At 33.2% G+C, this 144,179-nt stretch overlaps 5 protein-coding genes across 8 annotated transcripts; 2 read left to right on the plus strand and 3 right to left on the minus strand.

Annotated features, from left to right (window-relative positions):
• Positions 1 to 670: 670 nt before the first annotated feature.
• Positions 671 to 28,931, minus strand: LOC115886820 (DNA ligase 3). 2 transcript variants are annotated; one of them, XM_030906123.1, is made up of 8 exons: positions 28,008 to 28,930; positions 27,520 to 27,838; positions 20,191 to 20,340; positions 7,304 to 7,722; positions 7,008 to 7,244; positions 1,820 to 2,033; positions 1,283 to 1,750; positions 672 to 1,136 (listed from the first exon to the last, which is right to left on the minus strand). In XM_030906123.1, exons 1-8 carry the CDS (start codon positions 28,693 to 28,695, stop codon positions 887 to 889), a joined length of 2,745 nt encoding a protein of 914 aa, XP_030761983.1. In that variant the 5' UTR covers positions 28,696 to 28,930; the 3' UTR covers positions 672 to 886. The 2 variants fall into 2 exon arrangements, with proteins under 2 accessions (XP_030761984.1, XP_030761983.1); XM_030906124.1 differs by lacking the exon at positions 20,191 to 20,340 and having other exon boundaries at positions 671 to 1,136; positions 28,008 to 28,931.
• Positions 28,932 to 37,833: 8,902 nt separating this feature from the next.
• Positions 37,834 to 87,871, plus strand: LOC115886819 (NADP-dependent malic enzyme). Its single transcript, XM_030906122.1, has 10 exons — positions 37,834 to 38,052; positions 52,745 to 52,910; positions 61,232 to 61,572; positions 66,953 to 67,133; positions 71,543 to 71,703; positions 73,336 to 73,520; positions 75,521 to 75,712; positions 83,117 to 83,259; positions 83,310 to 83,604; positions 87,446 to 87,871. The coding sequence occupies exons 1-10, from the start codon at positions 38,024 to 38,026 to the stop codon at positions 87,607 to 87,609; spliced, it is 1,857 nt and encodes a 618-aa protein (XP_030761982.1). The 5' UTR covers positions 37,834 to 38,023; the 3' UTR covers positions 87,610 to 87,871.
• Positions 87,872 to 127,481: 39,610 nt separating this feature from the next.
• Positions 127,482 to 132,901, minus strand: LOC115886827. 2 transcript variants are annotated; one of them, XM_030906132.1, is made up of 4 exons: positions 132,643 to 132,901; positions 131,638 to 131,781; positions 131,140 to 131,575; positions 127,482 to 131,081 (listed from the first exon to the last, which is right to left on the minus strand). In XM_030906132.1, the coding sequence occupies exon 4, from the start codon at positions 130,388 to 130,390 to the stop codon at positions 129,335 to 129,337; it is 1,056 nt and encodes a 351-aa protein (XP_030761992.1). In that variant the 5' UTR covers positions 130,391 to 131,081; positions 131,140 to 131,575; positions 131,638 to 131,781; positions 132,643 to 132,901; the 3' UTR covers positions 127,482 to 129,334. Both variants share the same exon structure in this region, with proteins under 2 accessions (XP_030761992.1, XP_030761993.1).
• Positions 132,902 to 132,912: 11 nt separating this feature from the next.
• On the plus strand, positions 132,913 to 133,607 carry LOC115886828 (EEF1A lysine methyltransferase 2). Its single transcript, XM_030906134.1, has one exon. The coding sequence runs from the start codon at positions 132,937 to 132,939 to the stop codon at positions 133,567 to 133,569; it is 633 nt and encodes a 210-aa protein (XP_030761994.1). The 5' UTR covers positions 132,913 to 132,936; the 3' UTR covers positions 133,570 to 133,607.
• Positions 133,577 to 135,825, minus strand: LOC115886826 (palmitoyltransferase ZDHHC6). 2 transcript variants are annotated; one of them, XM_030906130.1, is made up of 9 exons: positions 135,536 to 135,824; positions 135,360 to 135,437; positions 135,131 to 135,309; positions 134,993 to 135,077; positions 134,779 to 134,929; positions 134,527 to 134,674; positions 134,256 to 134,468; positions 134,017 to 134,204; positions 133,577 to 133,957 (listed from the first exon to the last, which is right to left on the minus strand). In XM_030906130.1, the coding sequence occupies exons 2-9, from the start codon at positions 135,412 to 135,414 to the stop codon at positions 133,801 to 133,803; spliced, it is 1,176 nt and encodes a 391-aa protein (XP_030761990.1). In that variant the 5' UTR covers positions 135,415 to 135,437; positions 135,536 to 135,824; the 3' UTR covers positions 133,577 to 133,800. The 2 variants fall into 2 exon arrangements, with proteins under 2 accessions (XP_030761990.1, XP_030761991.1); XM_030906131.1 differs by lacking the exon at positions 135,360 to 135,437 and having other exon boundaries at positions 135,536 to 135,825.
• Positions 135,826 to 144,179: the final 8,354 nt, after the last annotated feature.

The following is a 144,179-nucleotide window of genomic DNA, read 5'->3' on the forward strand; positions in this document are numbered from 1 at the left end:
CTTTCTGACCACTTTACATAATCCTAAGAAATTATTAAATATGTTTTGATAGTTTCAGAGATATTAATATTTTTTAAGCTTTTAAAAAAAATATATTATCAAAAATACAAGAAATGCCCTGAAATGAAAAAAGATAAAATTACTTTTTTATATTGTCAATCACGTCGCAAAAATTAATACTTTTGTGACGTTTGAAAAAAGTAATTTTAAAGCCTAGGCATTTATCTATGAGCCTAGGCATAAAAGTAAAGCACTTTTACGTGCTTTTACGCCTAAGCATAAAAATACGAAAATATTAATATAATAATATTAATTATTAAACCGACATAAAGTGTAAAATTCAACGGGCGTAACCATAATTTCTCGATATATAATTATTATATACAAGGTATGACTTAAATATTTTTATACTTGGAACTTTTAAAATTGTTTAAAAATTTATTTGTGGCGTTAGGAAAAAAATAGCATGTTCTATTCGCAGTAAAATTGATTTTTGTGACTCGGCTGTAGTCAAACGTACACCTTTTTATAAAACGCTTCCCATTACAACTCATTTTTTTATGAAATCCGTTTTCTAAAATCTAGTTTCTAAAAAAAGTAACACTATTTATATAAACAAACATTATAATTTATGTTATGTGTATTTCACATTTTATCGATTTATTTCATATTTCAGGTATAAATATATGTACATTCCCAATTAAAATGACTAACACAATTAATAATATAAAAATAATAATAAATATATAGGTAATGTAAAATAATATTGTAAAAAGTACATTCCCAATTAAAATGACTAACACAATTAATAATATAAAAATAATAATAAATATATAATGTAAAATAATATTGTAAAATAATTCAATTAAAATAACGTCTCCTTATATCACGCGTTACATATTTTATCAATATGTTCATCTTGTTCAAAAGATGACTTCCAATTAATAACATATTTGTCAGTGCTAACTAATCTCATATTATTTACAGAATCAACTATCCATCCTATATGAACATGTTTTGCTGTTTTAGGCCAATCTGGACGTATGTGCTTTATCTTTTTGTGAAAATGAAAAATATGAGTCACTTCTTTCAAATTTGGAGCTTTTAATACTGTACCACCATATGCAATAAAATACCTAAAAATATTAAAAACTCTATAGTATTCCATAATTTACACTTTAATTAAAATTAATCTCCTTAAAGAGAAAAGAAATAAAGATATACAAATATTAAGGAAAATGAAAATTAAGGAAAAAAATGTTTTCCTTAATGTTTAACTCACCTTTCAATTTCAGTGTTTTCTTGTACTATAAAAGTCGTTTTTAAACCTTTAAACAGTTCTTGTAATGGATTTATAAGCTTCACTTTCCTTTTAGCAATATCATGATCTTCTGACTTAATTTTGTTTCCTTTTGTATCCTTCGTGGATAACTTTTCACTGTCTTTCTTAACTTTTCTCTTTTTAGAGGTGCCTTCAGACAGAAAAGTGTCTCTATCGTGAACTTTTAACTTTTTTGATGGACTACTATCACTAAATGAATTAGAACCATCAGAAACCCTTTTCTTCTTAGACAATGGTTTCTCTTCCGTCATAATTTCGTCAGTATCTTTCATTTTTCCTTGAAAATCTTTTAATAATAGACTGACATCAGTATCTTCTTTAGATTTTTCGAAAAGTATTTTAAGCTCATCAGTGTTAGTAGCTGTTTCCCACGTTTTGTCTTCCCTTATTTTTGTTACTCTAGGAAATCTGAAAATAAAAATAGAACATAAAGAATAAATATTTTGTTTTACATTTCTATATAGTGGTATAAATTACCTTATTGATATGCCGTGAGCAGTATGAACATTATGTTGTGTGAACTCTGCTCCAGTTATCTCCCAAACGGGTTGTTTCTTTGGATCCTTAGCGACAAAATCCGGTACCATAGTTCTTGTACAATTAAGCCAACTGGGAACTTTGTCTGGGTCACAATTTATTTTTTCCATTTTTAATTCTTTTTGAAGCATATCAAGTGTCTTGTCGTCGTGCCCTAATACATATTTTCCACTAAATTAAAAATATCAACGAACGTAATAATTATGAAGGCATAAAATAGTATCAAAAAGTTTTATGATTTGGCTTTGACTTTGATATTGACTTTGAAATTTCAATTCTAATACATTCTCCAATAAGAATTGTTGATGAAACAATTGAACAAAAAGTGAGATGATAGCTGATACATTTATTGTGTAAGTATAGTCAAATTTCCCCAAAAAAAATTGGCGCCGGGAGGCACGTACTGTTTGACCAGCGGATCTGAAGCTACGGAAGGAATGCGAGAAAAAAAATCGATATTGCCACGTTTATCTATAAAATTGCAAAATTGCCAGACATGAACTATAAATTTAATATATTTTTATTATATATAATGTGTTTAGCATATATTCTGACGTATATTACTAAGGAATTTTAACGTAGTTCATATTGTTGGATATGTTTTATTTAATATAACTTATTTCATTCATTCTGTATAATCTGCTTATTACGAAAGGTGAAGATATGTCAACGATATCATTGGCAAACCGGCATCGCCGCGCATGGCCGCCTATTCATCGAATTGATAATTGGCGAGAGTACGTCACAGGATTTGTTACAACGCGGTTGCCATGGCTTTTACGCCTTTCCTATTCGCTAGCCTTATCCCCAACTTCACGGTTACTTCTGAAAAGAGTAGAAATATTGAATACTATTGAAATATCCAGTGGCGGTGTCATTCTTTTGATCATTATTACTTTCTTTCATTATTTTATACCAGTTATCCTAAACTTTATTCCTATATTTTTCGTATATTTAATAGTTAAAATGTGTTTTATTATTTTGTTGTTATAATGTTTTTCGTTCGTAGTTTTTAATTATTAATATTAAGTTTGATCGTATATTTGTGTTTTAAAATAAATAAATTTGTTAAGGGTAAGACGCTACATAGCCAGGACAAAAGAACATGTTTATAGGTAAGTAGAATAATAATAATGTAATTATTAGAATACTAAAATTAAATATTGGCTAAAATGAAAAGCACACATTTTACCTAAATATTTTAGCTAAACTAAAATAAATGTAAATAAACGTGGATGAAATCTCATTTGGTTTATTTCCTTGTGTTCATAACAGGGTTTGCGACGAAGAAGCTACAGAGAGTTCGCTTAAGTTGCCGCTTAAACGTAAACTTGAGCGGATATCTCTTTATACCGGAGTTAGCGTATCAGCTATAAAAAAATTCACACAGAAGATAAAAAAAGACTGGAAACTTACCCCGATAAAATGATATCCAGTCCTGGAAAGAAACGGCTACGTGAGCTCGACGACTTTGATTTCCAAGTGGTCAGGAATTTGATAAATAGATTTTATCTCGAATTCAAAGTCGTCCCCACAATTAGAAAGCTTTTGCAAAAATTGCAGGAAGAATCGAATTTTCCTTTGGCAGGGAAACGCTTAGGGAGTTATTAAAAACAAATGGATTTTTTTGGCGTAAATGTCAAAATAACAGATAAATATTAATGGAGCGGCCCATTATATTGCAGAGAGATATAAATATATACGCGAAATTCGAAAATATCGCCAAGTATTATCTATTTGGATGAAACATGGGTAGACAATGACCTAACCTTTAAAAAGTGATGGCGGAGCGATACCATATTTGGTGTAATAGGCAATATTGGATCTACTGGTGAGTAAAATTATGTTTTGTTTGCGCTTCCAAAGTTAACTATTTTCAAGATTTTTTTGCTAGAAATAGTTATATCTAAAATTATGTATTGTAGAAAAAATATAGTTAGTACAGATATATAAATAAATATACCTCAAGACTCAGTCTTGATCATCTGCTGATGATGTTAACATGGTTAGCGAAACGTGCGCCCAGTGTAAAAGTAAAAGTGTTTTGGTGTATTGTGCTGATTTAGTGTTTTATTTTGCTGTGTAACACCAAAAGTTCCAACCCCCAGCTGTAATCATTTCTTCTATTATATTAACAACACATAATAATAAAATTATTCAAAATATTTAAGGGAGCTTTAATAAAAGCTTTTAGTGTGTTTATCTGCTAACTCAAGAGTACCGATTCAAACAGGACAAAGTTTTTTGAAAAAAAATTATTAATCAGAATTTATATTTATGATACACATTATTTTCATAAAACACCGTACGCCCATGCCTATTTTATGAATGAAACTGGGCGTGTCTTGTTTACAACTGCGTTCCCCTGCCGATACCCCGTAGCTACAGATCCGTTGGTCACACTATATACTGAGCCGCCCATACTAAAATATGTTAATAATCAATTATCTCAAAAACTGCGACTTTGACTGATTTTGATGTTATTACAAATTTTGTTGCAAATATTATTCCTAATCTTAAATTGAAAACCGCGTTTCGCTAGCTACTGTAATTTTGGAGTTTGGATAGGTAGGGTTTAGTGGCTAGGTTTTGGTTGGATTTTTTTAAATTTTTTAAATTTTTTAAGCATTAATTGAGTGATTTGATGAACTTAATGAGGCTTAAGTGAGATGAAGATCATCGAGACATTGATTTTTCTCCAAAGAGTAACCATAACTCCGATTCTGAATCTCTTACTTATAGAAGAGAGAAAACTGAATAATCAATACCAGAGAAGAAAGAGATGTAGTATATGGCAACCATATGTCAATGAAGAAATGACAAAAACAAAAATCTCATGAATGAAATGTGCAAGATCCATATGCGGTAAATGCAGATCCTATATTAGCATGAACTGCATTTGAAAAAGTTATGTACATTCAAGGTTTGCAGTTTTGTTGGGTTTGGGTTGTTTGAAAATAATTTATGTTTATTACTTTAGCTTCACATTTCAGTTGTTTGTACTTTTAATAATACGGTAAAATCATAAAATATACAGTGTGTCCACGAATTGACTCCCAAAGAGGGAAAACTTTTTTATTGGTGTGTTTATGAAAAAAAGTTATTCTTCATAAAAACTCCTGCTTGAGCTTAAACGACCAATAGGCATATTATTTTTACAAATGTATATACTGAGTGTTAAAAAGTTTAAAAAATATGGAAAGCGCTAGGAACAAAGTACTTGTATATGTAAAGATATGATGAAAAGTTATTAATAATAGTTTATTTTATAGCCTCCATTGGTTAATTTAAAAAGGAAAATAATGAAATTGCGTAAAGGTAAACAAGGATTTTAAATTTATTCAAAAAAAATTAAGTTAATTTAGAGTAAATGGTATTTTATATGGAGAGGAATCTTTTACCAATCCCTGTACATTTAGGTAGTGAGATAAAATTTGGTAACGTGGTGTAGTTTTTCAATCCCTAGAACTTTTATTAATAACTTTTCACCGTATTTTTACATATACTAAGTACCGTATGATCGAATAAAAACGGCGTCCAGTTGGCTTGGAAATGACGATCGATGGCATTTCCTATATAAATTTACATATAAAATGACAGCGATCTTCATTTCATAGCCATCGCTGACGCCGTTTTTATGACGCCGTATCATACGGTACTTTGTTCTTAGCGTTTTCCATATTTTTTAAACTTTTTTACACTCGGTATATACATTTGTAAAAATAATATGCCTGTTGGTCGTTTAAGCTCAAGCAGGAGTTTTTATGAAGAATAACTTTTTTTATAAACCCACGAATAAAAAAGTTTTCCCTCTTTGGGAGTCAATCCGTGGACACACTGTATATGTTTTTAATTTCTATGGGTTTCTTAGCCAAGTTATATTTCTGTTGTCAAAAATTTCTAAAAAAATGCGTTTTACTTTATTTTTGTGTCCGTTCTTATTAATTTGTTGAAAATTAATGAAACTATTTGTTCACAAGTTTGAATATATTGTAAACAATGTTAAAACAACACGCTTTTTATAAAATCTCTTCATCATGTATTTTTAACTGAAAAAATAAATTGGGGTCCGTGGGAGCACGCCATAAGCGTTACAAAAATTCATCATGCCAGTTTTGAGGGTTAAAATCGGTTTAGCGGTTTTTGAGTTATCGTGTTACAGACGGACAGAGACAGACAGACACCATGAAAATATTTTGTATTTAGGCCATTTATGACCCAAATAACTCAATTTGAGTGAAATTAAAAAAACTTTTTTTTCCGATCTTAATAGCCTACCATACCTGTTGGTACGATAAACGAGTTTGTTTACGATATTCTCCTACTGTGGCAGCACCGGCGGAAAATACACCAAGCCTATTGGTCTGCTCTTTTAATTCGATTTTTATTTGTATCTAGCTATTAAGCTTGATTTTCATGCATCCGTTGTCCGACGATACGTTGATACGATATTAATTTTATTGGTAGAATTTAAAGACTTTGGTTAGAAAATAACGCAGTTTTTAAATTTATTGCATTTTCATGCTTCCGTTTATCGGATATACGTTGGTGTTATTTTATATTTTCGTTTCCATAACGATTTTGCTATTTTACTTATACTTTTATTAAGGTTAGATTAAATTTGTCAAAAAGTGTCAAAACGTCCGTTATCGTATAAACGGGTCCGTTGTCGGGCTGAAGTAAAATATTTACGGATGAAAAGTGGCGCGAAAACGCTATGACCAATCAGAGCACCGTCGCGCGTCGGACCAACGCGTACCAACGTATAACGGATGCATGAAAATCAAGCTTTATGCATATCGCAAGTAGGAACGGGCAACCCTGCATTTCTTTGTGTCTCTGTCTATCAACTCGTTATAACGTAAGAATTATTCTTAATAAGACTTGTTGTTCGTTTTACTCATTGAGGGCGTTCAGGGACGGTCAGAGGCTGAGTGGCTGAGTAAGCCCAAACGGTCTATTTTGACGAACAACAACAGTCAGCCTCTGCGCCAAATTCTCAGCGGTAAATATTTAACCAAAAATAAATTTATCTAACTCCTGTTTGAAATATAAAACAACAAATATGTACTCTTAAGCACCAAACATGCAAACATCCGGTTGTGAGCAAGCATTTCAAAAAGTTTACCTGTATGAACTTTGGTTACAGTGCAAAACTTTTTGGAGGCCGGATTGTAACTTCCCATCAGAAACACCGACATCATTCCACCTTTTTGACCAGTACCATACCATGCTCCCAAAACTATCAAATCTGCGCTATCCGCCATTGCACCACCGAAGAGATAATCCTTCTTAACTTTTAACCAATGCCTTTTCCCCGGTTCGTATTTGCTCATAGTGTCTTTTAAAACCAGCCCTTCCAAACCTAAAAGTAGTTTTTAAGTTTCATTTCACTAACATGATAATAAATTATTCAAATATCACCTAATTTTAAAACCTTTGCAATCATTTTAGCCAAAGTTTTAGGTTCGTCGATTTCCTTCATTTCCGAAAAAACGATATGATTCTGTACCTCAATCATGTTGTCATGTAAAATTTGCTTACGCTCTTTCAAGGGTTTATTTATTAAACTCTCTCCGTTATAATATATGCAGTCAAACACAAATAAACATACGGTGGCATCTTTAAACTGTGCCTTTTTATGAACGCCCAACGTTCCAAACGGTAATGGTTTGCCTGTAGCGGTGTCCATCATAAGTATTTCGGTGTCCAGTATCAAGTCGTTACCATGAGGAAAGGCCTTCGGGATATAGTCTTTGAAATGAGATACCTTATGAGGCAGCACCGGTTTTAACGATCGTGAAAAATACTTAAATTCTTTACCATGTTTATGAACTTGTACCCTAAAATATAATTAAAAAATACAAATATATAGTCTTACACAAAGAGCAATTATTGAATTATGAACTATTAAATATAACTATTAATTTAATTTTAATGTTCCACACATTTCAAATTAATTTTAACGATAATAATATTTCCTTATATTAATCCTTATAAAAATAACTACAGACGGACATACGAAACGAATCACTAGAATTTGTGCTTTTGATCCACTTAATGGGTTTTGGCACAAAAAATTATTGACAATTTTTAGAAATTAAAAAATTGGCTACCTCCTTTTGATGGCAGTCCATATTGAGTTTACCGATAAGAATTAAAATTGTTATATTATTATATTTTATAGCCTACTAGGTAGAAATTATTGGCAAAAATTAAAGAACTTTAGCTTTATCTAGTTTGTATATTTTGCGGAAACTTGGTTATGTAAAAAGCACAAATTAAGGAGTTGTATTTGTTTATTATACTGATTTTAACTCTTATTACACTAGTGCTTCCAATTTACTTTATATTCCCAGATATTGACCTACAAACTGATAAAGGCCATATATAAGCGATTTATTAAAACTATAATGCCATTAGAAACTAAACAAATTAAAAATAAATTTGCACGCACACAAGCGGTTAAATATGTGTAAGTACCGGTCCTACAACCGGTATACCGCTTCCAACAATTACATCGATGGGACCGATACTGGACCGGTATACCTGCTGGACAGGATGACCGGTTGGACCGGACGCACCGGAATATCAGAAAGACCAAAATAACAGTTTTGGTTGCTGAGCCAGTGAGGATATATTATTATCTCGTGATGGCCGTATTAAAAAATGTAAATAGAAAGTTCTCGTGCCTGTAACGTTAAGTAAATACGGTAACGTAATAAATATTGTCAAGGTGTATTACTGGTTGCATAACTGCATACTGCTAAAAAATCGCAACGTGCATTGAGGAACCTGGCGCATTCGCCAGAAAGTAAAGAAAATTATAGAATTCTTTAGAACAATCTAGAAACAACCGCCAGGGGGTATATAAGGCCCGCGCTTTGACAGTTGGACAAGTTTAAAGTTTGAAGTCTAAAGTCTGAAGATAGTCTGAAGTCTGAAGTTTGAAAATACCGCGAAATACCGTTAGAGTAATAGTAGTTGCATAAGTTGTGTTGTAAATAGTATAAGTTGTGTGTACAGAGTGAAACAAATAAATTCGTTAAGTATTTTATCGTGAGTTTAAATAGTGGACCCACGGAATCCGTAACAATTGGTGTCGGAAGTACGATTCAAGAAGATTTTAAGAAGAAATTAAGTGGATTGGAAGATTTTTAGACCGGATTAGAGTTTTTTATGGTTGGTACAAGGGAACAAGCGAAGAAAATGGAGGAAGTAAGCAAACTATTAGGCGATTTTATGGAGAATATGAGAAGGGAGAAAGCAGAAGAACAAGAAAGACTCCGTAAAGAACGAGAAGAAGAGCGAGCCCGATTAGAAAGAGAAAAGGAAGAGGAAAAACTACGACGTCAACAAGAACAGGACCGGCTTGAGAACATTTTCGAAGATTTGAAAATTCAACGACAACAAGAGAAACAAGAAGAACAGGACCGGCTTGAGAAAATACTGGGTAATTTGGAAATTCGTTTGGAGGAGCGACGTCAAAAAGAAAGACAAGAAGAACAGGACCGTATTCAGAAAATTTTAGAAAATCAAGGAATTAAACAAGAACGGTTGGAGAAAATTGTTGAAGATTTAGAAGTGCGTCGCCAGAAAGACAAATTTAAAGATCAGGACCGTCTTAAGAAAACTTTGGAAAATCAGGAATTTCGACTACAGAAGAATTTTGAAGACCTGGAAAAACGGCAGGAAAATCAACTTCAAGAAACCGTAGAAGATCTTGAGGAACGCCTTCAGCAGAAGATAGAAAGATTGGAGATGGACCTACAGAAGACCAAGGTACAAGTAAAGACACTTGGCGTTCAACGCACAGCGAACCTTAAGGCCCCGACCTACGATGGACAAACGACATGGACAATGTACCACCGTCAGTTTGAAGCAGCCGCCGCTGCCAACGGATGGACTGACCAGGAGAAAGCAGCGGCACTTGTCCTCGCGCTGCGTGGCCCTACCCTGGAACTGTTGCAAACTATTCCTGCAGCCCAACAGCAGGAATACCAAACTTTGGTCGCTGCACTGGACAGAAGATATGGCGACCAACATCGACGCCAACTTTACCAGGCCCAGATCAAGACACGCCTGCAGAGGTCCGGAGAGAGTCTGCAGGAATTTGAAGCAGACTTACGTCGGCTGGTACACCTAGCGTATCCTGAAGCACCGGAAGGATTTAGGGAGGAACTCGCTGCTCAGTGCTTTATCAGCGGACTGAGGGACAACGAATTACAGAGGGCGCTGCAAATATCCCGATTTTCTACCAGCAGCGAAGCACTGGTCGGGGCGCTGGAAATCACAGCTGCTTTTAGCGCCATCCCTAGACCGAAGATAAGATCGGTAAGGGTAGAGGAACAGCCCGAGAGTACCCACAGAAGTTTGGAGGAGATGTGTAGAAAATTCGACAAACTATGTGAGCTACTAATAAACAAGAGAGTCAACAACACCCAGACAGAGAACCAGAGAAGATCCCAGGATATTAGGTGCTATAGATGTGGCAGGAATGGCCATATCCAACAGAATTGTCGCATCCAAATGCCATTCCGTTCATCATTAAGAGAACATCGGCATATCGGAAGATCCCAGGACATAAGTTGCTATAGATGTGGCAGGAATGGCCACATCAAACGGGATTGCCGTGTCCAAATGCGATTCCGTTTACCATCGAGAGAACATAGGCACCAGGAAATTAACACTAATGAGCAAGTATTGGCTGAAGAAAACAGAGACCCTAGGATGTTTTCCATTAGGAGTCTAGGAAAAAACGCTGACAGTTTGGTGATCAACGGGAAGGTCAATGGTAGAAGAATTCGAATGACTGTGGACACAGGCGCTATGGTATCGTTAGTGCGGACTAACTCAGTGCAAGGATTGAAGATGATGCCTCTTAGAAAAAGAGTGTATTTACGTACAGTTACGGGGGAAATGGCCGTTGTACGGGGAGAGGCTTTCATGGAACTGGAGTTAGGGAATTTGAAGTTTCGGCATAGCGTTTTAGTGGCAGACATTGAAGATGATTTTATCATGGGTATGGATGTGATCAGTCAACATGGTTTTTCGTTCAATCACCATAGAAACATCCTGAAAATCGGAAATGAGGAATTTGCTGTATTTAAAGAGAAGATACCAGGAAATATGGAAGCAAGATCAGCGGAAATTGTGATGATACCTGGTGATGCCAAGAAGACTGTGTTCGGGAAAATAGAGAAAACCTCTGGGTGCCGTGTAGGACGGATACAAATTATCGGCAACGAGCCAGATCGACGACGGGCTAACCTGGACAAGAAAATGCAACATCGCGAAAGCGCTATCAGAGTAAAGAATTTTAAGCTTGGAACCGATGAAAAGTGGACGACGACACAATTGAGGAAAGACCAAATGGAAGATCCAGACATCGGGGCAATACTACGGCTCAAGGAAGGTAACGGCGAGAGACCACCGTGGCAGGATATTGCGGACAGAGGGCTCGTTTTCAAAGCTCTCTGGGCTCAGTGGAATTCACTGGTTATTGAGAATGGATTGTTAAAGCGCACATGGGAAAGTGCGGATGGCAGCACAGTAACAACTCAGTTACTGGTACCAAGGAAGAAAGTTACCCAGGTATTGGAAGAAATTCACGGTGGTAAAACTGGAGCCCATCTTGGGGTAAACAAGACCTTGAGCAAGCTGAGAGATCGCTTTTACTGGGTGGATTATTGCGAAGATGTCAAGAAATGGTGTCGACAATGTAAAATTTGTGCAGCCAGCCAAGGACCAAGCACTCGATCTAGGGGAAAAATGAAACAATATAACGTTGGACTGCCATTCGAAAGAATCGCTGTTGACATTGCAGGCCCATTCCCTGAAACGCACAAGGGCAACAAGTACGTTTTAGTGGCGATGGATTATTTCAGTAAATGGCCAGAAGTTTTTGCCATTCCAAACCAAGAAGCATCGACTGTAGCTGAAGTATTAGTCAATAATGTCTTCAGTAGATTTGGAATTCCTTTAGAGCTTCACACTGACCAAGGAAGGAACTTCGAGTCAAGACTGTTCCAGAAGATGTGTGATCTGCTTGGTATTCACAAGACTAGGACAACAGCTTTACATCCGCAGTCTGATGGGATGGTCGAGAGATTCAATAAGACCATTGAAGAACATCTCTCGAAAATGGTGGATGAACATCAAAGAGATTGGGATCAGCATATACCACTATTCCTAATGGCATATAGAAGTGCAGTTCACAACACCACCGGACTTTCACCATCGAAGATTTTATTTGGTCGAGAATTACGGTTGCCTTGTGACTTGGTGTTCGGATCACCAGACGACAGCACCACGAACGTAGAGGACTACGCGGATGAACTGAAGGAAAGGTTATTGGGAATTCATAAGGCCGTGAGAAGTAAGATTACGCTAGCCAGTGACCGGATGAAAGCTCGTTACGACCTCAGAGCTAATTCTACGGGATTTCAACAGGACGATATGGTATGGTTATATAACCCACAGCGCAAGAAAGGGAGGTCCCCAAAGTTAACTCCAGCATGGGAAGGTCCTTATACAGTCATCAAGAGGATAAATGATGTTGTGTACCGGATTCAACGCAGCCCTAGAAGTAAGATGAAAGTAGTTCATCTGGATCGATTGAAGAGATACCAGACAGGAAACCTTGATCGGGGACGATCAAATTTGAGAAGGGGCAATGTCAAGATGTATTACTGGTTGCATAACTGCATACTGCTAAAAAATCGCAACGTGCATTGAGGAACCTGGCGCATTCGCCAGAAAGTAAAGAAAATTATAGAATTCTTTAGAAAAATCTAGAAACAACCGCCAGGGGGTATATAAGGCCCGCGCTTTGACAGTTGGACAAGTTTAAAGTTTGAAGTCTAAAGTCTGAAGATAGTCTGAAGTCTGAAGTTTGAAAATACCGCGAAATACCGTTAGAGTAATAGTAGTTGCATAAGTTGTGTTGTAAATAGTATAAGTTGTGTGTACAGAGTGAAACAAATAAATTCGTTAAGTATTTTATCGTGAGTTTAAATAGTGGACCCACGGAATCCGTAACAATATGGTATTTTGAGGAATAAATTAGATTTCTCGGAATATATCGTAAATCTAACCGTTACAGTTATAACGTTATTGATCTAACTTAAGATTCTCATTGTTTATGTTCACATTTCCGGCATATTTTTGGTTCCTTCTCGTTACTTATGAAAAATGGAAAAAGTACTGGAAGCTGCTGTTCTTGGAGATATAAATGGAGCGGAAATAAGATGCTATTTTACATATTTTAAATAATAGAGTAGACGGTATTGAATATAGGCCAGAGTTTTACTGACCTAACGGAATTATATAAATTAAAATTAATTTATATTATACACATGAGTAAGATGGATGAGTGAGATCCTTTACTTGAATTTTCGATGTACTTAAAGAAGAAGACTAGATTACTAGACCAAACCAGACTAGCAATACCTTAAACATACATCAAAATAAATTACATTGCATGTTCCTGACCGTATTATACCGAATGATCGAAAAAACGGCGTCCAGTTGGCTTGGAAATGAACATCGATTACATCCCCATATAATTTTACATATAAAATTACAAAAAAAACTCAAAATTTAAGTGAGGATGCAGTCAATAATCACCACATAGGCTAATAAAACTACTTTTTCAAATTTGTCAAGCTTTCGAGAATTTTATTCCCATCATCAGGACAGTTTGACTGAGTCAATTAGCAAAAAAACATCCTTTGCACAAAAAAGCCTTAAAGGCCCTTGTTTTTTTGCTAATTGAATCAGTCAAACTGTCCTGATGATGGGAATAAAATTCTCGAAAGCTTGACAAATTTGAAAAAGTAGTTTTATTAGCCTATGTGGTGATTATTGACTGCATCCTCACTTAAATTTTCAGTTTTTTCTTAACTTAGTCAGTCACGACTAACCTGCTATTTATAAAATTACAGCGATCTTCATTTCATAGCCATCTCTGACGCAGTTTTTTTTTCGATTATACGGTACCTAGAGTAGAACACAATCAGCTTTGAACAAAAACCGGTACCAAAATCGTTTTCTACAGTTTTTTTGATTTTCATATTATGATGAATCTACTTTTCTGTACCGATTTAAACCGGTCTTTCGGGACCAATTTAAACCGGTCCTCCGATACCGGTACCGGTACCAAAACCGGTATACCGGTCTTGTAAAAGACGATACCGATCCTGGTACCGGTATACCGGAAGACCGAACATGCCTAGTATGAACCGCCAAGTCGAGCACAGCCGTACCATACTTTTCTCGAAACAACTCACGGTATTTTGATCCCCCTGTTATCTTCATTGTAGATAAAGCAAGGAACTTAATTTTTAGTGATAAAGAAGGCTAACTATAACTGGATATATTGCCAATATAATCTAATAACAATACCTTATAATTTATAAATTATCGCTAGTCAAAGTTTTTTAATTTCGACAGTGACAGATCACACACACAAATCATGAAAATTCTAACGTACTTGTAGAAATCCCCACAAACTTCAAGGTTTGTATTTTAATTAGCGTTTAATATACGAACGAAAGAAAGATTAAAAAATCCGGGAGTTTCATTATTCATTCTCTCTTCTGTCTTTATTCTTACAAGAGGAATGGAGTGGTCAGATTAAAGTGATGTGTATAGCTTGTCTCCATTTGGCTCCTTGGTCTTTTTTTCTTGCCTTACCTTTTTTTGAACCTTGCCCTGTTAGTCTCTTAATTAGTCCCTCTTAGTTAAGTCTTTGCATACGTGACCAAAATATCATGACCAAAATATTTAAGTATACGTTGTTGGATAGAGGTAGTGTGATCGTCACTTGAAAATTAAAATAATATACAGGGTGGCGCACCTCATTCGCCTCGGTTGATTATACGAAAACGAAAAGATGTAGAAACAAAATATTTTATGGGTGTATGTGGGGAGGTAATGTGCACAATTTAAAATTATTTTGAAATGTACAGGGTGTTTCAGAACTAAGATCGATACCAAAGTTATATTTTTTCTTATGGAACACCCAGTATTTTATTTCATTTTTGGATTCTTGGGCCAAAAAAAGGTATTTATTATAAGGGTTAAATATGTTTAAAATCTTTGATTTTTCAGATATTTAAAGATATTTAAATTTGCATGCTACAATAAAATAGATGATTAACACCCTGTACATTACTTTTCAGAATTAGTTCTTGTGCTGAGTTTAAAGATAGAGAAATAAACTTTACAGAAAAATTTTATTCCTTCCTTAAATGTATACAGGGGTATCAAAAATTGCTGGTCTATTTTAAATATTTACTTTACATAAAAACTTCGTTATTTCAAATGCAACACTATGTATTTTTTTACTTAAAAAATTGTTAGCAGATTTAAATACTCTTTCAAACTATATTAGGGTTTCCTATACCTATCTGGCTTAGATTTTGAATAAAAAGCGATTTTTCAATAAAATTGCAATCAAGATGGCTAGTGTTGTCATGGCAAGTTTCTAGTGACAGTTAGTAGCTATTTTCAAAATCGAAATTAGTTTATGGAATTATTTAAATTTATACCACTTTACTCTTTTATTTAATTTACCTACAATACTTTAATAAATAATATTTATTAAATATGTGTATATTATTCTATCAAGAAAAACGAAGAAGAAGTTCTTTGAATTATTTTACGATGACTTGTAGATATATGGATTTTCTATAAAATAGCCAGTTACGGCAAATTCATTTTATTCACTTCCAACGACAGGTTTCTGCCTAATAGGTTTTTTTATAAACCACACTACCAGCTCTGCGAAATAGGACAAGAAGTTTTTCAAAGAAACGCTTATCAGGAAGATTCTTATTTGGATATCTTTGAGGATAAGCCCTTGAGGCCAAGAAGCAATAATTTTCCTCATAAAATAATATTACTAGTAACATGTCTATTCGTTCCGCCAGCAGATACTGCTTTATTTTTCTTGATAAAATAATGAATACTTACTTATTAAACTATTGTAGGTAAATTTAAGTAAACTGTTATAAATTATAAATAATAATGTCCATAAACTAGTGTCGACTTTGAAAACAGGTACTAACTGTCACTAGAAAATTGCCATGGCGACACCAGCCATCTTGATTGCAATTTTATTTAAAAATCGCTTTTTATTCAAAATCTGAGTTAGATAGGTATAGGAAACCCTAATATAGTTTGAAAGAGCATTTGAATCTGCTTCGATTTGTTTAAAAAAATACAGGGTGTTGCATTTGAAACCAAACCAAACCAAACCAAACCTATACTCAGAAAACATCTTCCAAGAAGCGCTCGAAGGACAAGAAATAGGCATCAAAGTAAATGGCATATGGATCAACAATATACGGTACGCAGATGACACAGTCCTGATAGCGGATAACATGAATGACCTCCAAACACTCTTGGACATGATTGGAATACACAGCCGACGTATGGGAATTGACATCAACACAAAAAAGACAAAATTCCTAATAGTTACCCGCAAACCAGATGACTACCAGAATGCAAGACTAACGCACAATGGGAAGACATAGAACGGGTAAAAAAGTTCAGCTATCTGGGAACTTGGGTATGTGAAGACTGGTCTTCGGACGTGGAAATCAAGTGCCGTATAGAAAAAGCGAGGAGCGCATTTATGAAATTTAAAAACGTCTTAACCAACTCTGACTTTGACCTTGACCTTAGAGTAAGATTTACAAAATGTTACGTATGGTCCGTGTTACTATATGGTATGGAAGGCTGGACGTTGAAAGTCAGAAACATGAACAGGCTGGAAGCGTTCGAGATGTAGGTCTACAGAAGAATCTTGAAAATCCCATGGACAGCAAGAGAGACCAACGAGGAAATCCTGAGGAGGATGGGGAGAGAGCGTGAACTGCTAAGCACAATAAAACGCAGAAAAACAGCGTACCTGGGACATGTTATGCGCAATGAGAGATACCATTTACTCCAACTAATAATAGAAGGAAAGATAGAAGGAAGAAGGGGATTGGGCAGGAAGAGGATGTCGTGGCTCCGAAATGTTAAACATTGGACGGGAATAAGAACTACAGGAGAATTAATTCACGCCACCGGAGAGAGAGAAAGATGGTCAGAACTGATCGCAAACATCCATTAATGGATAGCAGCAGAAGAAGAAGAGTTGCATTTGAAATAACGAAATTTTTATATAAAATATATCCTTAAAATAGATCAGCAACTTTTGATAGCCCTGTATAAATTTAAGGAACCAATACCATTTTTCAGTAAAGTTTATTTCTCTACCTTTAAACTCAGCATAAGAATTAATTCTGAAAAGTAATATACAGTGTGTTAATAGTCTATTCTATTGTGGCATGCAAATTTAAATATCTTTAAGTATCTCAAAAACTAAAGATTTTAAACATATTTAACCCTTATAATAAATGTCTTTTTTTGGGCCAAAGAATCCAAAAATGAAATAAAATACCGGGTGTTCCATAAGAAAAAATATAACTTTGGTATGGATCTTAGTTCTGAAACACCCTGTATATTTCAAAATAATTTTAAATTGTGCACATTGTGTCCCCACGTATACCCATAAAATATTTTATTTCTACATCTATCCGTTTTCGTATAATCAACCGAGGCGAATGAGGTGCGCCACCCTGTATACGATTTCTATAGTAGAAAATAACTCCAGGCTTTGTCATAATAAGAAAAAACTTATTAGTGATGATTTATTTTTACAAATATGTTGACGTTCCAAAAAAAATAATTATCTTGAATCATTGCTTATACTGTCAAGTAAAGCTAATTTATCTATTAAAAATATGATAAATAATGATATATAGTATTAATTACAATATTCCCAGAAAAATAATGTGCACAAAAATACAGACAATATCCAACAACATTTTTATTGTCAAGCACTATGAATAATTGTATAGGACGTATTTAAATTTTGAATTGTCTCATATATGAGCAACTAGAATTATTTTATGAAATAATTAAAAATATCCAATATAGATAACAAAAATGATATTATTACAATAAATACTTCAAAACTGATTATATAAAACTAATAATAAGAAAATATTCACAGCAACTCCACGATGGAATATTTTTAACAAGGGTTCATTTTAGATATTTCTTTCCTAATTGTACCTAGATAAAAGTATATAAAAGCTATACTACAGTTCTTTACTATTATTATAAAATATATTAATTATTTAATAGGTAATCTGTATAACATATTATGAGAGATATACTTATTTTCAAAATGACCTGACAAATGGCATAATAATTGCTCTTTCGCATAAACTTTTTTTAATAATTCAATGAAAAAAATGTAGAAAAAGAAATCGTAGGTCTCAATTTTGAAGAAAATGGACATAAACTACTTCTAATCCAAGGGACGAACTGTTAATTGGACTTATTTGACAATTTATGTACAGTTCATACCAAATAAACTTTTAGTCACGTCATTAAGCTTGATTGACACAGCGTTACCAACTTTTACATATTTTCTTTTAATCAAAATATTTTAGGAAACAAAAATAAATTAATTATAAATATACCGGGTACGTCTCAAAAGTGGCTCACCCCTATATTTTTTTTTATTTTTTCAGTTAATAAAATGAGATTTGGTATGTTAGTATATGACATAAATTAGGATTGAATAACGTATTCAATTGTTTTCGGTCACTTCCTATTTCACCGGAAATTACTACAACTTTTGATTTTTAAATGGCACCCTAGGTATATTTTTACTTTATTCGATATAAAATAAAACTCGGAATAGAATGACATATCAACTTTTGACATCTTGCAGTTTGTAACGAAAATTTGACTCGAAATACCAAGTGTGTGATATCAAATTATTCGTAAAAAATGCTTTTTCCAAATATGCTACTGAGCCACCCTCGTTCCATTTGAAAAAATTGAGATATGATTAAAAATACGATTTAAGCATTTTCTAACTAGCCAGGACAAGACACTAAAAACATTAGACGATCAAATGTATTGTTCCAAGGCTTCTTGATTAAGAATTAGTGTTTTTAACATAACCATGGCACTCTAGATTGAATTTTAAAATACAATTTTTTATTAAGTGACAATGTCAAAAGTTGACATATGATATGTCATTCTATTCAGAATGTCATTTTCTATCGAATAAAGTAAAAAAAATACCGAGGGTGCCATTTAAAAACCAAAAGTTGTAGTAATTTCCGGTGAAACAGGAAGTGACCAAAAACAATTGAATAAGTCAATCAATCCTAATTTATATCATATACTAACACACTAAATTTCGTTTTTTTTTGTCTGAAAAAATAAAAAAGTTATAGGGGGTGAGCCACTTTTGAGACGCACCCGGTATAAACAGTTATTATTTAGATCAACTAAAGTCACGTTATTAACAGCACTTAAGGGTAGGGTTCCCAACTTGAGCATCGGCGATTCCGGGACATTTATTTTTAAGCTTTTAAATAATTGAAGCAAGACATTAAATATTAGAAAATAAAATATATTATGTGTGTAGTACACATTTTTTTAATTTCCAGGTCCCGGCCAAGTCAAAACTTTCGCCGGGACAAACTTTCTGATTCCTGGTTAATCCCGGCCAAACCCGGACGGTTGGGAACCCTACTTAAGGGACATAAAGGGCCATTACTACCGCTTTCCCGTTCAAAATATTCTAATAAAGTTGCGATGAGTTTTTTTGCGGCTATTAAGCTATCTTGTACACTTCGCACTAAAAGAGGTTCTAAAAAAAATAATGTTCGACTAAAAGATCTGCTAGTAAACGTTTATAAGCTTAAAGTATCACAACACTATTTATTTTAACCAAAAACTGGAAATACAAAAGTGTCAAAACGAATGACGATGTCAAGAAATAAATAAATAAATGCAGCAACTTGACATTTTTTACAGCAGAGCTACCACCTGAATCCCCAGCGCGAAATTTAAATTCTAGTTAGTCAGCTTGGCGCCCCGAATATGTCCATGGTTGGCAACAATGGATTAAAAAATCGCGCCCTCGATTAAATAACTAAAAGTTTAATTGATATCAAATATATATGTATTATTCTATTATTATATTAAAGATAGATGACATTAACATTACAATAATAAACCAAGTTGTAATCTGTTCTACAAAAGAATTTATGATTTTGGCACCATTGACAAAATTCACCATTCACAAAATAAAAGATAAAAACTGTCTTACTTCTGAACTGAATTGACAGACATCTGTTTTTAGTTTAATATAAATTCTTTTCCTAAACAGACTAAACTATTAAATATACCTATTAATTAACAGAACAATAAAAAACATGAATTCTTACCTCTCACCATCATACTTAATTTCTGAAAACATTCCATTTGGACATTTTTTTAAAGCATATTCAACAGATTTGCATGCTTCTGCCAGCATTGGAAAAACAGGAGTTAAAATTTTTATATCTGCATTTTGCACCTTTTTATTTTTAAAACACCTTAAAATAATAAATATTACAATGTCAAATGCTTCTTCATATTTAGCTTAAGTATCTATGTTCTAGATCTCTAACAAGAACGGTAAACTAATAGGATTGCTCATCCTCATAAGACGTACGTTCGCCTCTTCCCGCGCTTCAGCTGACAGTTGTGACGTCATTGTAGTCCTTGTCATGATAGTGTGTATTATTAGTTGCATATGGTATACTTATAAAAATAACAGCTGAGAAATTTTGAGTTAATTAGTTTGTCAATTTTAAATGTGAAAAAGGTGTTTTTAAAGTTTTTAGAGCTATAGAGTGTATAAATACGTTCATTTTGTGTTGTGGATTGTGACAAAATGTTTACTAAGTGCCTACGATATTGTTTATTAATTATTTTAAAGCAAAATATGGAAATACTCTAAAAAGAATGCCTGAAAAAAACATATAAGGTGTTTAAATAAATAAACTAAATAATGAACGTTTTGCACCCGGCAACCAATAATGCACGTGTGTGTATTGTTGGTTGCCGGATAAGGACTAATAACCATGACAAGGACTACAATGACGTCACAAAGCGTGTTTTCGCATGCACCTGGCTGACACTTTTGGCTGAATGAGCAGTCCTGTTAGGTTAACTGTTCTTGGATCTCTAATATACTTCTAAACTACAGTAGTATACCATTAGTTTCTCTAAGTAAAGTATGAAATAATTATAGTAGGATCACAGAATAACTGGTAGGATAGTTAATCTATTATCGTTTATTATTATTAGTCGTCATTGGAACACCTAAATATCTTCTAAAATAATAGTGAACTATTGCACTAGTAAATAAAAAAATAATAAGTGTAAGTTAATAGTAAAGTTCTTTACAGAAAAAGGTATTACTTAAAGAAAAAATATTAAGTACAATTTCAACATTTAAATTACTTCCATAATAAAAGTATATCCCAATGTGCGCCCAAACTCTAATCCAACATTAATAGTAAGAGCAGGCCTTATCTTCTTTTAATAATTCTTTTAACAATAAAATGTGTTTTATAGCTCTTTAAAAACATATCAATTAGAGACAAAATTCACTTTCAAATAATGTCTAAGTGCTAAAAAATCGGGTTGTCATGTTTTTTTTAAATGTCGTAAGTTCCATAACCAGCAGTATACAGGGTGGCGCACCTCAATCGCCTCGGTTGATTATACGAAAACGGAAAGATGTCGAAACGAAATATTTTATGGGTATATGTAAGAAGGCAATGTGCACAATTTAAAATTATTTTGAAATATACAGGGTGTTTCAGAACTAAGATACATATCAAAGTTATATTTTTTCTTACGGAACACCCGGTATTTTATTTCATTTTTGGATTCTTGGGCCCAAAAAAGGCAATTATTATAAGGGTTATATTATATATGTTTAAAATTTTTGGTTTTTGAGATATTTAAAGAAATTTAAATTTGCATGCTACCATAGAATAGATTATTAACACCCCGTACATTACCTTTCAAAGTTAATTCTTGTGCTGAGTTTAAAGGTAAAGAAATAAACTTTACTGGAAAATGTTATTACTTCCTTAAATTGATACAGGGGCTTTGACAGGGGTATCAAAAATTGCTGATCTATTTTAAGGATTTATTTTATATAAAAACTTCGTTATTTCAAATGCAACACCCTGTATTTTTTTAAATAATCCGAAGCAGATTCAAATGCTCTTTCAAATTATATTATGATTTCCTATACCTATCTAGCTGAGATTTTGAATAAAAAGCGATTTTTAAATAAAATTGCAATCAAGATGGCTGCTGTCGCCATGGCAATTTTCTAGTGACAGTTAGTAACTATTTTCAAAGTCGACATTAGTTTATGGTCATTATTATTTATAATTTATAACAGTTTACTTAGATTTACCTACAATAGTTTAATAAATAAGGGTAATGGTGTAGATCCGGTGGCTGACCTTGAAACGAGTTTTGGCTGCATATAGTTACAGACACTACGCATGCGCACATCTTCGATGTTGCCAGATTGCGAGTTATTTTGGAATTATTTTCAGTAGAAAACAAATATGTGCTTTTCAGTGTTTTTTTGTCAATATATACCGTATGACCGAAAAACGGCGTCCAGTTGGCTGGGAAATGACGATTGAGGACATTTCCCATATAAAATGACAGCGATCTTCATTTCATAGTCATCGCTGACGCTATTTTTTTTTTCAATCATAGTACGCCGGTATATTATTTATATTATTATTTTAATATTTTGCACAACACGTGAACGCTTATTATGTATTTTCATAGTCAATAAAATTATATAGAAATAAAACTCTAGATTCCTAGCTAGATTATTATGCTACGTTTAAAAAGTGCTTTATTAAAAATTCGGGAAATTAAAAGGGATGTGTCCAAGTTTTTCTTTTTTTTTTTTTTAAATGCTGTAGCCAGGTTTGGAAGTAGTTAATTAAGACGTAATTTACCTGATTAACTACGTGTAGTTTTTCTTCAAAAACTACGTCTTTTCCCGTTCATTTAACTACATGAAAACTACGTTAATAAACTATGTATTGATATTATGAATAATTTTACTTTGTATGAGGGGTCTAAATAATATGATGTGTGAATATTATATTTAAAGCCATATTTCTTCTGTTTTCTTAAATACATTGTGTTTTTTAAAGCTTCAACGTATTATAACCTCACCTCAAACCTTTAATATTTGAAAGTCGCATACATAGGTTTCATAAACCACACCCTCTACATAAACTACATGTAATGTAGTTTATACCCCCTGTAACCTGTAACCCTGGCTGTAGCTCCATGTCTTGTTCATAATATTTTTTTTTAACATTCCATCAAAACTACGGAGGCCTTAAAAGGCCTTTTAGCCTCCGTAATTAAAATTGTAGAATCAGCTTCAGCAACATTAACAGTTACCTTGTTTAATTCTGCTTTATATTGCATTAATTTTTCTGCTACATTAAGATTTCTCTAATCTTACACCTAATTTATGTGATTTTCTTAGCATATATGATTTATAAACCATATTTTTTCCTAATGGAAGGATGGAATAGGATATGCAAAATTAGGATATTTTAACATTTATTATCCAAACCAAGCATAATATAGTATTAAGATTAAGACATAACAAATATTATAAGAAAGATCTTAATATAAATCACAAACTAAGTCTTAATTTAGTCTTGTATTTCTATTTTTTTTTTTTCACGTTACACGGTAAGTAAATCTATTGTCGGTCCCAAGGGGCAAGACAATAGTTTTTAACTATCTTCTCAAGTTTAATACTTTTCTCATTATGTTGCATGTTGCGAGAATAACTGACTTCTGAAGTTGTATGTAAAGATTTTGGTTAAGTTCCAGTTTTTTCAGATTGTGAAGGAGCTGCTTGGGGATTTCTCCAGTTGATCCATCACTATAGGCACCACTGACACCCTATCCACTCCCCAGACCTCTTTCATATCCTGTGCTAGTAAGGTATATTTGTCGATCTTTTCTTGATGTTTTCGGTTGACATTTGTAGGGGCAGGGACAGCGATATCAATAAGATAGATTTCTTTTTTGAGTTTGTCCAGCAGACATATGTCTGGTCTGTTATGTTGCACAGTCCGATCTGTTAATATTTCTCTATCCCAATAAATTTACAAGCATCATTCTCTAGGACGCTCATTGGGACATAATTATAATATGGAATGCGCTCGTTAATGCATTTTTACTTCAAACTAAGTTCTGTATGTATTATTTTTGCTACATTGTTATGTCTGTCGGCATACTCTCTTCAAGCTAGCGTTGTACAACTACTAATAATGTGTTCTATATTCTCGTTTCCTTCTCCGCACATTCGGCATACAGTTGTTTTAATTGTGGGGTCCTTTATTATATATTTTAGGTATGATCTTGTGGCTATTACTTCGTCTTCAATTGCGCACATAAATCCCTCTGTCTCTGGGAAAATCGTTCCGTGTGTTAGCCATGCTACTGAAGCTGGCTTATGAATGCTGTCCAGATCAAGTGTGTTGAGGTATCGGCCATGTAGCTCTTTTCCTTGCCACTTGCTTTTTTGCAGGGCTATTGTGTAACCAGCATCTATATTCATTTCTTTATCACTAAGATTCGGAGGCGTCAATTTTTTATCTGTTTTGCTTATGGTATCATAGAGGCTTGATGTTGATGCTATCGTGTGGAAGTACGTTCGTAGGTTTTTAATTTGTTTTTTATGTTGTAGTCGCAGATCCATGACGCCTCGCCCCCCTATATCTCTTGGAAGATGGAAACGTTCTTTACATGCTTTTGGATGATGGGATCGATATTTTGTATACGTTGTTCTAACAGACCTGTTTAGTTCGTCCAGTTCTGTAGGGGTCCATTTATTGATTCCAAAGCTATATGTTATGTTGGCATTACAAATGTATTTGTAGCTTGGACTTTATTGCTTCCGCAGAGCTGGGTCTTCATGACAGCATTTAATCGGGTCTTGAATGTGTTCTTTATTTGATTTTTCATTTCACTGCCATTAATTCCCTGTGACTGTATAAACCCTAGATATTTGTATGTTTCATGTTTATCCATAGATCTCACAGTTCCTCCTCCTGATTCTTCTAGAAGGATGAAGTCATCTGACTGACACCATTTTCCTCTTTTCATATGGTTTGTTTTACATTTTTCTAGGCCAAAGTTCATTCTTATATCATTGGAAAATTCTTCAGTTGTTCTTATAAGTTTATTTAGACCATTTTGTGTGTTGGATATCAGTTTGATATCATCCATATACATAAGGTGACTCACATTTTCTTCAGATATCTTAAATCCACTGTCCGTGTGGGTTAACATGCTGCTTAATGGATTTAATGCAATGCAGAACCAGAGGGAACTTAGTGCATCACCCTGGAATATTCCCCGTTTAATATGAATCGAAATGTCTGTGGTCTGGTTATTCAATATCAGGTTCGTTTTCCATGAATTCATAAGGCTTTCCAGTAGTGTAACAATTTGTGTATCGATTTTGTACAGCCTAAGACTCTCTATCAGCCAGGAGTGGGGCACGCTGTCGAACGCTTTTTGGTAGTCTATGAATGCTGTATGCAGGTCTCTTTTATTCTTTTTCGCATGTTCCATGATTACTGCGTCGATTATTAGTTGGTCTTTACATCCCTGAGCCTTCCTCCTACATCCTTTCTGTTCTTGAGTCATCAGATTATTGGTATCAATATGTTCATATATTTTATTACATAAAATACCTGTTAGTAACTTATAGAGTGTAGGCAAACAGGTTATAGGCCTATATTTCGATGGATCGCTAGAAGATGTCGTGGTTTTAGGTAAGAGATAGGTGTTGCCTTCTGTGAGGAATTTTGGTATGGTGTTCGGCTGTTTAAGAAAGTCGTTAAGTATTGCTGCTATCTTCTCATGAATGCATGTTAGTTTTTTATACCAGTAGTTTTGGAGCTTGTCTGGTCCCGCCATTTTCCAGTTGTGTGTTCCTGTTAAGCATCGTCTTACATCTTTTGACCCCCGTATTTCTATTATTATTATTATTATTATTATAAAACTAATAAGATCAAAACTCAACCTTCACCATATTGTCAAGATTTGGCATTATAGGAAACAAGAAATTACAGTAAATTAAGAAAAGAATATCAAAGGACACGATATTAAATACTGTAATGTATTCTACGATACAAACCATCTCCTTTCTAAAGAGAAAAAGATAAAACATAAAGCTTATTTTAGTCTTATCAACACACTCTTCGATAAAATATATGTCTAAAATTGCTATTAATCCACGAACTTGATATTTTTAAGAAATTATGATACAAACATTAATTATAATCAAAGTATATTATATTAGTAACATTATAGGTAAAATGTTACCTCTATCTCCGATTGGCGTGTATTGTTCTATAATAAGACTCGTCATATGGTACTTAGTACTTCAAAACATCAATACATATAATCAAAACTATTGTGGCCTGTAAATAACTAGAAATTAAATAACTTGAAAGAAATAAAATAATTCTAATAAGTTTAAAACCATTAAGAAAAAATCCGTAAATGATAAATTTTAATTCTAATGTAAATATATAAATAAATGTTATTATTATTACAATTTTATATATTCATAATACTTTCATTTCACAAACTTCATTATCCTTCTTACCTTAATTTTGGATATCAATCTGCTTCGATTTATTATAAAAAATGCAGGGTGTTGTATCTGAAATAACGAGGTTTTTATGTAAAATAAATCCTTAAATTAAATCAGCAATTTTTGATACCCCTGTATAAATTTAAGGAAGTAATAACACTTTCCAGTAAAGTTTATTTCTTTACCTTTAAACTCAGCACAAGATTTAATTCTGAAAAGTAATGTACAACGTGTTAATAATCTATTCTATAGTAGCATGCAAATTTAAATATCTCAAAAACCAAAGATTTTAAACATATTTAACCCTATAATAAATGACTTTTTGGGGGCCCACGAATCCAAAAATGAAATAAAATACCGGGTGTTCCATAAGAAAAAATATAACTTTGGTATGGATCTTAGTTCTGAAACACCCTGTATATTTCAAAATAATTTTAAATTGTGCACATTGTCTCCCCACATATACCCATAAAATATTTTTTTATCTTTAAATAAATGATTTTGATTTTTGATTTAAAGCTGATTTTTGGCAAACGGATTGACTGTGGGGTGTAGAGGTTCGATAAGAAGGGCTTTCTCGAATCTCAAATTCCAAGAGGGTGAAAATGCCCCTCAAATATTATACTATTTGTTGTTTAAAAAACGGTTAGTCTTTCGGGAAAACGCTTGGACAAGCATAATTTATTTGTTTTTTTTACATATTTTGAAATTTTTTAAAAAATCATACAGGGTGTTCCAAAAAGTTGGGTAATTTCTTAACCACGATTCTGCTTAAACTGCTTGACGTAAACAGCTTATTTTTGGCAAACGGATTTTTCGAAAGTCAAATTCCAACGAGATGAAACTACCCCTCAAATATTACCAAGTTATATAATATCGCCATATTGTTTTTTCTCATGCTGACATAATTGTGAGAAAATTTTATCCAGTTTGTATGTTAATGGAAATTCTTGCTTTGCTTTATCATCACCATTACAAATGGTTAATTCGACGCGAACGAAGTCGCTGGTATACGCTAGTAATATATCAAATAACCCTTACCTACCTTTCCACTACCCCATCTAAATCCTTTGATGCTTTATATACATCATATGCATCAGGATGAATTCCTTCTAAAATATGTTTTGGTCCAGCACCCATTCTTAAATCATGTTTAATTAATCGAATGATTGTTTTTAGATCTTCAGATGTCAGTATCTTTAAAATAGTTTGGAAATGATTCATTTGGTCCTCTTCTTTGCTTAATTTTGAGAGATGTTCAAGAAAAGTATCTACTTGCTGAACAGTTATTGTTGAAGTCAACGGTATTGGCTTCATTTTTAAACTTTCTTTATAAAAATGACTAATTGTTTCACTAATATCCCCTATAGTAAAGATATAATCATTAAAAATTATGTTACTTATACAGGGTGACTTTCCAAATTGGAATAAATCAGAACATGTTTCTAAAAACAGAATTTATTAAATCAAAAGATCTTTGGCTTAATGAATTCATTCCAAGTTAAGAGTATCGCCCTGTATGCACTACTTCACCTTGCTGTAAATGCTCCAACATTTCTGTTTGGTCTTCATTAAATATTCTACTGAAAAGTTTCACTAACTGTTTACTTTGTAAATTATAAATTCTCTTTACGCTGCCAGGTAATAATAATCTACACCAAATTTCAGGGTCACCTTCAAATCCAGTTCCAGAACTTCCTTTCTCAAACATCTGCTTTACAATAGCTGTTTTATCTAAATAGCTAGGATGTTTTGAAACCTTATTAACCAAGTCTTGAAAAGTTTGAAATAAATCATCTTTATATGATTTCACTTGTTGCACACCTTTCCCATTATTCTGCGAATTCTTAGTTTGCTTAGTTGTCTCCACTAACTTGCCTTTTCGCTTAGCTGGTGATTTCTTAGTAGTACCAAAAAACTTATGAAGTTCGTTTATTTTCTCTCTGATCAACTCTTTATCACTATCTAATAGAGCATCAAGTCCAATTATATCACTTTCGCTTTCGATGCGTTTGGTGGTTGCCCTTTGTTTTTTAAAACCATCAAATAAACAATCTACATGATGCCAATTTTTCATTTTTCCATCGCCAAATGGATTTGGTACAATTTTCGCAATTCTTAGATCACCCTGTTGACACTTTTGTTTGCATTTTTTGCATCCAGCTCTTCCATTTTTGGCCGTTTCTATTTCAAACATTTTCTCCTCTTCTGTATCTGACATTTTACATATAATTTATCAATAATAAACCTTTAAACCAGTAAGCAATTGTTCCTTTTCTCTGCCTATGTGAAATAAAATGTATGATTTACTAGTATTTAAAAAATGTTTAAAAATGCCTCTTGATGCCCCTCAATGCTCAGAAGTGGCTCAGAACAGAGGTTAGAAATTTATTTGACAATCAGCTGATATTAGATATGGGCCTGTTGGGCCTGAGCAATAAGAATTTGTCGATTGAGCCATCAATTTAATTGTTTTGTTTTGATAGTGTTATCACCAAAGACCAAGATATGATATCGTATATATATAATCCTTGATTGGTAGATATATTTTTAATTATTTAAGTTATAGACAAAGCTTTATTATGTATCATGTAGTACAGTGGCGCATCCAGAGATTGAGTCTTGGAGGGGTAGTGGCAATTGGCAATGTGGCAATATTTAAATAATGTTAATTCGCTCAAAATTACTATGGAAAAAATAAACTTAGATTGTTCTGGATTTCTATTTTGATTGATATTATTAAAATTTATTTTGTGACAATTTTATTTTATACCAGATTTTCATATTTATAAATTTCTTCTTGGGAGGGGTAATTACCCCCATTACCCCTCCCGTATAAAACACACAAATATTAAAATACAGTGTTTTTCGCATCATGACTTTATTAAAAGTGTTTTAGGATTATATCAAAGATATTTACGCATAAAAATTTAAATTTGTTCAGAATGTTTTGAGATGTACTATTGTGTACTATCTTCTAATTCCATTTTTCACTCTCTGGCACCATTCTGGCACTAGCTGTTAAACCGTAACTATAGCTACCAATTTGTTTATTGTCATAGTTTATTATAAATTAGTTACATTTTTACAAGGACTGTATATATTCTAAAGGACTGTTCGATCGCGTCAAATCGCCGCTGTCGTAGTCGCCGTGGAATGCTACGTCACGCGCTGACCAGCGCTCCACAGTGCGGCGGATGGTTATTCTAGCGGGACAAAATCTCAAAAGCAATATTTGGGACTTAAAATCTAAGAACGTAGCAAATGGACTAATATATAGCAACTATATGGTTAAATTTATTTATTTATTAACAACTTAATTTATTAATAAATAAATACAAGATAATAAAACTATGGTATTATTCGTACATGACACACAAAAACCGTATTGTAAACTATTGCCAAATACATAAAATTATGATATCAAGAAACTCTTTAGCAGTTTTTTTTAATTAATTTGTAATCTTGTGACACCCTCTATAATTTATTTTAAAAAAATATATTTTATTTTGAAAATAATAAATAAGATAGATATTTTAATTTTAATTTTAATACTCGGTAATTGTAAATTCATATATAGTAAGTATCTAAGACAATTTTTTAAACTCAGTGCCTTTTGTTAGAGTTGTTTTGTTTTTATACTATCCGATTGAAATGAATCTGTGACTGTGACTACCTGTGTTGGTAACTATTAGTAACTCAAAAGATCTACATCATTCAATATATCGATATTTCAAAAAAAAGTGAAAGTTTGATATCTGCAGAATAAAGGCACGAAGAATTTTAACAAATAATATACGTACAGTAGAAAAGTATATACCTTTGGCAATCTTCAACATAATTTGGCTTTCTAATAAAATGTATAAGCACTTGTAAATATTTTGTTTTCGTATGATCTCTGCCTTGCTGAGCAGAAAACGACCAAATTTGGTTGATAAAAATGTATCGAAATACAAAGAATATTCATGCATTTTTGTATCAATTGGAATGTCTACTATTTATTCTTATCAGTACACATCATAGACTTAAAATAAAATATAGACTACACTATTTACATCTAAACGCGGTCAAACAATCTTTTTTGTACACATGTTTACTTCTGGGTACAGTCGACCGAGCCTTCCTCATCCAGCCTATGTTGTCACGTCTTTAATATTATCAATAATTTTTTTCTTGTTATACACATAATATATTGAGATATTAATACTACATTTTAATAAAGTAGGTTTTAATATTCCATAGATGTATTAAATAGTCCTTATACTACTAAATTACAATTATACTATTTAAAAAGGATAAGTTCTTTACAATATGGCAACACCGATTAGAGGCGAGGTTGCCTATTCATTTTATTACCTTGTAGTACGTGTCGCACGTGTGCGCTAAAGCTTTGTTGCCGCTATCTCCCCGGCTGTATTAACGCATTTTCTTAGCTTGTATTCCTTAAATGTTTATTTTATTTACTTTTTCTGTTCAAGAACTATAAAATATGGTTCGCCAGTGCCAAATTTGCAAGAAATTTGACTTAAATAATCCATTTAAGTCTTGAAAGGACTTTCGACCGGTAGGCAACTCTCAATTTACCCATTGGGAGTCGGTGGCGTTGTTGTAGAAAGGCGCTTATTTAGATAATATTTTAGTAAAATGTAAAATCTGAATTTTTTCTCTTACATAATCATTTATATAAAGGTTTTTGTAACAAAATCATAATTATTATAACCCTGTTAATAATTAAAAATGTTTTTATTAAAAATATATTCCGGTTTATTCTAAAATTATCTTCAGAATCTAAAATAACATACAAGAATTTTAAAATGATATTACATTATGAAACAATATTTTTTAATACACCGGGTTTGTCTCAAAAGTGGCTCACCCCTATAACTTTTTTATTTTTTCAGATAGAAAAACAGATTTGTATGGGTGACTCATTAGCATTTTGTTATGAATATATTGATACCAAACACTTGGTATTTCGAGTCAAATTGTCGTTATGAACCGCGTGTTACAATTACAATTAAACCATATGCGAAAATGTCAAAAGTTGACATATGATATTTCATTCTATTTAGAGTGTCATTTTCTATCGAATAAAGTAGAAATATACCTAGGGTGCCATTTAAAAATTAAAAGTTATAGTTATTTCCGGTGAAACAGGAAGTGACCAAAAGCAATTGAATGCATCAATCAATCCTAATTTATGTCATATACTAGCGTACTAAATCTTCTTTTTTTATTTGAAAAAATAAAAAAATTATAGGGGATGAGCCACTTTTGGGACGCACCCGGTATAATAAAGACAGTAGTAAATAAATGTAGTTTTCATTTTATCCACTTCCTATCACGTTCCTTGCTTTAATGGAACAGATTTATGTTTTCTCTAATTTACATAACTAAGACATCACTTAACCAGAAAAAAAAATTACAACAATCATAATTTTTTTCTCGCCCTGTCGCCGATTCTATTATATTTGTAGAATAGATCCTGTTTTGATTAATGTTAGGGGTTGTAAATGTTTGACTAAAATTAATATTTTTTTAATAATTTCAAAAATTACGTAATTTCGATTATAAAATTTCTTCTATAACATGTATTTTATTATTTTTATCCTCTTTGGGCTCTAAGACGTTTTTTCTAAACTTTTATTTAAAAAAACCTCTCCTAAATCTTAATAAAATATAAAAAAGTTTAAATACGATATATTTTTAATTTAATTATAGCTTCCTTAAAATAAAAAAATTACCCGGCTATGATACGGAGAGTTCAGGTGTACTTGAGAAACGAAAGACAGTGTTGCGTTTCTCGTCAGAGTCGTTAGGGAACGACCGTTACGACAGAGACAACCTATCTATCGCTCGTGTCGCACTCGTTATAATCTAAAACGATAACACAACAATAACAAGACATTGTCTGACCGCATGTTCCAGCTATTTATGAATGAGATGGTCAGTCTATATTTTATTTTAAGTCTATGGTACACATTTTTTGGCTTATTTCTAACCAAACGCTTTTGTCCCGCTAAATTTATCTTCCAACGCACTGTGCGCTCGTCCGTCAAATGCAAAAATAACTGTCAGAGCGCTTTCACACACGCCGGCAAAATCGGTGCCGGTGCCGGACCAGAAGTCGATTGCAATATAAATAAATTAGATCTTTCACATATACTGCGATCCGGTAAAATAGTCGGGGACCGGCAAATACAATAGAATTAAATACAACTGTCGTAACGGGTGCAAAGCCGGCACCGATTTTGCCGGTGTGTGTGCAAGCGCTCTCACCCATCTCTCACCACGCTCTCACTGTCTAAAATCTTTAGCGCCAACTTCAACTCGGTCAGTAGATGACGTAAAAAAACTGACAATGCAGGAAGATAGGAATCGAACTATCCTTATCTCTATATAGTATCCTTAACATTTTTATGCTTTTTAGATTATACAGGGTGTTTCAAAAAACATGTGCCATCTCTCGTGGGGAGATTCGTCACGTACAAATAAGATTTATTTTTTATATCAACATAGGTCCAATTATGCTTTGTTTCGTAGCTACAGGGTGTTAAAGTCTTAATAACCTTTTGATTTATTTTATATTTTTCTTCCAAGTACTTTTAGTGATTCGAAATTTTGAGGATAAAAATTATTATAAGTGCTACATATTTTAATTCTAAAAAAGTTTCGATATATTCATCAGGGACATGCATATGGGTTATCACTGACATATTTCTAAAAAAATGTGCGCCACTTTTTTTTTATATCAAAATTGTGTAGGCCGCTTAATCGGCAACTTTTAATCGGAATTAAACTGCTTATATTATTTTGCTAACAAGAGAAAAAAAAAGTGGCGTACATGCTTTTTTTAAAAAATTATTCAAGTGATAAATGCACGTCCTTGGTGAATATATCAACATTTTTTGGCTTTAAAATATGTCGTATTTATAGCAGAGATTTTATAGTAACTTTTACCCCGAGGGTGCATCCAGTGCATCCACATTATCCTAAAAAAGCGGATCTTGCTAGAGCCTACGGATGAGTCACCATACCTCATCAACAGCGACAATTTTAGCGATTTTTAATAATTTGTTGTGTGTAGTGAACTTTGTATAAACTTTATTACAATGATGAAGTGTTCAGCTTTCAAGTGTAAAAGCCGCAATGATAAGAAAGACCCAGGAGTTGCGTTTCATAAGTAAATAAACAGTCCACTCCACTTTTTTTATCATTTTCTTATTGAATTTGGTAATTATTTTTCTGATACTATATGTTTTTGATATGTGCTAATCGTCGATACTAGTTTTGTACCTTTTGTTAACATTTTAATACTTTTTTTTTGTAATTAGTTAGTATTGTTACGGATTCCGTGGGTCCACTAATTTAAACTCACGATAAAATACTTAACAAATTTATTTTTGTCACTCTGTACACACAACTTATACTATTTACAACACAATTTATGCAACTACTATTACTCTAACGGTTCTGGCACCTTCGCCAATTAATTCACAATTTAAAACGCGGTATTATCAAACTTCAAAACTGTCCAACAGCCAAGCGCGGGCCTTTATATACCCCTACTCTACTGATTGTTTCTCGAACCTTCTGTAATTTTCGATACTTTTCCGCCATCTGCCAGTAAATTCTATTGTCTGATTCGCTTACTTGTTGACTTGATTAAGAGATGGCACCTAAAAATGTCTTTTACTTTTTGGTGAATTCGCCATATTTCTTGACACTTTGCGGCAATGTAGGCAACCAGCAATACAGTTTAGCGCCACATACACCTTGACAGTATGATACCACCGCCTCGACCATAGGCGTAGTCAAAACATTTATCAAAAATATAAATATCCCTTCAAGCAGCTAAGTTAAGAAAAATATATGGCCACGGCACTGTTTGGAGCCATGGTAACAATTTGGTCTCGGGTGTTATATGTCCTTGTATTCTTTATAGTCATTGATTGGCTGAAACTTTTGACAGATGAATTTTTCAACCAATATATTGCTGGAAATGCTGGAAATCGATATAAGATCGTAACGTCAATACGGCGCAGGGCGCAGCCTTCCGCTTTTTCTAGGATGACGTGGATGTACCCTCAAAATTTCATCCTAACCGAAACGCTGAAAGTACTTGGAAGAAATTTAAAATATCGAAAAAATATTATAAGGCTTTAACACCCTGTAGCTACGAAATAAAGCAGAATCGGACCTACGTAGATATGGAAAATAAATCTTATTTTTATGTGAGGAATTTCCCCACGAAAGATGGTAGATGTTTTTTAAAACACCCTGTATACGTAATGTAATCTAAGAATTCTACATAACTTCTTAGCATATTTAAAGTAGATATCATATATTTCATGGGTTAAAAAATGGTTAAAAATATAATGAAAATTACATATAAAAGATAAACCTTTTACGCCATAGTTTTATTTTTGTACCTACATAGAACACGGGATTTTTGTTCTCTGACTATGATCAATAAAATATACCCTACGAACGAAAAAAAAAACGGCGTCCAGTTGGCTTGGAAATGACGGTCGATGACATTCCCCAAATAATTTTCCATATAAAATAACAGTGATCTTAATTTCATAGCCATCGCTGACACCGTTTTTTTTTCGATCGTATGGTACCTTTTATTTGCTTAATTATAAAAACAACTGCATTCAAAAAGTAAGATATGTATTACCCTTGTATTACCAAGTAGGTTTTGAAATAATGATTTTTAGATTAAAATATAATATAAAAAAAGACGTCCGCGATGGTTATATGATCGCTGTCATTCTATAATGTAAAATTAAAGGTAGAATTTTTTTTAGAATTTAGAATGAGTGGAAGGGGGGTTAATCACTTCGACCTTACAGATCCATTGTGTCCCCCTTTCTTGAATCATAACTCATCATACAGTCCCAGGGCTTTGACAAAAGCCAGTATCTGGGACGGTTTTATAGAGGGTAGTTCTCCATCTCCAATATCAGTCGTACCAAAATTCATGGCACGAATGGTTGTCGTCTCGGCGCACTCAGTGATGAGGTGTACTGGTTGTAAAAAAAAAGGTAAAATTATATGTAAAATTAAAGGTAAAATTATATGGGAAATGTCATCAGATGTCATTAATCGACATTCCAAGATAACTGCGGACGCCGATTTTTTGGATCATACGGTATAATAGGTTAATGACAAACGTTAATGACTGAAAATGTAATATTACAACAAAAACATAACAAGTAATGAATGTTATTTTTAGCAGATAACTAGTAGCAAATCCTGCTAGTCTAATCCTTATGCCTACTTGCACCGTTTGTATAAACTTTGTTTAAAGGCTAAACAGTGATTAACTATACATATTTTATGGTAATGGTGTGGATCCGGTGGCTGACCTTGAAACGAGTTTTTGCTGTATATAGTCACAGACACTACGCAGGCGCACATCTTCGACGTTGCCAGATTGCAAGTTATTTTGGAATTATTTTCAGTAGAAAACAAATATGTGCTTTTCAGTGTGTTTTGTCAATATATACAGTATGATCGAAAAAACAGCGTCTAGTTGGCTAGGAAATGACGATTGAGGACATTTCCCATATAAAATGACAGCGATCTTCATTTCATAGTCATCGCTGACGCTATTTTTTTCAATCATAGTACGCGGTATATTATTTCTATTATTATTTTAATATTTCGCACAACACGTAAAACGTGAATGCTTATTATGTATTTTCAGAGTCAGTAAAATTAAATAGAAATAAAATTCTAGATTCCTATAATTAATCTAATTGCTCTAGATTATAATGCTACGTTTAAAAAGTGCTTTATTAAAAATTCGGGAAATTAAAAGGAATGTGTCCAAGTTTTTTCTTTTTTTTAATTTTTAAATGCTGTAGCTTCATGTCATGTTCATAATAGTTTTTTTAACATTCCATCAAAACTAGGGAGGCCTTAAAAGGCATTTTAGCCTCCGTAATTAAAATTGTAGAATCAGCTTCAGCAACATTTAACAGTTACCTTGTTTAATTCTGCTTATACATATATTGCATTAATTTTTCTGCTACCTTTAGTTTTCTTTATTCTTACACCTAATTTATGTAATTTTCATGATTTATAAACCATATATTTTTCCTAATGGAAGGATGGAATAGGATATGCAAAATTAAGATATTTTAACATTTATTTTCCACACAAAGCATAATATAGTATTAAGATTAAGACACACAAATATTATAAGAAAGATCTTAATATAAATCACAAACTAACTAAGTCTTAATTTGGTCTTGTATAAACACAGGTATAAAACTAATAAGATCAAAACTCAACCTTCACCATGTCAAGATTTGGCATTATACGAAACAAGAAATTACAGTAAATTAAGAAAAGAATATCAAAGTACACGATATTAAATACTGTAATGTATTCTACGGCACAAACTATCTCCCTTCTTAAGAGAAAAAGATAAAACAAAGCTTATTTTAGTCTTATCAACACACTCTTCGATAAAATATATGTCTAAAATTGGCTATTAATCCACTAACTTGATATTTTTAAGAAATTATGATACAAACATTATAATCAAAGTATATTATATTAGTAACATTATAGGTAAGATGTTGCCTCTATCTTCCATTGACGTGTATTGTTCTATAAGACTCGTCATGGTAGTACTTCAATACATCAATACATATAATCAAAACTATTGTTGCCTGTAAATAACTAGAAATTAAATAACTTGAAAGAATTAAAATAATACTAATAAGTTTAAAACCATTAAGAAAAAGATCCGTAAATGATAATTTTTAATTCTAATGTAAATATATAAATAAATGTTATTATTATTACAATTTTATATATTCATAATACTTTCATTTCACAATCTTCATTATCTTTCTTACCTTAATTTTGAATATCAAGATAAATCTGAAATTCTAAAATTAATTATAGAATTTGTATTATAATTGATTAACACTCAAAAAAAAATTTTCAACTGCAAATAATTCGAAAATAAACTGCAATTTGGCAACATCGACCATGTGCGCTTGCGTAGTATCGATGATCAAATGCAGCAAATATGGGCTTCAAGGTCAGCCACCGGATCCACACCTTTACCTATTTTATTATAGTTAATCACTGTTTAGCCTTTAAACAAAGTTTATACAAACGGTACAAGTGGGCATTAATCTATTACGAGTAGATGTCTAATCTAAAATCTAATCTAATAGGATGTGCATCTAACCATATTATCGAAATCGATTGTTGCACACAGCTATAGAAAAGAAAAAATTCGTGTCTGTTCTCTCATTGTGGATCTGTGGTCCTCTCCAAGTCCTCTTGGTCTGTCATCTGTCATTTGTCCATTGGTATCTAACCTCAAATCTCATTGATCAATCATTTACATTTCAGAGTTGCGTATTGTTAAAATTATAAAATGATCCAAACAGATCAAAATAAGCTAAAATTTAACGCAGGCGCTGTATTTTAAGTTGAAAATAAGTCAAGTTTCTAGCAAAGGAGTGGAAGATCGAGCAGATCAGCTGTCTGTCTCTGTGAGGTTGCAAATTCTAAAAATGTTTGCTTCTGTTCCTAGGTCCTTTATGTGAGTTAACTTTTTATTTAATTATGTTATTTATGTTTTGTGAATTGAGAACGATTGTATAATACACCAATATTTTGTCAGTCAACACAATTTTAATCAATATTCAGTGTTTAAATTTGTTTTCATTATTATACCGCGCTTTGACATTTTGGAAACTGAAAACATTTTTTTCAGTGTAAACCTAAAGCAATTTTTGGTATACAATTTATTTAATATATAGTTCAAAAATATATATTTTCAGAGTTAACGCATTAGGCTACTACTTTTCATCTTCTTACTATTTTTGTTCATTTTTATTTACTAATTTCTAAATTAATAATGTGATAAATATTACAATTTGAATTGCAAATATAGGTAGAGTACTAACATCTAACAAAAACTAATAATAAGCAAATATGTAAAATAAAGCAAAGTTTAAAATAGGATCATTATCTAACAATTGTGTAGTGTAAATTAACCATAAAATAATTTTAATTTAGAACATTACATCCCTACCTGTCTTGGTATGTATGAATATATTTTTGAATGTCATTAGATCAAATTAAGTAGGTAAATATCTATAAAGGATTGTTGCATTTTATATAACATAATGAAGTAATATAGAAAATATAAATATAATTATTCATGTATAATACATTTAACATAAAGTAGTGATCACTGTTAACTCTTTAAATTAATGCTAATTAAAGACATTTGCTTAAATAGCATGAAAATAAATTTATATAGATTGTATTTTTTGAAAATATCTTGGAAAATATTTACCTAATACACTTTAATGTGAAGAATACCTACTTTCTTTTCATAGTGTAGGTAAGATGTAGTGTTTATATATTTTAAAGTAAATTTCATGATAACTAGGTAGCTATGATAGAAAATACAAAAAGTCAGAAATACATGTTTTCAAGTAAATAATGAGGATATCATTATGATCTAGTTTTAACTAACAAATATCCATTTTATACAATACTAAATATATATGACCATGAACTAATACACCGGAAAAGAAGGTGGCATTTTAAATTGTTCAATTGGAGATACCAAGCAGATAATTTCATATTTAATGTAATTTATTTAAGAGCTTATTATTTTACCAACACAACATTTGGTAAAGGTTTTTGTATCTAAATAATAGGTATAAGAAATGCATCTATACTCTTTGCTTACTACAACTTTATTATCCTCATACCTATAAATATGCATGTAAATTAATAGCGGACTAACATAAAATGTATCTACAGGGTGGTAAATTGAGTAAATAATAAATGGAAATATAAAATATTGAAAGGCGAGATCCAAAAAGGACTGGTTAAGTGATATTTTTGTATAACTACTTTAGTCACCTTCAGATTGTTTCAATAATGGCGACTGTGACATCATTAAATCACTTTTGCATAAAAAGGTTTTTCTCAATTTCTACGAGTTTAGTAACTAGAAGGGCGAATAGTTTGGCCAATGTGACGTCATCAAAACAATACCGGGTGGGTCTCAAAAGTGTCTCACCCCTATAACGTTTTTATCTTTTCGCATAAAAAGCGAGATTTGGTATGTTAGTATATGTCATAAATTAAGATTGATTTACATATTCAATTGTTTTCGGTCACTTCCTGTTTCACAGGAAATGACTACAACTTTTGATTTTTAAATGGCACCTTCAGTATTTTTTTACTTTATTCAATAGAAAATGACACTCTGTATAGAATGACACATCATATGTCAACTTTTGACATGTTCGCTTTAAAAAACATCGTATTTTAAATTGCAATCTAGAGTGCCATGGGTGTGTTAAAAACATTAATTTTTAATACAGGAGCATTGGAAAAATAGATTTGATCGTCTAATGTTTTAGTGTTTTATACTGGCCAGTTAAAACATATTTTTAATAATATCTCAATTTTTTCAAATGGAACGAGGGTGGCTCATTACCATATTTGGAAAAGCATTTTTTTATGAATAATTTGTTACCACACACTTGGTATTTCGAATCAAATTGTCGTTATGAACCGCATGTTACAATTTTAAATAAACCATATGCGAAAATGTTAAAAGTTGACATATGAACTGTCATTCTATTTAGAGCGTCATTTTCTATCGGAAATGACTTCAACTTTTGTAGTCAGTTCCGGTGAAAACCGAAAACAATTGAATACATCAATCAATCCTTATTTATGTCATATACTAACATACCAATACCACCCGGTATACCGTATGATCGAAAAAAAAACGGCGTCAGCGATGGCTATTAAATGAAGATCGTTGTCATTTTATATGTAAATTTATATGAAAATGTCATAGATTGTCATTTCCCAGCCAACTGGACGACATTTTTTTCGATCATACGGAATTATAGGTAGATACTAGTTTTGCCGTAAACATACATTTTTGCAATGAATATGTTTATTTTAAAACAATTTTTATATAAAATTAATACAAAAAAATGCTATTTAAGAAAAATTAAACTTTTCGACCTTGTAGTTTGTAGTCACTAAATTCGTAGATACAGAGAGAGAAAAAATCAACAAAATCATCAACTATATCAACTCATAAGATATGTATGTATGCATTTCTATTGTAGCGATTCTTAATGTAATTTTTTTGTTTATGTTTTAAAAATATCATTTTACTATAAAGTTATTTTGAAAACTTGGCAGAAAATCAAGACGTTCTATTTTATGCAGTGCAAAGTAAATCAGTTGCAAATTTTTTATTATTTTATCGTAAAGATGTATCCGAATACCTTAGGGAACACCGTTATTCGGCAATTTACTTTCAGTGTGTCATCCAGTCTCTTATTTCATTGCACTTTGATATAGATAATTTTTTTAAATAAGTTTTTAAAAGTGAAGCCTAGAAACTGCTGATTTTTTAATTGCTATAGAGAAAGAGGAGAAAAAAATCTATAACTAAATAATTAAAAAATGGTAGAAAATATTAAATCAATTCTCTCTCTTCAGTCCTGACCCCCATTAGGGAGTGTAGTGGTCAGTGTAACATCATGGATGATTTTTCTCCATGCGCCTCTGTCTTTTGTCATCTCGATGACATCGTGCATTGGCTTGCTACAGCTAGTCGTAATCTGGTCTATCCATCGAGTTGGAGAGCGGCCACGTGGTCTACGTCCCTTCACCTTGCCTTGGATTATGAGTCTTTCCATATTGTCCGGACTTTTCCTCATTATATGTCCAAAATATTTTAGTTGTTTTAGTCGGATTTTACAGGAAAGCTTGTTAGTAATATTAAGTTCATTTATAATGGAAACGTTTGTACGGCGTTCAGTCCATGGGATACGGAGCATACGTCTATAACAATACATCTCGGTAGCATCGATCATCTTACGTTCCGCCTGCCTGAGAGTCCACGATTCGCAGCCATACGTCAATATTGGGAGTACCAAACAGTTGACTAACCGGTTTTTGATGGCTCTTGAAATCTGGCGGTCTTTCCAGGTCTTGGTCAGTCTCCCAACAGCTACCTTTGCCATGTTGCACCTACGCTTCACCTCTTCTTCCGATGTACCTGTATTTGTCAATAGTGATCCCAGGTATACGTATGACTTAACGACTTCAAAGCGGTCGATATGATTTATATTTGGATGATAGTTATGTTGCCTATCAACTATCATGAGTTTGGTTTTTTGTGTATTTAGTTCCAGACCGAGCCGATTGCTTTCGTTTTCTACCCTATTTACTAAATTGATTAACTCTTCTTGACTGCTAGCGAGTAGTGCTGTATCATCTGCAAAGCGTAGATTATTTATTTTTTGGCCATTTATTGAAATGCCTCCTTCCCATGTTTCTAGCGACCTTCTCATTATGTATTCTCCGTATATGTTAAATAGTTGAGGAGACAATATAGACCCCTGTCTGACTCCTTGTTCGAGGGAAAATTCCTTTGAAGCTGAATCCAGTATTTTAACTGATCCTGTAGTGCTATATGTTAAATAGTTGAGGAGACAATATAGACCCCTGTCTGCCTCCTTGTTCGAGGGAAAATTCCTTTGAAGCTGAATCCAGTATTCTAACTGATCCTGTAGTGTGCTGATACAACTGGATGACAAGTTCACTTCACACCCCCACTTCCTATAAGATAGGTGATGCCATCCGACTTTATCGAAAGCTTTTTTATAGTCTACGAAACAAATATAAAGAGGGATGTTGAATTCCCTTGCTTTCTCTATGAAGTAATCAATTACAGATGTAAAAATTACATCTAACCGTCCGCTACAACAACATCGTTTTCAGATGGAGCGGACCGTCCGCGCGGATGTCTTTTCAAGATAGTTCATCCGGACGGGGCATACGCAACCCATGTGAAATTGTTCATTTAAATTCATGGAACCGGCGGACGGTCCGCGCGGACACTCCGCTCCATCTAAAAGCGCTGTAACCATCCGCGACGGATCGTCCGTCGTGTTTTTTCAAGATAGCCGGCGTCGGACAAATTCCGTCGGACGGAGCATACGCGCCGATGTGAAATTGTTCAAATATACTCATGGTACTTGCTCGAAGTCGCGCCCCGTCGCGGACGGTTCGTTCCATCTGAAAGCGCTGTAGACCGTCCATCGTGTTTTTTTCAAGATAGCCGTCGGACGAACTCCGTCGAACGGAGCATACGCGCCCATGTGAAATTGTTCATATAAACTCATGGTACTTGTTCGAAGTCGCGGACGGTCCGCTCCATCTGAAAGCTCTGTAAGCGATTTCCCTAAATGGTCTATTTTTACACACAAAATCGGTCAGCCGCTGAGCAAAATAGGCCCCTTGCGGGTATTTTTTTTATTGTCTTAAAATGATCATTTAGACCCAAAAAGCATTTTTAATTGCTAAAATAAAAAATCATTAATTTGCTAACGTCAATTTTTTCATTTAATGCTTAACTGCTTTACTATTTTAAATTTTATAATGGAATAAAAATATCATGGTCGTGTTTCTTTTAATAATAAAAAGCAGTTTGGCAACGTCAGTTTTAGAAATATGCCGGCGTAGTACCAGGTAGTACAACGTATTTCGAGGATGAGTGGAAAATCCTAGATTCTCCTTTTGCGATGTTGCTATGCCGCCGACCAAGCTCCATAATATTCTTTATTCGCAGTATTATAGTATTTTTGCGTTATTTTGTGGACTTCTGTGGACATTAATTTGAAAATATGGTGCATTCATGTATTGTATACAAGAGAGTGTATCATTTAAATCCAAATTTAACTTTTCACCGCTAAATACAAATAAGTAGGGTTAGGTATATTATATATCCTATCTGTAGATCAGAGGTGTACCTAGACATAAAAAATAGCAGATCTCTAAATTATATTTTTAGGTTTATTTTTTAAATCATATATTTATTATGTTTTTTAAATTATATATTTATTAATTAAATTATTTGTAGGAAAAAGGTACACGGTACATACTAATTACCAATAAGTTAATAACAATTTCTGTTTCCCTTTTAAGAAAGGGTATTGAATGTTAAAAATAAATCTAATCTAGGTACCTACTTGGGTTTGACAAACCATTACCTACCTTTTGTGAAAATTTTATGGAATTTTGCAACAAAGATGGAATTTTGCGGCCTTACTTTTTTTGTTGCCGTTACAATTTTATACAGCTTTTGTTTTAAATTTTGTTGCTATAATGTAAATGGACATGTTTTGACATACATATAATTAATGTTCTTATTACATGAATTTTATGACTTTCTTACTTTTTATTGTATTGAAATTCTTTGCACATGCACTTTTTATTATTTATAAATAATATGAATTTTTCTTTACAAACAAGAGAAAAAAACTAAATATGTTTTTAAACTAAGAACCGTTTACTAAACAATTACCATTTTATTTTATTTATGATTTTGTAAAATTATCGCTAGACTTTTCTGATGACTGTGTATTATAATATCAAATAATTTTGTTTAGATATACACATACCGTATGATCGAATAAAAATGGCGTCCAGTTGGCTTGGAAATGACGTTCGATGGCATTTCCTATATAAATTTACATATAAAATGACAGCGATCTTCATTTCATAGCCATCGTTGACGCCGTTTTTATTCGGTCATAGAGTATAATATACATCTTATATTTTCAGTTCTGATTTACTGTGTTTGAAACATCCCTAAAATGAAAGTTAAGGTAAATAAATGTTGAATTTTCTTACTTCTTATTCCCTCATTAATGAACAATTGTGAACTAATAAAAATTATAAGGTACATTTTAAATTTTATTCGCTGTTTTTTATTGTAGTTATAAAATTCATATATATAATAATAGTTTTTATCAAAAATATGTGAACTCTACAAATATTGGTTTTTGGTAAAATATTGTGTTATTAGGTTAAAATAACTATTTTATTTTGTTATTGCTAATAGAAGGAATCTCATTCGCCGGAGACGAACAAGGTTTGCAACAAGATATTGAAACTGCATTTACTAATACACCTAAAATTTGATATTTTAACTAATAAAATAAAGTAAAAAACGCTTATTAATTTTTTAATCGTTATTCTTATGTGAAAAGCCATCTAATAATAAAAAATTATGCCGGTTTTTATTTTATTTCGCTATCCTCCCTCAACTTATTTTTTTTACAATGCGACAAATATGTAAGATGTAAGTTTTATTATTATTTTATTTTAATTTATTAAACAATTATTTTAATTTCCTAAAAATACTGTCGGTCGATCGGCACGCCACTGGAAATTGACCTCAAACGTCTAATCTTTGTACACAACTACATTGTTGCCATCGAGCAGATACCCCTATTTCCTTCTCTGTCCATTCTCTCTTGCACTCGTTGATTTTCGCAAACCAATGTGTGATGAAGCTTTAGAGCGTTTTATGAATGGATCATTGTATCTCCCGAGTTTAAATATCTTTGGGATCACTATATACTAAGTAATTATTTTATATTAAGTATTAAAATAAAATAGTAACTCGTATAGGATAATTAAATATTGAGTAAAACAATAAATTCCGTGATTTGCAGTAGATAAATATTTTATACCGATGGATTATTATATTTATTCTCCGCCTTAGTGACAACAAAATAACGGTAATTAAAAATCTATGAGAACTTATATTTGTGAAACACAGTTTTATCCAAGTACTTATTATTCAATATCACATATTTTCCTCGAAATTGAATTTTTATAACTTTTAAATAGAAATGACATTATCGTACTCTATATACCTATACTAGCTAGAATAAAAATGTTTTTTTTATAAAAATATAATTATAAATACTATGGTCTATTTGTTAACCAACATATATTTCGATGGTTTTGATCTAGATTAAAGGTTGATATACACCGGTTATACTCGCTAAAATTCGTCGTGTATAAAAATAATTGTAAATCGGGTTCGAGTTTTGTAAGCAAACCACACAACAATCAGATTTTTTCTGTTAACCTACCTTATTTACCCAATAATCCTATTTTTTTTTCGTTATAATAATTAGCAAAGCTAATTGGAGGGCAAGGTCGATTTTTTTTTAGTTCTTGATAAAACAGGAGCTATGTGTACCTATTAGGAGCGAAATTCAACTCATGGTTGTTGGTAAATTTATTGTGAAATCGAGTAGTGTGTAGTAGTGATAGGCATTATGATTCTTTTTAGTAAATCGGATCACGCGATTCAATTTCTGATAATGAATCGACTCTTACGATTCGTTCATTTGAACAAATTACAAAGACATTTTGCGTATTACAGTATAAATAGATATTTTTTTGCAAATAACTTTAACATTTGATATACATGGTGTTTGTTTAGTGCTTTTGTTCGAGTCTATTGATATTGATGCCCTACTACATAAATACGCATTCTTCATAACTATGAAGATCGCGTTAAATTATGATTTATTTTATTACTAATACAAATTGGTATAATAGAACATAAAATTTTATTACTTAGATAATTATTACTTATCTAATATTTGCTATATTACAAACCTTTGGATACCTACGTAGGCCAGTCATTTAAGACATTCCACATCGCAAACGGGACTGTATCTACGATTTTTTTGTATATTGTTAGGACCCATGAGACTAATAATAGACTATGTCCAATTTTGCAACCCTCAAAACCCTGTGCTACTCCCGTGGTACTCAAAAAACCCCAAAATTTTGGTACTTATTTCAGATTTTTTGAAAAAACTATGTTAAGAAATTAAAAAAGAAATGTTAAGAAAGCAATTTTCAAATTTAATTGTTCTATACTAATATATAAAAGATAAAAATACTAATAAGTCAACTAAATTTCCTACAATTTAAGCCGTTTAAATTCGTTGTCCAAATACAGCCAATCAAATATCGGCAATTTTTTTGAAAAACTAAAAATTTATGAGTACAGTCACTTTCCAAAGCACGTATCGGCTAAACTAATGGCTCTAGAGAAAAGTCATGAGAAATAGAGTTGTAGAGAATTTATTCAACTTTAATTTGATGCAAGAATGAGGCCGCTAGGCGTCGTATTTTGCTCAAAAACAAAAATATAGTAAAACATCGAAGTTTGGGGGGTATCATGAAAACATATTTTATTAAATGTAATTAAAAATAAACAACATAAATATAATATGTATAAACTATAAAATATAATACTAAAGCCCTACTTTACTTGGCTCTCTTAGAAGGACCGGGCCCCATCCATTCCGGATCAGTCGGAGAGGGGGGAGGAGGAGGAGGAAGGACATTCTCTGACGATGGAGGTGGGTCCTCGTATATTAAATCGTCCAATTCCTCGTCCTCCTCATCCAAAATGATGGGAGCAACGTTGCTGCAGCTTCGCCCTTTGCAAAAGGAACAAAGGATAGATGTATCGTATGCTGTTCAGCGTGCCCCGATCCCCTCCATAGAGGTTCAACAAAATCTTCTCGCCAGCATTTCCTACTTCTTTCTGCGTCGAGTTTGGATCAAAGAAAATGGTGGCGAGGTCTATCCAGTCTATTTTTTTTGTGGACATTCGCACCACTTTATTTTGCCTTGCCAGAAAAGAGCAGAAGTGGTGTCACACCCACTGATTGCATGCAGAAACAAAACCATCTCTCCTGGAAGCTGCATTTTTCCACTTAAGAAAGAATTTGCCTCATATTGAGCGCACTCAGATCCACCTCTACCGCCTTTCTGGAAGTGGAGGTTTGTTTGTCCACAGCTCAAGCCATTTACGAGGATCAGTAAATCAACATCCTCCCCCATGATAAAAACTTGGTCGTACGATGAGCTCTTGGAGGGGGCAGTTCTCACTATCTCAACATTGGCGTCTTCTGGTGATTGATGTACCTCGATACCCTGTCTCTCAAATTCGGTACACATCATGGTGATCAGTCGGCGTTTGTTCAATTCATTTGAGAGCACTTTTGCTTGAGGCACTTTGATGAGTGTCTTCAAAGACTTTATCAAACAAAATGTCACCGCAGGAAAGAGAAGCAGATCGCCGCAGACGTTCAGCTGATTTAGTGTCGTACGTTTAGTGTAGTACATAGCCGCATCTTCTGGGTAACCATCAAAAACCATTGCAACATTTTTACCAAAGTTGTTTAAAACGTAGCTGACGTATCCAGCCACAATATCTCTGACTGAATGAATTCGATGCCAGACTACCTTGTGCAGGAGGTAACCACCACCGACCACTGTGAACGCCATGTTTCCTGGGATAATGTTTTTAGCGAGCGGTGTAAATGCTGAATAGATAGATTTAGTACCCTTGCGCATTCCTTCTTCAGTGAACAAGGACAACGGATATGATGCTAGCTCATAAGCAAAATGCTGCTTCAATTGCTCATCGGATTGTTTAGTAATGCAGACCCTCTGGAATATGGTGAGATGATCAACATTAACTTTTTTATTCAACACTTTCACAGATGTGGTACTGATCCCAAGGTCATCACTTTATCCTTTCTTTTAAAAGTTACTTTATCAAAGGTGTTATCAACGATTTTTTTACAATAAATTAATAATTAATTTTTTTTTATTTTTACACATTCACACAATTTTTTCGTTTTTGAAGAAAATACGACACCTAGCGACCCTATTCTTACATCAAATTAAAGCTGAATAAATTCTCTACAACTTAATTCATCATGACTTTTCTCTAGAGCCATTACTTTAGGCGATACGTGCTTTGGAATGTGACCGTACTCATACATTTTTAGTTTTTCAAAAAAATAGCCGATATTTGATTGGCTGTATTTCGACAACGAATTGGCCTAGAGGGTTCGGGTTTGGTTTAAGTTGTCGGAAATTTAGTTGACTTTATAAAAGTATAGAACAATTAAATTTGAAAAATGCTTTCTTAACATTGTCTTTAAAAAAAAACTGAAATAAGTTCCAAAATTTTGAGTTTTTTTGAGTATCACGGGAGTAGTACAGGGTTTTGAGGGTTGCAAAATTGGGCATAACTTAGTCTCATGGGTCCTAACAATATATTAAAAAATGGTAGATACAGTGCCGTTTGCGATGTTTGCCTTTTTAAATGTCTTAGATGACTGGCCTAACGCTCTCATACACAATTCTAATATTTATTTTTTAAACGAACAGTGTTGTAAGCAATGAATCAATTCTCAAAATTCTTTGGATGAAGTAGAAACGAACGAGTCGCATTGCAATCCGATTCATTTCCCACGACTTTTTTTTACGATTCGTTCATTCAAATTTTATGAATCTCTGAATTCGGCATATATTGCTGGCTACGTTATGTGTATATATTGTTTATCATATGAGACAACGATAATGGTAGTAGTTTATAGTGTGTCTGCTGTTTTTCAATAAAAGTTTACTAAGTTTTATAGTAAGAGCTAGCAACGTTTTCAAGAAAGTATTTTAAGAAAGCTGGCTCTTTAATATAGTTTTTGCTATGCTCTCTGGAACAGCGTACTAGACGTCTGGCTGCCGATAAACGTTGCGTACTGCGCATTGATAGAAGATTCTGTATTTTTTATTTAGTCTGTTAAATTCTAGTATTAAATATAAATCGAACAAAGTCTTCTTAGCGCGACGCCGAAAACGTTCCGCCTATAAAGCGAGAAGTCCCGAGTTAAATACCGGCTCGGGGTAAACTTTTTTTTTTATTTTATTTTCATTTATATTCTGATAGTAAAGTATTAAATAATTGTTTTTTTTTAATCACTAGAATTATTTATTATGTACTAAGAATATAAGAATAAATAATAATTATTTAATACTTTACTACATAAACGAAAATAAAATAAAATAAAATTTAGTCTGAGCCGGTATTGAACTCGGGACTTCTCGCTTTATAAGCGGAACGTTTTCGCGCCGCGCTATGGAGACTTGTTTGATTTATATTCAATACTTGAATTTAAAGGACTAAATAAAAATATAGGAACTTCTTTCATTGCGTAGTAGTGAACGCAACGTCTATCGGCAGCCAGACGGCCTGCCCGCTGCTCCAGAGAGCATAGTAAAAGATATATCAAAGATCCAGCTTTCTTAAAATACTTGTTTTCCAGACGTTACTAGCTCTAGTACTATCACATTTACTCCTCAAGTCGAGTCCTTGTGTTCTAAACAATAATACAACACAGTGCTTGTCACGACAATCAATTCAACGAACCACGTTCAATTGAACGAACCGTATCCTAAGCCGTGAATCGAATGGATTCGTTCACCATTCGTCTTTAATGCTCGTTCAAGTGAATGACTCGTTCAATATTTGATTGAACGCCCACCTCTAGTGTATAGGCAATATCAATATCCAATTTCGTAGGCACGACCGTTGGACCAACCAAGTTGAACACGTGTAGGCCGCATTGCGATTTGAATGTTATTTAGTTTATTATTTTTGTGTATGATATTGATCACATGATTTTATTATTAATCGGTTTACAACGTTCTACGTTTTCCGATGTCTGTCTGTCTCTCTCTCCATGCACCGTCTCCGAGGACTCTTTGCTCCATAAACGTATCCAATCTTTACCTGCTAAATTCTCGGCCTACCCGGTTTTCTTCTTTCTGCAGGTTTCCTGTTGATAATTTGCTTTCGGATTCGTATTTCTGCCATTCTCTGGACATGTTCGTATCATATGAGTTATCTATTCTTTATCTCGTCCACTACTGTATACATATCTCTTAATGCGTTCATTAATTATTCGTTCGAGTCTTGATTTGTCTGCTGCTCTCCTCCAAAACTCCATCTTTATAGCTTCTAGCATTCATTTTGTTGTATCCTGTATTGACTACACTTCACAGCTGTATGTAATAATTTATTATACTTTTGATGATGGTATTATATATTAATGGTTTGTCCCTGTTGGATGGTATTATATATCAATGGCTTCCGAGATGGCTTCTAATTGATCATTATAAGGATGTTAAAAAAGTACATACTTTTTAACATGTGTACTTTTTTAATAAGTATTTTAAAAATATCAATTATGTTCCGGAAACAGATTTAAAATATGTAGTCATTATAATTTTTATTTTTATGTTTTAAATAAATGATCTAAGTAACTTTTTTCTTTGTATTCGTTTAGCTCAAATGTTCCATTGGCCCATTTTAATTAAATAGTGTGATAAACACGCCAACTTATTTATTGAATAATAAAACTATAGTTTTTTATTTGAGTTATAAGTACTGAAATAGCACAGTAATGACTACAGGCAAATAAATACTCCCGGCAATCAATAGCTCTTGAATTCACTCTTCTCTTGATAATTACTATTTTAATCGATTAACTCACTATTTCAGTCTTGCATAGAGGCTACTATTAGGTTCTTAGTTACTTAGGTTATAGAGGCTACTACTAGGTTATGATATTTTAGAAATGCCGGTCTCCATACCGATACGGCCGTAATACTGTGGGTGCTCTTCATAGAGAATACTTTGAAAAACAAAGTCTGTTTTACTGTTTTTTCTACCTCTACAGGGTATCACAATATTCCGTGGACATAGAACTACTCCATTTTTCGGAATCAAAATAAGTTCATTGAATATAAACATGTAGAATGTAGAATGTTTATGAGGTGTGTTCCCCTTTCTTGAGTTATAACGAGTTATAACTCATCATACAGTCCCAGGGCTTTAACAAAAGCCAGTATCTGAGACGGCTCCACAGAGGCTAGCTCTCCATCTTCGACGTCAGCCGTACCAAAGTTCATGGCACGAATGGTCGTCGTCTCGGTGCACTCAGGGATAAGATGTTTCCCCATTGTCCCCACAGAATCTGCATTCACCGTTATTTCTCAGCTTCAGCCTACTGAGGTGTTCGTTGAGGAGACAGTGTCCTCTTAGAAACCCCGTGACAATCCGAAGATTGTTTTTACTTAAATCAAGGAAAAGCTTTGATTTTTCTCGGTCGTAAGTTCTGATGAACTTTTTCGAATGTCTTAGACCGTTGGAGGACACCCATTCAAAATATAAACATAATTTACCTGTATACAAAAATGTTTTTATACATTGTCCGTTAGAGGACATCAAACAAAAAAAACACATTTTTTTAAGATATTTTAAGAACCGTTATTGCGATTTGAATGAGATATGGTATACCTATGTTTTGTTAAGTGATTTAACATTTGACTTTCACAGAAATCATGAAAAAGTCCGGGAAGTATAAATTTTAGTATAAATTATTTTCAATTTCACCGACGACCGATTTCTTTTCGTAAAAAAAATTTTTTTCTAATTATTTTGGCAACTAATGAAAGAGGATAACCAATACACTCAGCTATATTCCTATTGTAATTTTTTCTATTTCATATCTTTCGTTGGTAAGTGGAAAACTAAGTAGGTTATGAACTAAGAAATTTAACAATCACAATCATAAGACTTGTGAGCAATTGGTCACTTCCTGTTTTACCGGAAATGACTACAACTTTTGATTTTTAAATGGCACCCTCGGTAATTTTTACTTTTTTCGATAGAAAATGACATTCTGAATAGAATGACATATCATATGTCAACTTTTGACATTCTCGCTTAATAAAAAGTCGTATTTTAAATTTCAATCTAGTGTGCTATGGCTATGTTAAAAACACTAAATCAAGGAGCCTTGGAAAAATAGATTTGACCGTCTAATGTGCTTAGTGTCTTATCCTGACCGGTTAAAAGATGTCCAAATCGAATTTTTTATCATATCTCAATTTCTTCAAATGGAAGGAGGGTGGCTCATTAGCATATTTGGAAAAAGCATTTTTACGAATAATTTGATACCACACACTTGTTGGTATCAAACGTACGGTAATTTGATACCACAAATTGTCATTATGAACCGGATGTCATAATTTCAAATAAACCATTTGCAAAAATGTCAAAAGTTGACATATGATATGTCTCATTCTATCAGAGTGTTATTTTCTATTGAATAAAGTAAAAAAAAATACCGTGGGTACCATTTAAAAATCAAGTTGTAGACATTTCCGGTGGAACTCCATCAATCCTAATTTATGTCATATATTAGAGAACAACGGCATACGGTCGAGTCGGCCTACAAACACGTAAACGTTTACGTACGCATGCGCATTTCTTGTATTTTCTATTTTTTATACACGTAAAAGATTCTTTACGTCTACGTATACGTGCCAGGAGCGGCCGACTCAACCGTATGCCGTTGTTCTCTATTAACATACCAAATTTCGTTTTTTTTTTCATCTGAAAAAATAAAAAAGTAGGTTGTATCCTTGAAAAGTTTTTGGTAGAATATAGATTATTTGTTGTGTATTTATATATCAGAATTGTTTATTTTTCACAGAACAGGGGCGATAAGGTCACCTGGAAAGAAAGCCCTACTTCTGGAAGCTTCAAAAACTCTTAGCAGCGAAGAGTCAAAAAAGGAAATTCATGAAGTCAGTGGAGACGTCATATGCCCTTCACAAGTTATGGGTATCGATCATCTTAGAGATCCCAGACTTAATAAGGTATAAAAATACATAGTAATGATTTTGAGATCTTCCATGAAATATTAAAGTTACACTCCAAAAAAATCTCGACATAGAACGAAAGTATACCGATTATTATTAGTAGAAATTATAGAAATAAGCAAACACAGCTATTAAATTGAAGGATTTGAAAAAGTATACTTTGAAACTTTCACAAAATTTGTATTAAAATGACCATCTGTCCGTCAGAGCGCTCCATTCGGGTACCCCTATCCACTGCCGAGTTTGGTTCCAATCGACCCATAATTAAGAAAAATCCTGATGATTTCGTCCATTTAGAGGTATTGATTCGAAACGTCATCCTGTAGCCCATCCCCAATTATGCCAAAATCGACCCACATTTTTCTTCAATATCAAATCCTTAGTCCCACCCTGATGAAGATGTAAACGAAACGTCGCGCGTCGTATCCAACTTTGCAACTACAACCAAATTTCGATTTTGTTTTTTTTTCGCGATCGGACGACATTAACTTTTGACGTTTCTTATGTCAAAATTAACTGTTACAGTGATACGTGTTGTACACAATCAAGTTGGCCTTAGTCCAGTCTATTGATATACCAAATTTCATTTAAATCGAACGATTTTTTTTAAGCCGTAGGTTGCCCTTACCACTTTTCCTCTTGCCTGTGTGTCGCTTGTCGTGACAGAGCCTTGAATGTTTACTATCAGCGCGCGTAAATAAGTTCCACTTCAAAAATGTTTCTATTATATCTAAATTGTATCGTCTATTTGATCACTAATGTATTTATTCGTGCGACTCGGCAAGAGAGAGTCTCGGGTCGGCATTTACTGTTTACGTCTAGGAGTGAATAGCTAAGGCGATCTTGTACATCTTATTGTATTGAACATATTGACTCTTTGTACACACGGAAATTCACACCCAAAGCCGGTCTTTAAGGACCGTGTATAAGTTTTCTATATATCATAGAAGAAAAATAGTCAATTCATCATACTAAATATTATTATAATTATTAATATTTATTGGTATTAAAAAGTGTAGTATTTTTTTAATTTAGTTTAGTTAGTATTTTGAATAAAACAATTTACCGTTATTAGATAAATTGAAAACTGATTTTCAGTTTGATGAACTGATTTTCAGTCAAGAGGCTTTTGCATGAAAAGAAAAAATATTTAGAAGAAAATATTTTATTTTTTTTATTTTTCCTAAGAATAAAAAAATCTGAAATAAATACTCTAATATACGGGGTATTAAACTTACATTTCTGACTATATACTTAGATGTTTTAAACATTTGGCAGTGCTTCACATGTATTTTAAGGTGCCAAAATAAATGAAATCAATTTTTTGAAATAGAACAAAGAAAAAAAAGTGATGGTGAATTGTATGAATTGCACCAGCATAAGTTAAAAATTTGCACTGGTAGTTTTATGCTTATGATAGAGACATTGCTTAAAATAATAATTACTTTATTTTATTATACCTGGAGCAACTCAATATATAAATTAATGATTAACATTTTTTTACAAATATTACCACTTAAATTAAAGTATTACAGTGTGTTTAGTGTTACAACACATAAATCTTAATTAAACTTCCACCAAATTTTGTAAAAAGGCTTTATTGTTATCTCGAATAAATAATGTTTTGTTGTTAACATTTTAATAGAATTAGAAGATAAATAGAGTTAGCAAAATCCTCATTCCCAATGATTATAATTTTTTGTATCGTATATTTAATATTTGATTGAAAGAATTGAAGATACGCAATCTAATGGGCGAATTCGTGACGAGGCTGATTTGATTTCCCCTTACGTCTCAAGTGCTGTATGGTTGAGACACGAATCGTTCTACGATCAACGCATAAAACACTTGTTTTCGATGTGGATCTGAAAGCGACAGTGTGGCCATATTAAAATGTGTAATATCTGTAATACATTTGACGAAAATATCTTTAGATGACAAATCCGCGTTTATGTATTGAAAATTTATTCGTGTTAAACATAGAATAAACAACAAAAATAAAAATTATTTTATAGTTACTGAATATGTCGTACGAACGAAAAAAAAATCGTTTAGTTGGCTTGGAAATGACGATTATTGACATTTACCATAACATTTTACATATAAAATAACAGCGATCTTCATTTCCAAACCAACTCTCATATAATATTATATTACATTGTTTATAGATAGAAAGTCCGTTATTAACGTACTGTACTCAAAATCCGTAAATCTACGGATTAATCGGTAGTTCTGGCAACACTGTCTCCGGCAACCACTCACTCTGTCGACTGAAAGCAGAACTAGTGTACAGTATTATTTATCCACTGCGCTGTAAACAACTATCAGCGCGCTGCGGCGCAGAGCTAAACTAAATCTCTGAGTTCTCGGACAGGCTGACGGTAACGCCAGCTACATCTCGGATATGTTTTGTGTCACGAAATCGCCAGTAAGGTTGCGCATCTTCCTATTTCTTTAATCAACGATATTATTTTTAAATGCCACGTTTTGCGTCCTAAGATTTAAACTAAGATAAAATATCTAGAATTGGAAATTTAGAATTATTAAAAAGTTTTTCAAAAGTTATAAATCAGATCTTATTTAGGTTTATAAACAAACAAGATCGGATTTTGAAAAGTTTTTGTTCTAAAAAGTTTATTAAAAAATGAGCTCACAATAAAAGTCTAAATAGTTAAACAAATTTAGAAATGCCATTATTAATTATTAGTGAATGTTTTCTTAAAGATAATTGTAAATAATGTATGTTATACGATTAAGGTCCAAAATAAAGTTATCTTCAATATTACAGGGTTAATCTCGGAAATAACACAACCAAACAATAACTTGTTAATAAAAAATGTCTATACCTATGTGGCGGATTCATCTATCCAAAAAAATCCTTTTGGGTTTTTCGCCACTGCAAGAAAAATCAACAAAATAAAATAGGTATTTTTTGTAAACACTTCTGCGTTAAACCTAAACGGACGCTGCTTGTCAGAAGTTGTGTTTACAGTAATAAAAATTTGCCTAACAAAGAAAAAAATGCTTAACGTTTCGGAAAGTTTTCTCTTTCCGTCGTCGGAAGCAAAAAATATAAAGAATCAAGAAAAAAACTATTTAAAATATTTAAATTGAACTATTCGAGAACACTTTACTTTTTAAAACAGATACGTCTACAAGAAATCGTTGACGTTCTGTTAAAATGACATTATATTAAGTTAAACTTCAAAATTAACAATTACTACCTGATAATTACTTAATAAGGTAAAACCAAAAAGCCCAAACTTCTGTATGATTATTTTTAAATTTTACGTATGTTATGTTTATTTATGTAATGTTCTTTAAAATCAAAGAAGCGATTGCCATACATTACTAACATCTACAGATGCATGAGCAATACATTTATTTTTATTAGATTGAATTAAAAAAGCCTCTTTTATTTTTCTTTTAGAGGCTATCGCTTCTTTCATTATAATTTTGGCGTTATTAAAATTTATTCTGTGCCCTGTGTCCCATGAATGCTGACAAATCTTAGATTTGTGAAAATCTCCCTTTCTTAAATAATCTTTATGTTCTTTAATTCTAACATTTAAAGTAACATTTTGTAACAAAATACACTTAGATCAATTTTATCACATACTAAACCAATGAATACAGAACAACAAACAAAAAATGTAATATACCAAATACCCTGTGAATACGATAAATTTTACATTGGTGAAACATCTAGACCTTTAAATGTTAGAATCAAAATCAGCTTTTTACGTCAAGCGCTTTAAGCAGGATCGTGATTAATCAATGACCAAACCAGATTTTTTGAAACACCCTGTATACATTTTTAAAAAATCTTAAAATATGTAAAAAAACAAAATAAAATATACGTTTTTAAGCGTTTTTCGGAAACTTGACCGTTTACTTAAATAAAAAATATTGTAATATTTAAGGGGTGGTTTCACCGTCTTTGAACTGGAATTTCGAAAAATCCCTTCTTATCGAACCTCTACACCCTAGAATCAACCTGTATGCCAAAATTGAGCTTCTTACGTTGAGTGGTTTGAGCAGGATCGTGATTAATCAGTATGTCAGTTACTTAAGGATTTTATATATTTTAGTAAAATACCGCTGACAAATTGGTCTCCGTTGGATCAACGTTGCGGTCGTGTTTACAAAAAATAACTATTTTATTTTATAATTTTTTTTCTAGTGGCGAAAAGTGGCCCAGAAGTATTTTTCGAAGATAAAGATAATCGATACTGCAATTATTTTGAAAATATCAGTAATAACAAAAACACTCAGTAAATAACTTATTTTTGGAATTTCAACTTTTTTGCAAATATGTAATAATAAATTAGGTACTTGACATTTTTTCTCAGATAGTTAAAATACATATTATGCTACTTTCCCACATAATGAAAAATAACTATAAACCCCTTAAATCTATTATATTCAAACAATATTTGTACATTGATAAGCATTTTTTCTAATCATATAGTAATTATTTAATTTAATTTAATACTATTTAACGTAGCTGTCATAGCATTATAAGATGTACAATTTTACTAACATGATTGTTATATTTATTTAATAATGAAATTAGCCTTTATTTCATTATTAAATAAATTTTGTTTTTACCAGAAAAAAAAATATACATTTTTGTCTGAGGTGATAAATGAAAAATAATCGTAAACTATTATTTAGGTTAGGTTAGGTTAGGTTGCTGGGGTTAAGCTGTCCAAGACACAAACAATATTTTTCTTCGGACGATGCGGCGCCTGCGGCTCTGGCCAGTGTGCGCCTACCGTAAGCTGCATTTTTTGTCGGTTAGACAAATTGAAGGTACTAATATCACAGATTAGGTATACTATATGTATACTGATAAAAATCTTATCCCTAATTCGTGGTACGAAAATTGTTTTTTATGACGATGTGCAAACGAGTAAAATTTCCTGTGCGCAAAAATAAACTCGCGTAAAATAACAATAAACAGCGTAATAGAGAGATATCGCTAAACTGAATAGCGTGCATGGACGTTAATAAGGTCAGGTGTTATTTCCTTTACGTGAGGTGGTATTAACTCTCTTCATTTATAGTTATCGGATCGGAAAGAATTCTGTTCGCGTCGCGTCCGCTATTTAAACTTAACCTAACTTTGAATTTAAAACTTTGAAATTGTTTTGTTTACTAGGTATTTTAAAACTAAAGGGCTAATGTGCTTATTTCCAGTGCTTTATTGTTCAACGTCTGCCAGTGGGTTTAGGGCAACAAGCAACAAATTCTCTTAGAAGGGCTAAGTCGTCATCTGCTGTAAACCTAAGCCTCTTTATAGGTTCTTTAATATTGGAAGAGGTGGAATCCATATTTTGTGCCATATTTATTTAATTAAAACTATTCCCAGCTACTTAAATATCAAATTACCTAATAAAACTAAAGTAATAATTCAAAACAATTCAAACATAACCTAAAATAAAATCTCTCGCCGGCCGGCCCCGGTTGTCAAATACCCGCACATGCCCATTTAAGCAATTTTTAAACGTTATTTAGAAATAGCGCTTGGTGTAATTGATCCGCAAATTACATCAGGCAGTAACGTTATTAGCGGGTGTTGCGTTAAAAATTGACTCGGGAATATCGTAACCATGATAAGGTACGCGTAAATACTGCATGACGCTATTCGGTTTTCCGATATCTCTCTAATAATTATGCCGGTCAGGCGCTGTGCACAATTTTAGAGGCCATAAGTGGGCATGGTATGTGCGCAAACTAGTAATCTAACTAGTGCCCGATTTCGAAAATTGGAACTACGAAAACCAATAAAGAAAAAACAATTATAATCTGTGAAATCTGTGCTAATATGCTGGTTTCCTTTTGGATCTACGCAGTGGTGTTTACAATAAATCACTTTTTTATTTTGTCGACTTTTCTTCGTCGATATCGTCATATAAAGTACGTCTGCTGGATCTATGTCTATGAAAGGAATGCGGACAAAAGACATTTAAATAAATAGCAATATATTTTATACGTCGACTTGACGAGTACGTCACCGCAAATCGCTCCGCTCACTCATTTTATTGGCTACTTTTGCAAATTTGTCGAATTTTTATTGATGGGACGCGTCGTCTAATTTTTTACGAAAAACATCCAGAGAATATAGTTTTCCCTCTCGCGGATACACCGTAGCTACAGAACGGACAGACGTACTGTATAATTCATATATTTGGGCGAGTTCTCTAAAATTAACTCGACCAGAAGCTCCTGGTCAGTAGTAAAATGGTCCAGTTTCTGAAAATTCTTAAATAAGTTAAAATTAAATGTCTGTTTACGGTCGCAGTCATCTAAGTTTTTTTTCTTACAACCTTGGATTAATTACTACCGACACACTTGAATGAGAACACGTAATCAAATTTCACAAAAATGTACAATTTTAGACAAAATTCATTTAAAGCAATATTCCGGAAAAAAATTAATTAGTTAATAGTGATTGGTTGATTTTTTTTAGAAAACCATAGGTATTAGGAATACCAATATGGAAATACAACACCAAACATACTTTTGCAAAGTACAGAACATTATTGTATTCATTCGCATTGTGCATCGTTTAACTGAACATAGGAAATCCCGCGTAAAATTTAAACAGGATAATCGTTTTCCATTTATATAAACGATTTTTGTTCCCCTATTGTTAAGGTACCAGATGTGTCCATCTACAAACGTGTTAAAGCTAACCGCATTTCATTGCAAATATACCCTTAAAATGAAAGTGTGTCCATCTCTTGTCATGTCACACTGTACAGGGTGGGTGAAATTGGACGATTTTAAAGAGAAACACCCTGTTCTACAGGAGATAACATGATGGTGAAAACAACAGTTGTAACATTTAGAGAATTTAAAGAAAATACCAAGGGAGAAAGTTCTAAAGTGAAAAAACGGCTTTAAATATACAAAATTAATTTTGTACGTGTCCTCAGATTTTACACATTTTCGGGGGCGTAACTTGAGCTTTTGGGGGCCCCTGAGTAAAGAACAAAATACTCACAACCAAAATAATGTATATTATTTATTTAATTTTTTTTTTGAAGGGCTCTGCGGGGCTCCGGTGCTTCGCACCGAGCTGTCCTATGGTAGCTGCGCCACTGCTTAATATTTTACATATTCTACATTTTCAACGCACTTTTCTACATACACGTAGAATAATTTTCTACGCGTCGTTACCCAACCCTGAGCATGGAAAGAGTCTTTTTGTTTTTTGTCAAAATAAATATAATGAAAGGTTATCGAAGTTATTTTATTATACAGGGTGTTTCAAGAAACATGTGCCGTCTCTCGTGGGGAGATTCCTCACGTAAAAATAAGATTTATTTTTCACATCAACATAAGTCCGATTCTGCGTTGTTTCGTAGCTACAGGGTGTTAAAATCTTAATATGTTTTCGATTTATTTTTTCTTCCAAGTACTACTGATTCGAATTAAATTTTGACGGTAAAAGTTACTATAAGTGCTACATATTTTAATGCTAAAATAGTGTCGACTAATTTATCAGGGACGTGCATATGGGTTATCACTGGAATATTAAAAAAAAAAACGTGCGCCACTGACTTTTTTCTTTTGATGTCAGAATTATGTAGTCCCTTTAATGCCAATTAAATGTTCTCTTGATATTTTGTTGAATTCGGCCTCCTATATATAAACCCAATTTTATTAATCACAATAATAAAATTAAAATAAAATAAAATTAATAAATTATATATTTTACCTCATTTATTATTAAATATTATGACTATTAGTCCAACCTACAGCAATTTCAATTAAAAAAATAATGGTATTTAAAATAATTACAAAAAACCTAATTTTAAAAAGTTTTAACATCCTGTAACTCTAAAATTATCCATTTCCATACCCATGTTTATAGGAACTTTTTTCATATTTTGTGATGAGGGATCAATGAGTACTTATTTAAAACTTTCGCAGGAATCGAATTGACAAAATATCAAGAGAGGATGAGGCCGAAATTCACAAAATATCAAGAGACAGCTTTTAAATATGTCGCATTTATAGTAACGTTTATCCTCAAAATTTCATTCCAAACGCTAAAAGTGCTTGGAAGAAAATTATAATAAATCGAAAAAATATTAACACTTAACACCGTGTATATAGTTACCAAACAAAGCAGCATTGGACCTATGTTGATATGAAAAATAAATCTTATTTTTACGTGAGGAATCTCCCCACTAGAGATGGCACATGTTTTTTGAATCACCCTGTATAAGTTTTAGTTTATTACACTGATCACACTTACTGTTCTTAAGTCTTATTTTTATTCTATTAATATTTTATTGCTACAGGGGTTAGCATTCACATTGGAAGAGCGTCAGGCTTTGGGTATTCATGGCCTCCAACCGGCCCGTTTCAAAACGCAAGAGGAGCAGCTGGAACTTTGCAGGATATCCATTGATCGATACCAAGAAGACCTGAACAAGTATCTGTACCTGACAGAACTACACGATCGAAATGAAAAATTATTTTTCCGACTATTGACGGAAAATATCGAAGCTCTTATGCCAATAGTGTACACACCAACTGTAGGATTGGCTTGTCAAAAGTTTGGACTGATCTATAGAAGACCCAGGGGACTATTTATCACCATTAATGATATAGGACATGTTTTTGAAGTCCTTAGAAACTGGTACATAGAAAGCGTTTTTGGTAATTTTATTGTCTTGATTTTGTGTTTATAAATAAAAATCTATCATTCTATGGTAAGGTTGGTTGGGTTATAACTTAATAATAACTATAAAAGATCTTACAAATAAAATTATTGAAAAAATAATGATTTAAATATACAGTATGTATAATTTATAGTGATTCTGAGAAGATCGTCAAAATCCCAGCTTAAAATAATACAATTGCCACCATATTAATTATAAGATTTATATCTATTCTAATAGTTCATAAAAAATATTTTTCTAGAGTAAATTTTTTTCTAAATATTTTCTTATTTTGATTTTAAAAAGGTCTCTCATAAAATATCTATTTCTGACTGACAGCCATAGCTGACTGACGTTTCGTCTCGTAAATCAATGTTGTTATACCAGATGTCGATATAAAAATTATTATTTTATGTATTCCCTAAATATTTTATATATTCTGCGTGTATATTCATAAAATCAATTGCCAGTGACTATTCTATAAAAGTTAAATGTTGTTTTTCTATAACCATTCTTGTTTGTTAGAATGCATATTATACTTTTTGAATTAACTTGATTAATAAGATATTATACAATATTTTTATCCGTATTTATCTGTTTAAATCGAAAGTTTGCTTATTATCAAGATGAAGAGAATATTTAGAATCGTCGGTTGGCCATATTATCTACAGATTATAATTTTCATGCAATGTTCACTAGACACTGATACTGTAACCTAGTAATGTAACAGTGATGCAACGAATATTCGCATATTTTTTGATATTCGTATTCGCCTTTGTGAAGTTCATGCGTATATAGTAAACGCCACGAATGTTTGGGAGTGATTCATCGGTTGCTACCATGTGAACTAATCTGTTCAAAGTCACATAAAACTTAATTCCAGTGCCGTGGTGTTTCAAGTCATATAATAATCAATATATAATCTGTTGTTTATGTTTTTGGAGACGGTGTTTTTAGAAATGCCTAAGGCGGCGGCAACGCGCTGTAAACAAATAATTATTTGGGAACCTGCCTTTTTTAATGAATTATGCAATAGTACCTCCTGGACTGATGTAACAGGGAGCAAAGGGCCATCGTTGTCGCGTTCCCGCAAGAAATAAGCAACCAACCGCATAATGAATTCTTTCTGCCCTTCATTTAGTCGTTTGCCGGGCATTTTCGGTAAAATTTCAACTACAAACAAAAGCGCCAAGGGGTAAGACTATTTTACACACTAAATTTATCTGTTAATTTACCCCTTAGCTCAAATCTCGTACTTACCGATGGTTTCACTAACAAAACAATTAAAAAATATCCAAATTTATACTAAAACACAAAAATAAAATAATCAATAATAATTCCAGCAAACTGTCAAAGTCTTGTCAAAACATATATTTGGTTATAAACAGAGAGAACCCTAATAACTAAAGTGAGAGAGACCTATCAACGTTAATTTTTGAAGACTGTGTTAGTGGCGCGGCCTTTGGCGTCTAACCCGAACTATGAGCGCATTATCGATATAGTAAGTTGCATTCATACCTATATACTGGCACCAAAAATTTAAAATTTGTATATTTGAACCGAATCTTAATCTTTCAAGTTTATAATAAGAAATCTTCGTAGTTTTTTTATACTATTTTGTTGACAACGAAAATTTATTATTAGACTTTAAAGCATTAAAACATATAAATAAAATACTGTGTAGGAACATAATAATTTATTTAACTCCATACTCCTTGCCATACTCCAACTCAAGGCTGCAATCTTCGGTGTCTTTTTTTATCTAACTTGATTGGGAGTGAACAGGGAAGCACGGTTGGGAGCTCGCACAGAGTATCAGTAGGTATCCCGTAGGTATTCAATGTTTTTGATAGTCTTTATTCTATAACAAGAACCTAGCAGTTAAAGAAAATAATTTGTATTACTGGAAATAATACCAGGTATAATACCTAGTCGTTCCATAGGTATCAGAAAAGAATGTGATGTTTTAAATTAAAAAATAAATTAGCAATGTACGATTATTATGTGCACTCACTATTACTATTAGGTATGTTAAAATAATTACCGAGATAAAACTTACCTTTAAAGGAAACGTTTTGTCTGGGTCTCAACCACAAAACAAAAATTACAAAAATGCATGCGAATAATCGTGGAATCTGAAATAATCAATAATGACAATAATCTTCTCTTCTGACAAGCTAAAAGAACAGGCACATTCAGTCAAAAACAATTTATTACTCCGATTTGCTCCGTTTATCAACAGATTTTCGTTATCTCCTTCTAGAGCTAAGAAATAGAAAAAGCTACTGACAATCTAATTAATCCTGTCAAATGTTTAACTTGCAAAGTTGAAAACTTCCTTTTTTGACCGCCTAAACGCTATGCGCGTCTGAAATGCCCTATTCCACAAACCCTCTCACTTTAGTTATTAGTTTCTCTCTGGGTTATAAATATAAACTGGAATGCCCCATTGGCCGCACTGCAAGCACACCAATGGACTGACGCACAAAAACGAATCAATCAAAGAAACGCGATATAGTATCGTCTTTGTCAATCACGCTAACATTTTAGAACAAGTAGGAGGAGCACAGGCAGATGATTAGACCGAGCCTTTAAGGTTTTAAACGTAGGTTTACGTCTGCGGTAAAAATTTACGTTTTTAATGTAAAAATGATAGCGCGCGTGTCGATTCTAACTTCATCAAGCGATGAATCACTCCCAAACATTCGTGGCGTTTACTTTAGCAATATTTGAAAATAATATACATGGTGGTCCGAATTGTATTCCGGAAACTTCAGCAGCATATTCTGCAGATAAAAATAAGTAAAAAAGTTTGTATAAATATAGGTACTAATATGCCTTTGAATAAGAAGACTAAGGAAGCAGCATATCAAAAATCTTAGGTCCACCGCGATGGGACTCAAATATGGCCGACTTAAATTCCGGTTTATCAGTGCCGTTCTAATTTTATTTGAAAAATGTAAAACTGTAATGTAGGGTAGACTCAATAATTTTTTTTATTTTACGTTGTGAATAAATGTTGGTAGTTATTAAAATTGTTATAAAAACATATTATTATAATAAAAAAACAGATAAGTTTTAATAATTATTTATTAACACGAACATCCGATTTTTTTACTACACCTATGTATATTATATAGTCACTTACTAGCGAAAAGTTGTTCCATTATTTCACTCGATTTTTGCCGAGATCTACCGCACGCTACACAACTAACTATTTTAGAGTCTTTTTCGATAAATCGCGATAGTGTCACTATTAATTTAAGTTCTGCCCCAATTTCGATCTAGATTTACTACCTTTATACAACTATCAGTAGTAGAATAAATAATAAATAACATAAAATAAGCTAACAATACAACACTGACAAATCCACAAAATTTCAAATCAAATTCAAATGTGTCAAATGAATCGTCAAACAGAATTGTCAAGAATCCCCACCCTAGAGTCCTTTTTCCGCCCACCATGCATGAATACATGGATAGCATTATGCTCCTTCCTTAGTCTTCTTATTCAAAGTAATAAGGTGGTAATAAGCTTAGTTTCGGAGATACAGGGTGGGGAATTTTTATTTAGATTTTTCCAAATGATTTCTGAATTAACGGCAATATTTGGATGAAGGGTGGATTTTGGGAGTTTTTTAACATGAGAAATTTGATTCTGATGTCAGTATGACTCCTACGTATTTTTTAACCGATTTCAAGAGTAATAACTTTTCGTCCGTACCTGTATAAAACTACTGAGTAAAAAATATACATTTACGATGTTTTTTACGTATAAAAGGTCTCTTGGCAAAAGTCGCTACGAGTAATGGTTCTCGAGATATTTGGTATCGAAATTATTAATACCTGTCATCATTGACATAAATTAAACACCTTGACTAAATAGTCATTAGACTGAAATTATAAATTTGAAATGTTTTTATGCCAAAAGTTTAACAGACACTGTTTTATCATTATTTTTTCGAATAAAAAATTATGATTGATTTAAAAATATAAAAATTTGCCAAATTTATTATTTCAGTCAAGTAATTACCTACTCAACGTGTTTATTTATGTTAATAATGACATGTATTGACTAATTCAATTCTAAATATCTTGAGAACGGTTGCTCGTAGCGATTTTTCTCAAGAGACATTTTTAACATAAAAAGTCATGGAAATGTATATTCACTTAGTAGTTTTATACACGTACGGACGCAAAGTTATTACTCTTCAAAACAATTTAAACACATGTAGGTGGCGCCCCCTACAAATAGGAATCATATTGACATCAAAAAATCAAATTTCTCATGTCAAAAAACTACCAAACAGAAAATTTCATCCCAATATTGACGTTACTACAGAAATTATTTAAAAAAAATTATTTGGAAAAAAATCGAAATAAAAATGAAACTTCTACACCCTGTATCTCCCAAACTAAGCGTTTTAGGACATACATTTATACGAACTTTTTTACTTATTTTTATCTACAAAATATACTGCCGAAGTTTCCGGTACACAGTTCGGACCACCTTGTATAAAATTTAGATAAAACAAATAATATAAAAATAAAACAAAGAAATAATAACTTATAAATTTTATTACAAAAAATGTATTCTTATAACTTAACATAGTCTTGCAATTAAATTAGTTTTAAAGTGTTAGAAACAACCAAACATAATTTTTTAAACTTTTTATCGTCTTTAGTCCCATACTCTCTATTCGCTGATGCTGTTCGTCGATGGGACGAATATTTTTTTGTTTGACGAATATTCTCTTAAATTTTTTACAGTGAACATATGCATATTTTCATCAACATATACAAATCAATTTTATTTTGAACAGGAAATCATTTTTAATAAATAAAAATGCAAGTAACCAAATAACAAACAGGATATTCCACTATTAAACTTCTTATAGAAAATTATCATTAGTCATTAAAATACAGACCACCGATTTATATGTCGGGGAAATACCGATTTAAAGGCCAATAATATTTATTTCCATAAACGAGCGTAGTTTATTCACGGTATATTTTAGCCTATTGTTGATAACTGGTATAACTTTTTTAGACAGGAATGTCAGTATAATAAAATTAGGTAATTTAAAAAAATATATCACAGTTTTTTATATTTAAAAATGGATAGGAAATAACAAACGGACAATATTACAAAGAAATAATTTCAAAAATGAAACTACTTGTTATTCCTTGCGTTGTAAAAAATTTAATTTTACCACTCCTTGATTGGCATTTACATTGAATAATTAACCCTTAGACACATTACTAACATTTTTTTTGCAAACTTTACTGAATGTTATTTTTTTTTTATTTTGAAAAATGACTAATAGATAATAAACTAAACGGTAGCTTTATTTGTAGGCCGGAACCAAACGTGAGAGCCATTGTAGTAACAGATGGTGAACGTATTCTGGGGCTTGGTGATTTAGGGGCATGTGGCATGGGTATTCCTGTAGGAAAATTGGCTCTCTATACTGCATTAGCTGGTATTAAACCACACGAATGTCTTCCTATTGTCTTAGATGTCGGCACTAATAATCAGGTTATTGAACACTTAATAGTTATTTCTAACATAGCATATTTATCGCTTTTCTTGTATATTTTTTATTATTTTTTGTTATAAAATTGAAATACTTTCTTGCACTTTTGACAGTATTATAGTAGTGTGTCTTACAGGTAGCGATATATATGAAAAATAAACAATTGAAGTGTTTAAGAAAGTGTTTCAGATAACAGTTATTTTTTATTTATTATTTGTTTAATGTTGGTAGACAATGTCTGATTTGATATAAAACTGTTATGTGGAACTTCCATTAAATAAAAAAATAAAAATGCCAAGGACATATCCTTGCATATGAGAATTTTTCCGATGAAGTGAATATCTCATATAATCCGCAGGTTTTAGAAACATAACAATATCATAACTATTTTATGGTACAATGTGAGTGTGGAAAGTCATAGGTCCGTAGGCTAATCATCAAATCTTATCAAACTTTCATTTTACTTGATGACATGGAGAATAGAATTATTAAAACGATTAGAAGGTGTCAAGAAGGACATCCCAAGGAATACCCTCCAAAATGTGTTTCATTCATATACAGGGTGGTCCGAATTGTATTCCGGAAACTTCGGCAGCATATTCTGCAGATAAAAATAAGTAAAAAGTTCGTATAAATGTATGTCCTAAAATGCTTAGTTTCGGTGATACAGGGTGTGGAGTTTCATTTTTATTTCGTGTTTTTCCAAATAATTTATGTAATGTCAATATTTGGATGAAAATTGGTGTCTGGGGGTTTTTTGACATGAGAAATTTGATTTTGATTTCAATATGACTCCTACCTGTAGGGGGCGCCATCTACATGTGGTTTTAACTGTTTTGAAGAGTAATAGCTTTTCGTCCTTACCTGTATAAAGCTACTGAGTAAAAAATATACATTTACGTGACTTTTTACGAAAAAAATCAACGAGCAACTGTTCTCAAGATATTTAGAACGGAAATAGGGGCAATACATGTCATTATTGACAAAAAATAAACACATTCAGTATATAGTTATTTGACTGAAATAATAAATTTGGGAAATTTTTATCATAAAATTATCTGCGAAAAAAATTATAAAACAGTTTCTGTTGAATTTTTGGCACAAAAACATTTGAAATTCATGATTTCAGTCTAATAACTATTTAGTCAACATGGTACAACATGGTACAGGTATTGATAATTTCGATTCCAAATATCTCGAGAACCATTACTCGTAGCAATTTTTACCAAGAGACCTTTTTTACGTAAAAAATGTCGTAAATGTATATTTTTTACTTAGTAGTTTTATACAGGTACAGACGAAAAGTTATTACCCTTCACACCAGTTAAATAATATGTAGGTGGCGCCCTCTACAAGTAGGAGTCATATTGACATGAAAGTCACATTTCTCATGTCAAAAAACTCCCAGACACCAATTTTCATCCATATATTGATATTACTTCAGAAATTATTTGAAAAAAAAATCGAAATAATCGAATTTCTACAACCTGTATCGTATCCTTCTACACCGTAACCGAAACTAAGCATTTTAGGACATATATTTATACGAACTTTTTTACCTATTTTTATAGTTTCCGAAATACAGTTCGGACCACCCTGTATATATAAATTCTTCTGTTAGCAAGTCCTGGCGCAATAGCGCAACTCGAAAATTCCGAATATCGATTAGCCCTGACTCTGAATATTAGCCATGATCGAATGGGAGCGCCAGGTGGATGACACTTCTTATGGGAGAACTGGAAATGGTTGAAAACTTGACTACAAGCGATTTTCTAGGAATCTTCCTTACCGATAAATTATTGACAAGAGTGACAGATAAAACCTTGACATTCTTTCAGTATAACTGTTCATCTCTTTTTCTTTCTAAAGTGTGCGTTGAAAGGAGACAAAAACAATTTTTTGTAACCCTAAATTTGTTATTCGAACACCACTTTTCTCCTTGTCGGGTCGTTGACGTTGACTTGTCGCCATTTTATTTCTTTTGTTTACAAGCTGCAGTTTGCTTTTAAATTGAATACATAAATTATTTAGGCAAATATAGGTTTTTGATAAAACTCCTTGGACTAACGTGTAGGTAAGTGTTGATAAATAAGTTTTTTTTCATCTTAACATGCTCATTGTCATTCTCCTGATTTAGGTGACAGAAAAGGATCATCAAATCAAATTGAATTTTATATTTTTTCATCCCAGGACCGATAATAAAATATATATTTTATGGATACCTTCCTAAATATCAACGAGATGAGCCATCGGAAGAAAGGGACCATAGTACAAAACAGAAGGGTGATCTTTTTTCTTTCCACTTAGGATATTGAAATTATTATATACTGTAGTCGTGTTCGGCATTATGCTCTGAGAAATATAGATAAACAAAGAACAACAGATATAAAGCATCCCAGAGGAAAAGAGAGGCAATACCTGTACTCTCTCTCTGATATTTGTGAAAGTTACGGCAAAGTATTGTTGTAAATGTCATCTTTTTAATCGACCTGAAAACTTCGAGCAAAAAGATGACACTTTCAACAATACCCTGACAGATATCAGAGACGATACAGGTTCTTCCTCTCTTTTCCCCTGGAATACTTTTAATTTATTATTCTTTGTTTATCTAGATTTCTAAGAGCACTATGAACGAACTCAGCTTGTATGTTTGAAATAATCGTCCAGCTGGCTTAAAAATGATGATCGATGACATTAATAATATAACAATATATATATACAATAATCCTATATAATTCATAGATGGCTTCATTTCTAAGCCATCTATGACGCCATTTTTTTCAGTTTTGTTATAATTAATTTTGTCTCTTGATCTACTTGTAACATTATTCTTTTAATTTTATTAATTTATTTTGTTGAAATTAATTTCTGTTGTATATTTGATAATGATATTAAACATATTTTTAAAAAATGGTGTATTTTTTGTGTTTTTATGTATGTCATAATTAAAAATAAATGAAGAATTAAAATTTTTTATTTTTTTAAACTTCCCGTCATGCGTTACAATCTAGTCCGTAGTTCCTACAAGCGATATTGGGGGCGCTAGTAGCAGTAGACTTGTCAACAGTGTCAAATTTAAACGTCAATTTCACTTTCCAATATTTAGCAAGGCGCTCGCACTTCTCCTTGTGTATGTGTTTTGTGGGGAGCGCAAACGAAAGCCGTACGAAGCTGTAGGAAGCCGTACGAATGACTGGCTGATGCTTGTGTCTAGTAACGACTTATACAAATTCCTTCAGAAGATTTATATACCCATTTAACCGACTCGGTTTCACAGAGTGCAGTTTGTAGTCGATATTCTTTAATTAATAAATATATGGTTTTATCGCATGTACCTAAATTTCTTACATGGGCAGTATTTCTGAAAAAATCTGCCATATCAGGAAGTAGTATAAGATCGGAACTGTTTTTAAAGCTAACAGCCCCTTAATGTCCGTCTTAATAAACACGAAATCAAAGGGTTTTCATAAAAAGAAAAAAATGTGTCTGTCATGGGTTGGGGGTCTACCATGTGAGTGCTAAATCTTATATCTCTCTTCACTCCTTCACCCTACATGAGGGTATGGTGACATCATGTGTTGATTCCCCTTACTTCATCGGAAGTTGTTTGAGAATGTTTCATATGTGAGACTTCGAGCAGGTTGTGGTTCACTTGGGTTCTGACTTGGTCTACCCATCTTTTAGGTGACCCTTCAGGTGATCGCCTTCCCTCTACCTTCCCCTCCACCACCAATCTCTCCATATGCATTGATGTTTGTTCAATCGAGTTCGATGGCATTCGCAGCAGCCGTCGATATTCCCACATCTTCAAGGCGTTTATTCTTTATTTATCGCTTTTCTTTAGGGCCCTGGTTTTAGAGCCATCCTTAGCTATAGGGAAAGGGAAAATAAGGGAGTTCGCAATGCGCAGTTTAGTGTTTCGTGTGATTGCTGCAGCCTTTCATATTTTGGTCGGCTTTGTTGTTGCATTCCTCGCCATTGTCACTGCGTTACTTTTGAAACTACTCGATAGCGTGTTATTAGTTCTGGTTTTAGCATTGTTGTTCTCATAGAGCTGTTTCATCAAATGAATGAGGTGAGGTGGAGTGCTCAAATCTTACATAGGGGAAACATAAAGACCACTAAAAATTAGACTTGAGGAACATTATGTTAAAACAATACATAATACAAAACAATACAAATCAGCATCACGTTCAGTGGTGAGAGGCTTGAGTTGTCCACGGCGAGCCTCACTATAAGTAATTCGGAAACGTAGTTGAGTAAATCAGTAAATAACAATGAACCGCGCTAGAAGATGTTCCTTAACGACGTAGTTATGGAAGTAATGGAAGTTCGATATCACAGTTTCAGTTTCAATTTCCATAAAAGTTAACCCTTTCAAATAATAACAATCTTGAATATTGATTTGTAGAATTTGCTGGAGGATCCATTATATGTCGGTTTGCGACAGAAAAGGGTGACTGGCAAACTCTATGATGATTTTGTCGATGAATTCATGGAAGCCGTAGTGAGACGCTATGGTCAAAATACGTTAATTCAGTTTGAAGATTTTGCCAACCACAATGCCTTCAGGTAAAAATGAGTGAGCAGAACAATGTACCGCTAGAATATTTGCTACAATACACACTATAGTATACACTGGAGAGACACCAGAGCTTCTCGTATTTTCGCGCTGACCGAAGTTATCTTCTAAACTCGCCACAATCCGCGCCGCAGCAACAAGATTTATGTCACTTTCAATAAACTTACACGAACTGATCAATCAAATGATTTCTAATAGACAGATAACACCACGGAAAAAAAGAGGTTGATAATGGGTTTTAACGATTTGGGTGAGGAAAAAAATAACATTTTCATTATTTTCAATAGACTTGGAAGAGAACAATAATTGCTTGTGATTGGTGTCATTTTATATTTTCATTTCCATAATGATTTAGCTGTTTTACTTATATTTTTATTAAGGTTAGATTAGATTTATCAAAAAAGTATCAAAACTTCCGTTATCGTACGAAAAGTTAAAATTATTTTAACTTTCTTCGTTGACGGGCTGGAGTAAAAAAAATTACGGATGAAAAGTGGCGCGAAAACCCTATGACCAATTAGAACGCCGTCGGACCATTGTATCAACGGATAACGGATGCATGAAAATCAAGCTTAACTTGTAAAAAGTAAAAAAGTTTTGAAACAAAAAAACTTTTTTAATAATTTATTCTGAATAGATTTAAATATCTTGCCCTATAAAAATTATAATAATTTTTCATTTTTATGTAAACCAATACAAGTATATAAAAATAATAAAAATAACGACGTATGGTGGATGCATGTAAACCACCAGTTATATTCTTATACGCTATGAAATCAGGCGTCTAAATGCAAAACCCGACAAGTCAACTGAAACAAATTTTACAAAATACACAAAAAATGATTTAAAATATTACCAATATTAAAAAGAATAATAAATCTAAAGCATTGAATTTATCCGGCGCATTATTTCTTGAAAATAACATGCATAAAAATCTAAGTCAAGTAGTTTTCTTGTAAATTAGGATTTTAATTTGGACATGTCGGGTTTTGCATGTAAAAAGCTGTGACATGTCGGGTTTTGACAAAAAGCGTTGTTGAATGCAATTAAAATAAAATGGATTGTGATATTTTATTGAAAATATATTGGAAAATAAACTATGCAAAGAATAATAATACACACAACTTTTAACTAAGATTAAACATCAAAATTTAAATTTACAGCAGAACAAAACTTCTTCAGTTAGTTTGTCAGGTCACATTGATATGTGACCTGATTAAGTTATTCCTATTGGCTGACGAGGTATATGTCGGTGTTTGAATTTAAATCCTGATAGGACCTGTCGCTTTTTCAATTTAAACCAGATTTTATATATTAAATATCTTATAGATAATATCGATATTTCCAAGAAAATATTATGAAATTTGATAGTTCTTTGGATAACGAATAAAATGGTGTATAGAACTCAATTTTCAAAAATTTGTGACTTGTCGGGTTTTGCATTTGCCTGAAATATTATTTTATGTGGAATACAATAGTTAGGTGCAGTAAATTTTACCTTTTGATCTGTGACTTGAAGATATTTTCAATATTATTAATGAAGTCAAACAAAATTAATATATCTAATATGAAATTCTGATATGTTTACCTAATATCAATTGAAATAAATAATGCTTTTGTAGATTGTTGAAAAAATACCGAGATTATTACTGTACCTTCAACGATGATATTCAAGGAACTGCAAGTGTAGCTGTTTCTGGTCTTATGGCGTGTAAAAGAATAACAGGAAAGAAATTCTCTGAAAACACTTTCTGTTTCTTAGGAGCTGGTGGTGCCGCTTTAGGCATTGCTGATTTGATAGTACGAGGTACGATTTAAATTTATATATCTTAAAAATTCGAATATGCAGGATGATTCACGGTGGATTGTTGGTAATACGTTTATAGTAAACGGACTTTTTGAATTCTTACATCAACGTACATATGTAAAAATGGAACATATGTATTTAATTTATTTTTTAGCATTTCGGTGTTGTCACTCCCTACAAAAATAGTAACATATATATTTCTTATTTTAAATGGAAAACCGGTATAATCTGTCCAACGAGTAAGGAAAAATTTCGACAGACATCCAAATAATGACAGAAAATACAGGATGGTCCATCGAAAACGTTCCGCAAGGTATAACAGCCAAGATATTTTTTTTCAAAAAATCCAAAAACACGTCAATTTTGTTTGTGAGGGGACAACTTTCGCCCCAAAAAGGATTGCAAAATCTTCAACCCTCTAAGCCAGGGTGTCATCCCCCACCTTTTTTCAAATGGGAAGGGGGGTCAAGTGGCGCCGCCATGAAAAGAGCTTTCTATTATCTATATTTCCCCGCTTCGTTTTTGAAAATCGGTCGAGTCATTAAGAAAATATGAAGGATTGAAATTTGAAAAGTTTATTTAAACATTTATCAGAGTAAATGATAAGGATAAATTCCTTCGACCAATTTGAGTTTTTTTCTGATTATTTCTAGATGTTTACGCATTTTTCACTTGCCACAAGGTTGAAGGATCTGGTGCGGTGGTTGCTAGATAGCTGTTCTGTGACTTGTGCGTTGAAGTTCTTCTATATCGTTAAACTGGCCCACAATAGAATTTACAAAAAGGCCAGCCCACACGTTCAATTTCTGAGGGTTTTGTGTATGCACCTCGTGAAACACCCTGGGGTTGTCCTCAGCCCAGTACCGACAGTTGTGCCGATTATCTACACCGTTCAAAAAGAAAGTACACTCATCCGAAAAACACACATTGAATAGGAAATTATTATCATTCGCCACTCGTTCACTCATAGTTTCACAAAATTGCAAGTGACGATCAAAATCATCTTCGTTGAGTTCTTGTACCAACTGAATTTTGTATAGGTGGAACTTGCGTTTTTTAATATCCTTTGGACACTGTTTTTATTCATAACGGAACCAGTTTCGCGAAATTTTTATGCCATCCTGACAAACGCCTTTATGACACAATAATTGTGCCATAAAGGCGTTTGTCAGGATGGCGTTCATTGAATATCTGCGCAACCCGATTGCCACATTCATTATTTTTAAAATAAAGTTCGATTATTTCCACTTTTTCTGCAAGTGAGTACACCATAATTGTTAAAAAGTTTAAAGATATTGAGAAGAACTTCAACGCATAAGTCACAGAACAGCTATCTAGCAACTACCACACCTGATCGTTCAATCTTGTGGCAACTGAAAAAATGAGTAAACATCTAGAAATAATAAGAAAAACAGCAAATTGGTGGAAGGAATTTATCCTTATTATTTACTCTGATAAATGTTTAAATAAACTTTTCAAATTTCAATCCTTCGTATTTTCTCAATGACTCGACCGATTTTCAAAAACGAAGCGGGAAAGTATAGAGAATAGAAAGCCCTTTTCATTGCGGTACTACTTGACCCCCCTTCCCATTTGAAAAAAATTGGGGGATGACACCACCGTTTAGGGGGTTGAAGATTTTGCAATCATTTTTGGGGCAAAAGTTGTCCCCTTCACAAACAAAATTGACGGTGTTTTTGAATTTTCTGAAAAAAAATTACCCTGGCCGTTATGCCTTGCGGAACGTTTTCGATGGGCCACCCTGTACAATGTACGTATGCATTAAAATGACGCAACTGTCTTTATCGTGGATTCTCTTCTTGAACAGACGCGAAGAGATAGGAAATTGTGTCTCTGAATGTTCACAACAACACTATTTTACACTCTCCATAGACGTCTAACTTACTATCGCCGTGAATCACCGGCATCCTCGAATCGGTAGTTCCGGAATCGTCCTGTTTACATAATATAACAAATTTCCATTATCTATTCCCGTATAGCAATGGTGCTTGAAGGTAGTTCAATTGAGGATGCAAGGAGTAAAATATGGATGATGGATATTGATGGCCTCCTCGCTAAAGAGCGAATCGAAGGAAATCTTGACGGCCATAAGAAGTATTATGCAAAGGATCATCCACCTACAAAGGATTTTGCTGGTTTAGTTAATGAAATCAGACCGTCAGTACTAATAGGTAAGTCGGTGTTAATACGCGATACTCCTCAACGGCTAAAGCACTTTGTTCTGAAATTTTTGTTTTTGAAAGATTTTTTTAATTGGCTGACATTTGGTAGAGATTCTGCAGTATTCAAACCATAGACTTAAAATAAAATATAGACTGAGCATCTCATTCATAAATAGCTGGAACATGCGGTCAGACACTGTCTTGTTATTGTTGTGTTATTGTTTTAGGTTATAACGAGTGCGACACGAGCGATAGATAGGTTGTCTCTGTCGTAACGGTCGTTCCCTGACGACTCTGCCGAGAAACACAACACTGTCTTTCGTTTCTCAAGTACACCTGAACTCTCCGTATCATAGCCGGGTAATTTTTTTTATTTTAATGAAGCTATAATTAAATTAAAAATATATCGTATTTAAACTTTTTTATATTTTATTAAGATTTAGGACAGGTTTTTTAAATAAAAGTTTAGAAAAAACAATTTAGAGGCCAAAAAGGATATAAATAATAATATACACGTTATAGAAGAAATTTTATAATCGAAATTACGTAATTTTTGAAATTAATAATAAATTATTAATTTTAGTCAAACATTTACAACCCCTAATATTGATCAAAACAGGATCTATTCCACAGATATAATAGAATCGGCGACAGGGAGAGAAAAAAATATGATTGTTGTAATTTTTTTTCTGGTTAAGTGATGTCTTATTATGTATATTAGAGAAAACATAAATCTGTTCCATTAAAGCAAGGAAGGTGATAGGAAGTGGATAAAATAAAAACTACATTTATTTAACTCGGTACTGTCTTTATTATACCGGGTGCGCCCCAAAAGTGGCCCATCCCCATAATTTTTTTATATTTTCAAATAAAAAAACGAGATTTAGTATGTTAGTATATGAAATAAATTAGGATTGATTGACGCATTCAATTGTTTTTGGTCACTTCCTGTTTCACCGGAAATGACTATAACTTTTAATTTTTAAACGGCACCCTCGGTATATTTCTACTTTATTCGATAGAAAATGACACTCTGAGTAAAATGACATATCATATGTCAACTTTTGACATTTTCGCATATGATTTAATTATAATTGTAACACGCGGTTCATAACGACAATTTGACTCGAAATATCAAGTGTGTGGTATCAATATATTCATAATAAAATGCTTTTTCCAAATATGCTAATGAGTCACCCTTGTTCCATTTGAAAAAATTGACTTATGTATGATTAAAAATACGATTTGTACATCTTGTAACCGGCCTATACAAGAGACGAAATCTATTAGACGATCAAAACTATTTTTCCAAGGCTCCTTGATTAAAACTTAGTGTTTTTAACAACACCATGGCACCCTGGATTGAAATTTAAAATACGATTTGTTTTTAAGCGACAATGTCAAAAGTTGGCATATGATATGTCATTCTATTAAGAGTGTCATATTTTATCGAATAAAGTAGCAATATACCGAGGGTGCCTTTAAAAATCAAAAGATGTAATCATTTCGGTGAAAAAGGAAGAGGCCAAAAACAATTGAATACGTCAATAAATCCTAATTTATGTCATATGCCTACTAACATACAAATCTGTTTTTTTTTTATCTGAAAAAATAAAATAGTTATAGGAGTGAGCCACTTTTGAGACGACCCGGTATATTAAAAAATATTTTTTCATAATGTAATATCATTTTAAAATTCTTGTATGTTATTTTAGATTCTGAAGATAATTTTAGAATAAACCGGAATATATTTTTAATAAAAACATTATTAATTATTAACAGGGTTATAATTATGATTTTGCTACAATGTAAGTAAGTAAATAATGTAATGTAAGACAAAAAATTCAGATTTTACATTTTACTAAAATATTATCTAAATAAGCGCCTTTCTACAACAACGCCACTGACTCTCAATGGGTAAATTGAGAGTTGCCTACCGGTCGAAAGTCGTTTCAAGACTTAAATGGATTATTTAAGTCAAATTTCTTGCAAATTTGGCACTGGCGAACCATATTTTATAGTTCTTGAACAGAAAATGTCAATAAAATAAACACTTAAGGACTACAAGCTAAGAAAATGCGTTAAAACAGCCGGGGACATAGTGGCAACAAAGCTTTACCGCACACGTGCGACGCGTACTACAAGGTAATAAATGAATGAATAGGCTCTCTCGCCTCTAATCGGTGTTGTCATATTATAAAGAACTTATCCTTTTTAACAGTATCCGACTTATAATTTAGTAGTATAAGGACTATTTAATACATCTATGGAATATTTAAACCTACTCTATTAAACTGTAGTATTAATATCTCAATATATGTGTGTAACAAGAAAAAAAATATTGATAATATTAAAGACGTGACAACATAGGCTGGATGAGGAAGGCTCGGTCGACTGTACCCAGAAGTAAACATGTATACAAAAAATATTGTTTGACCGCGTTGAGATGTAAATAGTGTAGTCTATATTTTATTTTAAGTCTATGATTCAAACTAATTCACATCGACTGTTGTTTGTTTTAGTCTGATATGTATCAGTTTGTGGTATAAAAAATAATTTAATTAGTTAGATCTATACAGGGTGAGTCAACGATAGAGTAAAGTCCATTATCTCATTTGTTTCGAGGATTACAAAAAATGTTTAATATAAAAGTTATAGGGAAGGTTAAGATACACATTTTAAAATTATTGTAGAGTATACAGGGTGCCTCAAAAAAGTGTGGCGGATATAACATATATTTTTTTAAATGCAACACCCTATTTTTTATTTTATTTTTAGATTCTGCGTAAAATTCCATAACTTTTTTATACATAATGTTATATACCTAAAATTAATAGTTTTTGTAATATTTAAATTTGTTTAAACAAATGCTAAATTGTAGTGTGATAAAAAATTGTCAGTGGTACCATTGTTTCTGAAGTTGCAATACCAAAATTTGGTATGAGAGTTTTATAAAGATGAAAAAAAGGATATATGTAAAGATATTTTAGTTAAATGCTACATGGTGTTCAAAATATATTTATGAATTTCAACTACTTCTTTCAACAAAAAATCTCAAATTTTTCAAATGGTACACCCTATATATTTTCATTTTTTCTGATAGATTTTGCAAAGCTCTTCAACTTTTATTAAGTATGTCACATACCTATTTTTAATAGTTTGCGATTTATTCCAATTTTTTCTATTTTTACACTAATTTTTAATACAATTACGCTATAACATCATAGTTGCCGTGACAAAACGAAAGTATTTACTACTTATCTTTAACAAGTAGTTTAATAATTAATTGCAATAATTGTTATTATTAGTTAAAATTAATTAAATATACTCAAATCAACTAAAATCGTAATCGTGAATTTCTTGTCTATATATATGAAAGAAAATCTATATTTTGAAAGATAACACTTGGATTTTCCGCCGGGGCTAATAGCCACAGATTAGGGTAATACTAACTAGATTATCTAATTGTTGACGACTACCGATATAGGAATTTTTTTCGACATACAGTCATACAGTAAAGTTTTTTTCTCGTAGTAATTCTGGTTTATAATTCATTTCATAAAGCTAATATTACAGCTGCGTAACCGTCCCATTACACACTGAAAATAATATAATATAATATGAAAATGTTTTCTAGATAATCTACATCTATTCTTATAGTACTTAGCAAAGTACTATGTAATATATAGTACTGAGCCAAAAAAATATGTTTATCTTGGCTTGTTCGTGTATATCAGTCACATTGACTAACTCATTTTCAGGAAACTCTGTAAAACTATTATCTTTACCTCTACCATTTATACTTATTACAACAAAGTAAACTAAAATTCACGTTTTGTTCTTAACTTGCTTAACAGACATGTGAAATTTTGATCATTATTATTTTTTGACATGGCAACTATGATGTTATAGCGTACCTAATTGTATTAAAGATATGGTAAAAATAGAAAAAATTGGAATAAATCGCAAACTATTAAAAATAAGAGAGCTTTGCAAAATCTATCAGAAAAAATGAAAATATATAGGGTGTACCATTTAAAAAATCTGAGATTTTTTAATTTTAAGTAGTTGAAATTTATAAGTATATTTTGAACACCCTGTAGCATTTAACTAAAATATCTTTACATATATCTTTTTTTTCATCTTTATAAAACTCTCATACTAAATTTTGGTATTCCAACTTCAGAAACAATGGTACCACTGACAATTTTTTATCACACTGCAATTTGACATTTGTTTAAACAAATTTAAATATTACAAAAACTATTAATTTTAAGTATATAACATTATATATAAAAAAGTTATGAAATTTTAGACAGAATCTAAAAATAAAATAAAAAATAGGGTGTTGCATTTAAAAAAAACATATGTTATATCCACCACACTTTTTTGAAGCACCCTGTATACTCTATAATAATTTTAATATGTGTAGCCTAACCTTCCCTATAACTTATATATTTAACATTTTTTTGTAAACCTCGAAACAAATGAGATAATGGACTTTACTCTATCGTTGACTCACCCTGTACACAACAACCAGAAATTTTATTATTTCACATTCCAATTTATTTCTTTGAAAATACCTTGCAATACATCATTAATAGGCCCATCCCCATCTAGCCAAATCCATATAGGCACAATATAGGTACTTTATGTGAAAAATAATTTTGACATATCTATTATGGCATGCCAAATAACATAGGGATTTTAATTGCCCTAATGGGTACATTCGGGAGACACGTACAGTTCACGTACTGCTCTTAGTAGTGGTTTTGTATTTACCGATACGTTCTCTGAAAACGATTTTTCTCCTTATAACAGTCACCTTTTTTATTAATTTTTTTAAGTTTGTATAATAAATTAAGAAATTTAGATTTTTAAGATTAAATTTGTAACTAACCCACTGAAACAATAAATATGAAAAGGAAATATATTTCAGCAGAAACATCGAAGTTTATTTAATAGAAATAATACAACAGCCCTTCAAAGGAAACTATTTATTTAGATAAATATAATTTTGAACAAACTATAGTCGCAAATATTGCTAAAATGTTATTAATCTGCCCTATTTTGTTTATTTAAATGTTCTGTCAGATTGTTTTAAAATAGTATTTCGCTCTTTTTCAATTTCATTATATTTTTCCAAGGCTAGCTCTCGAATTTCCTCAATTTTTTTGTCTTCGGAGTTACAACTTATGGAGAAGTAAGTAATAGCCCTGCTAATATCTCATTTTGAATTATGGATGCCTCATTATTACACTCTTTTAAAATATTTTGACTTTCCTTGAAAGAACTCAATACTTGTGGCAAAATATGTGTTTTGTCTTCTAAATATATCGCGGAAGTCATCATAATTATTGCATATAATCCTTTCCCCTTAAAATTTTTAAAAGTAACATGTCCTCTAGAAGCAACGGATATTAATAGCAGTGCCATAAATGGTAACCGCTCCCGAACGTGTTCACAAGGTTAAGCCACAGCATAAGAAAACAAATTGTTGTCGTAACGTACCGTTCAACTGACGTTTGAAGAACCGTGACGCAACTGTTATGTCTCCCGAATTCATGATATCATGATTATGATATCAAACGGTATGATAAAAATTGCGTGCATGCTGTGTATGCCAAATAAAGTTTGCACCAAATTGGAAAACAATAATGAGTTAATTAAATAAATTTTATAGTATACCGGGTATTTCTCAAAATTGGCTCGCTCCTATATGTTTTTTCAGATAAAAAACGAGATGTGATACATTAGTATATGACATAAATCAGGATTGATTGACGTATTCAATTGTTTTCCATCACTTCCTGTTTCACCGGAAACGACTACAACTTTTGTACCCTCGATAATTTTTAACTTTATTCGATAGAAAATGAACTCAACGATCGAATTACATATATGTCAACTTTTCACATTTTCGCATAGGGTTTATTTGAAATTATAACATGAGGTTCATAACGATAAATACTTTTTCCAAATATGCTAATGAGCCATCATCATTCCATTTGAAAAATTGAGATATGATTAAAAATACGATCTGGGCATCTTTTAACCGGCCAGGACAAGATACGAAAAACATTAGACGATCAAATATATTTTCCAAGACTCCTTGATTAAAAATTAGTGTTTTTAACACAACCATGGCACTCTAGATTGAAATTTAAAATACGATTTTTGAAGTGAAACATCTTTACGCGCGCTGGGAGAAAAAATTCAAAGCCGTGGCACGACACGCGACACAACATGCGAGACATAGTTCAGGGGGAGACACAAGTCAGAGATACATCTTCATCAGGGTGGGACTAAAGATTTGATATTGAAGAAAAATGTGGGTTGACTTTGGCATAATTGGGCACGGGCTACAGGATGACGCCCTCGACGTTTCGAACCGATGCCTCTAAATGGACGGAAATCGTCAGGATTTTTCTCTTTTAATTATGGGTCGATTGGAACCAAACTTGCCGCGAGGATAGAGGTATATGAGAGAGTACCTCAGACGATAGAGTCCTCAGACGGACAGATGGTAATTTTAATAGAAATCTTGTGAAAGTGAATCAAATTATTAATTTATTACTTTTTCAACATTTCCATCTACACTTTTTCAAACATGTCCTTCAAATCCTTCAATTTAATAGCTGTTAGTAAGAAGTTTCACTTCATATATACGCACATAGTGCTCACACTTTTTTAAGCGAACATTTCAAAAGTTGACATAGGATATGTCATTCTATTTAAAGTGTCATTTTCTACCGAATAAAGTTAAAAAATATCGATGGAGCCATTTAAAAATCAAGAGTTGTAGTAATTTTCGGTGAAACAGGAAGTGCCTGAAAACAATTGAATACGTCAATTAATATGCCATATACTAATATATTACCTTAAGGGTGAGCCACTTTTGAGAAACACCCGGTTTTTATGTCATGTGCCAAATGTTATAATAGCAAATCACAGAAATATCTATTGTCAAGTGGAAATGTTATTCAGAATATAATTTTACACCTACATACCAAATGTCAAATATACAAAAGCTTTCATAAAATATAATTTTTCATTTTTAATATATTTTTTTTTATTTTTAAATATAATAACAGTTGGGTGTTGGAACAACAGCAAAATAAAACAGTATATACAATTTTACAGCTACATGTCAAATTACCATAAATATATAACTGCTTTCCCACTTGACAATTTTGTATTAACATTTGTCTATTTTAACTTAAAAGGGTCTTATTTTAAGATGAAGTTAATTTCTCCTACTCTTTTTTCTTTGCGCTACAGTATTTTGAAAAGAAAATACATATATCTTACTTTATAGACCCCATGTGTATTATATTAAAAATAAAAAGGACCTAAACGAGTATTTGTTTTAAAACAAAGCCTATTACTATTATATGAAATTTAATATTCCAGGAGCATCTGCTACCGGAGGTGCTTTTACTCAAGATATTTTGACTGCCATGGGAACTTTTAATGACAGGCCTGTTATTTTTGCTTTGAGTAATCCAACAGCTAAAGCAGAGTGTACTGCTGAACAAGCCTATACTTTCACAGAGGTATTTAAGGAAGATAAAGGAATTTAAAAAATTAGTTTTTGTTCTTATAGGGACGTTGTATATTTGCAAGTGGATCTCCGTTTGCGCCAGTAAAAATCGGCAATACCCTGTTCAAACCCGGCCAGGGAAATAATGCGTATATTTTCCCAGGTGTGGCTTTGGGTATTTTAACATCTGGAATTCACCATATTAGTGAAGACGTATTCCTAATCGCTGCGGAAACTGTAGCCGAAAATGTATCTGAAGACGATTTATCCAAAGGAAGAATTTACCCGCCACTAAGGACGATCAGAGAAGTTTCGGTTCAAATAGCGATCAAGATTATCGAATATGCGTATAAAGAAAGTAAGAATTTCATAGTTTTAGATACCTAGTGCTTATTTTTAACAATATTGTTCATTTTGTCTGTCAGTCTCTCTTTGTTTTTGTTTCTTTGTTGTCTGTCATTTTATTTCAAAAGTATTTTGTCTGTTGATAATCTCCCTTCTCTCGTTGGAAAGACTTTACTAGAATTAAAAAGAGAACAAAAGCAATTCATAACAACAATAGGTTTGGTGCATTCTTCGCCTGTGCTGCCACCATCGGAAAGTACCGTAAATAGCCCACTAAACAAATATACGGATTTAAATAACGAGTACACGAAAAATTTGTTAAATTATTTGAAAAGTATTAGTAAGTGCAATTTGAGAAATTTCTAAAAATGGAAATCTTTTGATATTTTCAGAAGGTCTAACATGTATTATAATTTATTATACTCAAGGTAATAAAACTTTTTAGATTAGTAATAACACGACCAGCTGCTTCAACTATTACGGCTGTAGTAATAGTTTTATGCACCGGTTTTGCTAATTGGGACATAACTAGGGCTATCTAGACTGTAACGAAATTTTTTAAAGGTACATAATTATTATTTTAGAACACGTCCATAAAAAAAAAATTAAGTACTAATAATACTCTAATATTGATTAAATTATATTTTATCCTCAATAGTATATGCCTATTTAACTTTTTGATGGGCACTTTGTTTACTCACTTGTTTTGTTGAACTGCCTGAATCCATTGATTGCCTGAATCCACTGATGCATTTGATCAAATCAGTGTGATAAAACTAAAAAGTTATAAAATGCTGTTCCGGGAGAGTTGTATAAAGTATTATTCTTTTCGTGTTGACATTTTTTCGGCAATTTTATTATCATTTCAAATTGTCACAATATAACGCGTCGCACAGTTTGGTTTTTTTTACTTAATTTTTACTACTCGAAACGGCGTTACATCACAACAAAGTTCTTACCCGGAGAAAATGGATTTTATAGTTTCAATAACTGCACTAGTAAATACTTAAATATATGACTAAGCCACGATTTCAATATTATTTCAATGCGATCAACATGAACGATAGCCGGGACTGTGTGAAATACAGACATAGTATAAGGAAACTAAAAACTAGTAGTTTTACTCCTTGTCAAATCCTTTGTTCTTTTTCTGCCACTTTATATGACCTTGTTCTCGCCTCCCGTGACCACTGACGTAGATGTATAGTCGTGGTCTATTAACTAAGCAAAGTATAGTCGTGGCACTCGCCATAGTTTCACAGATATATATTTAGGAAAATATGAGTTCACAATAAAATAAAATAAAAAAAAATTGATCATCGAGTAAAAACTTCCTTGAAAACAGAATATTTTCATATTTTGTGTAGGTAACAATTCTTCTGTATCAGAAAATCTTCTGATGGGAAGAAATGTGGAAAAAATATATAATGACAAATTTTTTTATTATTATCTATTTCAGATTTCTTTTTTTGATTTAAAACAAGTTTAATTTTCTGTAGATAACTGGATTCGGCATAAAATTCTGCATATAGTACACTGTCTTTATTTAAAGCACACTGCGGTGTTCCCATTCTATTTATTATTTACTAAAACTTTGGTTAAAAACATTATATACGGAAAGTGGTAAAAACTAGAGTGAAATAACTTTATTAATACTTAGCTATGTTTTCTTAAACATGAAGGATACCAGATAAAATTCGTGTAGAAAAATTTACTTTATCGTATACAGGATATTTTTTATGGCGTCACCAAAATCGTAATATTTAAAATGTTGTATCTCATTTTTTTTTAAATGCAACACCTTGTATAATATTTTTTTTCTTTCAGATGTAGAATTAAAAGGTGAACATTTTTTGTATTTAAAGTGTTCTTAAATTTTTAGTCGTTTTGCAAATATTTTCTCTATTTCATGACATATGGGGTTTTCAACGATAAAATATCAGACAAAGATCATATTAGGTGGCTTTGATAAAAATTTACTGTTGAGCCATATGTAATATAATACTGCGAATATCTGCGAAACCGTTAAAAATTTAGAAACACTTTAAATAAAAAAATGTTCACTTTTTAATTCTGCAGCTGAAAGAAAAATAATATACAAGGTGTAAAAATTGAGATATACCATTTTAAATATTCCGATTTTGGTGACGCCATAAAAAATACCCTATATAGAATAATCTATATAGAATGATGTAAAATAATTTAAAAAAAACAAAAATAACTTTACCATAACTTTTTTTGTGACACCCTGTATATAACAAAATATTTTAGGATACGCCCCTTTATAAACATTGAAACATATGAATAAAACTTTTTTCACATCTTCGACAACGACGACGATATTGGACTTCCTCGCACTAATGGGCCACCCTGTATATTTACGGTGGTTTAAAGCTAGGTGTGGCACTTTTCTTCTCTCAAATATAAACCCAATATTTTGTCTATAATATTTTGAATATTGTTATATTACGACCACTTATAATAAAAAATAAATAAAAAAATATAAAAAATACAGTCCACTAAATTTATAAGAGATTATGCTATTATAAAATTCTTTCAATTAAAAAATATAAATAATTTGCGGAGAGTTTAGATGTACAAAATATTTACTCTAAAATTGATTCAAAAACCAATCTATCTAAATTATGTCGTAAATTATTATTGGAATGAAAATTTTATGGCAAATCCTCTGACCAAAAAATATTTTTATGCGCATATTTGAGACAACTTGTATATCTAAAAAACTATTTTTAAAATCTGCCCACATGCTAAAAAAATAATAACATTTAATTAATTACATAATATCTCAGCTTTTAAAATAAACAAATATAATTAAATGTTTATTGATAATTACTATCAATTTGCCGATTTACATCCGATGGAAATCTAAAAAAACTCAAAGAACAATTTTTTGAATTATTACTAGGTACAATTAATACCAGCACACAGTAAGGCACTAATTTTTTGTCAATCCGTCTCTGTGCTGGGACGCAACGCTCGAACCTCGCAGCTCGACGGACGGAATTCAACTGAAACGCTTTGCAATCTGTCGAATTGCGGCAGATTGCAGAAAATATTTGCGAGAGTGCAACAATCTTTTCCTTAAACTATGATACAGACTCGGAAAGTTCCGATTTCTGCCGTACTGTCGAAATTTTAAAAATCAACTGAAATGCACAAAGCCTATAACACAAAGACTTAAGAATCTTTAATATCTAAATATAACAACAAAATCCATTTCAGTTTATAAGAATCGCAACAATGATTATAGCAAACAAAATTAACATATCAGCAGCAGTCTTAAAAACAGCAGAAAAATAAACGGACTAGTAATTTGAACATATTTATTGCCAGTATCAACTTTGATCTTTCCGATATTTATCTTTAACTTGACACGTATACAATGTCCAATGTCCCCAAAGAAGTCTGCATCAAATGGAATTTTTACGCAGTTACTGCTTCTCTAAAAATTGAAATTTAGTATACTTGCGCGACTTAGTTTACCTGTCATCCTGTCAAATTTGTCACTCGGTTATTCAAATTTAGAGAAATTTTGTGCAAGAAACATGTTTAGTTTCACATTTTTTGTGAAACTAAACATGTTCACCAATGTTTCACCAACTTATCAGCAGTGGTTGACTAATAAAACAAATTTGTCTAACGGAAAAAAAAACTTAATGTTTCGGGAAGTATATCTCTTCCGGAAGCAAAAAATAACACAAAGAACAAAGAAAAAAAAATAATTAAAATATCTAAATGCAACTATTCAGAATCAATTCGACATTCGCTATAGGTTTTGCATCTAAATAAAAATATTTTGACGTAATCTAGATTACATTGTATGCTATTTCTAGGAATTGCAACTGTGTATCCAAAACCAGAAGATCTGCGACGATATGTAGAGGAAAGACAATACAACCACAATTACGAACCCTCACTGCCCCAATTATGGCAATGGCCTAAAGGACCCTACATCAAAACAAGACCCATGGAGCCAGCTAAGTTAACTCACAAATAACTCGTTTCATCTCATTAGCCCGTCATTAGATTTTCAGATAAAATATATTTATTTCCATAAATATTATTCATTTAAATTATTAATGTAACTTTCTCTAATAATTTTTAAAAGTATTAAATTTAGCCAGTAACTGGCTTAGGAAAATGTACTTATTTTTCTCTGATGTATTAAATAAAGTATTTATGTTTTAACTAAGAATTTTTAGGATAATATGTGACATGTATATTGAAAAAATGTTATTAAAAAACCTACGTGTCTGTTATTACTGTTTTTAATTGTATCTATCTGGTACCTTTGTATTTTACTGAAAACAATGAAATTCTCTCTACTGTGTTCTCCTAAAGTTCGTTCAACAACAGAAAGGCATTAGAGACACTTGCCTGTTATTTTAATTCAAATGCATATTTTTTTAATTTTCTCTGTTAAATTGATTTATAATAGAATACATATACTAGAGAAATGCCAGAGATTTCTGGTCTTGGAAGCCGATTTTCATGTGTACGAAGAGTACGGTCAACACGCTTAGCAAAATAAGATGTATTGAATAAAGACAAGGCAAGTATTTTCCCAAGCGCATAGAATCTAGCGTCAGATTAAGTGGTTACGTAATAAATACTTCGTATTTTTGCTCTCTCCGACTTACTAGATTGCCATAGCGATTCACTCCTATACATGTAAAGGCCGACCCAAGGTTTCGCTTGCTAAACCTAACCTAACCTAACCGAGCTGACAAATTGGAATTAAATTTCCCGCTGGGGATTCAGGTAGTAGCTCTGCTGTAAAAAATGTCAAGTTGCCACATTTATTTATTTATTTCCTGACCATCATTCGTTTTGACACTTTAGTTTTGTATTATGAGTTTTTGGTTTAAATAAATAGTGTTGTACTTTAAGTTTAATCTTAAAAATGTTTACTAGCAGACCTTGCAGTCGAACATTGTTCTTTTTAGAATCTCTCAGTGCGAAGTGTACAAGATAGCTTAATAGCAGTAAAAAAGTCATCGCAACTTTATTAGAATATTTTGAACGTGAAAACGCTAGTAATGGTCTTTTATGCCCGTTATGTGCTGTTAAGGAGGTGAGTTTTGTTGATGTAAATAATAACTGTTTATATATTTATAATTAATTAATTTTTGTTTCCTAAACTTAGCAAAACATAGGTACTCTAAATATCGTTGAAATCTGATTATCAGTTATAAAAATGTGTTATTTTTTTATATCTAGGGGCTTTATTTTTGGAATTTGATACCGTGTAATGGACAAACGAAGCGCTTTTGTAATGATAGTTTCGTAGATAAATTGTAATTATTATTTAGGTTCCAATATTTCGTAGTAGTTTTATGTCCAGGGAATATGGGGACGCAAGTCAGAAATTGCCATTGTGTACGCCAAGAATTATAATCTTATGAATACACAGTGTGTCCCAATATTCTGTGGACATAGAAATACTACGTATTTTTGGCATCAAAATAAGTTCATTGAACACACTTTACAAAAAGATGTAGTAAGATATGTGTAGTAAATACTAGAAGGACCAATTTACGTAAAAAAATCGGTCGTCGGTGGAGTTATGTAGGAGTTGTGGTAGTTTTCACCCTACCTGTATTTTTTTTTTATTTTTGTAGAAGCCAACAGCCAACTGTTACCGCGCTGACTATGCTGTACTAAGCAAAACATAGACACCCAAATCTCATTCAAATCGGAATAACGGTTCTTGGTTGGTTGGTTGTCTAAACCGCGTTCTGCCTCCAAAGTTGTTTTGTATGGCTCTGCTTCCTTGACGGTGCAATTTGCCAGCAAAATTAGATGGGAATACCACTGTCTAGCTCTAGATTATCCGGTAATCGCGAATGTTTCTTATGTTTCTTGAGGATGTCTGTTTTCTGTTGAACTTTTATATATTATTATAATTTGTACATATTTTGTTTGTCAATTCTACGTTAAATTAACAACCAATAATGAAGAACTGAACTCGGAACAGTACGGGTTTCGCAAGGGATGCTCCACTGTGGAGGCTGTTAAGAGAATTTTGCATCTCGCTGAGAGCGCAAAATGCAGCGTGTATACAGGCACAGGGAGACCTGCCCGATGGTAGCTTTGGACGTGAAAATGCGTTTAATACGGCCAGGTGGGACATAATTATAGAAGAGCTGGGGAGAAAAAATTCAGAAATATTTACTCAACATCATAAAGAGTTATTTCTCCAAACGGGTGGTGCTTACTGGGAGTGGTTACGGTAAGATAGTCAGTATGGGAGTTCCACTGGGGTCCGTTTTAGGATCTTTTTTGTGGAACATCCTGTATGATCCGGTCCTCGCCATCGATCAACCCAGTGGATCAACACGATAGCCTTTGCGAACGACTTAGCCATTTTGTCTATAGGTAAAGGTCTGGATGAAGCCAAGAAACTGGCAAGGATAACCGTTGATCATAAAAGACAGTGAATAGAAAGCAGAAGGCTAGCGACTAGCTCCTGAAAAGACCTGTGTTTGCAGAATGACCGGCAGAGCAAAACTGGTAGGGATTTTGGAGGTCAACATTCTGGAAGTGCAAGTGCCAATTAAGGATGAGATTAAATACCTGGGCGTCTGGACAAAAATGGCAACTTTGTCTACCACACTCAGATAAAGGCAAAGAACGCAACGGAGAGTGCAAGAGCCCAAACTAGGCTCATGCCGCACGATGGTGACGCCGGCACGCAGGATGCTGGCAACTGCACACGCGTCTGCTGTGTTGTATGCTGCGCCCGCATGGGCCGAAACCGCTCTAAAGGTGGCAAAGAATATCGACGCTCTAAACCGGGCACAGTGCTCCTGTATGTAAGCAGGGCAAACAGGACAGTGTCCACAGAAGCACTACAAGTGCTCGCTGGAATAATGCCTCTAGACCTACAAGCTAGATACAGGAGTGAATCTTACGGACTAGAAAAAGGTGCTATCAAGGCAAAAAAAAAGAAAAATTCCTGGAACTGTGGAGTAGAAGATGACAAAGCAGCGATCGGGGCGGCTGGACTCGGCGCTGGATACCAGACCTGAGACCATGGCTACAGAGAGTCCATGGGCGACTCACCTACTGCCTGGTGCAGTTTCTGAGTGGACATGGTACGTTTGCTGCCTATAGGCATCGCATCGGAAGAGCTACCTCCCCCACTGTGGAGCTTGTGGCGTTGTAGAATATGCCGGGCACGTACTATTGAAATGCTACCGACATGCGGCACTGAGAACTGAGACGGAAGCCAATGTGTTAATCGAGTCTGTGATAATCAAAATTAAGTTTAAGAACTAGAGCGTTTCAGTGTCGACGAAGTAACGAGTAAAGGTAGGAGTGGATGCATCCGTATGCCTCACTGCGATCGACATCCACACCTAGCATAAGCATAGGGGAGGAGTTTAGTGGGTATTAAGCTTGATTTTCATGCATCCGTTGTCCGACGATACGTTAATACGATATTAATTTCATTGGTTGTATTTAAAGGCTTCGATTGGTTAACCGTTTCTAACCAACCAAAGTCTTTCAACCAATAAAATTAATATCGTATCATCGTATCGTCGGAAAATTAATATCGTATCATCGTATCGACGGATGCATGAAAATCAAGCTTTATGCGGCTAGTATCGCATTTGCTGTCCTCCATCCTTTAGAACTTTTCTTTAATAGCCATAAGTGGGAACAAACACTAGAGGCGCCACCGGTCATCAAATGGTGTAAAAATTGCGAAAATTTAATCATCTAATTTTGACACAAGGGGTCAACTTTTTTACTTTTATTTCAATATTCATTGTTTTCAAACTATATTATTAGACTTTGTTGTATTTTGTGAGTGTATAAATGTTTTCTTAGTACAAAGTTGCATTATATTAATTTAAATTATATTACATACATATTTAAAATTCAAATATTATGACTTATATGTCAGTTGCCGTCTAAAATGTCATCTTGATAACAAAAAGTTAGTTATTATCAGAAATAGTTAAAATCATGTTAAAATATTAAAATTTACAAGTTATAATTAGATATTTTCATAATGGTACAAAGTAATGTTGATATGCAGGTCCAAAACAAAAAGTGCTGTTATATTTTTCAGTTTTCGTTGTCAGCCGCGGAAGTTTCAGTGATCTTAGTGTTGTCGGATATTTTTATTTGTGAAATAGAAATATTGCGTTTGGATTGCAAAACTAAAAGTGGAAGTTTTATTGCAATGTAAGTAAGCGTTTGTCCATTTTATATTTTACTTTTTTCATATCTACGACAAATATACATATATTGAAATTTAACAATTTGTTTTGTTTAAAAAATGTTAGAAAACAAGCCTGTAATCCTGTAATTGACATAATTGTAATGTAATATATTCCATTTAAATGTAATATATTACTTTTTATTAATTACTTTTTACTACAATTAAAAAAAATAAATTTAAAAAATATATTAATAATATATACAGGCATTAATTGAATTTTTTAGAGTGCGAACGAACACGAGAGGCGCTTTATTATTTATTTCCATTTCTTAACATGACAGGTGAAGTTCTAAAGGGGGATGTTTTGTGATGTTAATTTAAATTTTATTAAGCTTATTTGTCAAATATCATTTTTGTGTTACTAACATAAAATTCCATATATTTTTGCTAACTAGATTATTGGCGCATAACTTACGCCTACATATACGCCTACATCATGTGACAAGAAACATTTTTTGACGTCAGCGTCGGAATTACATATTTTTTCTTAAATAAGTATGCACAGTGGCGTTTTTTTACAAGGGACAAAAAATGTAGTAAATGCTATGAGAATCATTTTACGAAAAAAAATGAGTGGTCGGTGGAGTACGAAAATATTTATTCTAAAATATATTTAGGGGTCGGGGTAGTTTTCACCCTTCCCGTACTTTTTCTTGATTTTTGTGAACGTCAAGTGTTAACCCCAAAAAACAAATCTCATTCAAATCGGAATATATCTTAAATCTCTTAAAAAATGTGTTTATTTTTTTTTAAATTTGATGCCCTCTAACGGATAATCGAACCACTTTTGTATAGAGAAAAATAATTTACCTAAAAACAATAATAATTGTGTCCAATGAACTTATTTTGATTCCAAAAATAAGCAGTAGTATATCCATGGAATATTGGGACACTCTGTATATCAAAATAAATCATTTTTGAATTTAAAAAGTTGCTGTGGTGGTGCCAAAATTAATGAGAAAAAAATTATTCATTAAAGTGTAAAAAAGCATAAATAAACATATTTTAATTTAGAAATAGGACGCGTTATTAGACACTTTAATTAATTTCGCAGGAATGTAATATACCGGGTGCGTCTCAACCCCTATAACTTTTTATTTTTTCAGATAAAAAAACGAGATTTGGTAACTTAGTACCGTGCGATCGAAAAAAAAACGGCATCCAGTTGGCTTGGAAATGAACATCGATGACATTTCCCATATAATTTTACGTATGAAATGACAGCCATTCATAGCCATCGCTGACGCCGTTTTTTTTTCGATCATACGGTATTATACGCTGTTATGCGACATAAATTAGGATTGCTTGACGTATTCAATTGTTTTTGATCTCTTTTCCTATTTCACCGGAAACGACTATAACTTTTGATTTTTAAATGACACCCTCGGTATATTTTTTCTAATTTATTCAATAGAAAATTGGCATCTAAATAGAATGTTTTTCGTGTCTTGTCCTGGCCGGTTAAAAGATGCTTATCGTATTTTTAATCATATCTCAATTTTTTCAAATGGAACAAGGATGGCTCGTTAGCATATTTGGTAAAAACATCTGTTTACAAATAATTTTGGTACCACGCACTTGGCATTTCGAGACAAATTGTTGTTATGAACGGCATATTGCTATGCATACAAGCATATATTGCTACGGCATATAAGTTGACATATGATATGTCATGCTATTTGGTTATTTGGAACATGTCCATGTCATTTTCTATTGAATAAAGAAAAAAACACCGAGGGTGCCATTTATAAATCAAAAGTTGTAGTATTTTCCGGTGAAACAAGGATCAACCAAAAACAAAAATTAAACACGTCGAATTTTGGTCGAATCAATTCTAATATACCGATCGGGACAGGTCAACTCTGCGGGTTGGATTTTAACGTGTAAGACAGTGATGTAGACACCTTAATGGCAAATCAAATGTATTAAAAAGAGAAAAAAGTTGGGTGGGTATCGGTGGGTACATTTCTTCTGAGCGGTATTGCCGGATTTTGCATCAAAATTTCAAACCGCATAAGTAGACGTTTCAAAAAAATGTTGCATCAAGGTTGGATTGCATTTTCGACAATTAGTTACACATTTTACTACAACTGTAATATATTACATTTAGCTTAGATATATTATCTTCATTTTAGTAGTATTCATGAAAGTTCTTAACATAGTTTATTTTATTCTAATTTATTTAAGGCTAAGATAATAGATTTATACCGGATCGACAAGAGAAAGTCTTGGGCAGGGCCGCGTTAAGGTGATTTGGTACCCTAGGCACCATTTATTTTGCCGCCCCCTTCAACTAATAAAATTCAAGTAAATTTTGTTATTCGGCCTGCCGCCCTAGGCAGCTGCCTATCTTGCCTAATGGATAAAGCGGCACTGGTCTTGGGTCAGCATTTACTGAGGGAGGGGTAAACCGCTGGTGTATTGTGGTGTACAAAATGTTGGCATTACTTGGTATTAGTGGTATTAGTTGGCATTTTTTCCATTATACGTGGTATTAGTGTACAGAAATTTGTCAACGGCTTACCCCTCGGCATTTACCTACATGTGTAGAAGTGAATCGCTATGGCGATGTTGTAAATCGGAGAGAAAAAAATCCAAAGTTTATTATATCCACTTAATCCGACGTTTTACTTCATACGCTTGGGAAAATTCTTACTCTTCTCTGTCGTATATCGTATATCGTATTGCACTGAACACATTGACTGTACTCTTGGTACACACGACAATTACTGTCCTACATTCACGCAGTTGTGCAGTTCTGAATTGTTCAAGAACGCGATAATCTCACTCCATCCAATTGAGTCATAAAGTTCAGAACTGTTCCGCGCCATATGGAGGCACGAGGCTATCGCGCACAGCTCCTTTCAGTACCATTCTCGAGTAACCCAGAGCGTAAAGCTCTGGAACTTGAAATTCGCGAATGGAGGACAGCAAATCGGCACCCAAAGCCGTGTGTACGTATAATTAAATAAACTAACCGTAAAACATGCTATTACTTAATCACGTACATCCGTAGTTACTTAATAAAAATAGGTAATCAATTAATTACATAATGTATTAAATAGCGCAAATTCTATTGTCGACCGATCCGACTTAATAGGTAATAAACTGCGCATTCTTCTCTCGTATTATATAGTCTTTTCTTTCTCAGTATATCGTATTGTACTGAACATGTTGACTGTACTCTTCATATACACGACAACTGGCACCCAAAGCCACGTATTATTAAATATAAACTAACCTTTTGGTTAGTTTATTTATTGGTTATTTTTTGCTTCTTTATTACGTTAGTGACGTACATCCGCAGTTACCTAATATGGCAGATAATCAGTTAATTACATAACGTAGTAAATAGCGCAAATTCTATTGTTGACATGTCGACCATTGTAATCAGTATAAGATTATGTATTAAATAATTATAGAGATATGATACATTGATGACAGACAAATGATTGATTATATTGTTAAGTGCTATAAACTAGTACAAAATTAAAAAAGTAATTCTTAAATAAAGTTAAAGTAAGTTCTGGAAAATATATCCACATTACTATTATTAATGAGAACTCTTATCGATTTATAATTTGGGATAAACAGTGACATGAGTCATCTTTTTGTTGCTGTTGTCAATTTTCTGCAGACGGCTTATAAAACACGGGCACCTAATACCAACATATACTGATATACCAATGGCAATGCGTTTCAGGGCAATTGCACATGTTACTTATGAGAAAAATTAAAAAACATCACTTTACTGAAGCAAACTGAAAAGCTTCGTATATAAACAGTCCGGTTGCTGGAACGGAAACGCGACGGGACGGAACCAATACGTGTATGATACTGTGCACCGACCTTTTACACTTGACTCTGCCTTACTTCTTTGATAATTTTGTCAATTACTTTGAACCACTTGTGCATGTGCAATATTTTTGTTTTGCTAAAGTAAATAAATAAATGCCGTTTATTGTCAAAAAATGGTTCAATTTGTAGACAAAGGTAAATTAACAAACAAAGTAAAAAAAAGGTACACAAACAAACAAACAAAAGATAATACAAAACATTATACAAATAATATTGTCAGTCTTATTGTTAAAATAAACATTTATAAATGTTTACAATGTCAAAGAACAAAAAAATAAAAATAATATTCAAAAATATTTAGCTAGTTTATAGTAAAATATCAATGACCTCTAAGTAAATTATCGATAGTTTCGATGTCATTAGTAAATATAGCAATAGCAAACATTAGACCAGTGTTTACAAGATCAAATTCTATTTTCAAAATATAATTCATTTACGGCGTAGAAAGCCTTGTCTAGTAAATAAGAGTTCAATGCTTTGCGAAATGAAAAAAATGATGTTATGGATTTGATTTCAAATGGCAGGTGATTGTACATTTTTTTTGAGTTGTATAATATTGAACTTTTAACTAACTCTGAGCTTGGGGTAGGTAGATAAAGATCTTGCTCCGCGTTCCTGAGTGGACAAGTGTGAGATGGCCTTTCTTGAGAAGCTGATACATGTTTACGTATTAGGCAAACGGATTCAAATATAAATAAGGAAGAGTCAATATTTTTAATTCTTTAAAAAAGTCCCGGCAATGAGTTCTGCTGTTTAATCCCAGTGAATATCGAACAGCTCTCTTCTGGAGCTTGAAAATGCGGTCAAATTGACTCGCACAACGCGTACCCCAGAATGGAAGGGCATACCTGAGGTGCGACTCAAAAAGTGCATAATAAACAGTTCTAGCTACTGACAAGTTAAGCTCCTTAGAAACAGACCTTAATGCAAAACAGGCAGAGCTCAATTTTTTCGACAAAGCTTCGATATGTATGTCCCATTTCAGAGAATTGTCCACAACAAGCCCTAAGAATTTTACAGATTTTACGACGTCAATGGTGGTGTTGTTAAGAACAAGGCTGCAACGAGCTTTTATACTACAAAGCTTTAGTTTTAGAAATGTTGAGACTCAGGAGGTTCGAATCGCACCAAGATTTAATGGTGATTAAGTCATTTGATATAATCCTATGAAGTGCCGTGATGTCCTTGTTGCTCCAAGTGAAGCTAGTGTCGTCCGCAAAAAGACATATTTTGCCACTGATGTTTAAGTTAGCAATGTCAATGTTAATAAAAAGAAGAAACAAAATAGGGCCTAGTACTGAGCCTTGTGGTACTCCACATTCTATTGGCTTGCTAGAAGACAACGTGGTATCCACCCTCACAAGTTGAGTTCAGTTGCTCAGATACGACTTAAACCATTCGAGAGATGATCCCCTGAACCCATAGTGCTGCAGTTTATTAATTAGGATCTTATGATTTACACAATCGAACGCCTTAGAAAAATCACAGAAAATAGTTGATGTAGAATGATGGTTGTTTAGGCTGGAGTAAACTTTATTAAGGAGGGAAAACATAGCGTCATTTGTGGACTTGTTGCTTAGAAATCCAAATTGATATTCAGTAACTATTTTGTACTTAAACAGAAAAGATACCTTGCCTTCTTTTAACCAACCTTTCTATGATCTTAGATAGCGTTGGAAGGTGTGCAATTGGGCGATAGTTAGAAGCTTCATCTTTGAATGATTATTGCCGTCTTAAGACATTTTGGAAAAATACCATTTTGGAACGACATGCGACATGTTTATTAAAGTTGTTAGGTGATTCAGAGTGCTTTCTGGCAGATTCGAAAACATTTTTAAAGTTAGCCCGTCGGTCCCAGAAGAGGATTTATTTTTGATGGTATTAATTGTACTGCGAAGCTCTTCTAAAACTACGGGCGAAAAAAAGAAACTGTGTAAGTTTACATTATCATTAGAGAGATAAGAAAGTGGATCATGAGGAGGACATATGGTATTAGTTAAATTTTTCGCTACATTTACAAAGTAATCGTTAAAGTTCTCAGGTGAGATATTGCTAGACGAAGAAGCTTTGTTTCTCAATTCATTCACAATAGACCATGTTTCTTCAGCAACATTACCAGAATTGACTATTCTCCTATTATAATAAAGGTCCTTAACGGCTCTTATAGACTTATGATAAATTTTTCTGTATAGTTTTACGTAATTGTGGAAGAAGATACTGTCTGAGAATTTTTTTAAGTGAGATAATGAACGCATGTTTTTAGAATTATTTTTTATAGGCCTAAGAGGAAAGGATTTGACTGGTTAATGTTTTTACGAAGATAGAAAATTCGGTGTCGACATCATAAGAGCTAGTATCCCAGTTGGTTGTTTTACATAAGTGGCTGAACTTTTGAGCATTCTTTTCTGAAAGAATACGGCATAATTTACGACGGGCATTTTTGATTTTGGACTTTATCGAAAATTCAGTTAAAAAAACTGCTTCATGATCAGAGAGACCTGAGCTAAAGAGGTTGCAGGTGATGGAGTTAGGATCAAAAGATGACACAACATAGTCTATAGTACTAGAACTGGTATTGGATATTCTGGTAGGTGAGCCTACATGTATGACTATTCCAAAAGAATCAAAAATGGACTGAAGAAACTCCTGAGCAGCACATACACTAAGAAAATCAATATTAAGATCACCACACAAAATTAATTTAATTTTTAACAAACACAGGCTCATTTAAATTTAACCAGTGCTCAGTTATGGCAATGATATCTGGAAATTCAAGTTCTTCTAGTAAAAGATTCTTCTAGTAATTCATCTGTTTTATGTCTTAAGGACTGAATATTAATAAGGAATAGACCAAGCTTGCTATCGCTTAATTTTTCAGAGGGTGCTTGATCCTCTGTTCGCGTCAATTCAACTAAAAAACTTTACTCTTATTTGGGGAGCCATTGGAATAATATTTGCCATGACTTTCCCTAATCTTTTGAAGTCGTAGAAGGCTCTCCGCAGAAAAGAAAGACCTGAAAGATGAAAGATCTGCATCAACTTCAGTTGAACCAATACCATAGGCGTTGTGGAAGCGGTAGTACAACTTACGCAAGGAGTCCAGGTCACTAGGTAGGCCTTCTGATGCAAGCATCAATTTGCTGGTACGCTGGTACTAGAGTGTTTTTTGCAGTATTATGCTGGTACTAGAGTGTCCTTCAAAACATACACTGGATGGTTGGTCGTGTCGTGAAGATAGGCAAGGAATAGCCTAAAAGATTTCAAAATGGCGGGGTCCCTCAACCTGGCCAACACGTAACGTCCATTTACCGCATCTGAGTCCTGAGACAGCCGTACTATAGGTGGAGTCATCGGGTCCATAACTACCAAACCATCTCTCTTCGTACTTCCCTGCACAATAATTTCCGGATTTTCCATCGCCAGGGATTTGCAAGCAGCTATAGCCTCCCTGTCAGAACCAATCTTAATAGTTCTTACCTCCCTTGGCATAGTTGCCAGTGGTGGGTCAAGTAGGTGAGGTAGCATGCGGTTTCCAATGATGTTTATTTTGAGATTTTGAGCAGGTTCAGCCGAAGAAGTTAACGAAGCTTGGTTTAAAGATGTTGAGGTTGAATCTATTATGGTTCCCGGCGGCCACATATTTATGTCCTTAAGCTGCACTAAGTGACACCTCTTTTGCACTCCAATTTTGAAATCGGAATGGGAACTGTCCTTATTTTTCAGCATTGGAAAGCATCTAATGAAATCGGTGGTTCCTAGTTTTTCTTTAACATAGTGCCCAAGTTGATTCGCTGTGTAAGGAGGTGGAATTCTGGACACCACCACATAATTCCAGTCTTCTCTTATGGCGGCCTTAGGAGGTTGCGATGACACTATTTCGGGTGAAACTATTTTTTTTTGGCGAATCTATAAAAGCTGTACTATTTTGGTGATCTATAGGGCCCGTCTGCGTTGAAATGGATTAAATGTCGTAAAGGAAGTAAAGTCGTAAAGGATGAAATGTTTCCGAAGCATACCAGAACACACAAAATTTGATATTCATTTTACTTATTCTTGCTTTATTTAGTATTCTGGTTACTATTAACAACGTTCTAACTAAATAAACCGACGAATGACGGAATAACAAAATAACAATCAATCTTGGAAATAAACCAACTAAAGAAATAAACCCTCAAAAATAAAATCACGAAATTAAGGGGCAACAAACGGCAATATTATCGGGTGCTCGAGTTGACTAGTGGGGCGTAGACGCTAGTTAATATTGCAGTAAGTTATAACTAATATATGCTTATGTTTTTACAGTGCCTCTTGAAATTGTTTTTGGACTAGATTGCAGTGAAGACAGTCGAGAGAATCAGTCGAAACAACTACTCAATAGTGTTGATTCAAGACCATCCTTAAATTAACCATCTGTATGTAAACAAAACAATATCGAACAACAGGAACATAGGAAATGAAGTTGTATTTTGTAAATACTTTGTGTTTTATTTACTTCGCATCCCACCTTCGCCTATTGAATGTATCAAAACTTATCAATTCAGCATATGCAGAGTGTCAATTTGACTTCTGCATATGCTGAATTAATAAGTTTGGATACATTCAATAATAATTATAAAAAATATGGTAATATTTAAATATCCCGCCCTAAAAATTAAATAATAGTTGATAGGTCTCAGGATAGATGGCGCTACAAAACCGTCGAAATTTTTTGTAAGGAGGTTTCAATTCTATCTTGTTTTCTGTGCTAGTTAACAAACGGTAACAATTATGGAATTGCGTGGCCTAAATCCTAAATTTACTACAATATAACGGACGTACATTTAAGCTAGGTAAAGGTGTGGATCCGGTGGCTGACCTTGAAACGAGTTTTTGCTGCATATAGTAACATATACTACGCATGCGCACATCGTCGATGTTGCAAGATTGCAAGTTATTTTGGAATTATTTTCAGTAGAAAACAAATATGTGCTTTTCAGTGTTTTTTTGTCAATATCTACCGTATGATCGAAAAAACGGCGTCCAGTTGGCTGGGAAATGACGATTGAGGACATTTCCCATATAAATTTACATATAAAATGACAGCGATCTTCATTTCATAGTCATCGCTGACGCTATTTTCTTTCGATCATAGTACGGTATATTAGGTATTTATATTATTATTTTAATATTTCGCACAACACGTGAACGCTTATTATGTATTTTCATAGGCAATAAAATTAAATAGAAATAAAACTCTAGATTCCTATTATTAATCTAATTGCTCTAGATTATATGCTACGTTTAAAAAGTTCTTTATTAAAAATTCGGAAAATTAAACGGGTTGTGTCCAAGTTTTTTCTTTTTTTTTAATTTTTAAATGTTGTAGCTCCATATCATGTTCATAATAGTGTTGCGGACCCGTGCCGTGTGAACTCAGCCTTAGGCCTGGCCACTCGCCTATGTGTGCGAACACAGTGCAAGCAGGTTTGCCGCTTACTGGTAGCCAGCGCCAATCTGGGTACCTATTCTTGACATCGTTCGCAACTTTGCGTATACGCATCACGTGTATTGTTATAAACAGGGTATCCCAGAAATAAGTGCAAGTATTTTAAAGGGTGGTAGATCTCGATAAAAGAAACATATTTTCTCTTTATCGTTTTTCAAATAAGTCCAAAATAACGGAGTTATTTTACTTTGAAAATTTCCAAAAAAAATGATTTTTTGCTCAAATTTTGAGAACCTTCTTCATGTGCCTTCTCCTCATCGGAGGTTGGCGACCATCAATTGGAATTCCTCCCTGTCTTGAGCCAAACGGATAATTGCACTTGCCTCTCCTATATTAAACCATGGCACTGGCGCAAATTCCGCATGCAGGAAAACCGTTTACGCCCGATGCCTCGTCGTCCTTCAATCTTTCCCTCAACGATCAGCTGTAGGAAACTATATTTGTTATTTCGAAAAATATGACCAAAATATGCTGCTTTTCGTCGTTTTATTGTAGTCAATAGTTCTTGGTCCTTACATATTCTTTCCAATACTTCGAGATTTGTTTGAGAACCACTGGATCTTTTCTGGATTTTCTTTCTTATAAATTTAATCTACTACCTATGTTGCCATATTATCAAGAAATTATTTTTTTAAATAAAAACTAAAAAAAATTGCAAAAAAATTCCAAAAATATTTTCAAAAAATTCCGAATTTTCAAAAAAAAATATTTAGAAAAAAACCTCATAGGCGTGTTTCTGGGGTTGAACTATACTACCAGTTAAGTTAAAATACTTGCACGTATTTCTGGGACACCCTGTATATGGTTACATAGTAGCGCCGCGCCGCGCCGCCTCGCGCTTATAACCTTGAAAAATTAAAGCGTGTTATCAAATCGGCTAGTTCACAGTGAAAGCAGGTAGGAGCCGTCAACCAGCGTTCATCGGCGTTCTCGCTTTTACCGGAACGAAAATTTATTTATTTCTGCTTTTGCAGGCGCCGACGGCGCACAGAGGGTATTAAGAACTAAAAGTTGGCCAAAATTATGTTTTATGATTTTTTTGCTTTTTTGCTAGTAATATTAATTATTAGAGGAGAGGGTGCTAATATGGAACCTCATTTTGTTTTTCCTACACAATATTTTTTCCTCTGTTCTGAAACCCTTTCCACCGATCAAATAGGGCCATTCTGTGCAAAACCAAGCAATTGGATGAGGATGCTAGAACAAGAAAGTAATTTGTATATTATAGACGATATTTGAGCGAGGATGGGTGTTATAGGGTAAAGACTATTTCCTTTAAGAATCTATTTAAATCAATGTTTTTTTTGAGGCATTATGTTTGGCTCAAGACAGGGAGGAATTCCAATTGATGGCCGCCAACCTCCGATGAGGAGAAGGCACATGAAGAAGGTTCTCAAAATTTTAGCAAAAAATCATTTTTTTTTGGAAATTTTTAAAGTAAAATAACTCCGTTATTTTGGACTTATTTGAAAAACGATAAAGAGAAAATATGTTTCTTTTATCTAGATCTACCACCCTTTAAAATACTTGCACTTATTTCTGGGATACCCTGTTTATAACAATACACGTGATGCGTATACGCAAAGTTGCGAACGATGTCAAGAATAGGTACCCAGATTGGCGCTGGCTACCAGAAAGCGGCAAACCTGCTTGCACTGTGTTCGCACACTAACAATTGGTGTCAAGTGTGGCGTGTGTGATAGACTAGAAAAAATAAAAAGACTAACAATGGCTCCGAAGAAATTGTTGAAAGACTTGAAACTGTCCGAATTAAAATGCATACTGGAAGAGAGGGAATGCGAGACAGATGGAAAAAAAAGCATTTTGCAAGCCAGACTAAGAGACGTTTTGGTGGAGGAAGGTGAGGATCCTGACACATTTTACTTCGAGCTGGAAGGTGACCTTGACTCGTCATTAAAAATTTTGCAAGACAATTTAAAAGACAATTTGAATAGTAAAATAACTGACTTGGAAGTTAATTTAGAAGATAAAATCAGTGATAAAATCACAGAAAATTCCCAAAAATTAGAAGATAAGCTTATAGAAAATTCTAAAGATATACAGGCCAGCTTTAATAATAAAATAATAATTTTGGAAGAAAGTTTTAACAATAAAATAACAGAGATTGAGGAAGATGTAAATAGAAAAATCGAAATTTTGCGAGAAGAAATAGCAAAGGCAAATTTACCAAAATGTCAAGAAACATCGGAGGGACTGAAACTAGTCGAAAATAGGTATGCATCAAAATCAGTTATGAAACCTCCACAGTTTGACGGAAAAACCGCTTGGGCCAATTATTTTTGCCAGTTTGAGGCCGCTGCGAGAGTGAACGGATGGACAATCGCTGAAAAGGCTACCGCTTTGACTGTCGCACTGCGAGGCGATGCGACTGACATCCTGCAGACACTGTCACCATCGGAACAGGGAGATTATCAGCAATTGGTACGACATTTAGAAATGAGGTACGGCAAAGCTCATTTGGAACATGTCTATCATTCCCAGCTAAAAAATCGCATTTAAAAGTCAAATGAGTCTCTGCAGGAGTTTGAAGCCGACGTAGCCCGCCTCGTTCGCCTTGCGTACCCTGCTACGCCCGAGAATGTTATGGAGCGGTTGGCAGTACAGGCATTCTCCGACGGCTTACGTGACAACGAGACAAGACAAGCACTTCTCCTAGCCCACCCAACGCACTTGGTGGATGCTTTAGCACGTGCCCTAGAATTTGAGGCCGCGAAACAAAGTTCTCGGTCTTTAGGAAAAGTACGGGCCATCGACGAATGTTCCGACGAATCCGTGGAAGGGATTGTTCGGAAGGTAATGGACCAGTAGATGGGCAAGACGGGACCGATTCGTTGCTGGAACTGTGGACAGGTAGGACACGTGCGAAGCCGTTGTAAGGAGAAGAACGAAGAACCGGCTTCATCGAGGACGGAAAACTACTAAGGGTCGAAATGAAGGGGCACACGTCGACCTGTACCCAACATGCCCCAACGAAAACTGCTCAAGTCGCCTCGCGACAACACAAATTCAACAGCATTTTTGTGGATGGTTTTGTTGATAGAGACTTCCGGACCATGCTGTTGGATACAGGTGCGACGAAAACTATCATCAGACCGGACATTCTTAAAACATCGAAGAAGGTTAAAATAACACAATGGCGACTACGTACAGCTACAGGAAGCTCCGCTCTCATCCATGGAGAGGTAGATCTTAATTTTGTTATCGGAAGCACCTGTTTTAATCATCGAGTGTTAGTAGCAGACATCGAAGATGAACTTATTCTTGGAATGGACATCATGACCACTAGAGGTTTTGAGCTAAACCTCAAACAAGGAATTTTGAAAATAAATGAAGAAGAAGTGGTTCTGCATCGAAAATGTGAGGAGACGCTTCGCGTGGTGGTAGCAGAAGATGTTTCGATCCCTAAGCGCTGTGAGATATTTTTGGATGGTTGCCTGGAAGGTAAAATGAATAATGGGAGTATTATTCTGTTGGAGCCAAGGAACCATGACAGCGAAAAATAGGATGAGGGGTCGCTGTTGGAAAAGCCCTGATACGAGCGAAGAAGACTGTACCGGTGAGAGTAATGAACACGAATTATTATTCTGTATCCTTGAAGAAGGGTACCCTGTTAGGGTACTGTTGTTCGGTCTCCTCAGTCATTCGAAGCGTGGAAGCCTCCAAAGTTTCGACTTCAAAAATTCCGGACAAAATATTGAAGGAGTTAGTAAACGTTAAGGGATTATCTCCCGAAAATAGTAGAAAATTGAGAAACCTGATAATCAAGTATCAAGATGTGTTTCATAAAGGAGAAGCGGGTCAGAGAGGTCGTACCAATTTAGTACAACATAAAATTGATACCGGAGATGCACGACCAACCAAACAAAATCCGAGAAGGCTTCCACTCGCCAAACGTGAAGAAGCTGACAAAATCCTTCGAGAAATGAAAGAAGAGGGTGTCATCGAACCATCTAACAGCCCGTGGACATCGCCGGTAGTACTAGTAAAGAAGAAAGACGGTACCACCAGGTTCTGTGTTGATTATCGGCAGCTCAGTAATGTTACCAAGAAGGATAGCTATCCCCTGCCGAGGATAGACGATACTCTAGACACGCTGGCGGGGTCGACGATATTCTCTACCTTGGATCTGAAGAGTGGATATTGGCAAGTCGACATGGCGCCTAAAGACAGAGAGAAGACAGCGTTCTCGGTGGGCTCCGGACTGTGCCAATTTACTGTCATGCCTTTTGGATTGTGCAACGCGCCAGCTACCTTTGAGAGACTAATGGAGTCTGTGTTAAAGGGACTATCCTGGACTACCTGTTTAGTGTACCTGGATGACATCATAGTGGTTGGGAAATCCTTTGACGATCATCTGAAGAATTTGGAAGAAGTTTTCAAGCGACTAGGGAGCTCTGGTTTGAAACTTAGCCCCATGAAATGTCATCTGTGTCAAGAAAAGGTACACTACTTGGGCCATGTAGTCTCCTCCCAAGGAGTTGCGGTAGATCCACAGAAGACCAAGACAGTGGAAGAGTGGCCGATACCTAAAGATAAACATGAACTACGAAGCTTTTTGGGACTATGCACATACTATCGACGCTATGTACAGGGTTTCGCCACCATCGCAAAACCATTGACCAGACTTACCGAAGGCGAGAGGCGTTTCTCTTGGGACTCAGATTCTGACGAGGCATTCCGAAAATTGAAGAAGGCCCTGACTAGTGCGCCCATACTTAGCTACCCTCTTGGCAACGGAAACTTTATATTGGATACCGACGCTAGCAATGTTGCATTAGGCGCTGTTCTGTCTCAGATCCAGGATGGTCAAGAAAAAGTCATTGGTTATTTTAGTAAGACCTTGTCAAAACCGGAAAGGAACTACTGTGTAACCAGACGAGAATTACTAGCAGTAGTTAAAGCAGTGGAACACTTCTACAAGTATCTCTATGGAAGAAAGTTCTTGTTAAGAACAGACCATGCTGCTTTGAAATGGCTGTTGCAGTTTAAGAATCCTGAAGGGCAGATAGCTAGATTGAACGATTACAAGAATTTGACTTCGACACAGAACATCGAGCTGGAGCAATCCATCGAAATGCCGACGCACTTTACAGAAGACCTTGCGCTAAGGACTGTAAGCATTGTTCCCGAGCAGAAGAGAAAGAAGTGAAACTCCTAAGAACAACTGTGGTTAATGATAGTTGGCAACCCGAAGATCTTGCAAATGACCAAACCAGTGACCCAGAATTAGGTTTAGTAATTAACTGGAAAACCCCAGGCCAAAGACCAACATGGGAAGAAGTTTGCAGATATTCGCCGAACGTAAAGACGTACTGGGCCCAGTGGAATTTCTTGGTAATAGATAACGGACTACTTCGCCGTGTGATCGAGAGACCGGAGGGACAAAAAGAGAGAAGGCAGATCGTCATTCCAAAGAAGAGGGTCCCAGAAGTCTTGGAGGAAGTTCACAATGGAACCAGCGGTGGACATCTTGGTGTTAGCAACACACTTGGCAAGCTGCGTGAACGGTTCTACTGGGTGAACTGCAAAGAAGATGTGAGGGCCTGGTGTAAGAAATGTGACATTTGCGCAGCCATTAATGGGCCACAAAAGCGTGGTAAAGCCCCTATGCGCCAGTACAATGTTGGTAGTCCCTTCGAACGAATAGCGATCGACGTGGCTGGTCCTTTCCCGGAGACGAACGATGGCAACAAATACATTGTGGTAGTAATGGATTACTTCAGCAAATGGGTCGAGGCCTACGCGTTGCCAAATCAAGAAGCGTCCACGATTGCTGATGCCCTTGTTAAAGAATGGATCTGCAGGTTTGGTGTTCCCATGGAGCTTCATTCAGATCAGGGAAGAAACTTTGAGTCCAATCTGTTCCAAGGCGTCTGTGAAGTCCTGAACATCCGCAAGACCAGGACGACTGCTCTACATCCACAATCCGATGGGATGGTTGAACGCATGAACAGAACTATCAACCGTTATCTGGCCAAAGTAGTCTCTGACCACCAAAGAGACTGGGACAAATTTCTTCACCTGTTCCTGTTGGCCTACCGTTCATCCGTCCAAGAATCTACAGGGCAAACTCCAGCCAGCATCGTTATGGGACGGGAAGTGCGCCTACCCTGTGATCTGAAATTTGGTTGCCGACCGGGAGAAGAAGTCGCCGGAGAAGATTATGTCCACACACTACGTCAAAGGATGGACGACATTCATCAGAGAGTCCGCCTAAATATTCAAAGTGCTAGTGACCGAATGAAGGAACACTACGACATTCAAGCTGAGCATGGAGGATACCAACCAGGGAAGTTGGTGTGGCTATATAACCCGCAGAGACGTCGTGGGTTATCTCCGAAGCTACAATCCTCGTGGGAAGGGCCATACGAAGTCATGGATAGAATTAATGACGTCGTATACCGTATCAGAAAATTGCCAAAAGGAAAACCGAGGGTAGTCCATTTCAACCGTTTGAGCCCCTACCAAGGCGAAATAGAAGATCGTGCTGGGACCGTGAGAACCTGCAGCTTTGATCCCCCTGATTCGGAGATGTCCTTTGACGATTTCATGGCCCGATACAACAGCAGTGAGAAGGCTCGCTATGGTGTAACCAAAGAAGATCAACGAGACCTCTTTTCCGTGCCTCCTGATTATTCGCTCGCTCATTGTGTGGCTCGAGATTTGCGGATGTCCAGAGGAATCGCTGCGACGTTCAATGAGAAGTTTGGGCGTGTCGGAGAACTACGCCGACAGGATCCAGAGGTTGGAAGCGTCTTGAGGCTAACCGACAATGCACATGGTCAAGCAAGGCACATCTTCTACCTGGTCACCAAGGAATGGTCCCCGAGTAAGCCGACTTATCTCAATCTATGGAAGACCCTGATTGAACTGAGAGAAGCCCTGCTAAACAACAACATTGCACGATTAGCCATTCCGAAGCTGGCGTGTGGACTCGATGGTTTGAGTTGGCGTACAATCCGGAACATGATTGAAGTCTTGTTCAGATTTACGGGAATCGAGATCCTCGTTTGCTGCTACAACCCAAAGCTGAGATCGGGAGAGAAAACTGTAGACTGCTATTTCTACCAGACTTCGCAATGTACCAGGGGCCAGCTTTGCAAATACCTTCATTCACCGTGTACATCTCGGGACGAGCATGTGCCTAAGAAGGGGGCAGTGTTGCGGACCCGTGTGAACTCGACCTAACCTAACTATATGTCCCGCCCTCAGATGATCTTAACATCGCATTAAAGAATAGACACCGTAATGATTCATTCGTTCGAGAAGAATCGAGTCCCACTGGAATGGACTAGTACATACGAGAACATTCGAAAACCTTCTACGCACCTAACGATCTATGGACTATTCTAGAGTTCTTTACCTGTCGGTATAAAAGCCGGCGGCTGTGGCCTACAGGGGGCAGTTATAAATCGACAAGTGCAGTTGACGCGCTAAAATTCAAAATAAATTCTTAGTTATAAATCGTTTGTAAATAGTTCTATAAGTCTTTTATCGTTATTGTTTTTGTTAATTAGTGTTAAATAAATAGTGTTTAAATAAATTGTGACTTTCTATCCACACGGAACCGACGAAAAACGTAACAATATTATACTATATACGATATATACTTTTAATTAATTTATTACAATTAAAATGATAAAAAATACAACAGCAAATTGAGCCCGTTTTTCGTGACGTGACAATTATTTTCGCGAATTCTTCTCTCGTCTCTATGGAACTGTAAACAAAACGGTCAGGCCTGCTCACAATTACAAACATGCCGCCCGCGTGGAGAAATCTATTTTTCAAAGTATAACTTAAATTGTTTTTTTTCTAACTTGAAGAAAGACGAACTCTTTATTCGGTATCAACTGGTAACGCACAAAAATATGTCCATTGGACAAACGAACGGACACGACACGAAGTATTTGATCTGCACCAGGATGAAGTTCGACAATGCGAGCCATTGGCCATCGTAGCGGGGTTTGTTATCCTCAACTAACATAACTAGCGTTCCCAACTTCAAATTTTCTTGGTTTTTCTTCCACTTGGAGCGATTCTGAAGATTGGTAAAATACTCTCGAGACCAGCGGCTCCAGAAATGCTGATATAACTGCTGAAGTTTTTGATATAGCGATAAGCGTGATGATTTGCACGCCAAAAAATCGACTTCGGGGCAACTTGCTAGAGACTCGCCTATTAGGAAGTGGGATGGGGTTAAAGGATCGTAGTCTTTAGCATCATTAGAAAGCGGAGTTAAAGGGCTTGAATTTCGCTTAAATCTGTACTAACAACGTGTACATATCTGCATAGTTTAAAGAAGTACTCGTATTACCAAGAACGCGTTTTAGGTGGAATTTTGTTCTCTTAACTGCTGCTTCCCATAAACCTCCCATGTGAGCAGAGCGAGCTAGTATAAAATGTCAGTTGATCTGATCGTTAGCCAAAAACCTGGATACGGTCTCGTTATGTTTTTTTTTCGTTAATTAAAGTATATAATTCAAGAAAATAGTTTTTTGCACCTATAAAATTTAGACCGTTATCCGAATAGATGTTACTAGGCTTACCACGTCTTGAACAAAATCGTTTTAACGCGTTTTAAAAAACAATCTGGAGTCAAATCATGTTCAATATGATCACTAGTTCAACATGAACAGCATGAGTGGTAAAACACAAATAAAGAAATATAAACCTTTATAAGTTTACTTCGGCGTAATCTTCCCTCCTTAATGTAAATAAGTAGGGCTCGCGTAGTCAGCTCCACAATTTGAGAAAAGACGACTCGGCATGACACGTGACTCGTTAATTTATAAAAAGTTGAGTACCGTTCAAAGATGTCAAATTTAACTGTATGCATATCTTCCGTTAACTTTGTTTCGGTATTTAAATTTAAAGAAACTGCGTCTATGTTTATTTCGGGTAATTTGTCTAAATCGCCGGGTATAAACTAATTTTCAGTATTATCTAGTATTCGCGTTTTGTTATATAAAATTCTGATCCATTAAAACAAATCATATTTTCAGCGAAGTTTCGGGTTCCTAAACCTCGTGATATTATATCAGCGTTTACCTGTGTTTTCTTTTTTACGTGTTTCCAATCCTTTATATTTGACAGTTCTGTGATTTTAACAACTGTATCAGGTAAAAGAACGTGGCGATTTATTTTTGTCTTATTTAAATGTTCTAAAATATGTATAAATAGCCATATGTCCTAAGCTCTCATATTCGGCCATAAAATCTTTGTATTGAACTTCCAGATCATTATTTTTTCTAATCCGTTTTTCTAAATTATGAAACATTTTTAAAGCTACTGACTTTAAACCACCTAACTTGGTTTCGCATTCTTCTTTAAACGCATACTGTACTATGAATCTACCCTCACTATCGCGTTTTGTTGTTTCCCTAAAAATGTTTTCGCAGATTTGTTCCTCTTTTGAGAAAAAAGTTTTATTTGTTTCAATTAAATCGAAATTCTGACTTGTAGCGCATGTAGCAGGCGCAGGCGTATGAGCGCGCGCGTTCTGTTCACCAGCTGCAACCAATGCTGCGTTGCTACTATCATTAACATTTCGCCCTGAATCACCACCCTGGGATTTTGAATCATGTAGCATGGTATTATGTTTAAGATGGCATTTTTTGCAACCACTTGATTTGCAATCACGTTTAAAATGTCCAGCTCTAAGACAGTTGCTACATAATTTATATTCCGTAATGACTTTATATTTTTCTGGAATTGATAAAACGCTAAATGATTGACATTGATAAATCCAATGATTTTTATGACAGTATTTACCAAAGGTATTTACAGTCTATACTGTAATGACGATTTTGACTGAAATTACATTTTACGGTTTTATCATTTCCGCGCGTACGATCTCCATAAGACTTATTTTGTAAAGTTAATTTCGAAAATTCATTATTGACAGCTTCGAGCGTAAAACATTTTTTCGTTAGAAAATCAACTAAATCATGCAAAGTGGGTAAATTTTGATCGGTTTGTTTATTTTCCCACTCTCGTTTAATCCTGTCATCCAATTTTTGTAATATAATAGGTATAAGTAATATATCCCAGTGATTTACATGTAAATGTAATTTTTCTAAAGCAGAAATATGTTGATGCAAAGAATCTAATAAACTTCTAAGTAGAGGAGCTGATTCTCGAGAAATCTAAGGTAAATTAAATAATAAATTATTAACGTGATGATTTACGATTGCCCGTTTATTTTCGTATCTCTTTTGAAGTAAACCCAATGCAATAGAGTAATGTGCAGATGTAACATCTAAAGAATCGATTACTCTTAAAGCGTCAGCCTTACAACAAATTTTTAGGTATAAAAATTTATCTATATCGCTTAGGTCGGTTCGTTTATGTACTACAGAATCAAAAATATCCTTAAAACTATACCACGGCACATAAAACAATCGGCACGCCAACTCTGCTCAGATTCCTTTGTTTAAAATTTCTATAAAATTTGACCTTGACGGAGCCATTATCGTTTCCTAATCAGAGCCGGATTAAAACGTATCAAAAATTTTCTCAGAAAATACGATAGGGTCGTATTAAAAAAATACTGTAATTGACTGAAACTGAATTTTATTTACACAATACTTTTGTCCAAACAAATGAATCCTTAACCGCGCATACTTCTCGACAAGTAAAAATGAAAAAATCAATTAAATATTTCACTGCAGAGAATAGACAATTAAAATTAAAAAACATGCAACTAACAAAAACATGCCAGGAGTTACAAACAAGAATTAAAGAAATACCAATAAAATATTTATTGAACAATATAAAGAGGCTACGTACAAATCATGCTAATCAATGGGCGTAGCAAATTTTATTAATATTCAAATTTCACAAATTAATAAATCCACAATTTTTTTGAGAAACTTCTATTTTTTTCATGGCAGGAAACAAAGTAGGTACCGCATTGTATTTTATACGGTTACAAAGTGAATTGGTAAACATTTTAAATTCAAAATGAACAGAACGCAACTTGTACCTTTTGTGGGCCTTATTTATATCTTCAAAATGTATTGTTAACTTATTTTAGATATACTCATTTTATTTACTTTTATAATTATATTTAAATTAATAGTATAATGATTTTTAAATTTAATTTTTAATGTCTAAATACAACATTAAATTTTACTAAATATTTAACATTAAATCTTACTAACATTAAAGTATGTTAAGATTTTTAATTAGATCTTCCTATTTAGCTGAATGTTCTAATATGTATACTACTGTTTTTTTTTCACAACTAAAATATGTTAATAGCTATTTATGTAACTAGTACCTAAAATGATGTTTTTTAGGACGAATCATTACTGTTTGCGGACGAGGCGTTAGCCGAGTCCGAAATAGTAGATGAGTCCTAAAAAACATAATTTAGGTACGTGTTACATACACTATTTTTTGTCATACGCTTTTTACAGTTTTTTAGAACGCATATTTGCAAATTTTCCATATTTGAAATTATAATGTTTGAAAAAAGTTGGCTTATAAATTCATATCTTAGTAACGAGTTTGTTTATTTCATCGCATTTTGACATGTCATTCGAAATTTGTCACAAAATCACACAAATTCATCAACAATTTTAAAATGTTCCAAAATCCCGAACATATTGCTAATAAGGCCAAAGAAATCGTGTTGGATTTACTTCCTGTGAAGTCTCGTGCCATTTACCAGAAAGAATATGATGTTTTTAATGAATGGAAAGACAAAAATGGCGTATTCGTTGTAAATGAAGATGTATTGCTAAATTATTTCCACGAAAAAGTAAGTACCTAGGTACCTATTTAAAAGAGGCTTTTAAATTAAAATATTCTTAAATTACAGTCACAAACATTCAAACCATCGTCAATTTGGTCGAAATATTCCATGCTGAGAGCAGTGTTAAGTGTTAAAGAAGATATTTATATTGACAAATTTCCAAAACTTATTGCTTTTTGAAGAGGAATTCGGTTGGTTACGAGCCTAAAAAGTCTAAGGTTTTGTCCATAAAAGAGATCGGTGATTTTTTGGCCACGGCTAGTGATGAAACTTATTTACTTACTAAGGTAAGTTTGCGATAATGATTTTTAAAATATATAGATGGTTTCTTATTCCATTGTATTTGATTTTTAGGTAGCTCTTGTCATTGGCCTTTGTGGAGCATGTAGAAGAGAAGAATTGTACTCTCTACGAGTGCAAGACATCATAGAAAAAAGACAACAGCTGCCTTTTAGTTACCCTTGCGGATACAAAAACTAATATCAAAAAGTGTTTCCGGTGGTGAACAGAAGGGAACATTGTCAATCCAGTTGAGTTGTATAGAAAATATGCTTGTCTTAGGCCAAAAAATGTACCACATGATTATGTCTTGTTTGTGACTGTAATTTAAGAATATTTTAATTTAAAAGCCTCTTTTAAATAGGTACCTAGGTACTTACTTTAAACAAATAACTTAGCTTTTGATATTGTTAGTATTTAATAATTTAATTATAAATATATGTATAATTTTATGTGATTTTGTGACAAATTTCGAATGACAAAATAAAACAACCAAATAACGAATTTAGACATTTTAGTCCATAAAGGTTGCCATGACGACCTTTACGGCCTAGGCCGAAAAAGAAACATTTTACGGACTGAAATGAGTCCGTAAAATAGCTGTTTTTGGGAGCGTATGACAAAAAATAATTAATCACATATATACATACCTAATAGGATCTCTAGGAAACAGAAAAAAACTTTTATTGAACAACAAAAATAAAACTACTAAAACAAATTTTATTACATTATAATAATAATAGCTCCCGTATATAGCGTTTGACGCCTTGGGAGTAGCAAGGTACAGCTTGCCATACTAGAGCCGTTCGGTATACAAAGGAAGGTAATGTGGCTAGCACTACGCTTCAACCGCCTATTGTTTCTCGAAATTTCGCGTTACCTCAGGATTGTGAATCCCAAGTACTCATTTAAGGCTGAGTCGACCTAGGTACCCAAACTATTTTTATTTTAAAAATTGTCGGCTGATGAAATGCCGGGTGTGGGATTCGAACCCACTACCTTGAGATTGGTAGACGAGAGCCTGTGCCTCTACGCCACCGGACACCTTTCAGCAATTATAATACATAAGAAACGAAAATAAAACTAGAAAAACCAAATATATCACATAATAAACAAAAATAAAACAACAAAAACAAAACATATCCCTCAAGAAAAAATCAAAATAAATTAAGTCGCACGCTACTGACCCGAATCTGCCGTAACTGTGTGTTGTCGCTGAAAAAACTACGACACTGGTTACTTTCTGTTGATGGAAACGCAAATGGCGGCGTGCGCGAGGATATGCGCGTAGCGTTCCCGCCAAAGCGAGTCGGCCTGCCGTGTGATTTATATGCCGTGACTATACCATGTTTCATACTTACCGTAGAAACTCGGTAGGCGCAAGTCTGGCAGTTTGGCAACTGTGCTTATGTTTGAAAGTGGTTTGGCAGGAACGCCTACATTTGAGAAAGATGCTAAATTTTCCGTTAAAATATTTTGATCATTTTTCTTTTGATCCGCGATAATTCTTTTTGCTGTCGCAATTAGCGCTTAAAAATCTGATTCTGTATCTAACTGATATCTTTTTTCTTCGGGTACTAAAAATTCGAGACGCGTTTGTATTTTATTAAATGCAGAAAAATCCTCTTCTACACTTTTCAACCTTACTTCAATCTGGAAAATTTCATCGCGCTTGGTATCTAAAAACTGTTTAAATCGTTCTAGTCTTTCACAAATGACATTACGTGCGTGTTGAAATTCAGAAACTTCATTTTCGAGAGATAAATCTGGCGTGGATGTGTTTTGTTTCGACTTTCGACCCATTTTTAGCTAAAGATCAGAGAAACTGTCGTGTTCTTTTCAATAATTGTAATATTCTTTCGTGCAAATACTAGAAACAGAAGTTAGTTTACAAATTTTCACCTTTGTTATGAGACAAGAATAATTAAACGTATTTACGAGATGCTTTTTTACAATACGATAACGAGTAACAACTATACGAGAACTCATACCTTTTTCTTTTAAGAATACGAGACGTAAAAAAGCAAATAAATATATTTGACGTGAATTAAATTGATTTGCTTGTCAAAAAACGAGGAAATATGCAACACCGTAATGCTTCATTCGTTCGAGAAGAATCGAGTCCAACTGGAATGGACTAGTACATACGAGAACATTCAAAACCTTCTCTATGCACCTAACGATCTATGGACTATTCTAGATTTCTTTTGCTGTAGGTATAAAAGCCGGCGGCTCTGTGGCCTAGAGAGGGCATTTACAAATATACCAGTGTAGTTGACGCGCTAAAAATTCAAAATAAATTCTTAGTTATAAATCGTTTGTAAATAGTTCTATAAGTCTTTTATCGTTATTGTTTTTGTTAATTAGTGTTAAATAAATGGTGTTTAAATAAATTGTGAATTTCTATCCACACGGAACCGACGAAAAACGTAACAATTGGTGTCAAGTGTGGCGTGTGTGATAGACTAGGAAAATAAAAGGACAGACAATGGCTCCGAAAAAATTGTTGAAAGACTTGAAAGTGTCGGAATTAAAATGCGTACTGGAAGAGAGGGAATGCGAAACAGATGGAAAGAAAAGCATTTTGCAAGCCAGACTGAGAGACGTTTTGATTGAGGAAGGTGAGCATCCTGACACATTTTGCTTTGAGCTGGAAGGTGACCTTGACTCGTCCTTACAAAAATTAGACGACAACTTGAACAATTTGAATAGTAAAATAATTAACTTGGAAGACAGTTTGAACGATAAAATTACAGAGAATTCTCAAAAATTAGAAGACAGTTTGAAAGATAAAATTATGGAAAATTCCCAGAATTTAATTAATATTTTAGAAGATAAGATCGCAGAAAATTCTAAAGACATACAGGCCAGCTTTAATAATAAAATACAAGAAAAGATAACAGAAAATTCCAGGGAATTAGAAAAGAAGATAATAGATACATAAGATAAAATAACAGAGATTGAGGAAGATGTAAATAGAAAAATCGAAATTTTAAAAGAAGAAATAGCGAAGTCAAATTCACCAAAATGTTAAGAAACATCGGAGGGACCGAAACTAGTCGAAAATAGGTATACCTCAAAATCAGTTATGAAACCTCCGCAGTTTGACGGAAAAACCGCTTGGGCCAACTACTTTTGCCAATTTGAAGCCGCTGCGAGAGCAAACGACTGGACAATCGCTGAAAAAGCTACCGCTTTGACTATCGCACTGCGGGGAGATGCGACTGATATCCTGCAGACACTGTCACCATCGGAACAGGGAGATTATCAGCAATTGGTACGACATTTAGAAATGAGGTACGGCCAAGCTCATTTGGAAAATGTCTATCATTCCCAGCTAAAAAATCGCATTCAAAAGGCAAATGAGTCTCTGCAGGAGTTTGAAGCCGACGTAGCCCGCCTCGTTCGCCTTGCGTACCCTGCTACGCCCGAGAATGTTATGGAGCGGTTGGCAGTACAGGCATTCTCCGACGGCTTACGTGACAACGAGACAAGACAAGCACTTCTCCTAGCCCACCCAACTTGGTGGATGCTTTAGCACGTGCCCTAGAATTTGAGGCCGCGAAACAAAGTTCTCGGTCTTTAGGAAGAGTACGGGCCATCGACGAATGTTCCGACGAATCCGTGGAAGGGATTGTTCGGAAGGTAATGGACCAGTACATGGGCAAGAAGGGACCGATTCGTTGCTGGAACTGCGGACAGGTGGGACACGTGCGAAGCCGTTGTAAGGAGAAGAACGAAGAACCGGCTTCGTCGAGGTCGGAAAACTACTAAGGGTCGAAATGAAGGGGCACACGTCGACCTGTACCCAACATGCCCCAACGAAAACTGCTCAAGTCGCCTCGCTACAACACAAATTCAACAGCATTTTTGTGGATGGTTTTGTTGATGGAGAGTTCCGGACCATGCTGTTGGATACAGGTGCGACGAAAACTATCATCAGACCGGACATTCTTAAAACATCGAAGAAGGTTAAAACAACACAATGGCGACTACGTACTGCTACGGGGGGCTCCGCTGCTGCCCATGGAGAAGTAAACCTTAATTTTGTTATTGGGAGCACCAGTTTTGAACATCCAGTATTAGTAGCAGGTATCGAAGATGAACTTATTCTCGGAATGGACATTATGACCACTAAAGGTTTTGAACTAAACTTCAAACAGGGAATTTTGAAAATAAATGAAGAAGAAGTGGTTCTACATCGAAAATGTGAGGAGACGCTTCGCGTGGTGGTAGCAGAAGATGTTTCGATCCCTGAGCGTTGTGAGATATTTTTGGATGGTTGCCTGGAAGGTAAAATGAATAATGGGAGTATTATTCTGTTGGAGCCAAGGAACCATGACAGCGAAATAGGACGAGGGATCGCTGTTGGAAAAGCCCTGCTGCGAGCGAAGAAAACTGTACCGGTGAGAGTAATGAACACGAATTATTATTCTGTATCCTTGAAGAAGGGAACCCTCTTAGGGTACTGTTGTTCGGTCTCCTCAGTCGTTCGAAGCGTGGAAGCCTCCAAAGTTTCGACTTCAAAAATTCCGGACAAAATGGTGAAGGAGTTAGTAAACGTTAAAGGATTATCTCCCGAAAATAGAAGAAAATTGAGAAACCTGATAATCAAGTATCAAGATGTGTTTGATAAAGGAGAAGCAGGACAGAGAGGTCGTACCAATTTAGTACAACACAAAATTGATACCGGAGATGCACGACCAATCAAACAAAATCCGAGAAGACTTCCGCTCGCCAAACGTGAAGAAGCTGATAAAATCCTTCGAGAAATGAAAGAAGAGGGTGTCATCGAACCATCTAACAGCCCGTGGACATCGCCGGTAGTACTAGTAAAGAAGAAAGACGGTACCACCAGGTTCTGTGTTGATTAACGGCAGCTCAATAATGTTACCAAGAAGGATAGTTATCCCCTGCCGAGGATAGACGATACTCTATATATTCTCTACGTTAGATCTGAAGAGTGGATATTGGCAAGTCGACATGGCGCCGAAAGACAGAGAGAAGACAGCGTTCTCGGTGGGCTCCAGACTGTGGCAATTTACCGTCATGCCTTTTGGATTGTGCAACGCGCCAGCTACCTTTGAGAGACTAATGGAGTCTGTGTTAAAGGGATTATCCTGGACTACCTGTTTAGTGTACCTGGATGGCATCATAGTGGTTGGGAAATCCTTTGACGATCATCTGAAGAATTTGGAAAAAGTTTTCAAGCGACTAGGGAGCTCTGGTTTGAAACTTAGCCCCAAGAAATGTCATCTGTCTCAAGAAAAGGTACACTACTTGGGCCATGTAGTCTCCTCCCGAGGAGTTGCGGTAGATCCACAGAAGACCAAGACAGTAGAAGAGTGGCCAATACCTAAAGATAAACATGAACTGCGAAGCTTTTTGGGACTATGCACATACTATCGCCGCTATGTACAGGGTTTCGCCACCATCGCAAAACCATTGACAAGACTTACCGAAGGCGAGAGGCGTTTCTCTTGGGACTCAGATTCTGACGAGGCATTCCGAAAATTGAAGAAGGCCCTGACTAGTGCGCCCATACTTAGCTACCCTCTTGGCAACGGAAACTTTATATTGGATACCGACGCTAGCAATGTTGGGTTAGGCGCAAAAGAATTTCATTTCGACACAGAACATCGAGCTGGGGCGATCCATCAAAACTCCGACGCACTTTCCAGAAGACCTTGTGATAAGAACTGTAAGCATTGTTCCCGAGCAGAAGAGAAAGAAGTGAAACTCCTAAGAACAACTGTGGTTAATGATAGTTGGCAACCCGAAGATCTTGCAAATGACCAAACCAGTGACCCAGAATTAGGTTTAGTAATTAACTGGAAAAACGCAGGCCAAAGACCAACGTGGGAAGAAGTTTGCAGATATTCGCCGAACGTAAAGTCGTACTGGGCCCAGTGGAATTCCTTGGTAATAGATAACGGACTACTTCGCCGTGTGATCGAGAGACCGGAGGGACAATAAGAGAGAAGGCAGATCGTCATTCCAAAGAAGAGGGTCCCAGAAGTCTTGGAGCAAGTTCACAATGGAACCAGCGGTGGACATCTGGGTGTTACCAAGACACTTGGCAAGCTGCGTGAATGGTTCTACTGGGTGAACTGCAAAGAAGATGTGAGGGCCTGGTGTAAGAAATGTGACATTTGCGCAGCCATCAATGGGCCACAAAAGCGTGGTAAAGCCCCTATGCGCCAGTACAATGTTGGCAGTCCCTTCGAACGAATAGCGATCGACGTGGCCGGTTCTTTCCCGGAGACGAACGATGGCAACAAATACATTGTGGTAGTAATGGATTACTTCAGCAAATGGGTCGAGGCCTACGCGTTGCCAAATCAAGAAGCGTCCACCGTTGCTGATGCCCTTGTTAAAGAATGGATCTGCAGGTTTGGTGTTCCCATGGATCTTCATTCAGATCAGGGAAGAAACTTTGAGTCCAATCTGCTCCAAGGCGTCTGTGAAGTCCTGAACATCCGCAAGACCAGGACGACTGCTCTACATCCACAATCCGATGGGATGGTTGAACGCATGAACAGAACTATCAACCGTTATCTGGCCAAAGTAGTCTCTGACCACCAAAGAGACTGGGACAAATTTCTACACCTGTTCCTGTTGGCCTACCGTTCATCCGTCCAAGAATCTACAGGGCAAACTCCAGCTAGCATCGTTATGGGACGGGAAGTGCGCCTACCTTGTGATCTGAAATTTGGTTGCCGATCGGGAGAAGAAGTCGCCGGAGAAGATTGTGTCCACACACTACGTCAAAGAATGGACGACATCCATCAGTGAGTCCGCCTAAATATTCAAAGTACTAGTGACCGAATGAAGGAACACTACGACATTCAAGCTGAGCATGGAGGAAACCAACCAGGGAAGTTGGTGTGGCTATATAACCCGCAGAGACGTCGTGGGTTATCTCCGAAGCTACAATCCTCGTGGGAAGGGCCATACGAAGTCATGGATAGGATTAATTACGTCGTATACCATATCAGAAAATTGCCAAAAGGAAAACCGAGGGTAGTCCATTTCAACCGTTTGAGCCCCTACCAAGGCGAAATAGAAGAATGGTACTGGGACCGTGCTGGGACCGTGAGAACCTGCAGCTTTGATCCCCCTGATTCGGAGATGTCCTTTGACGATTTCATGGCCCGATACAACAGCAGTGAGAAGGCTCGCTATGGTGTAACCAAAGAAGATCAACGAGACCTCTTTTCCGTGCCTCCTGATTATTCGCTCGCTCATTGTGTGGCCCGAGATTTGCGGATGTCCAGAGGAATCGCTGCGACGTTCAATGAGAAGTTTGGGCGTGTCGGAGAACTACGCGACAGGATCCAGAGGTTGGGAGCGTCTTGAGGCTAACCGACAATGAACATGGTCAAGCAAGGCACATTTTCTACCTAGTCACCAAGGAATGGTCCCCAAGTAAGCCGACTTATCTCAATCTATGGAAGACCCTGATTGAACTGAGAGAAGCCCTGCTAAACAACAACATTACACGATTAGCCATTCCGAAGATATATTTTGATCCCAACGAGCAAGTGCAAGGAAATAGTTCACACAAATATGTAACAATAATTGGACCTTGCTTGCAACGAAAGGGTATTACAAAAACTAAAACAATAATACCATTGGAAAGGTTGACTGAAGCTTTTGCTAAACCGAAAGCACCATTTAGAACTAGTAGAACGACTGCTGTCCAGAAAGAGAAAGGTTTAACTTTAAAAATAAATAAATCAAATACAGATTATGTGTATTGGGATAATATAAATGAACGTGTGGATCGACTTCGTCTTTTACTAGCATCTACAGATGCTGGCAATACAGCCCACAACAGTGAAATATTATCTATAATTGAGGAATTAAGGGAGGCTAAAGTTATACTATAAATAAGAATTGACAGTTATAAACAAATCAATTGTTTACCAATATCAAATCATGTCTATTGATAAATTTGGTTGTCATATTTCTAAACGTAACATTGTAAATAAAACAACCTTGGAAAACACAGTCTTATCAAATGTCGAAAATAAAATTTTAAATAGATTTAAGACAGATGTAAAATATATTGAAAATAAAGTAATTGAAGGTTTTCAAAGTAGTATAGACAACACAAATAAGAGATTAAGTGAAAATGAATCAAACTATAATAATTTTGCAAAGAAAATTAAGTTTTTTGATGAAAAAATGATTTGACGAAAAAATAATTTAAAAACAGAAATAGAACAAATTAAAGATTCCATTAACGGTACATCACAAATCGAATCAATCAAAAGAAATCTTAAAAATGATATTAAAACAAAATTTAAAAATTTCGCACAAAACGTTTACGAAAGAGTTAATCAAGAAGTAGCTTATTTTAAGAATGTTCATGATAAAATTGACAGAATTGAAAAAATTACAGCGACGGCATTAAATATGCACATAGTTAACCATAAAAAAGACATAGAAGAACTACAAGATCTAAGACAACAATTTAATAATACATTAGCTGAAATTACAAAATTAAAATCAGAACAAATTTTGGAAAGTGAAGATAGAAATAAAAGTAAAGATGAAATTTCTGCAATAAAATCCACTTTAGAGAAGTTCGATTTAAAATTGGATGAACTTTATGTAAGTCTAGAATCATTGAAAGAGTATGTAAAAGAAGAAAATAAAAATATTAATGCTGATATTGATGAAATCAATAAGACCATGAACACTCAAATTAGAGAAGTGATAATTAAAAATCAAAAAGAAAGAATTAAACATCTAAGAGATGATATTGATAATATTGATCAAACTAAAAGTAAACTTATAAACGATACTCTTAATGGTAAACCATTAGCTGATATGTCTTTAGATAGTAGACGATATATACAAAGTCTTTCACAAAATATATCAAATATCTCTAAAAAATTGGATGAAGAACTAACAAAAATAGAAACGGAAGTAGAAAATTCTGCAAATAAAGGAACAGATTTTTTATTAACAACAGTTAAAGAATATCTAGATAACCTAGTCAAAGAAATAATTAAAATTAATGAAATTTTGATTGAAACTAATAAGGATGAACAAATACAAAAATTAAAAGAATGGGAAGAGATGTACAGTACGTCTGTCCGTTCTGTAGCTACGGGGTATCCGTGAGAGGGGAAACGATATTCTCTCCATGTTTTTCGTAAAAAATTAGACGACGCGTCCCATCAATAAAAATTCGACAAATTTGCAAGTAGCCAATAAAATGAGTGGGCGGAGCGATTAGCGGTGACGTACTCGTCAAGTCGACGTATAAAATATATTGTTGTTTATTTAAATCTTTTTTGTTCGCATTCCTTTCATAGACACAGATCCAGCAGACGAACTGTATAAAAGCTTTGTACAACTACTTTCAAAAACAAAATACCTTTTGGTAAAATTTCATAAGTATGAAATCCGTTAAGGAACAAGTAGTTAATGAGTTACATAAACCTGCTAGAAAAAAATGAATGCGAAGAAGGGTAATTGTTAAAGAACTAAATGATCTTTTACAGGCAGATCTAGTAGAAATGCAACCATATTCCAAATTTAACAGGGGTTATAGATATATTTTAGTTGTTATCGATGTGTTTTGAAAATATGTTTGGGCAGAACCTGTAAAAACAAAATCTGGTAAGGATGTTGCCACAGCAATGAAAACCATATTACTTACTTTAAAAACCAACCTACAAAATTTGCAAACGGATAGGGGTACAGAATTTTTCAACCAACATTTCCAAAGACTGATGGAACGATTTAAAATTAATCATTATAGTACTTTTTCCAATTTAAAAGCAAGTGTAGTAGAAAGAGTAAACCGAACATTAAAAACCAGAATGTGGAAAATGTTTAGTTTGCAAGGAACCAAACAACCAAACCAAACAACACCAAACATTCGACAATTGGAATGAAACCAAACCAAATAAATAAACAAAATGAAAAGAAGATTTTAAGATCAATCTTTACTCATGCTAAAACAGTAGATTCAATACTTGCTAAATTTAAAGTTGGAGATCATGTGCGTATAAGCAAGTATCGCGAGGCGTTTTCCAAAGGTTACACTCCAAATTGGTCAAATAAAATATTTAGAATTAAAAAGTTAAGATGACAAATCCCAGAACATATATAATTGAAGATGAAAGAAATGAGGAAATTCATGGTGGATTTTATGAACAGGAGTTACAGAAAGCAAAACACTCTGATGTATAGGTACCTCGTTGAAAAAGTTCTAAGAAGAAAAGGAAACAAAGTTTATGTAAAATGGTTAGGATTAGATAAAAAGTTTAATACATGGATTAATAAAAATGATGTTGTATAGTTGTTTTATGTAACTTAAAATAAAATAAAAGCACTAATCAGTATAATATAGTTTTATTTAATATTTGGTTAAATACAAGTATTAGCAAATCCTGTTAAATACATTTTAGTTCTGTGTTCTTTGCTTAGTATTGGATCAAGAATAAGCTGACAATTATTAATTCGTTTTTCAAAACGAAGTCTATCTAAATAATAAGTTCTAAATTCACTTTTTCGTGCTTGTTTATAAGCAAAATTCCACTGCACTAACACATAAAGTTTATTTTTCTCTTCCTGAAAAGTCACCGATTTCTTCATAATATTTTCTTTTGAGTTCATTCCTCTTCAACCTTTTTCCCAATTCCTCCGGGTATTGTATCAGGAACTCTTCTCAGGAAGGTTTTGACTGTTGGGATTTTGATTGGGTTGCAAAATGTAATAAATATCATCAATAGGATCACCTTCCTGAATTGAAATGCTGGTTTGGAATACTTTAAGTAAAGTGAAAATTCTTGTTTCTTTATAATAGAAATCATGTAATCCACAACTTCCTTTAATCGCCATAATGTTTCTATAGACTCATATCCCAAATATACATAGCTTGAATATTCTTCTTTAATTTTTATAACAGGAAGACTGTTGACTTTCTCAAAATATAATTTTAAGTTGTCTATATTCAACATGGGTTCGTTAATTTGCTGGGGGAAGCAGAAGTAGTTTTCAATAACACCCCGATGACTGCAAACATTGTTCCAATTTTCTTCACTTAGAGTTACAGAAAAACCATTTTTTCCACCGATTATAATTTTCGGTGAAAAATCTTGATTACTTATACCAACAATAACAAATTTTGATGAAGTCAAAAATTTTGATGATTCAAAAAGAAAATTTTTGAATTTAAAAGATTTTCAAAGTTTTTAGAAGACATGGTGAATGAACTAAATAATATTAAGTTCTTCTCTTACTTTAATATTCGAACCCCTACCGTTTTATACCCCCACTTATTCATATCGTTAACTCATGTGCATTGCTTATTGTCTATTCACAACAATGTTTTAAATGAAATTGATTAATGAAAGTATAAATTTCCTGTATGAAATTTATAATAAAAAATGATAATTAAAATTGTGATATACAAAAATATTGTAAAAGTTAAAAAAAGATTAACGATATTCAAAGTGTTATATCCATTATTTTTTTCATTAATAAATTTAGTATAGTTGAATGATTCATTTTGAAAATGTGTATATTTTAATTCGGATCTTTCAATCCAATTAGTATCAAAAATAGTTTGATTGGAATAATGATATAAAATTTTAAAAAACCTACTAACATTTTCTCCTTTGTTTATGGGATATATAAAACTATATGTATTATTATTGATTAAACCAACTTTCATAAACTCACAATTTTTATCAAGTGTAATGTTTGTTTCGTTCGAAAAACATATTTCACATCGGGTTACAGTAGGGAGATAATGAACATAAATAACATTTTGAAATATGAAATAAAGGAGAATAAAATGGGTTTGATGAGCCATTGAAAGTATGTAAATATTTTATTAAAAATTTATTTAACTACAATTTACTTCCATTCAAGATGATTACCAAAAAATGATATTTGACAATATCTTTTCTATAGATGAATATAAATACTTATTAGCATAAGAAATATATGTTGAAAAAAAGATGTAAATTAATGAATAATTATCATCAAAATTACACGTTCCAGTGAATTATTAGATTTTTTGAATTTTTGTTTCTTATTTTTTTTGTTTTGGCTTAACCACAGACATTCATTTAAATTACATAATGGAGAAATTTTGTGATGCTCTTCGATAGGGACGACAAAATAGGGACAGTCATCATAGAACCATTCATAAATTTCAGTTCCACAATAGTAACATTTGCATACATCACTATATGAAATATGATAAAAGCCTGCTCCGGCTAATACCTCAGACTCCAATTTTCCATTCCAGTTTTTAAAAGTAGAAAGTCGATTTTCATAGGTTTTATAAGTAACATCATCAATATCTTTATCAAAACTTTCCAAACACATCTTAAGAAAGGTTAATAAGAAATTAAATATTTTCAAAGGCGTATTCTTTAAGTAGGTATATTTTTCATTAAAAATGCATTATCCCATATAAAAGTATATTATTAATAAGTATAACCTAAAATACAACAATTTAAACTTATCCAACATGTAAAAAATATATTTTAGTTATTTAACAAAATTATATGAGTCACTACAGTCTACATTATTACATAGATTAGTATAACCCTTGTATATGAATTTTTAAAGTAGTTCAACCTAAGACGTTTATGGATGTAAAGCACCAGATGGCGGGGCGTATTTCACGGTCTTTTACTACAGAAAAATATTTTTGTTACTCTGAATTTTGAAGCGACCAATAAAAACAGAGAAAATAAAAATCGATAATTTTCGGACTGTGCCAATTGGTTACTAATCGCCCAGATACTTTTTGTCTATTAGATATACTATAAAACCTGGTAATTATACAATTCGACCATTGTAAATACCCGACAAATTCCGCAAGGCCGACGAGGCCGATGCTTTTCAGTGATAAGAAAAAAAGTGTTTGTTTAGATAATTTTCGAGATATTTTTTCTTTCTGAATGCACATTTTTAAAGTATTTTATATTCTTTGTCCGCTTGATCTATTATACTGGTTGCACGTATCGAAGTTCTGTTTCTTCTAGTTTTAAAAAATGTTCTTATTTCTTTGTAGTTGTAGTGGTTGTAGTGTAAAATTAGATTAATTTTATTAAGTATAATTATAATGTTTAGTGTAGAATACCAGAAATAGTTTAGTAGTGTTTTTATAGTTTATTATTTTGTAGTTATAAGTAGTAGATGAAGGGATAATTTGGTTATTTTTTCCTTTTGTTTGATTAATTAGTAAGTTTGATAATTTTTTCAGTGTAGAATACAAGAAGTAGTTGTGTAGTGTTTTTATAAAAGATTATATTAGTTTATTTTGTAGATGAGTAGTAGGTGAAGGTATTTGGGTATTTTTTCTTTTTGTTTTTCTTCTAATTGTCGTAATTCTATTAAGTATTGTGATAGATACACTATATCTTCCTTCAACTTCATTGAAAAGTGCGTTATCATATAATTTTGGTTTTCTGGTAGTAGAATCGAAAAAAAAATCTGATCAAATTTATTTTAAATTAAATTAAGTCTTATTAATCAAATTAATCTAGTCAAATAATAATAGTTAGTTTCTAAATACTATCCAGTGTGAGTTTCCTACGATGTTCTCTGTGGGTATCTCGGGAACTACTGGAGATAGAGAGTCTGTTAAATGGGGAAAGAATTGCAGTTTTGTGGAGTCATAAATATACGCCTTTCGGATTTTTCGGAGAAGTTCAAGGCTTTCTAGATATTTCGAAAAAAACAAATTTTGGCTATTTTAAAACTTGTCTCTAATTACATTATAATCTACCGTATGATCGAATAAAAACGGCATCAACGATGGCTATGAAATGAAGATCGCTGTCATTTTATATGTAAAATTATATGGGAAATATCATCGATCGTCATTTCATAGCCATCGCTGACGCCGTTTTTATTCGATCATACGGTATTATAGACAAAAAGTTTTCAGATAAAAGTTGTAGATAATCACATACCTAATGAGTTTGTGTTTCCTGTTTTTTTTTCTAAAGCCTGTCATTTTTGACATATGACACAAACATTATGTTTTTTTTAAATGGTTGTTGATTATATATACTGTATTAAATAAAAGCAAAAATAATCCACAATTTACAATAAAATAAAAGTTTCGTTTAAATTTCTTAATCAGCTGATCACTATTAAAGTTCGCAGAAACCCGGGGCTATATTATTACATTACTCTGAGGAAAATAACGAAAATAATCGATATTTTTGACTCCGCCCCGAAAGGTTCACGATTTGTCCTCCAGTTGGCAGCACATTTTGTCTAGTCGGTTGAACAACTTTAAGAATATATAAACAAGGGTATAACTTAAAATACAACAATTAAAACTTATCCAACATGTAAAAAATATATTTTACTTATTCAACAAAATTATTTGAGTCACTACAGTCTAAAAAATACATTATTACATAGATTACCATTTAATATGTAATACTAAAATACATAAAAAATATATTTGTTCCTGTATAACTCTATAACTAATATCTATAAATTATAACAAGTTTAAAACACTCATAAGAGGAATTATAAATTAAATTTAAATCATTCCAGAATGGAATGCTATTTCTGTTTTAATATTTAATACATTATATTTCTAATAAGTATAAGTTCAACTTTTCATAATTGCGTAAAGTTTGATGTTTCACACCATTAAAGAGTTTTATGGTAAATGTTAAAACTAAAAATAAATATATTGTATTATTTAAAAAATATATCGAGGTTTGGATTATCTGCATTCCACTGGTAAAATGAAATATCATGATGACCCCAAGCAAGTGTTTTAAAATCATGTGGAATTTGATATCTTTTATTATCTTCAGAATTCAAAGCAATTTTATGTATTAATTCAGTAAAAATTGAATGTAGTCTACAACGAAAAACATACATGGAGCAAAAAGTTTTAGAATTATTTTCTACTACATCTTTATAATGAATAAAATCTAATTGGTTTTTAATAGCATGTTTTTTTAAACCTTTGGCTTTCTTTAATAAACAATTTTCTGTTTTCACGCAATATGCTTTTGCCCCCGTACCATAAAATGATTCAATGGGTTCACCAGCATATTCATCCTTAAATTTACCAACAACTGATTGTGTTATAGGCATCTCATGTATATTATTTGGTAAATAATTGGAGGTATCAAATTTATGAATATTTTTATGCATATCATGATAAACATTATTTGTTGTAATTTCAAGTATAAGTGAATCAGTGTCTGTATACAGAAGAGCTACATTATCTTTATACAAAGGTTCTAAAAAATTGTAATATAAGTCATACAGAACCGTTTTTGAAATATCTAATATGGAAAAGCCAACATATATTGGTTTGTTGTATACGGTAATACGGCTTTGCAATGAGATTTTCAGCCCCATCTTTCCTTTTGTTTTTTTCCCATTCGGTAACAAGTCTTACATCAACTCTCCTATCCACATTTTCCATTGTTTTTCCATATATACTATTGTTCGCTAATATAAAGGTGTGACGATCAAATTCATTTTTAGACTCATTACGTAACTTTGTGTTTAAATCTATAAATTTTTTCAACCAAGCAGATTGAGAAAATTGTATCACTCTATGGATTTTAGTTAACTTAAGACCGTTTTGCAAACATTGTTTTAGAAATTGGTAATGAATAACATATTTTGATTTATTGTGCAAATTTGGAATTAATTTTGTAGATTTTGAATTAGGTGGTTTATAATTTTCTGGACAAAAAGGAAAATCGTTGTGACAGTCATGAAGTTGTTCAGGATATTCTAAATCAACTTCTAGAACATAACCTTTGCTAGATGTATTAGAAATTGAAAAAATATCTAGATCTTTTATTTCTTTTTCTGTTAACCATCCAAAATAGTCTAGTACACTATTATACACTAGTACATTATATACTTATTAGGTTTTGTTGCATCAAATTTTGAAAGAAAAGGATTATTTGCCTCAGATTTTCTAGTTATATACAACTTACTCCACCATGAACACTATTTTTAAAAAAATGTATCATATCTGGATCTATCAGTAATTCCAATTCTATACCTGTATAACGTAAACAAGCTTTCCATGATAAACCGGAATATGTCTAAAAGTGTGCAGGGTCTAGTTTATATGCTGACAAACATGTTTTTCGAAAATTTTCGAAAATATCAGCTAAAAGCATTGTGTTAGATAGCAAATATATATCTGAATAATGTCCTATACATTCACATTCAAATAATTTCCAAACTTTAAGAGCTCTTTCATATTCCTCGTCAGAAATATGTTCATCTGTTAAACTATTAAAAAACTGATCTTTTTCAGGGAGAAATTTTTCCTCTAATTTTTCAAAACTATCGATGTAATTGTAAGGAAACACACCTTTTTGACGAATAAGTTTAAAATGTTCCTCATCTTTAAAAAAATTTCTTACTTCTATACATAGTTCATCTTTTAGGGTATCTGAAAGTTTAGATAAAGAAAATGATAAGAATTGAAATGAGTCGATAAATCTAAGTGATAGATTCTTTTTTTTTAAATTTCTTGTATGTCTATCAAAATAATTGTCTACATGAATATGTTTTTCAAAGGATATATATTTTTCTTTATTTTGTGGAATTACTGATAGTTGTTCTTTATTTAAACACATATTCTTTAAAAATAGGTGGCTATCGTAATTACGTAAGTTGTGCATTATAACTGGAATAAAATTAGGAATTTTATAGTTTATATTACACAAAGAATGAGCTGGTCCTCTATAGTTGCCCGTAATGTGACAATCATGGTGACAATGATCGGCAACTTTATCCTCTAAAAGTGGCTTATCACAAATATGACAGTTTTTAGCATTGTTACATGTAGTTTGTTCTAATTCTGTTAGAGTATTCATTTTCTTAGGAGTCTTTAAAAATGTGTGATATAAATTTAACGCATCTTGTTCTAGAGAATTTATAAAAACTTTTTCACTATCCAAACCTCTATATTTTTCAAACTTAGAATATGCAACATCAAATGAACATTTGACATAGTACGCAAAAGAGTATGGAATATGTTCAAATTTTTTTACAGTATATGAACTATTTGGATCTTCTACATTTTCATTATTATTTAAAGGTTTTAAAATACATTCAAAGTCTGCATAAATCGCAAAAGGAACTTCCATTTGTTTTTGATAATTTATAAATTTTAATATTTATTTTCGTATGCTACATTTCCATATCTATCTTTAACTAGTTCTTTAGAAGGTAAATTAATTTTAACATGATCACAATCATAACTATTATGGTATTGTAATTTTTGTTCTGTATCAAAATATTGCAAACATCCTTCGCATAAATATTTTCTACCATTGTGTTTACTAAGTTGTTTAGAAATTAATTTAGAAAGATCGGAAATGTAGCAATAATGAAGATTTCCATCATCATCGTTTATCAATAATAAATTAACATGAATATTTTTTTTAGCATTTGTGAAATGTAGAGGACCTATTACTTCATATTCTTCATTATTAGAATTTTTATTATAATATTTTTCTAAACCATATACATTAATAGAAATATTGTTTTGATTTTCAAATTTTTTAATGTCTTTTAATGTTATTGGAAAGTTAATACCTGCAGTGTTCAAACCCGTTGAATAATGAGGGTATGATGATGTAACAAAGTCAACACCTGTTGGAGTATGAAGAGCTGCCATGATAGACCAAGCAAAGCAGTAGTCATCGTTATTTCTTATATTAACTACAGCTTGACGTCGTACTATTTCAGGAGGTAGTTCAATAAATGATGATGCTCTCAAAGGATTGAATTTATTGATGTTAATTTCCAAATGAATAAAATTAAGTAAGATCCATCCTGAAACCAGAAAGCAAATTAATTACATATATATTTTAGATTAAAGTTAAACACTTACCGGAATCTTTTTCTGCGAACTCATCTGCCTTATTGTCAATAACTGTTGCAAATTCTTCTATCACATCCTTTGTTTTGGCACTATTGCAAATTACTTTAAATGGAGTGTTGAATGATTTTACATCATGATTATCAGTACTTGGATTATAATAATAGCCAAAAAGCTCCATATTAATTTTAAGGCATGTATGTTTTCTTAATTGATCCTCAAATATACGAAGAATCATTTGTTCCAATTTTATAAAGTAATTTTTAACATTTACGATCATCTCCTCCATAGATAATCTATATGTTATTATTCGTTCTTTGAATGCAGATTTAATAATTTGTACTCCTGGTTGTTAAAATATTTTAGAATTATTTTTATGTGCGTTTGATCGCAGATAACCAAACCATAAATTTTGTGATACTGACTCTGCATTCTTCACAATATTTCTCTATAAAGACAATTATTTTGTTAATTTCAAAAGGTTATAACATAAAATGAAAAAAATCTTACTATTATCTTCAGGTGTAGACTTTGTCAACAATCTGTTTAGAAAGGAAGATTTGTTGCAGGCACTCTTTAAATGGCGAGATAGGTTGTCTTTACGAGTAAAGGTTTTATTACACGAGGGACAATTAAACATCTTTCGATTTTATTCTGTAAAATAATTTTATGGTTTTATTATTAAATTTTATACTGTTATATGATAGGTTAAATTTGGAAAAAGGAAACGTATAAATAGATTAAAAGAAAATATTTAATTAAAAGAATCCACTAGAGTATCGAAAGATTTTTTTAAACGTTCTAGTCCTATATTTTCATTTGTTATGTTTGTTTTTTTAACAAATTCTTCCAAAGCGAAGCCAAGAGTTTTTAATTTTGAATAAGGTTTTAAATACTTGAATAAGGTTTAAAATATTCGATTTTATTCTTAAATGTTTCTCCTTTTTCATCGGAACTAAACTCTTCTATTTTTTGAGAGTGTGCCGGTGAAAAAGGAGAAATGTTTTGACAGGAACTAGGCTGACCCTCATTTTTGGAGTCATCAATACATTCCATTATTAAATCTAGTTCACTAAAATTATCAATTTCTTTATTTTCATCACTATTATTAGAATTATTAAACTTACTATTCTGTATTAATGACTCCTCAAATTTTGAAATAGAGTAATTCGTCAGTTCTTCCAAAAATATTTCGTTCGAATCAACGTCTCTATTTTCAACGTCGGTTAAAAATGTGCTATGAAAATGGGTTTAAATCAACAAAGTTTTCTATTTCAAATGGTGTAAAAAGGTTGTCTGGATTTACAATGTCACTACAGGTCACTATTATCAATTTCATTTAAGAAATTATCTAATTCCTGATTGAAATTAATAACTGGTGAGTTAGGTCTAGTCATGTTTTTATTTAAATTGTTATTATCTGAGTTAAAAATAAAATGGGGGTCGGAAAAATTGTTCATGGAAATGATTTGCAAAATATTAATTTTTTCAGGATTCATTTAAAAAAATATTTACCTAATATGCACAAGTCACAACACAAAATATAGCGAAAACCGAAAAACCGAAACCATAAAACTTATTTGACAAACTTTTCGAAAGTACACACATTACTTGCTCCTCTGCTTGCTCCCTTTTACTGGTTGCATTCACAAAACACAATAATAAACACATACCACGCTCTCATGCTCATTTTTGATTGTGGATAAATTCTAAGGTTATGTGTTTATTTTTTTATTTTTTTATGTGTAAAATTGGTTGATTTGATTATATTTTATATCATAAATTTATGTTTTAATATCACAATTAACAATGGAAGAATTAGAAGCGTCTGAATTAGGAACACTACAATACTGGGAAAATAGATACAAAAAAGAAATTGATAATTTCTCTAACCATGGTGATATGGGTGAAATATGGTTTGGTGAAGATATAGCTGACAAAGTAATTCTGTGGATGTTCAAAAACATCGAGAAATCTTGTAGTATAGTAGATGTCGGATGTGGTAATGGACACATATTAATAGAGTTAGCTAATGAAGGATACGTGGATCTAACTGGCTTAGATTATTCAGAAAAAGCTGTCAATTTAGCAAAAGCAATTGCAGCTAATAAACATTTTCAAATTAGGTATCATGTGTGCGATATACTAAAAGGTCTTGAACATACATATGATATTATACATGACAAAGGGACATATGATGCCATTAGTCTAAGTGAAAATTCTAAAGAAAGCCGCGAAATGTATATTGTTAGTATAAAGCAAGCTTTGAAACCAAATGGAAATTTCATTATTACATCCTGCAATTGGACTCACAGTGAACTGCAAGAACAATATAAAGATTTTTTTAAGCTACATTATATTATTCCAACTCCTCAGTTCATGTTTGGTGGAAAAATTGGGAGTGTTGTATCAATATGTGTTTTTAAACATGTAAATAATTAACTATTTATTCTTTGTTATTAAAATTAGTTTTATTAAAATATCCTAATATATAATACATTTCTTTTAAGTTGACTAGATATTCATATTAAAAAAAAATACATAAAAAGAATGCTACTTCTTGAAAATCCAACTCCTGATAAGATATCAAATTTTAAGCAGGATTTTTTATATTAAGTGTCTATAATTATTCAGTTCTAGTAGCATGTAAAAATAACTTTCTTTGTTAACTTACTAATTTTGTTTTTTATCACAATGTTCTTTCAATATATTATCATTCCTTTCTGATAATTCAATGGCACAGCATCTTGGGAACCATCCTCTTTGTCTATACATTGCCTCTTTACCCTCTGGAATGTTACTTTGATTTTTTTCTCCAAACAACCAATACCTAAAATAAAAATGGATTATATTTTCAAATTACCAAAATATTTTAATACTTTTTATTACTTTCCCCATCTGGTAACTCTGACTTCATCATTCACCATTAGTTTCAATCTAGTTTCATCAGTACAAGGGAAATTATAGCATACTGTAAAACCATGTGATAATGGAAACCAGTAACCTGAAGCTGGTTTAATAATTTTATAAGTTTTTGATTTAAGTCTTTTCTCATTCTTTTGTTCCATTTGTTCTACCTAAAACAATTTAATATAATAGAGTTTTTTAAATTAATATTAAATAATTACTGTAAGAGAATATTTATGACATCCTTCACCGATTGGCCAATTAATACCATCACCAATAGGATGGCCACTGAAATTTAATACTTGTTTTAAATTTTTCCGCCATCCTAAATTATATGGAAATTTAAATTTATCAGCATGATTTCTCTTACGATAATTAGCTTTTTCTACAATCCAGTCTTCAATTCCTGTACGATTTCTATAAATGGACCTCAGCTAGCAAAGCATTAGTGTGATAAAAAAAACAAAACAATACAAACTAGTTTTCTCTTACCTGAAAATAAAATAATATCCCTACAGCACATACAACACCGATAGCAAAGCCTAATGAAAGAACTGTCAGTATCATCCCTGTTAAGCCTAAATGTACTAGAGGAACATTATTTACTTTATGATATAAATAATTCAACCTATTAATAGCCCTGAAAACAGCATTAAATAATTATGGGAATATATCATATGAATAATAGTTATAATAAAACCATTTAAATATGTTGTCGTTGTGTGTTAAGTTAAACAGTTTTACCTATATAATGAAAATCCTAGTACTATGGAAGCATGAGCACAGCCTATAGTAGCAAAAAGTAAAAAATATGTAAAATGTGCATGATTTCCCCATCCAACACAATTATTAATCCAGGGGCAATGATGGTCCATCTTTAATACACATTTTCCACCTAAAGCATTTAGAATTTATACTGGCCATTCTATGAATATACAATAATATTTAGAAATAATACATTTACGGCAATGATGAGATCTAGGTGCTTTGTATCCTTGGCATACCCCACATTTCTGCAAATACTTGCACTCATCAAGATTCTCCTAAAAAGAAAAGTAGTTATAGTAAGTTTACTTAAATATTGATTATTACTAACTGGTTTCCACTTTAAAGGTAAATAGCCTGGACCTTGGTACATTGAAGAAAGAAAGTTATAAAGTGTAAGTCCAGAAAGACTCATAAAACATAATGTATTCAAAAATCCTCCAAATGTTGTCGATGGCCACCACATACTGCTGCAATGAATGGTCATGCCGGTTACCAATTTTATTATTGCTGTAAAATAAATACAGTAAGTTAAAATAAAATTAAAAAATAATCATTACCAATTGCCGTTAACGGGCCCCAATGGCATATTTTACCAAAAATGCCTACACACATTATAAGAGTTTACACAGAGGTACCTTCAAATCATAATATATTTTGTTTATAATAATGGGACAACGAACATATATTAATATAAGACATTAATAAAATTTTAAATTCCGGTAATGAAATGTACCTAATATATCATAGCTTATAGTTAATTATGAGTACTTTTTAGCCAGTAAAAGTAACCAATAACAATTTCAAAATAGAACTTTTGAAGTACTCCATTCCGTAATTCCATTGATTGGATTACAGAATTCATATTACGGATTACGGATACGGATTTGATACTTGTTTGACAATGACATATTGACAAATATATGATAATATGACAATGGGCGCGTTCCAGTGGTTCAAGTTGGGTTCAAGACTAGTTATTTCTATGGTTATTTCTTAGACATCTTGACCTGTATATAACCTCATTGGGGGACAGGACAGGTAACACCAGGTCTTGTATTTATTAGAGGTGGGTTGTGAAATCGCAGTCCGCTACTTTGTCACAGCTCCACCAACGTCGCAGTATGTGACTGCTCCAGTTCCAAGAAAATCGCAGTGACATTTCGGAGCAGTTTACAAGTTTAGGACATCTGCGCTCGTGACTCTTAATTTCTAACCTACAAATATTTTCAGTTTGGATTTAATTTTATTTTATAATTTCACATAAGTATAATGTATAATATAGTAGGCAACAATAAATAAATATACTATAAATAGTAAAATTACTATAAACAATCGTAAAAGTGCTAACTTTTATCCAGCCTCATCGTACTGCGCATGAGCAAATATATATTTCTTATTTTATATTTTATTTGACTGTATGAACGCACACAAATAAGAATTCCTTATTTCTTATTTTATTTTATTCTTTATTTTATTTTATTTGGCTGTATAAACCCACCATTCCTTCGACATCTTGACCTGTATATAACTCATTGGGGACAAGACAGGTGGCACCAGGTCTTGTACACAGAATATACTAACAAAAAAGAAGCCCAAGTTCCTTGTAATAAATCGGTTCCATTTTCGTAACGCCATCTCTCGACATAGCTGACATTATAGGTTAGCCAAAGGGGTGCGGGGCCGGGGGGAATTGTAAAATACACTTTTTTATTTTATTTTTATTCACTATTTGCAATTTTATTTTTAAAACATATTATGTGAAACAAGCACATAATATGTCTTAAAAATAAAATTACAAACAGAAACAAAAGGAATTAAATAATCTGAAAATCTACAAAGTTTATTGATAAAAAAGTTAGGCTATGCAAATTGATAAGTATATTAAGTATAACCTCTTTGGTATAACATTGTTAAACAAACATTAACAAATCATAACATATCAGATCATAGAACTAAGAAAAGTACTATTGCATAAAAACAGGTGATACAATACTTCAAAATTAATTTTAACATAATATCAAAACCGAAAAATCAAACTGCAAACACAACCACACTTATCACAACAGAAATTAACACACACTTCCGCGGCAAATGTCCAAGAAAGACTGATCCACAGACTGATCATTCTGATTGGTCCTGGTCCGGTCGTAGCTCACGTCGTATTGTCGGTAAGCAAAATCCCTGTCCAAAAATTTTGACGATCAGCGCCATCACCGTCATAATTGGGAAACTTTGTTGGAACCATTTTAATATTTCACGTACATGGTTCCGGTCTTGTATTTATTATTTTATGGGTAACAGTAGCATTGAAAGTGAGGTGTTGTCACCACACGAAATTCTCCAATGGCGTAGCATCAGAAATTAGCTTGTACCTAGACGGTACAAAATATTTATTAAAACGTAAACTAATATATCGTTCATTCTTGAGTAATGCATATACAATTTTGTATTTTATAGTCTCACCTTTATAATATTAGAATATCTAAGTCGATAATGCAAAATTTACTTAACAGTCACAGTGGACTGATTATCAAGACAATTATTTATTTATTAGCCTGTGTATAATGTATAATTGAATAAAAAATAATGTAATAACATATATTTTAAACGTGTATATACATATATACTGTATGATCGAAAAAAACGGCGCCTTGTTTGTTTGGAAATGACAATTTCACAAATGAATATTAAAAACTACATTATTCATTGAATCCGTAAGCAAGTGTGAGGGGAATTGGCTAGATTCATTATTATACCGTATAATCGAAAAAAAAACGACGTCCAGTTGGCTTGTAAATTACGATCGATGACATTCCCCATATAACTCTACATATAAAATGACATAAAAACTATACAAAACGACATCGAAAAAAGACGGCGTCAGCGATGGCTATGAAATGAAGATCGCTGTCATTTATATGTAAAATTATATGGGGAATGTCGTCGATCGTCATTTACAAGCCAAGTGGACGTCGTTTTTTTTTTCGACCATACGGTATAATAATGAATGTAGCCATTACCCTTCACATTTGCTTACGGATTCAATGAATAATGTAATTTTTAATATTCATTTGTGAAATTATCATTTCCAAACAAACAAGGCGCCGATTTTTTCGATCATACGGTATAATAATGAATCTAGCCATTACCCTTCACACTTGCGTACGGATTCAATGAATAATGTAATTTTTGATATTTGTTACTTCAATCACAAGAATATCCTATTTTTAAGAATATCCGAATTTATTCACAAAAAAATAAAACAATTCTAGAAGCTTTGTTATTTTATTTATTTTTAAATTTTTATTAATTACTCACTGAAACTATTATTATACACTTAAATTAGCAAATTCTTTGAAAGAATATTTAAAAAAATATATGTATGTAGTAACAAGTAGCCCACCACAAGTTTGTCCACCCCCAACAAATCTTGGCAGGTAAATTTAAGTTTTATATAACTATACATATAGATTTTTTATCACTAGAATTTTTAATTTTTTTATAGTTTACAATTATTTTACATATTTGATAACAATACTTTATACATTTTTTTATATGTAAAATATATAAAAAAATGTTTATTGCAGAAATTGTATTTCCCTGATTATAATTCCCTACGCCACTGGTGAAATCCGGTCTGAGTAGCAATATTTATAGTTTCAAACATTTATTAAATTACAGGATACTGAAAATATTACTTGGAATTATTAAAAATAGTTTGGTTTGGTTGTGGTACAAGACATATTAAAAGCATTTTACATATTTTTACTGCTATAATAAAAAAAATGTACATTTTATGGCCACATAATAATTCCAGCCACTTTTTTCTCGCTTCGGCCTTTGCAGCCATACGCTGAACCAGCGCTGAACATCTCACCATACTAAACAACACAGTTTATAAATTTAAAACAAAACAGTTGTTACAAAAAACATAAAAATTCGCTCGCTGTCACTTCAAAATCTTGTCACCAAAGTATGGCCGCCGATCGAATTTTGGCCTCACTAACCGATCACGGGAGAATATGCGTGACGAGGGGAGTCGAAAAATGCAAAATTTTCAAATTTGCCGTATATTTCAGCAAGTAAGAGGGCTAGGACAAATCTGTGTGTACCATATTTATTTTCATAAAAGAGTAGCGCAGTGCAAACCGCATCTTTGTATCTCTACTCATAAACGAGAAACTCCATAAAATATACGAAAATGAGACACCCTGCAATGCGTAGAATCCGAATCCGCTAAAAATAAAGGGTTCTTGTAGTAGATGATTTAAACATTTTAAATAATTTTATTTATCCTTTTAGATATTTTACTTCTCGGGGGAGATATACCGGGCGCATCTCAAAAATGTTTCACCTCTATAACTTTTTTCTTTTTTCAGATAAAAAACGATATTTGGTATATTAGTATATGACATAAATTAGGATTGATTGACGTATTCAATTGTTTTTGATTATTTCCTATTTCCTATTTCACAGGAAACGACTACAACTTTTGATTTTTAAATGACCCCCCTGGTATATTTCTACTTTATTCGATAGACAGTGCAGTCGAATACATCCGTAATTTAGATGTTTATTTGTAATACTTGTTGTATGTATATTTGTTTGTACATTTTAGACTCTTATTGTCCAGTCATGTCAGTTTTCTGCTCTTTACTTGTACGGTGATTGTGATTCCATGTTTTGTTGTGATCTCTGGTTGTGATGCTTAGCCATACCAGGTATGCCATAGGTATGGAGTGTAGAGGTAAGGAGAAATAACTCCGTGCATTAAAAAATGGTCAAAAAAAGGGAAGAATTAGGATGGCGCTGCTGTAGCAAGAACCTAAAATTTAAGACATGCGCCGAACATTTTTAGAGCCGCTGAATCAGCTGATTCAAAAGACATAAATATTTGACGTGAATCGTAACGTGAAGCCCCGGGTTTCAAAAAAATACAAATTTAATTTTCATGTCACATGAAATAACTTACAGATTTTTATTCAGCAGCAATAGACTAGGCCCTTTTTTTATTGTTTCTCATAAGTTATTTCGCAAATGTCATTCAAGACGACGAAAAAATATTCTGATCGTTTAAGCTTAAAATTAATGTTAATTATAATTAAGAAAAATTTTATTTAAAGTAATAATTGGTGATAGGTTTAAAATAAATATAATGCAGCTTTAAAATAACTTCATACCTACATTTATTTAGTATAAAAGTAAGTCAATATGTGGTTTTATTATCGATTATTCAGAAGCAATAGACTGAGCCTCTTTTTTATTGTTTCTCATAAGTTATTTCGTAAATCCATTCAAGATGAAAAAAAATTAGTTTGAAACTAATATTAATTATAATTAGGAAAACTTTATTAAAAGTTTAATTGATGATATGGGATTTAAATAAATATAATGCAGGTCTAAAATAACGTAACACACTTTATTTAGTATAAAAATTAAGCCAATATAATATAATTTTATACTGTACAAGTATTTATTTACGTTTTGCCCCATCGTAGTTGCCATTCATTCAGAATAGTGGATTTTAAATGTTCGATAGTAGGATGGTTTAACTACCTTAATATCAACTACTTCTAGACAAGAATGGTGTGCAGTATTATCTTCTTTTTCACTCCCAGCTATTCCAACATGGCTTGAAACGTGAAATAATATAATTTTATAGCCCTTCCAGATGCTCATGTCTTCCTTGTAGTTCACCCAATAGAATCGTTCTCGCAGCTTCCTCTCAAGTTGGTAGTTGCTATTCATTCAGAATAGTGGATTTTAAATATATTTGGTAGTCGGATGGTTTAACTATCGTAACAATAACTACTTTTAATAATTCTTTTTCTCAATTCTTTGCACTATAATTTGCATCCAACGTATTGTAATATTTTCCTTTGAATTTCGTTTCCTATTGTCCCATGGCTTGAGACGTAATGTTATAGCCCTTCCAGATCCTCATGTATATGTCCCTTTTCCTTGTAGTCCACCCAATTGAACCTTTCTCTTAGCTTCCTCTCAAGTTGGTAGTTGCCATTCATTAAGAATAGTGGATTTTAAACATGTTTCGTACTCGGATGATCGGTTAACTACTGTAACATCATAAATAAATTGTATACCAACACATAATGGCCAAACTTCAACAGACTTTAATATTCATAAACCTCATCAGAAGAAAATATTTTTTGATCCAAAGTTTTTTTTTGTTATTAGAATAAATTACCTGCAATTTGTTAATTCATTACAACATTGAATAAAAGATGCAAAGTGTTTATACATACTATAATAGATAAATCTTCATTTAAAATTATGTGATAGATTGCTTGCTTGTAGGATCTAGACTCATAAACTCAATAATTTCTTTTATTGATATAACCAATAAAGTGGTAATGATGAAATTTTGTTTTTGATTTGAGCAGTAGGGTCCATTATTTCCATTATTTGATGCTGTTATTGCTCTACAAAATGTTATCTTTATCAAGGGATGTTTATGTGTAGCATTAGACACTGTATGATCGAAAAAACACGGCGGTCCAGTTGGCTTGGAAATGAACATCTCGATGACATTCTCCATATCATTTTACATATAAAATGACAGCAATCTTCATTTCATAGGCATCGCTGACGCCGTTTTTTATTCGATCAAATTGTACTTTTTTATTCTGTTGTTGCTCTCATTTAATGGTTCCTGTTTTAGTTGCTGTTGTTCATATTTTGGTTTTTTATTCTGTTGTTGCTCTACAAAATGTTATTATTTATGTGTATAACATTACTTTTTGTGTGTATAATAATACTTATGGGTATAATATTCATTTAATGGTGCCCTTCTTGCTTGTTGCAACTCAGAATTTAAATTAACTTGAGGCAGTAGGTAGAACTTCATCCTCCAATATTTTCCTATGTAAATACTGCAAGTGGACTGTATTTCTGATGACAATTTTATCATAAACTTTAACATCTTGTTCTTTAAAATGAAACCTTATCTGTAGATTTCAAAGCAATATCTAAATGCTTTTGACCATCGCTGTAATGTAATTCTTGTCTGAAAATCAATACCTCATGTCAATTATCATCATGTCTATTATCCTAATGATTTTGATTTTGATAGATTATTAAAATACAGCACTTACAGTTAACTAGTTCTTGAAAGTACCTACAATTTTATTTATTTCCTACTTTTACTTGTTTAAAAAAATGCCAACAATTTGTGCATGTCTGTCAAACTTTAAAATCATTAATAATAAATTTTATTCAGGTTGTAACTTTATAAAAAGGATTGTAAAAATATACTTTGTAACATGTATGTCAATAATCTTACGAAAAATGTTTACTACACTTTTGATTGACTCTAATTTTTGCATATAATACAAATAATACAATACTGAATTATATTATGTATTTTACATACCGTAGGCTTTGCCTTTGCTCTTTATTTTTCCATCAGCTATTCAATCAACTTCGCACCACACACACTTTAACCATTGTTAAATAATAAATAAAGCACAAAATATTGATAAACAATAATTATTTAATATTCTAAAAAATAAAAACAAAACTTTTTTTGGGTAATGTTTGGTTATATTTATTTTTATCTCTTATCTATGGTTACTTTTCATTTTTTAGATTTATGTTTTTAGCGCCACTGTGGTCATTTTGGCAAACCCCTTATTCTTCCCATTTTGTGACCACTTTTCAATAAAAAGTCCCATAAGAGTTTATTTCTCCCACTCTTTTACACTCCATAATTTAAGCAATGTGAGTGACAAAGAAAGCCAATGCCTGGCAGATGTTGCTTTCTTTGTCGTTGGTCCTGGCACGTTTAAATTTGACTGTTGCCTGTTTTCATATACAAGTGACACCCCCGTGACTGACATATCATATGTCAACTTTTGTCATTTTCCCATATGGATTAATTGAAATCTGTGATTGAAGTTGTAACATGCAGTTCATAATGACAATTTAACTCCAAATAGTGTGTGGTACCAAATTATTCGTAAAAAATGCTTTTTCCAAATATGCTAAGGAGCCACCTTCGTTCTATTTGAAAAAATTAAGATATGATTTAAAATACTTGGACTTGGGCATCTTTTAACCGGCCAGGACAAGACAAGAAAAACATTAGACGAGAAAATCTATTTTTCCCAGGCTCCTTGATTAAAAATTAGTGTTTTAAACACAGCCATGGATGACACTCTAGATTGATTGAAATTTAAAATGCAATTTTTTTTAAGTGAAAATGTCAAAAGTTGACATATGATATGGCATTCTATTGAGAATGTAATTTTTTATTGAATAAAGTAAAAATATACCGAGGGTGCCATTTAAAAATCAAAAGTTGTAGACATTTCCCGTGAAACAGAAGTGACCAAAAACAGTTGAATACGTCAATCAATCCTAATTTATGTCATATATACTATACCATACCAAATCTCGTTTTTTATCTGTAAAAATATAAAAGTTATAGGGATACCTAGGCCACTTTCGAGACGCACCCGGTATACCTCCTGAAACTAGGCGTGTCAATTTGAAATTATAATAATTAATCCGATATAAAAATATCGGTAATAATATATTAACATAATGAAGCATACTTCGTTTTAGTACTATTTAAATATTAATAAAATCCTCCTGCAAGAAATTGTATGATTATTTCATATTAAGTTAAGTCGCCCGACGCCACTGGCCCTTCGGTTATGTCCGGCAAATCGGCCGCTATCTTTTGGCTGCTAAGTTCACATCAGTGTGCTGCTTAGCATAACTATACGCCACTGGATAAATTAAGCAATGTGTTAATTTTTTCTTACAGCCAATGTATTCCATTACAATCTTTATTATACACTCAATGCAAAAAAACGCAACGGAGAAATTTTTGGCCAAATTTAAAGTGTTATATTTTTGTTATTTTTAGCCCTATTTTCATCAATTTTTTTGCAAGCTGTATAATTATATCAAGGTGCTCGGTGGCGTAGAGGTACAGGCTCTCGTCTACCAATCTCAAGGTGTGGGTTCGATTCCCACACTCGGCATTTCATCAGCCGACTATTTTTATTAAAATAAAAATAGTTTGGGTACCTAGGTCGACTCAGCCTTAAATGAGTACTTGGGATTGACAATCCTGAGGTAATAATAGGCGGTTGAAGCATAGTGCTAGCCACATTACCTTCTTTGTATACCGAACGGCTCTAGTATAGCAAGCTGTACCTTGCTACTCCCAAGGCGTTAATCGCTATATACGGGAGCTATTATTATTATATAATTATATCACTTTTTATTCGTAAACTCAGTTTTTTATAAACTTTAGTATTTGGCATATTATACAGGGTTAATCGAGGGGTTGTTTTAATTTAAAACACCCTGTGCAATAATATCGTATGTAAAGTTTCCTAAAATATAAT

The sequence above is a fragment of the Sitophilus oryzae genome, unplaced genomic scaffold (assembly GCF_002938485.1).
Source record: "Sitophilus oryzae breed Bouriz unplaced genomic scaffold, Soryzae_2.0 scaffold_499_pilon_pilon, whole genome shotgun sequence".
NCBI classification, from domain to species: domain Eukaryota; kingdom Metazoa; phylum Arthropoda; class Insecta; order Coleoptera; family Curculionidae; genus Sitophilus; species Sitophilus oryzae.

Bases quoted from the DNA above. Each gene is read 5' to 3' on its own strand.
- LOC115886826 (XM_030906130.1), bottom strand. From the start codon at position 135,414: ATGTGTGTAGGCATTTTTGGTAAAATATGCCATTGGGGCCCGTTAACG. The intron at 135,310-135,359 runs GTAATGATTATT...TTTATTTTACAG, and splicing joins GGGCCCGTTAACGGCAATTG to CAATAATAAAATTGGTAACC. The intron at 135,078-135,130 runs GTTAGTAATAAT...TTTTCTTTTTAG, and splicing joins TACCTTTAAAGTGGAAACCA to GAGAATCTTGATGAGTGCAA.
- LOC115886820 (XM_030906123.1), bottom strand. From the start codon at position 28,695: ATGTCAGATACAGAAGAGGAGAAAATGTTTGAAATAGAAACGGCCAAA. The intron at 20,341-27,519 runs GTAGGTAAGGGT...TATTATTTTAAG, and splicing joins TTAGATGGGGTAGTGGAAAG to GTGTTTTAAAAATAAAAAGG. The intron at 1,137-1,282 runs GTGAGTTAAACA...TAATATTTTTAG, and splicing joins GAAAACACTGAAATTGAAAG to GTATTTTATTGCATATGGTG.
- LOC115886819 (XM_030906122.1), top strand. From the start codon at position 38,024: ATGTTTGCTTCTGTTCCTAGGTCCTTTAT. The intron at 38,053-52,744 runs GTGAGTTAACTT...TATTTTTCACAG, and splicing joins TCTGTTCCTAGGTCCTTTAT to AACAGGGGCGATAAGGTCAC. The intron at 75,713-83,116 runs GTAAGTCGGTGT...TTAATATTCCAG, and splicing joins CAGACCGTCAGTACTAATAG to GAGCATCTGCTACCGGAGGT.
- LOC115886828 (XM_030906134.1), top strand. From the start codon at position 132,937: ATGGAAGAATTAGAAGCGTCTGAATTAGGAACACTACAATACTGGGAA.
- LOC115886827 (XM_030906132.1), bottom strand. From the start codon at position 130,390: ATGGAAGTTCCTTTTGCGATTTATGCAGACTTTGAATGTATTTTAAAA.